This window comes from Papio anubis, chromosome X, assembly GCF_008728515.1.
Source record: "Papio anubis isolate 15944 chromosome X, Panubis1.0, whole genome shotgun sequence".
Classification (NCBI taxonomy): Eukaryota; Metazoa; Chordata; class Mammalia; order Primates; family Cercopithecidae; genus Papio; species Papio anubis.
In genome coordinates this window covers 18,590,696-18,734,874 of record NC_044996.1, presented here as the reverse complement: position 1 = coordinate 18,734,874, position 144,179 = coordinate 18,590,696, and the positions used below count along the sequence as shown (strand labels likewise).

The window sequence follows — 144,179 nt, the reverse complement described above, 5'->3', positions numbered from 1 at the left end:
TATGTGGAAACGTGGGACTAGAGCTAGAGAGAGGGCATGGTAGAACTTACTGTAAGTAAAACCTCTTTGATTGAAGAGCTGGGCTGCATACAGAAACACATTACAAAATCTGCTTACAAAAACCTTGAGTTTCCAGTTTTCCCCACAACTGAATTTATGTCTCACAATGAATTAATCTATCATTTGACAGCATTTCTATACTTGGCCCCAAAGCCTTGGAGCATGCCATCAATCTGCTGAGACACAGCAATTTAGTAGACAGCTTAAAATCAAGAAGTATCCGACTCCAATTTTAGCATTAGGAACTATATTAAAACACTTCAATTAAATGAATGAATGTAAATGTACAGCACATTTACGATACTTCTACATGTAGCAGTTTGGAAAAACTCTCCTCTAATCCTCATCCAGAGTATTCTAATAATTGATAGATACCAAAGAAATTAGATAATTTGTCACTTTCCAATATACACACTATTTCAGCTGTACAAGGGCAAAAAGTGTCGCCTGAAAGTAGTGGATAAGTAATCTAAGCTCTATACAGATATATACAAAGACATCACATTTGGATCCAATGTACAACGGTAACTGCAAACAAGAACCAGTGTAAGGCAATTTCTTTTGTGATATATGACATAATCCCTGAAGGAAAGGATAGAGTCCTCAAACAACCGTCCATTTCAGGCCTGTCATTTTCATGACATCCTTTGTGATGAAGCTATTTCAGGAGGCAAGATGTCTATTCCGATGACAAAAAGCAGTGCATAATTATACATTGAGTTGTTTTCAAATGTGCAAACCAGAATTATTCAGGAATCTAAGTCGTGAATTACTGAAAAATAATATTGGTGGTAATGCTGCTACTAACAGAAAACAAGAGCACTCCATGTCCATTGCTGTAAGAATCAAATGTGATGTATAATTCTCCACAGAGGATGTTCCCCCAGAACCTCAATACCTGAATTTCCAAATGTCATCAGTTGCTCATGTCAAGCAATTTTTCACTTTGCTGAGGACTTTCTTCTTCTTTCTTCTTCTTCAGGGCGTTCTGTACATCGGCTGTCAGATGAAGTCCCAGTGCTCTCAGATGAAGTCCCGGCACCCTCAGATGAAGTCCCGGCACCCTCAGACGTGCAGTTATCTTCGTAATCCTTCTTCAATAGACACAAACAGGCGTTACCAGGTCCATTGGTGTTATTTACATGTAATAAGAAAGAGTCTTCAGAAACTGGAATTTCCAGTGTGATTTCTACTGGCGCGCTAACTACAAAAATGGTCTGTTCCTGGAAAGGTTCCAAGTGGTGAATGTCTTCATGCGTAACATATGCTAGTTTTCCCAATTCTTTGTCATTTGTTAACTCACACAGTTGCTGAGAACAATCTCCAATTAGCTTATCCAAGGCATCTTCTGTTGCTGATAATTTGGAAAGTTCCTCCTCTAACTTTTTTTCTTCGGGTGTTGCTCCAGAATTAAAATCAGGTCCAATCCACTGAATATGGTTCTTAGGCATTTTTTTAATTAGTTTGACTCCTTCTAAGACACTGACGATGTCATATATTCTTCGTCTGTGCACTGCCAGTTTCGCTGCAACCTGGCTTAAGTTAAGAACACCTCCAGGAGCTGATTTGAGAATATCTATAAATTTTCGCGTTGTACAAGCCAGTGATGCCTTATTATGAGGCTTCATATTTACAGTTTCTCTTTCAGACTCAGGTTGTACATCATCTTTGGAATTAATCCTTATTGTTGATGGCAATGGGTACTCTGCATTGGTGGCGTCTCGGCGGCGAACCGTCTCCTCTGCCGGGTTAATGGGCAGGTTGGTCAACTTTCCTGCAGGCTGCTGTTGACTCATGCTGCTCGGCCGGACGGCCCGCGGCCCTCACACCCCGCAAGCTTTCTGGCCTTCTCTCGAGCAGCTCGAGCACCGCTCCCAACTCACCAACTTCTGAATATTCAGCACGAAGCGAGTCCAAGGCCTGCTCGGAGGTGCAGTTCGACTAGGCCTTCTGGTTCACCAGAAAACGCGCCACAGCCCTACGCGCCGCGCGACGGCCCAGCCCGGGAGCTCCAGATGCAGACGGAAGTGGGCAGGGCGACACGAGCGGCTCTCGGGTGGTCTGGCTCAACCGTCTGCCCACATGTGCACTGCTGACAATTGTTACCAATTATGTACTGTACAGAAATGCATTTGTTATACTTTTATACCACAAGCAACGCAGTAGCTTCTTTTACAGCAGCATTACGACAAACACGTCCGTAATGCATTGTGCTACCACGACACTAGGTGATAGGAATTTTTCTGCACCGTTATAGTCTATGGGACCACCATTATATGTAAAAGTCCATGGTTAAATGAAAGGTCATTAATGTGATGCATGGCTGTATGTGTATAGTTTTATACACTTTATTTATTTATTTATTTATTGATTGATTGATTGATTTATTGACAGAGTCTCGCTCTGTCACCCAGGCTGGAGTGCAGTGGCACAATCTCAGTTCACTGCAACATCCGCCTCCTGGGTTCAAGCAGGAGGCTTGCCTCCCCCTCCTGAGTAGCTGGGATTACAGGCACCCACCACCATGTCTGAATTTTTTTTTTTTTTTTTAAGTAGAGACAAGGTTTCACCATCTTAGCCAGGCTGGTCTTGAACTCCTGACCTCGTGATCCACCCACCTTGGCCTCCCAAAGTGCTGGGATTATAGGTGTGAGCCACCGAGCCTGGCCTAGGTTTTTTTTTTTTCTTTCTTTCTTTTTTTAATGGAGTCTCCCTCTGTCACCCAGGCTGAAGTGCAGTGGCGTGATCTCAGCTCCCTGCAACCTCCTCCTTCCCGGGTTCAAGCAATTCTCCTGCCTCAACCTCCCAAGTGATTGTGATTACAGGTGCACACCACCATGCCTGGCTAATTTTTGTATTTTTAGTAGAGACGGGGTTTCACCATGTTGGCCAGGCTGGTCTGAAACTCCTGGACTCAAGCGATCTGCCCACCTCTGTCTCCCAAAGTGCTGGGATGACAGTCGAGAGCCACTGCGCCTGGCCGGCTCTTTCATCTTAATAGGACCAGGAAGTCAGATTTCTTTCTGGGCCTTTTCGAAAACTGATGCTGTCATGCAAGATATTTAACCACCTCTTCCAAGCTTTCACCTTCAGTTTCTTTCTTTCTGTTTCCTTCTTTCTCTCTTTCCCTCTCTTTCTTTCTTTCTCTTTCTTTCTTTCTTTCTTTCTTTCTTTCTTTCTTTCTTTCTTTCTTTTCTTTCTTCATCTCTCTCTTTCTTTCTTTTTTCTTTCCTCCTCTCCTCTCCTCTCCTCTCCTCTCCTCTCCTCTCTTCTCTCTCTCTCCTTTCTTGTTTTGAGACGGAGTCTTGCTCTGTCGCCCAGGCTGGAGTGTAGTGGCATGATCTTGAGTCACTGTAACCTCTGCCTCCCGGGTTCAAGCTATTTTCCTGCCTCAGCCTCCCAAGTAGTTGGGATTACAGGCACGGGCGCACCACCGGGCCTGGCTCATTTTTCTTTTTCTTTTTTTTCCCTAGAGACAGGGTTTCACCATGTTGGCCAGGCTGGTCTCAAACTCCTGGCCTCAAGTGATAAACCCACCCTCGCCTCCCAAAGTGCTGGGATTATAGGCATGAGCTACTGCACCCAGCCATAATTTTATACACTTTTAATACTTTTATTTTATGCGTCTGGCAACAATTTTTTTGCATTTAACTACAAAAGTTCCGGCAACAAAAACAGAAATAGATAAATGAAATTGCATGGAGGCTAGTCGTGGTGGATCACTCCTGTAAGCCCAATACTTTATGAAGTAGAGGTGGAAGGATAACTTGAGTCCAGGAATTCCAGACCGCCCTGGGCAACACAGTGAAACCCCGTCTCTACAAAAAATACAAACATTAACCGGGCATGGTGGCACACACCTGTAGTCCCAGCTACTCAGGAAGCTGAAGTAGGAGGATCGCTTGAGCCTGGGAGATTGAAGCTGAAGTGAGCTGTGATCGCGCCACTGCACTCCAGCCTGGGCAACAAAGTGAAACTCTGTCTTAATAATAATAATAATAATAATAATAATAATAATAATAATGCCGGGGTGGCTCATGCCTATAATCCCAGAACTTTGGGATGCTGAGGGAGAAGGATCACTTGAGGCCGGGAGTTCCAGAACAGCCTGGCCAATGTGGTGAAACCCCATCTCTACCAAAAATACAAAAATTTGCTGGGTGTGTTGGTGTGCGCCTGCAGTCCCAGCTACTCGGGAGGCCGAGGCAGGATTGCTTGAGCCTGGGCGACAGGAGTGGAACCCTGGAGAGAGAGAGAGAGAGAGAGAGAGAGAGAGAGAGAGAGAGAGAGAGAGAGAGAGAGAGATTGCGTCAAACCAAAAAGCTTCTGCACAGCAAAGGAAACATTAACAGAGTGAAGAAGCAACCTACGAATTGGGAGAAAATATTAAAGACCTAGAGGAATTTTTTCCTCCCTCCTCACTTTTCTGTTCTCTAAACCCCAGCCAGACCTAAAGCACAGAAGCAGTCCAGACTGCCAAGTAATGCTTACAATGAGAGACATCCTTTTTATTGTCTAAGATTTTTTCAAAATTCATCATTTATGGTTAATTACTATATGCCAGATACTGTGCTAATAACTGCATACATTCTCTCTAATCCTCAGACCATTGCTATAAGGTAGAAGCTAGTATTATATGCATTTTCAGAGAATGAAACCAAGGCACAGAGAGGATAAGTAACTTTCCCAAATCACACAACCAGGATTTCAAACCAGGTCTCTATAACTACAAATCCCAAACTCTTAGTCATAATGTTCTCTAATGACTTCCCTAATGACTTTGCAATAAAGGGATTTAATCTTTGAGTTGACATATTAACTGATATAACTGGTTATACTAATTTACATTAAGCCATCGCCTCTCATTGCTACCTTAATATCAATTCTGTTTTTCAGATTAGGCCAAACATGAAACAATGCCCAGAGGGAACTGAGAGAAGGACTGGGGAATTATTATGAGGAACAAGAGAGTTTGGGGCCACAGGCATAGTAAAAGCTGAGATTATGGGCCACAGTCCTGGGTGGCAGTCCTATCAGGGCACCATAGGGGCAATTGTAGCCTGTGGATGAGGATGGGAAGAGGACTGGGCAGGGAGTCAGCAGAGCTCAGTTTTAGTCTCAGCTCTGTCATTAACAAGCTGTTTGAGCTTGAATGAATTACTTGACTTCTCTGAATTTCAATTTTATCATCTGTCATTGAGATGGTTAGAGTATCAGAGGACATACACAGGTGATCTGTGGTCTGTGTGAGGCCAGTAGACATGTTTTGTTTGGATAGTTGAGTATAAAACAATTTTTTATTTTAAACACCTTTAAGCAAGATATGTACTCTCTAGATCAGCACAGGCTCCGTCACTCTCTCTCTGCTTCACCTCAAGGTGGTCTCACTCATTTAGTTCACTGCCAGCTCCCACAGTCCTTTTGGGTTTTGACCACTGCCCTGGTCACAGCTTCTTGAAGAGATGTTCAGCCCTAATTACATTCATTACAAATGAAACTACATCTGCCCAAGGGGATCTAGCCTGCTAGAGTGGGAGAGTACTGGATGAAGAATCAGAAAGGCCTGAGTTCTAGGCCTGCGTCTGACACACAAAACTGAGTGATCCCAGGTAAATCAGCTAACTTCTCTGATTTCTGATTTTGTTTGCTTCTCTATGCAATATCATGCTCTGCTATGCTCACATAGTTGTTGTGGAAATCAAATACAGGTTGAGTGTCCCTAATCTGAAAATCCCAAATCTGAAATACTCCAAAATCTAAAACCTTTTGAGTGCTAACATGACGCTCAAAGGATATTCTCATTGGAGCATTTTGGAGGTAAGCTTTTCAAATTAGGGATGCTCAGGTGGTTAAAGTATCTGCAAATATCCAGGAATCTAAAAAATCCAAAATCCGAAACACTTCTTGTCCCAAGAATTTTAGATAAGGGCTACTCAACTTGTGGTATAAGTAATGTATTAGTTGGGGTTCTTCAGAGAAACAGAACCAATAAGAGATAGATATCTATTTATATCTATATCTATATCTATCTCTACCATTAAGCTTCTTTAACAGACTTTAAGGTAAATTTTCTTATTTCTGCCCGGGCACAGTGACTCATGCCTGTAATCCCAGCACTTTGGGAGGCAGAGGCGGGTGGATTGTTTGAGTTCAGAAGTTGAAGACCAGCCTGGGCAACATGGTGAAACTTTGTCACTACCAAAAAATAAAAAATAAACAAATAACCAGGCACGGTGGCACATCCCTGTGGTCCCCGGGAGGCTGAGGCGCGAGAAGAATCACTTGAGCCTGGGAGGTGGAGGTTTCAGCGAGCCGAGATCGTGCCATTGCACTCCAGCCTGGGTGACAGAGTGAGAACCTGCCAAAAAACAAACAAACAAAACACCAAGAAAGAATGTTTGTTTGCAGGAGTCCTTGGTATTCCTTGTACTTAAAACTTTTAAAGTGATGACTTCATTTTTTTTTCTTTTTCTGAGATGGGGTCTCACTCTGTCGTCCCGGCTGGAGTGCAGTGCCCCAGTCTCAGTTTACTGCAACCTCCTACTCTGAGTTCAAGTGATTCTCCTGTCTCAGCCTCCCAAGTGTCTGGGATTACAGGCACATGCCACTACACCCTGGTCATTTTTGTAATTTTTTTTTTTTTTTTAAGACAGGTTCTCACTCTGTCACCTAGGCTGGAGTGCAGTGGCACAAACTCTGCTTACTGCAACCTCTGACTCCCAGGCTTAAGCGCTCCTCCCACCTCAGCCTCCCAAGTAGCTAGGACTACAGGTGTGCACTGCCATGCCCGACTACTTTTGTATTATTATTATTATTATTATTATTTTGTGTGTGTGTGGAAACAGGGTTTTGCCATGTTGTCCAGGCTGGTTTCCAATTCTAGGGTTCAAGTGATCCACGCGCCTCGGCTTCCCAAAGCGCTGGGATTACAGACATGAACCATCGAACTGACTGACCTTTTTTTGATGTGTGTGTGTGTGTGTGTGTGTGTGTGTGTTTTACCATTCAAGTTATGAGAATGTCTCGTTTTATCCTCCTTCCGTAAAGTCTGGAATTTTTCAATACTGTTTTTAATTACAGGAATACATGATGAAATATAGCAGAAATAGCACAGGCTTTGTAGTCACATCCAGGTTCCATTCTCTCCTGTACCACCTACTGGCTGAGTGTCCTTTGGCAAATCATTTAGCCTCAGTTGCTTCGTGTGTACAGTTAGGTTAGCAACAGCTCCCTTATGGGGTTATTGTAAGCATTAGAGATAATGGGCCCATGGAAGGAATGCAATAAAAGACAGCTCTTGATATTCACTACACTTTATTATATGGTGAGTAGGTGCTGAACAGAAGTGAAACCTCCTGATTTTTTTTTTTTTTCCAGTCTCACTCTGTCGCCCAGGCTGGAGTGCAGTGGTGGAATCTTGGCTCACTGTAGCCGTGAGCTCCCGGGCTCAGATGGTTCTCCCACTTCTACCTCCGGAGTAGCTGGGACCACAGGGGTGTACCCCCACCCCCAGCTAATTTTTGTATTTTTGGTAGAGATGGGGTTTTGTCATGTTGCCCAGGTGGGTCTCGAACTGCTGGGCTCAAGCGATCCACCTGCCTGGGCCTCCCAAAGTGCTGGGATTGTAGATAAGTGTGAGCCACTGTGCTTGGCCCTGTGATCCCCTTTATGTCCTCCTCTAAGGCTCAGCAATGCTTCTCACCGCTTTCCCACTGGCTCACATAGTTCCAGCCTTTCTGGCTTCCATGCTGGTCCTCAAAAATGTCCCATACACTCGATTTTCATGGCCTTCACACTTGCTGTTCCCTGTCTAGAATATTCTCAGATATCTTCATGGCTTGCTTCCTCACTTCACTCAGGTTTCTGCCCAAATGTACCATCTTAGACAAGAGGCCTTTCCTCACCACCCTAAATGGCATACCTCCACATCTTTCTCTATGGCCTTGATCTGCTTTATTTTTTATATAAAGGCATTATCGCCACCTGACATATGTATCCGTGTATTACATGTCTCCCCTTCATTAGAATGTAAGCTCCAAGAGAGCAGGGCTTTTTGTCTGTTTTGTGAACTGCTGTATATCCCTGGTGCCTAGAACTGTAGGTGTTCAACATGTATCTTCTGAGTGAACAAATAAATGTCCAGGTGAGTAGAGAAGTAAACATTCCATTGCAAAGCAGTGTGATCAGTGCTAGGAGAGCTTTATACCGGGTATTGTGGGAATCCCTAGTCTGACTTGGGGGTGGAGTGGGGGTAAGAATTGTTAATGAAAATTTCTTAGAGCAAGTCACATCTGAGTTGAATCCTGCAGAATGAGTGGGAGTTTTTAGGCCTAGAAAGTGGGGAAAGGGTATTCCAGGGAAATTAAAACAGTGCTGCAAAGTCCTATATGCCAGAAGCTTCAGAAATTTTAGATAGTTCAGAGTGACAGAAAGGAAAAAAAGAAAGATGGAGGGAGAGAAAGAAGGAGGCAGGAAGGAAGGGAAAGGAGGAGAAGGAGGAAAGGCAAGGAGAAGGAGGAAGGGCAAGGAAAAGGAGGAAGGGGAGGGATGGAGTGAGGAAGGAAGAGGAGAGAGAGGAGGAAGGAGGGGAGGAACGAGGGGAGAGAGAAAGGAAGAAAGGAAAGAAGGAAGGAAGGGAGGAAGGAAGGAAGAAAAGGAAGAAGAGAGAGGGAGAGAGAAGGAGGAAGAAGAGGGAGGGAGAGAGGGAGGGAGGAAGAGGAAGGAAGGAGAGAGGGAGGGAAAAAAGAACAAGGAGGGAGGAAGAAAGGAGTAGAGGAAATCTGTGCTCTCAAGGAGCTCATGATTTAGTACTAGGGGATAGCCATGTAAACGATTGAAAATCTGTTTGATTAAATTGGTGGTAGAGCTATATTCAGGGTAGAGTAGGAACACACAGGGAAGGGGTCTTCCTTCTGTGAAGGGAGGAGGAGCTCTGGAGGGAAAGAGAAGGCTTACCAGAGAGTATTGAAGGTCTGACTCTTCACCAGGCAGATGGAGGGGAGAAGGTCCAATGGAAGGAGAAAGAATAAGACTTGCAAGGACACAGGGCTGTGACAGCAGAGTGGCTTTTGGAGGTTAATGGGCATAGAGGCCTTTGGGGCCGCAGTAAGGGGTCTGGATTGTATTCCAGCAACAGTGGGAGCCACTGAGGGACTTTAAGTGGAGAGGAGTGAGGGAAATGTTACGGATTCAGGATTAGCTCCTAAATCAATCTTTATATAATTTTAATTGTTTTTTGTTTTTTTGAGATGAAGTCTCACTCCATCGCCCAGGCTGGAGTGCAGTGGTGTGATCTCGGCTCACTGCAACCTCCGCTTCTCAGGTTCAAGTGATTCTCCTGCCTCATCCTCCGAAGTAGCTTGGACTACAGGCACAAGCGACCACACCTGGCTAATGTTTCCCCCTTTTTTTCATTTTATTTTTATTTTTATTTTTATTTTTAGCAGAGACGGAGTTTCACCATGTTGGCCAGCTTGGTCTAGAACTCCTGACTTCAAGTGATCCACCTGCTGGGCCTCCCAAAGTGTTGGGATTACAGGTGTGAACCACCATGCCTGGCCCTAAATCAATCATTTCTATCTTCTCTGTGAAGAATCAATTGAAAATAAGATCAAGCTTGGAGGCAAGGAGATCATATTTGCAGACCACGTTCTGCAAATATTCTGCAAATATCTACATAAGCTATGCTATAGCAGTGGCTACTCGAAGTGCATCACCTGAGATCATGTTAAATAAGCAGAATTTCAGGCCTCACTGCACACTTGCCAAGTCTGAATCTGCATTATAACAAGATCCCCAGGTGACTGGTGCTCATATTAAAGTTTGAGAGTCATTGGCCAAGGCCAAATGGGGATGGAGATGAGGCTATAGATATGGGAGAGTTATTAAGATGGGGTCTACAGGATTTAGCCTCAGCTGTATTGATCTTTTAAAAATTGCCTTATTTCTCCATTTACTGACTTCCCCGTTTTTTGGTGAACAGAGTTCCAACTGACTGCACACTCTCCTGGGTTGGGTCCCCACCACAGCTGAGAGGCTGACCTTCTCTTTGGATCTGGAGCTGTCTGAAGACAAAAAATTGGTTTCTTTTCAGGAGCCCCAGCAGATGCCTCCTTATGCAGCTCAAAATCAATAAAATGTAAAATAAAACCCTGTAGGGTAATTCTACGTATTTTCTTTTTTGCCAAAGCACATTGAGACTCCAGTTGTTACAATGATTTATTTAAGTTTCCTCAAAGTCAACAGTTGACTTTCATTTAACACACTGGAGAGAAGGGAGGTATTGAATTACCTTGAGAAGTTTTGAAAAGTGAAGCATCAGCTCTTTTTTCTAGCCACAAAGGACAACAGGCACCCTTGCTTTCATTATGGATACATAGCTTAAAATCAGGAATTCAGGGGTTTCTCTAACTGTTGCTTAAGATATGGCGAATGGGCTGGGTTTGGTGGCTCACAGCTGTAATCCCAGCACTTTGAAAGGCCGAGGCAGTTGGATCGCTTGAGCTAAGGAGTTTGAGACTAGCCTGAGCAACATGGTGAAAACCTGTCTCTACCAAAAATACAAAAATTAGCTGGGCAAGGTGGTGTGCACCTGTGGTCCTACATACTCAGGAGGTGGAGGTGGGAGAATCCTTTGAGCCCGGGTGCCAAGAGGCAGAGGCTGCAGTGAGCTGAGATCATGCCACTGCATTCCAACCTGGGCGACAGGGTGAGATCCCATTTCAAAAATATATATATACACACACATATATATATACACACATACATATATATGCATACATATATACACACATATATATGTATGTGTGTGCGTGTGTGTGTATACACACACACATACATATCTGTGTTCTCTTGATTTTATAATCTAGTGTACATACATAAGCACACACTTTTTTGGGCTCAAACATTTGAAAGCGAGGCAGGAGAATAGGATCTGGAGGCAGGAACCAAAGGCCATTTCACGCTGACTTCCTAGAACTAAATAGAAAGGAAAAGTCTAACTTTCTAACCTAAGTAACAAAAGTACCAGAGACTACTCCCTTTGCAAGCCCCCACCTTTTCTGCACAGCAGATGGGAAATTGAAAGTATCTCTGATTGGTTGCTTTTTGCAACCAATCAGACGTTTATATAGGAGTGTAACTTTCTAACTGTACTTCAGCCTCTGATTGTGAGCCAAGTCTTCATTTGCATAAAAGTGCAACTTTATAATTTCACTTTAATCTCTGATTGCAGGCCACCACTCTATTTAAATGAGGTGAGCACCAAGTAGCCAATGGGAAACTTCTAAGGGGTATTTGCACCCGAGAAGGTTCTGTATTCCGGCCCTTGAGCCATGGCTCGGGCCTGCTGCCACACTGTGGAGTGTACTTTTGTTTTCAGTAAATCTCTGCTTTTGTTGCTTCATTCTTTCCTTCATTCATGCGTTTTGTACAATTGTTTGTTCAAAACGCCAAGAACCTGGACACCCTCCACTGGTAACAAAAGTATGTGTTAAGAACTGTGAGGGTCTGAGGTTTTATCCTATTTGAAAACCCACAAGTTAGGCCAGGCAGGGTGGCTCACACCTGTAATCCCAGCACCATAGGAGGCCAAGGCGGACGGATCACTTGAGGTCGGGAGTTAGAGACCAGCCTGGCCATAATGATCAAACCCGGTCTCTACCAAAAAATACAAAAATTAACCAGATGTGGTGGCTCCAGCCTGTAGTCCCAGCTACTCAGGCGGCTGAGGCAGGAGAATCGCTTGAAGCTAGGAGGCAGAGGTTGCATAAGCTGAGATCACGCCACTGCACTCCAGCCTGGTGGCAGAGCTGTCTCTGGAGATATATATATAGATAGATATATATAGATCTATCTATCTATCTATCTATCTATCTATCTATCTATCTATCTATCTATCTGAAGGAATCTCAGGAGTGAGAGTCCTAGCCAAGCTAACATCACAGGAACAGACTGGTTAGGTGCCCTGCCATCCCCTCTGGATGCTGAATGCTGACATTGGCACCATCAGCACTGGTCATGGATACTATGCCAATAATCAGTGCCAATGAACACTGGATCCTGCAGCTGCTGCCATCAGAACAAATTTGGAGCTATCTCTTGCTTCTTTGCAACACTGGCTCCAGATTCTAAGTCCTGGATAGGGGTCGCAGGGTGGCTAAGCCTAGGTCACATGCCCTTGCCTAGGCTGCCAGAGGTCGGGGAAGGCGAGTATCTGGCCTTTTCAATTTCCTCAGTAGATGATGGGCCCTGCCTCCCCTCACAACTCACACAATGGGGGTTCCCCAACACACTCTCTCCTCAGGTGATCTCATCCTGTCCCATGGCTTTAAACACTAGGACAGACTGGTGGCTCCCAAATTGCTGTCTCTAGCCAAACATCTCTACTAAGTACCAGACTCCTATGTCTTCATGCCTTCATGACATCCCCACTTGGATGTCTAATTGACAACTCAAAGTGATTATAGCTGACAACAAATTCTTGATTACTCCATTTCCACCCCTATAAGCTTACATCTCCCTCAGACTTCCTGCCTCACTGAACTGCACTACCAGTCACTTGAACCCAAATCCAAGGGATTGCCCTCCATTTCTCTTTCCCCAATCCTCCATATTTTGTCCTTAAAGATATCCGATGATTGCTACCTCCAAAATGTATCTCAAATCTCCTCTCTTCTTACCACCTGCAACACTACCACTGTCATCCAAGCCACCATCATCTTTCTGCCTGCAACAGCCACCTATGCTATTCAGAACACCAGTGTAAAACAGATGGCACACTTCAAAGAGATTAACCAAAGAGAGTTTAATGATGCAACTATTAGCCAAAATGTGGATAGGGTTAACAAAACACCAAAAGATGGTGAAACACCAGGAACAAGCAACAGGATCTATGGCTGCAGCAACATAGTCACAGTTGGGAACAGGTAAGGAAGGAAGGAAATGGGGTATATGGGAGTGTAAGGAGTACCCTGACCTCTCTTATTCCACCTTCTGGTCTCCTGCCAGTGCCTCTATTGGCTAAAGTCAACCAAAAACCAGCCAGCAACGGATCCCTGGAAATGCTGTCTACAAAGATCAGCCTTTAGGGTTAGAAGGGAGCATAGAATGAAATTGGAGAATTGGTAAAAATCTTTAGGGGAATAACCAACACATCTTTTTTACAATTATAATTTCAACTTTTATTTTAGATTCAGGGGGTACATGTGCAGGTTTGTTGCATTGGTATATTGTGTGATGCTGAGGTCTGGAGTGTGATTGATCCTGCCATGCAGGTAGTGAGTATAGCACCCAATAGGCAGTTTTTCATCCCTTGCCCTCCCTCCCTCCCTCCCCGCTTTTGGAGTCTCCAGTGCCCATTGTTCCCATCTTTATGTCCAATGTTTAGCTCCCGCTTATAAATGAGAACATGTGGTATTTGATTTTCCATTCCTGTGTTAATTGACTTAGGATAATGGCCTCCAGTTGTATCCGTGTTGCTGGAAAAGACATGATTTCATTCTTTTTAATGGCCTAATAGTATTCCATGCTGAACACGTGTTCTGACTGGCCACTTTGCTTCCACTCTTCCCCATCCTCCAAATTCCAGATCTATTCTCCACAGAGCATTCAGAGGAATCCTTTATAATGCGATCATGTCAAACACCTGTTGAAACCCCTCCAGTGTCTTCTCATCACACTCAAAATAAAACCTCTTTATAGCAAATATGGCCCTACATGATCTGACCCTACCTCTTTGATACCATCTCCCATCACCCACTGCTTTTCTCTTGCTTACTAAGTTCCACGTACATGCCAAACTCCTTCCTTCCTTCCTTCCTTTCTTTCTTTCTTTCTTTCTTTCTTTCTTTCTTTCTTTCTTTCTTTCTTTCTTTCTTTCTTTCTTTCTTTCTTTCTTTCTCTCTCTCTCTCTCTTTCTTTCTTTCTTTCTTTCTTTCTTTCTTTCTTTCTTTCTTTCTTTCTCTTTCTTTCTTTCTCTTTCTTTCTCTCTCTCTCTCTTCCTTCCTTCCTTCCTCCCTCCCTCCCTCCCTCCTCCCTTCCTTCTTTCCCTTCCCTTACCTTTCTTCCTTTCCTTTCCTCTCCTCTCCTCTCCTCTCCTCTCCTCCTCCTCCTCTCCTTTCCTTTTTCGAGACAGACTCTCACTCTGTCGCCCAGGCTGGAGTGCAGTGGCATGATCTCAGCTCACTGCAAGCTCCGCCTCCCAGGTTCACACCATTCTTCTGCCTCAGCCTCCGAGTAGCTGGGACTACAGGCACCTGCCACCACGCCCGGATAATTTTTTGTATTTTTAGTAGAGACAGGGTTTCACCGTGTTAGCCAGGATGGTCTCGATCTCCTGACCTCATGATCCGCCTGCCTCGGCCTCCCAAAGTGCTGGGATTACAGGCGAAAGCTACCGTGCCTGGCCGCCAAAATAATTTCTTAGTCTTTGCATTTGTTTTCCCTCTGTCTGGAATATTCTTCCCTCAGCTCCCTAATTACCCTATCTAAATTAGTTGCTGTCTATCAAATGACTTTATTTTATTTTCTTCATGGGTGGCAAAGGATTTTGAGACCACCACTCAATATCTGAGTTCCATTTAAGATGTTGATTTAATTTTCCAAGTAGTGATGTCAATTAAGGAGTTAGAGATCTTTTAGTTGTTGTTGTTCTAGGCTTTGGAGGTTTATGTTTTTAATTTTAATTGGATTTTAATTTATATATAACAAAAATTCATAAATCTTAAGTGTTCAGTTCAGTGAGTTTAGGTAATTATATACCCCTGTGTAACCAACACCCAAATCAAGCCATCAAACATTTCCATCACTCCAGAAAAAAATTTCATGTCCCTTTACAGGTAATCACCCCTTCCCCACACACAGTGATCTGATTTCTATCCTATAGATCCACGGTCCTCAACGTTTTTGGCACCAGGGATCGGTTTCCTGGAAGACAATTTTTCCACAGAAGGTGGGAGGATGTTTTCAGAGGAATTCAGCTCTCATAAGGAGTGTGCAACCTAGATCCCTCCCATGTGCAGTTCACGATAGGGTTTGCGCTCTTATGAGAATCTGATGCTGCCACTGATCTGACAGGAGGTGGAGCTCAGACCAGTACCAATCCATGGCCCAGGGGTTGGGGACTCCTGCTATAGATCACTTTTGTCTGTTCTTGAACTTCATATAAATAGAATCATACATTGTATACTTCTATGTCTGCTTTCTTTTGTTCATGCTTTTGAGATTTATCCATGTTGTTGTATGTAACAGTAGTTGGTTCCTCATACTGGTGACTAATATCCCATTGTATTAATTTATCACAATTTCTCCTTTCTCCTATTGATGTATGCATGCTTTGGTCCTCCATCCCTAGTTTTTGACCATATGAATAAGGCTGCTATGAGGATTCTTGTATGAGTCTTTTCATGGACATATGCTTATATTTATCTTGGATAAATGCCTGGGATTAAAGTTGGTGGTTAGATCGTAAAGGTAGATACATGTTTAACAAGAGTTTGCTAAACACTTTTCCGAAGTGGTTCACTATTTTTTTTTAAGACAAGATCTGGCTTTGTCTCCCAGGAGTGTAGTGGCATGATCCCGGCTCACTGCAACCTTCGCCTCCCAGGCTCAAGCGATTCTCATTCCTCAACCTCCCAGGTAGCTGGGATTACAGGTGTGAACCACCATGCCTGGCTAATTTTTGTATTTTTAGTAGAGACGTGGTTTCAACATGTTGGCTAGGCTGGTCTTGAACTCCTGGCCTCATGTGATCTGCCTGTCTCGGCCTCCCAAAGTGCTGGGATTACAAGCGTGAGCTACCGCACCCAGCCTGGTTCACCATCTTACATTACCATCAGCAATGTGTGAGGTTTCCCATTACTTCACATCCTTGCTAATATTTTGTGCTGTCAGTCTTTTTGATTTTAGCTATTCTAGAGGGTATGAAATGGCATTTCACTGCAGTTTTAGTTTGTATTTACCTGATAGTTAATAATGCTGATAAACTTTCCATGTGTTTATTGTCCCTTCATAGATCTTCATTTCTAAAATGTCTATTCAAGTCTTTTGTCTATTTTTCTATTAAGTTTCTGTATTTTGTTCTTTGTCAGTTATATGTATTGTGAATATTTTTTTCCCAGTTTGTGGCTTGACTGTTAATTTTCTTTAAAAAAAAAAAACTTTTGTTTTAGGTTCATGCGTACATGTACAGGTTTGTTATATAGGTAAACTTGTGTCACAAGGGTTTGTTGTACAGATTATTTCATCATCTAGGTACTAAGCCTAGCACCTATTAGTTATTTTTCCTGATCCTCTCACTCTTCCCAGCCTCCACCCTCAATTAGACCCCAGTGTGTGTTGTTCCCCTCTATGTGTCCATGTGTTCTCATAATTTAGATCCCACTTATAAGTGAGAATATGCAATATTTGATTTTCTGTTCCTGCATCAGTTTGCTAAGGATAATGGCCTCCAGTTTCTTACACGTTCCTGCAAAGGACATGATCTCATTCTTTTTTATGGCTGCACAATATTCTATGGCATATATGTACCACATTTTCTTTAGCCAACCTACCGTTGATGGGCATTTAGGTTGATTTCATGTCTTTGCTATCGTGAATAGTGCTGCAATGAACATTGGTGTGCATGTGTTTTTGTGGTAGGATGATTTATATTCCTTTGGGTATATACCCAGGAACGGGATTGCTCAGTGGAATGGTAGTTCTATTTTTAGCTCTTTGAAGAATTGCTACACTGCTTTCCACAATGGTTGGACTATCCATTTTCTTAATGGTGTCATTTTATGAGGAGAAATGTTTAATTTTAATTGGTTCATTTATCATTTTTTTTCCTTTTAAGGTTAGCGCTTTCTGTGTCTTATGTAAGAAACCATTGCCTATCCCATGTCATGAAGATAACTGCCTATGTATTATTTTAGAAGCTTTAGAGTTTCAGCTTTTGCCTTTAGGCATATGATGCATCCAAAAGTAATGTTTAATTAAGTAGTGAGCTAGGGGGTCAAAGTTCCTTTTCCTTACATAAGAATATCTAGCTGTGGCGAGGTGCGGTGGCTCACGCCTGTAATCCTAGCACTTTGGGAGGCCGAGGCAGGTGGATCCCCTGAGGTCAGGAGTTTGAGACCAGCCTGGACAACATGGTGAAATCATGTCTCTACTAAAAATACAAAAACAAATTAGCCAGGCATGGTGGCAGGCACCTGTAATCTCAGCTACTTGGGAGGCCGAAGCAGGAGAATAGCTTGAATCTGAGAGGCAGAGGTTGCAGTGAGCTAAGATCATGCGCCATTGCACCATCCAGCCTGGGCAACAAGAGTGAAAGTCTGTCTCAAAAAGAAAAAAAAAAGAAGAAGAAAGAAAAAGAATATCTAGAATATCTAGTTATTCCCAGCTCCATTTGATGAACAGACTATCATTTCCCCGATTGAATTGTCTTTGCACCTTTGTTGAAAATTACCAGGCAGTACCTGTATGGGGTTATCACTGGACTCTCTATCCTGTTCCATCAATCTATTTGCCTATCTTTATGTCAGTACCACACAGTAGTTTTAGAGCAAGTGTTGAATACAGGCAGTGTGAATCATCCAAAGTTTTTCTTTTTCAAGTTTGTTTTGTTTAGGTCTTTTGCATTTTCAAATAAATTTAGAATCAGCTTGTCAATTTCTATAAAAGAAATTGACTGGGATTATAAATGGGACTGCATGAAATCCAGAGATCAATTTAAAAGAGTTTGACATCCTAACAGTATTGATTCTTCCAATCCATCAACATGATATATCTCTCCATTTATTTAGGCCTTCTTTAATTTCTTTCAGCAATGTATTCTATTTTTCAGCCTAAAGATCTTGAACTGCTCTCATTATATTTTTTCTGAGTATTTGAAATTTTTTAAATTTTATAAATAATAATGTGTTTCAAATTTTCTTTTCCCAGTTTTTCATTGCCAATATACAATTCGTTTTGTATGTCAACCTTGTATCTCAATCTTGCTTAATTTTCTTATTAGTTCTAGTATTTCTTTTGTAGATTCCTTAGCTTTTTTTCTATACACAAGTATGTTATCTGAAGAAAAGTTTTATTTCTTTTTTTTCCAATTTCTGTATCTTTTATTGATTTTTCTTGCTTTATTGCACTGGCTAGAACCTCCAGTATGATGCTGAATAAAAGTGATGAGAATGGACATCCTTGCTCTGTTACTAATTTCTAAAAGAATATTCTGGCTGCTGGTAAAAAAAAAAATGATCCGTGAACAAGTAAAGGCTAAAGATATATATTTGTGATTCATGAATATATAGATGGTATTTAAAACATGAGCCCTGATGAATAACAACATTTAAAGATTGGGAAATAACTTAAAATAAAAATAAACTGATAGCAGGACTGGAAAAATGAAAAAATGCTGCCAGGAGACCAGAAATAATAACAGATAATATTTATTGAATGTTTGCTATTTACCACGACCTATTCTAAGCACTTTTCATGTATTATCTTATTTATACTTTGCATAAGTAGAGGAAATGGGGAAGTAAAAGACACTGCAGGAGAAGCTTGAGGATGTGGGATATCACAGAAGCAAACAAACAAAAAAGATTGTCTTAAGAATGAGAGAATGACTGACTTTTGGATATCACTGAGAAGCTAAATAAAGACAGAAAAATGTTCCTTGGACTTGCCAACATTGAAGCAAGAGGTTCAATAAAGTGGAGAGTCTGGAAGATGGGTTGGAGTGGGTTGAAGAGTGGATGGGAGGTGAAGAGGAAGAGGCAGTGTGAGTAGATAATTCTTTGGAGAAGTTGGGCTAAGAAGGGAGCAAGAAAAAAGTATCAGATGGAGAGGGCTGTGGGTCAATGAAGGAATGTTCATGCCCCTAGTGTTCCAGTCACACTATCTTTGTCCAGCTCTCCCACACTTGCCTTTGCCCACACTTTTCTTTACATATGCCAAGTTGTATCTCCATCCTTCTCCACCTGGCAAACTCTTTTCCTTTAAGACCCATGTCAAGTGCCCCTTCCTCTGTGAAGACTTCACTAACAATCAGGGTAAAGCGAGCCACTTCCTCCATCATGCCTCTAGGTATCATGTACACACTTCTATTAGAGCACTCAGCACATTGATTTTAATGTAATTGTTTTATTTGCTGTGTGTCTCCCCTACTCTACTATGTCTTCCTCAAGGATCATGGGCAGATTTTACCCATTTCTTTTCATTCCCTTGTTAAAAAATCCTTCACTGGAAGCGGGTAATTGGCAATACAGGTGTGTTCCGGTTGTAAAAATCCATCAAGTTCTACACTTACACTCAATACAAAGGTTTTTTTTTTTTTAACGTACAAAAAATAAGCAATGTAAAAACTCTTTCCCTATCCCATTTATTGCAGGTTAAAATCCAATTATTTGAGTACCTACTACTATGTTCCCAGCACTGTGCCAGGTTCTTAGATGATCCAAGCAGGCACCTTTGGCCTTCCTGTCCCTCTCCAGCCCTTGGTCTGTGCTGGATGGAGTCTGAAGAAATCATAAACATGTTCTGCTCCAAGATAATCGGCTCCAGGATGGTCAGATCCTTGCTTGGCTCTGTAGGATACTTCACAAGAAGCTTGAAAATGCTGGATAAACAAAGAGGATGAATTTACAAATATTTTGGGCTTCATGTTATCTTGTTAATATACTTCTGGAAAGCAGCAAAGTCTTTTGCAATAATACCTTAATATTTCACATTCTGCTTGTGAGCTATTTATCTATATATTAATATTCCTGTTGGGCCATATGTCATTAACCAACAACCAGCAAAGTTCTGAGAAACTGATCTTTGAACTAACGTGATGGAATGTTCTGCCTACTTTTTAAAGGCTCAAAATAAATTTTTCATATGTTTATCCAAAAAGTTAAAAAAACAAAACTTATTTCTTCATTTTTAGTATTGGAGTGTATTACTTACACTTAATCTGTGTTTAGCAATCTGAAATAGGGCCTTAAGAGTGTTTGAATTCCTGGAACTCTTTCACATTTCTGGACTTCTATTGAGTGAGATGAACACAATGCAGCAGTAGCAATCTGTAAACAGGAAAAATCAACACATATTTAGCAATTGAAATAGGAATATGGCTTGTGTAACATTCCAGTTTTGAAGTTTAGCCTTGGCTAAATTGTCTGACTTCAGCTAAATTGCTCAACTTTCCTGAGCCTTAGGATCTCCATCTTATAAAATGGAAATACTATAGTCTGTAAGATTAGCAATGAGAAGGAATATACTAATAATTGTAGAGCTTTTTGCTAGGAGAAAGTATGATTACTCATATGAATCCCTTTATCTGAAAGAAGGATAATAATTCTGCCCTCCAATTACAGAACCTTCTGAGGTGTTCTCATGTAGAAGTCCTTAAGAAGACACAGGAACTTGTACATTTAAAATGGGTGTTGATGGTGTGTAAATATACTTCACAAAAGCTGCTTTTGAAAAAAGGCATAGATCAATTTGAGCACAATGTCTCCAATCTAATAGAACCCACTAAAGAAACTTCTCTCAAGTTCCTATGCCAGGAAAATCTGCACTCTTCCTGAGCAAAACTATGGTTTATCTTTTTTAATTTTATTATTTATTTATTTATTTATTTATTTAATTTATTTATTTTGAGATGAAGTCTTGCTCTGTCACACAGGCTGGAGTGCAGTGGCACAATCTTAGCTCACTGCAAGCTCCACCTCCTGGGTTCAAGAGATTTTCTTCTCTCAGCCTCTTGAGTAGCTGGGACTACAGGCGCGTGCCACCATGCCTGGCTAATTTTTTGTATTTTTAGTAGAGAGGGGGTTTCACCGTGTTACCCAGGTGGGCCTTGGTCTCCTGACCTCGCGATCCACCTGCCTCGGCCTCCCAGGGTGCTGGAATTACAGGCGTGAGCCACCGTGCCCAGACTGGTTTATCTTATATACAAGAGAAACTCTATCTTGCTTCCTTCTTTTCTTTGTCCACCAGGAAGCCCAGAGGCAGTTTTGTAATTCACTTCTGGCATTCCAGCACACTGTTTTAACTTTACTTTTTGTTTCACTTAATTTTCCTTCCTATATTTTCCCTTGGTCATGAATTTTGTCTATTGATTATTTTTTATCCTGTTACATTACATAGGTTGATGTAACCCACTTCACATCCTCTCTGGAAGGAGGCAGTATGTAACCGACCAAACCACTATCTTCGGTTACTTATTAGTTAACAGAGGAAGGCAGTATGAACATAACAAATGCCACTCCATGTTGGAAACACCATTGCTGCTAACCATTTTAGAGAGAGTGAAGGGGGAATGAACTCAGGCTCCACTTGACTTACTAGGTTACTTGGCTATAACAATCTCCGAGAATAGGTGTGCAGATAATGATCGTATGTTAATATCCAATTAAATATTTTTGAAATTTGTAAGGCCAAAGCTAATTTATTATGCTTTGAGACACTTATTTCTCATGGACACTCTGTACCCATCTGCCCAGCAAGAAAGAGACACTCTGGAACAGAAGGTCAAGCAATAGGTGATGGTAGGCAACATTTCCATTTTCTCAGTGCACTTGGAATAAGAATTCCACTGCTCACCATGGGCTGGAAGACCCCAAAGAAGCTGGCTGTTGTCTGTCTCTCCAACCTCTTCTCCTTCTGTTTTCTCTCTTGTTCCACAGGCCACCACGGCCTCCTTTCTGGAAATGCCTGGCTTTTCCCCATCATAGAGACCTTAGATTCCTTTGTTCCCTCTGCTTGGAATGTTCTTTGTCCAGCTCTGGGTTCAAGCGATCCCTTCTCATCCATGAGGCCTCAGCTGACATAGCACCTCCTGGGAGAGGTCTTCTCTGACCACCCTTTGTTTCTTTCCTCATAACGCACAATTAGATTGTTTATTTGTCTACTTGTTTTTACTCTGCCTCCTTCACTAGACTGAAACCTTCTCAGGGCAAGGTTATCTTACTCATATGAAGAATATTGAATCTCCATAGTGGTGCCTCCACAGGGACTCTTACCATCCCCTCCTGTTTGTTTCCACTATAGCTCTAATCACAACCTGAAAGCTGCTTTCTTTGAGTTCTTGGTTATGGCCTGGCTCTCCCTACTAGACTGTGATGGTACATGAGGGCAAGAACCAGGTCTCCCTGGCTCACTTCTATATCCCCAGTACCCAGCCCAGGCCCTGACACTGGATCAATGATGAAGCCTTAGCTTTTACATTTAGGGCAAGCACCATGGTCACCTCTTCCTGAGTGAAATCGCTTGCTTTTAACTGTTTAATCTAGAATTACGGTGGCACTGGCTGATGGTTTCAAAGGAAGAAGAATGAAGGAGAAATGACCTTTCTATTCCTGTTATGCATCTAAATCATGGAGGATTTCAGAACAACTTTTGAATGGTATTGTAGGAATGCAGAAGTGCATAAGCAAATGTTTAGGCGACTGGAAAACTCTTTGTGTTACTTAGCAGCTGCAATATTGAGAAACATTTTTTATGCCTTGTGTGCACTGTGAAAAGGCAAATGGCCTCTCATTTGTTAGCATTCTCCAAACTCTTAATTTTAAAAAGCCAAAATTGACAAATGGGATCTAATCAAACTAAAGAGCTTCTGCACAGCAAAAGAAACTACCATCAGAGTGAACAGGCAACCTACAGAATGGGAGAAAATTTTTTGCAATCTACTCATCTGACAAAGGGCTAACATCCAGAACCTACAAAGAACTCAAACAAATTTACAAGAAAAAAAAAAAAAAACATCAAAAAGTGGGCAAAGGATATGAAGAGACATTTCTCAAAAGAAGACATTCATACAGGAACAGACACATGAAAAAATGCTCATCATCACTGGCCATCAGAGAAATGCACATCAAAACCACAATGAGATACCATCTCACACCAGTTAGAATGGCAATCATTAAGAAGTCAGGAAACAACAGGTGCTGGAGAGGAGGTGGAGAAATGGGAACACTTTTGCCCTGTTGTAAACTAGTTCAACCATTGTGGAAAACAGTATGGCGATTCCTCAAGGATCTAGCACTAGAAATACCATATGACCCAGCCATCCCATTACTGGATATATACCCAAAGGATTATAAATCATGCTGCTATAAAGACACATGCACACGTATGTTTATTGCGGCACTATTCACAATAGCAAAGACTTGGAATCAACCCAAATGTCCATCAGTGACAGACTGGATTAAGAAAATGTGGCACATATACACCATGGAATACTATGCAGCCATAAAGAAGGATGAGTTCGTGTCCTTTGTAGGGACATGGATGCAGCTGGAAACCATCATTTTTAGCAAACAATCGCAAGAACAGAAAACCAAACACCGCATGTTCTCACTCATAGGTGGGAATTGAACAATGAGATCACTTGGACACAGGAAGGGGAACATCACACACTGGGGTCTATTGTGGGGAGGGGGGAGGGAGGAGGGATGGCATTGGGAGTTATGCCTGATGTAAATGACTAGTTGATGGGTGCTGACGAGTTGATGGGTGCAGCACACCAATATGGCACATGTATACATATGTAATAAACCTGCACGTTGTGCACATGTACCCTAGAACTTAAAGTATAATAATAAAAAACAAGCAAACAAACAAACCCTTTTTCATATTTTAAAAGTAGCAATGAAACCAAACCATATAACACAGTCTACATTGACTAGCTTAGAAATTCCAGTGGTTAGCAGGAAATAACAGGGTTAACTGCTACAAGTCGGAGGTAAGTAGTAGAGTCCACAATTTTGAAGGAGTGTTGTCGGAGGTGGAGCAGCTGCTGAGAGTTGTGGCAGAGTGGATCTGGCTGGGGATATTGAGAAATCAACGTGGACCAGAGGGGAGGGAGATATGGGAACCAAATCGAGTCTCCACCTTGCATCCTATTTCTCCTGATACGATTCAGGTCTTCCTCCCCTGCATCTGGCTTCTTGCCTTGGTAGCTTGTCTTCATGCAGTTGACAGATAGGTTTTTATTTTATGGATACGATATCGTGCCATACTAATGTAGTAAGACCCTAAGCTTAAATGTTTAGGGAGTGTAACCACTACACATGGATGAATTAATTTTGTCTACTATCATCCTAGCAATTGCTGAGCTGATGGGGTTTATTGTAAAAATCTTGACTTGCTATGTCCTTTACCAGCAGAACATCTGCTTGAAAGTTCAAACTTCAAAGTTCCAATAGGAATCACGAAGTGGGCTTGCAGCCTAAATATACACTCCGTTATTTTCAGCTAGAGGGTAACCAACATCTCTTTGTTATTTTCTTTCTTTCTTTTTTATTTTGAGACGAGGTCTCACTCTGTCGTTTAGGCTGGAGTGCAGGGGCACCGTCATGGCTCACTGCAAACTCCACCTCCCGAGCTTAGCAATCTGACTACAGGCATTACACAGGTGCGTGCCACCATGACCTGCTGATTTTTGTATTTTTTTGTTGAGACAGGGTCTCACCATGTTGCCCAGGCTGGTCTCAAACTCATAGGCTCAAACGTTCCTCCCACCTCGTCCTCCCAAAGTGCTGGAATTACAGGTGTGAACCACTGCACCTGGCCTCTCTTTCTTATTTTCTAATATTTCTTTTTTTTTTTCTCTTTTTTTTTTTTTTTTTTTTTTTTTGAGACGGAGTCTGCCTCTGTCGCCCAGGCTGGAGTGCAGTGGCCGGATCTCAGCTCACTGCAAGCTCCGCCTCCCAGGTTTACGCCCTTCTCCTGCCTCAGCCTCCTGAGTAGCTGGGACTACAGGCGCCCGCCACCTCGCCCGGCTAGTTTTTTGTATTTTTTAGTAGAGACGGGGTTTCACCGTGTTAGCCAGGATGGTCTCGATCTCCTGACCTCGTGATCCGCCCGTCTCGGCCTCCCAAAGTGCTGGGATTACAGGCTTGAGCCACCGCGCCCGGCCTTATTTTCTAATATTTCAATGCAGAACTCCCTTAACACTACTTACAGACAGTTGTACAACTTGACATGTTACTTCTCAGGCACTTAGCCTCTTGAAGTATCTGTTTATCTAATTCCACCTAAGCCTGTGGTGATTTTATACAAAATTCTGCTAAAACACCTTGCATGAAAAATATTCAGATCATGGTTTTTCAATTATGAATCGGATTGGGCCCTGTTTGCTAAAGAATAGAATCTTGGAAACACTAAACACTTAGGTCCAAATAAAACAAGCCCTCCCTACTATCCCCTCTAACCACGTACTTGGGAATCTACACATCAGCATTACAGATTTTATTTGTGCTCCTCAGGAAACTATCACCATGCTTCCCATGAGATGAAGCGGGTCCCCCTCCCTATTCTGTTTTGTTTGGGGAAAGTGGAGACAAGAGTGGCATGGCTATTACTTTGTTGCCATATAAGGAAGCATTTTTTTTATTAATAAGCATCACCTTAGGAATCAGAAAAAAAATGCAATTTAGCCTTGTAGAAACACATCAAGATTCATTCACTCATTCACTCAACAAATATTTGTCCAACTTCTATAGCTACCAGGTATTGTGCTAGATGCTGGGGATATAGCAGTGAACAAAATAGACGAGGTCTCTACTCCAAGAGATTACATTCTAATAAGACTCTTAACAGAAAAGGGTCTTCGTGGATAGTTCAAACCCTTATTATCTCATCAGGACTATAACACTATTCTTCTAGTTATTTTTCTACCCTCTCCAGGTCAACCTTGGCAACACATCCAGAGTTAGATTTTTAAAATAATTGCATAATTTAAAATATGTATGAATAGAATACATTTATATAATACAAAACAAATAATTCAGAATCGAAAGTCATATAATGAAAAATCACAGGCTGGGCATGATGGTTCACACCTGTAATCCCAGCACTTTGGGAGGCTGAGGCGGGCGGATTACCTGAGGTCAGGAGTTCGAGACCAGCCTGGACAACATGGTGAAACTCCGTCTCTACTAAAAATAAAAAATTAGCCAGGCATGGTGACAGGCGCCTGTTATCCCAGCTACTTGGGAGGCTGAGGCAGGAGAATCGCTTGAACCTGGGAGGCAGAGGTTGCAGTGAGCTGAGATCGAGCCATGGCACCCCAGCCTGGGTGACAAGAATGAAACTCTGTTTCAAGAAAAAAAAAAAAAAAAGAAAGACAAACCACAATCCCCCACCCACCCTTTACCATACCCTAGTTCTGCTCCACAAAAGCAACCACTTAAATACTTCTAGCTGTTTTTTAATCGTAATTATGACCACATTCCTTTACAGTATGATTTTATTGCTGTTTCTAGATTCATCCATTTCAGACACTCTCCATTGACTTCTTGTTATGCTAGAAGGGCACTAGAGAGATGAAGATCTACCAATCTTTCACTATATATTTGTATTGTGTTTTAAAATAAAACAAGTATTTACACTATTACAACTATGTTGACAACACTTATTGTGGAGCCGTCAAGTAATATACTATGCTTATTTTTCTTTTCTTTTCTTTTCTTTATTTTTTCCGAGACGAGTCTTGCTCTATTGCCTAGGCTGGAGTGCAGTGTCACAATCTCGGCTCACTGCAACCTCTGCCTCCTGGGTTCAAGCAATTCTCCTGTCTCAGCCTCCCAGGTAGCTGGGGTTACAGGCACACGCCACCACGCCTAGCTAATTTTTTTTGTAATTTTAGTGGAAACGGGGTTTCACCACGTTGGTCAAGCTGGTCTCGAACTCTTGACCTCATGATCTGCCCCTCTTCGGCCTCTTTTCTTGTCATATATGTTTTTTTTCCTGGAACCTCTAATTACCTTTAGTTTAGTTTTGTTTATCTATCATCCACTTATCATAAATTCTTTATAGCTTCTCCATATTCTCTCGAGTGTCCCTTTGCTTCTTCAGACACGACCTTTCTGGTTTTTTTTTTTTTTTTTAGTTGAAGTCTCACTCTGTCGCTCAGGCTGGAGTGCAGTGGCACGATCTCGGCTCACTGCAACCTCTGCCTCCCAGGTTCAAGCAATTCTCCTGCCTCAGCCCCCCGAGCAGCTGGTATTACGGGTGCATGCCACCACGCCCGGCTAATTTTTGTATTTTTAGTAGAAACGGGGTTTCACCACGTTTGTCAGACTGGTCTCAAACTCCTGACCTTGTGATTAGCCCCCCTCGACCTCCCAAAGTGCTGGGATTACAGGTGTGAGACACATTGCCCAGCCCAGACATGACCTTTCTAGGGCTTAGCATCTTCCTGTGCGAATCTCGACTGCTTGCTCTCTAGGTCTGTTGCACACGCACACTTGCCATCCTGATCCTGTCCCATGCCACTCTCCTAGGTTGGGTCCAGTTTCCTGAACCCCAATTGTTCTCTAGACTTGTTTTATTCCCTTGTTTTGCTAGAGCATATCCTCCAGTAGTCTCTAAGTAGGATGCACAAGAGAGAAAGTTTCTGATCTCTTGCATTTGTGAAAAGGTCTTTAACCTCACACTTGATGAGTACTGTAGTTGGGAATGGAATTCTGTGTTGAAGATGATTTTCTCTCACATTTTTATAGCATTGCTCAGTTATCTTGTAGCATATAGCGTTGCTCTTGAGAAGCCTGATACTGTTCGGATTCTCCTTTGTATGTTGTGTGACTGATTCTCTGGAGGGTTTTAAGATCTTCTCTCAATCCCTGTTTTGTTGGCGTTTCAGCCTCTTCTGTGCCTGGTGTCTTCAATTCATGAGCCTCTCAAATTCATGTGCTCAGATGTCTCGTTTGAGGAGATGTATAATGAGCACTATGTGATTCAGGGAGAGGGTGGGAGTGAAGGTAGGGTGGGTAGGGGATGAGGGTGTTGTCTAAAGCACAGCTCTGCTCATGTAACCTCTCTGCTCAGAAGCCTTCCTATTTATCTCTTGCCTAGTGAGATAAGTCCAAACTTTTTAGCATGGCATTCAATGCCCTCTAGGATACGGCCTAACCTACCTGCACTGCTTTAGGGGGTTACTACACTTCAGTTATTACCTCCGGGCCAACGAGGGTACTTGACACTTCCTAAACACAATAGATGCATCTCACTTCCATTGCTCTTCCTGTGCATTGCCACCCCATCCTGCCCTAACCACCTCACACAGCTAGAATTGCCTTTCTCACCGACCTGTACCTGTCAAAGTCCCGCTATCCTCCAAAGCCCCAAAAGGTACTTCCTCCATTAAGAATTGACTTTATTCTCATCATAACTTTTGGTGCCTCCTTGGATTCAGTCTTGGCTTTCTTCCGTGTTTTCCAGTTATTGATACACACAACTGTACTATAAACTCTGAGACAGTAGTGATATAAAATTTTGTTTTGGCTCCAATGGCACCTAGCACAGTGCATGGCATATAGTAGGTACTCTACCAATGCCTGTGAAATAAATACATCTTATATTTCTGTAAGTGTGGAAGAATACCATCACATTTTAACAGCTTTCTTGAGATATCATTCAAATACCGGACAATTCACCTATTTAAAAGGTACAGTTAGGCCAGGAGGGGCGGCTCATGTCTGACACCCTGAACTTTGGGAGACCAAGGCGGGGGAATCACTTGAGCCCAAGAGATCAAGACTATCCTGGGCAACACAGCGAGACCCCATTTCTAAAAAGTCAACAAAATTAGCCAGGCATGGTGGTACACACCTGTGGAGGCTCCAGCTACTCGGGAGGCTGAGGTGGGAGGATTGCTTGAGCTCAGGAGTTTGAAGCTGCAGTGAATTATGATCATGCTACTGTACTCCAGCCTGGGTGACAGAGTGAGACTCTTCAATAAATAAATAAATAAATAAATACATAAATAAATAAACAAACAAACAACATACAGTTCAATGGTTTTTAGTATTCATAGAATTGTTCCTCCATCACCAAAATCAATTTTGAACATTTTCATCACCCCAAAAGAAACCCGGTAGCCATTAGTAGGTATTCCCTATGTCCTACCAACTCTCTAGCCCTAGGCAAACAATAATCTACTTTCTGTATCTACAAATTAGCTTAGCTGGTCATTTCACATAAATGGACCCATAAATATGTAAGTTTTTAATGACTGGCTTCTTTCGCTTAGCATAACGTTTTCAAGGTTTACCCATGTTGTAGCTTGTATCAGTACTTCATTCCTTTTGCACGTGGAGATCCAGGTATCACAGCATTTGTTGAAGAGGTTATTCTTTCTTTCCCCATTGAATGGACTTGGCATCCACATTGAAATCAGTTGATCATAGACTTATTGGTTCATTTTTTGACTCTCAATACTATTCCACTGTTCTATATGTCTGTCCTTATTCCAATAGCACACTGTTTTGATTACTGTAGCTTTGTGGTAAGTTTTGATATTTGGAAGCATGAGTCCTCCAACTTTATTTTTCCTTTTCAATATTGTTTTGGCTATTCAGGGCCCCTCGTAATTCCAAATGAATTTGAGGATTGGCTTTGCCATTTCTGCAAAAACTGCTATTGGAATTTTGATAGGGATTGTATTAAATTATGAATCAGTTTGGGGAATATTGGCATCTTAACAATATTAAATCTTTTGCTCCATGAACATGGAACATCTTGCCATTTATTTAGGTCTTCTTTAGTTTCTTTGCAGGATGTTTTGTACTTTTCAGAATAGAAGTTTTCCATCTCTTTTGTTAAATTTATTTCTAAGTAATTTACTCTTTTTGATACTATTGTAAACTGAAGTATTTTCTTAATTTTATTTTCAGATTGTTACCATAAAGGTTTGGATAAGATACAAAAAAATCACCATGATCAATCAAAGTTTAAAATCAAAGGTGGTTAATATATATTTTTAGGTTGTTGTTTCAGGGCTTCCAGTGTTTTACAATGTCCAACATAGTAACAAGGCTTTAAAAAATTATCCCATTAGTATGTTTTGGTAATGTGGAAACAATTGACCTCACTAATGGATTTAAGATTATCATAAAAATTCTAAGCCAATATCATCGTATCTAAGAAAAGTTAATGTGAAACTGTTTACTTTGGTTGTTCCAGAAACCTGTCTGTTAATAGTTAAAGTATTTAATATGCTCCTTGGGTGACTGGGTATTTCCATAATTATAGTTCTTTCTCTAAAAACGTGGAAAATTCCTGGGTGTTAGCATTAAATGTCCCGTTTTCTTTAATGAACTGAAAATCAGATCCAATCAGATTAAAATTTTCTCAAGGACCAAGATCTGGACTCTGCAGTTGATGTTCTGGATGAGTTTTGTTTTTTGCAGTAGACATAAATTCACACCAACTCCTCACCTAGAGAAGTCAGTCCCTCCTCTTCCCTATTTTTCCCTTAAGACATAACACTTAGCATAGTCTTCTCTCTTTGAATTGCTGGTTCTCCTTGCTTTATGCCTAATTAAATAATAAACAACTTAATCAAAATATCTAGTATGTTATTGGCCAGAAATCAAGTATACAGTGAAAATTTATTTTACTTGAAACAATATTTTTTATCTTAAAAAAGGTTTTTATGCTAGTCAGGGTTTTAGAATGTTTACCCAGATTTTGTATCAACTTTTAAAAAGAAATTTCATAGATGGGAGGCATCTGAGAAGTTGGAAAGAACCTTAGAAATCCAGGACAGGGGTCTGTGAGCCAAGTTCAGCCTGTAGACATGTTTTACTTGGCCCTGGTGGTATTTCAAAACTATTTAAATTAGTTGCCAACATTTACAAGTCATAAAAATCTGGATTTCTGCATTTTCTTAAAAAAGTGGGTAAACCTGGCCATCTCAGGGCTACACTGCAGCATGGCACATATTGGGGGCATGTGCACTCCATCCAGTTTCTCGGGGTCCTCCTGTAGGCTCACTTCCATCAGTTGCATGACCTGCTGACCCTGGGGGGCCCTTTGCATCTGTAACTCCTAAGCTAACGTAATCCCCTTCTGAGGTTTTGAGACTGAAGTTTGGAAAAATTATTACTGCCCAAAGCTAGTAAACAGCTAATTAGTTGTCAATTACTGTTTCTTTTCTTTTCTTTTTTTTTTTTAATATTTATTTATTTATTTAGAGATAGGGTCTCACTCTGTTGCCTAGGCTGGAGTGCAGTGGTGCTGTTACAGCTCACTGCAGCCTTGACCTCCCCAGGCTCAGGTGATCCTCCCACTTCAGCCTTCTGAGTAGCTGGGACTACAGGCATGTGTAGTAATTTTTTTTTTTTTTTTTTGTAGCAAAAGGGTTTCATTTCTCCCTGTTACCAAGGCTGGTCGCGAACTCCTGGGCTCAAGCCATCCACCCGCTTCAGCCTCTCAGTGCTGGGATTACAAGCATAAGCCACCTTGTCCGGTCTAGTTGTCAATTTCTTAATAATGCCAAGAGTATTATTTATAAAACAGACAAAGTTAGAGGGGGGCTAATTATTCTACATTTTCAAAGGACTTTCTTGCTTGAATGGCACCCCCATTGATGTAGTTAGGCTTTTAAAATGTAACAAACTGACAGAGGATCCAAAAGAGCCACAGCAAATCAGACTTATTATACCTAGAAAAACAATAAAATGTGTTCTGAATCCTCATTGTTTTACTCTATCTCCCAGTTTATATCTGATCTCCTCTTCAAAATTTTCTTTCTTGTCTTTCTTTTGTTTCTCTCCTCTTCTTACAAACCGCTATGATTTATTTATATATCTGGGTCACAAGTAAGTTAGTCCTTAATCATCTGTTCATTCATTAAATATTGATTTGAGTGCTTACTAGTTGCCAGGTGCTGTTCTGGGCACTTGGGATAGCACAGTGAACAAAAAGGACAAAAATCCCTTGCGCCACTTACATGCTAGTGGGAGAAAGAGATGGTAAGTAAACAAAGATCATTTCTGATAGTTACAGGCACTCCGAAGGTGTAAAAACAGGACAATGTGACAGTGAGCTGGGGTTGGGGTCTATTTCCCCATACAGAAATAGACCCCAACAACAGAGTGAGACCATGTCCCAGAATAAATAAATTAGCCAGGAGTGGTGGCACCCGCCTGTGGTCCCAGTTACTCATGAAGCTGAGGTGGGAGTGCAGCAGGAGAATAGGGTCTGGAGGCAGAAACCTAGGGCTGTTTCACGTCAACTTCCTAGATCTAAATTGAAAAGAAAACCCTAAGTTTCCATGCCTAAGTAACAAAAGGACCAGAGGCGACTCCCTTTGCAAACCCTCACCTTTTCTGCATGGGCAGATGAGAAATTTAAAGTACCTCTGATTGGTTGCTTTTTGCAACCAATCAGATGTTTGTACAGGAATGTGACCTTTGTAACTTCACTCAGGATTGCAGGCTACCACTTCATGTACATGAGGTGAGCACCAAGTGGCCAATGGGAAACCTCCAGGGGGTATTCAAACAAAAGAAGGTTCTGTATCTGGACGCTTGAGCCACTGCTTGGCTGGCTCCCACACTGTAGAGTGCACTTCCATTTTCAATAAATCCCTGTTTTCATTCTTTTGTTGCTTCATTCTTTCCTTGCTTTGCTATGCGTTTTGTCCAATTTTTTGTTCAAAATGCAAAGAACCTGGACAACTTATGGTCAAGACCCTCTACCGGTAACAGGAGGATCACTTGAGTCTGGGTGGAGGTTGCAGTGAGCTGAGATCACGCCACTGCACTCCAGCCTGGGAGATAGAGCAAGACCCTGTCTTTAAAAAAAAAAAAAAAATCCATTCGTGGTTGGTTGAATCCACGGATGCAGAATTCACAGATATGGAAGGCTAACTGTGTCTCTTCTGAGTCTTCCATAGCAGACTGCATAGTGCTAGGCATATAGGAATAAGTAAATACACACTTACTAATGTATTGACTAGTTGATAATTGGGTCAGGGACCCTAAGTATCCTCTGGAAGTAGGCTGGCACTAGGAGAACCTGGAACGGCAAAGCTTAGGAATGCCTCATTTGCAAGAGACAGTTTCCTTAGGATAAAACAAGGACAATGGAAGCAAGCACCAGGAGTTCTATAGTGTTTCCATCTTACATGATGTCTCGAGAACTTTGTAACACCTCTGTGCAGAAGAGAGCAAGCCTTTGACTCAGTGACTCAAATGAGAAAGAAGTTGTCATTGGATGTCACTAGTGTCAACGGCGTCCATCCTCTTGAGTATACAAGATACAAACAGGTCTCCCCTGAGAGGAGCAGCAGCGAGCAGGTGAGGCCCCAGTACTTGGCTGTGGACAAGCCTATTGCCTGGCCCTCAGAGAACTGTGGGTTCTGAATGGGGTGTGTGTGTGTGTGCGCGCGCGCGTGCGCGTGTGTGTGTTTGCACACATGTGTGTGCATGTGCGTGTGTGTGTGCACACCTCTGGAATCTGCTCAGACCTTTGAAACAGATCAGCAGTTAAGGCAGAAACTTCCCAAGAGATGTCAGAGAAACCAGTGTGGATCATTATCTGATGATTACTAAATATCAGCTTGAGTGAAAGCTAAAGGGGTTCTGCCGAGAACTCCTCTAGGCTGCAATCTCTGTTCGAGTTCTGAACCTTCCATTCACTGACGTACACAAAGTGGCAGGGAGAAGGGAATCTTGCTGATGTATGGAGAAAAAAATTGCCCCCAAATAATTATTATGCACCTCAATGGCAAGTTATGATCCAACATCTCTAAAAGATGTATGTACAGTGGGCCAGGTGCGGTGGCTCACACCTGTAATTCCCAGCACTTTGGGAGGCCAAGGTGGGTGGATCACCTGAGGTCAGGAGTTCGAGGCCAGCCTGAGCAACATGGCAAAACCCTCTCTCTACTAAAAACACAAAAAATTAGCCGGGCATGGTGGTGGGCGCCTGTAATCCCAGCTACTTGGGAGGCTGAAGCAGGAGAATTGCTTGAACCCAGGAGGCGAAGATTGCAGTGAGCCGAGATCGTGCCATTGCACTCCAGCCTGGCAACAGAGCAAGATTCTGTCTCAAAAAGAAAGAGAGAGAGAGGAGTGGGGGGGAGGGGGGGGGAGGGGGAGAGAGAGAGAGAGAGAGAGAGAGAGAGGGAGGGAGAGAAAAGATAAAAGAAAAAGGTATGTACAGTGGGGTCAGGAACACATACATGAAAATAAGTGTGTCTATTCTAGCATAATGTAGTAATATAGTTCCTGGGTTTAAATACTGGTAACTCCTTTTAAGAACTGAGTGACCTTTGGTAAGTTGCTTCACCCCCCGACCACTTCACTTTTCTCATGTATAAAGTAGGATAATATAGTATCTTATCCATAAGGTTATTGTAATGATTACATGAGATCATACATGAAAACCAGTTAAAACACTGCCAGGCACATCAACAAACACTAGTTATTGTTATTTATTTCTTTATTCCTGTCTTGTTTTAAAAAGCACAGAATTAAGACTATTTACATTTGCATTGTATTTGTAGCAATTAGGAGTGTGCTATTTGAGCTGAAAATTATTTTTGCAGGGGGACAGAAAAGAGACAGTAATTTCAGTCGCTGTCTTCTACTTCATGCTGTTTTCTTAACAAGCTTTATAGAGAAGCACTTCTTACGCGATTCCCAAATATAGGCCTAATCTCGACCAAGCACGGCTCTCACTCCTAAATCATTCCAGTCTAGAAAACAAGTCACGAATTCATTTTCTTCCATTTTTGTTCAATTTTGCCAAGCCCATTAATCAATGAACAACATAAATCATCTAACTCTTCAGAATTCAACTGCTGTTAATATTAGCCAACTCTAAGCATAACTTAATCTCAGGCTGAGAAGATCTGTGCATATTTTCACCATAAGCCTATAGGGGACAAGTCTGAATGTGATAATCTAACCAAAGAAAATAATTACCATAGAATGATTTACCCAAAAGAGATCAAAATAATCATAATATCATGATTTAACCCCAAACAGAAAAAACGTCCGAAGTCTAAACTGCCTCTTCCTCAGTGGGTTTCTAGCCTCCTTCAGCTCCCATAGTTCTAAAAAAGGGAACATTAGCCTATGATGTGTGTGATCTCATTTTGAAAAAAAAAAAATTTCATACTTGAGCTTCACTTCTGAATTCACAGAAAATATGGTTGAGTATTACATTTAAATATTCTGAATATGTATATGCACTTTTATTTTGAGTTGCTTTTTCTATAATATTGTTTGTGCTTAAATAGTGAACAACCGAAATATTAATGGATGAGAAGGAATGTTTAATTAACTTACTTTTATCAGACACCATGTCCACTTCTATATTTAGCAACTGAACTAATAGAGAAGGCTGCTGCAGAGTTAGTCAGCACATCAGCCTGTTAAATATCAAAGAGCAGAGGAGGCCTTTTGTCTCAGCATAGAACCAGATACTGAAAATGCATTTAATTTTAGCATTTCCAGAGGAGGAAAAAAAGATATAAAACAAGATAATTGGGAAAAATGTCACGCACCGTCTAAGTACACGTTTGTCAAAGGTAAAATGCCAGGAGGGTGGCAGCCTAAGTAAGAGGTCTGCCCGGAAACCAGAATTCATCCTCACAAGTGAATTCTTTAAAATAATTTACCGTTAAAACAGTCAAGGCTCCCATCTCCGCTAAAAGAGGTCCCAGGGAGTAGTAGAGTATTGAGTAGGTGGCGGAGTTTTTTTCCAGAAGCAGTTTCATGTGGTCTACTTTAGCATTTAAGGACTCAGAGGGTGTCATCAGTGCAATTGATGGGAAGGATTAGAAGAATGAAAGAAAAGCTTTCTCTTCAGAGTGAGCTTTTATTTTCTTTAGATTGTTTTATGTTGAGAATGTATATCCAGGTATAGGTGGCAGGGAGGAAGAAGTACTCAAGATGGACACCCCTTCAAGATAGCCTAGCAATCTCTCTCTTTCTCTCTCTCTCTCTCTCTATATATATATATATAGAGAGAGAGATATATATATATATAAAATATATATTTATATATATATTTTATATATATATATAAAATTTTTGAGATGATGTCTCGCTCTGTCACTCCAGGTGGAGCTTGTGGCATGAGCCCGCTCACTGCAACCTCTGCCTCCCGATTCAAGCTATCTCGTGTCTCAGTCTCCTATAGCTTGGACTACAGGTGCATGCCACCACACCTGGCTAATTTTTCCTTTTTTTCTTTTTTTTTGATGTAGTCTTGCTCTGTGGCCAGGCAGGAGTGCAATGGTATGATCTCAGCTCACTGCAACCTCCACTTCCGGGGTTCAAGTGATTCCCCTGCCTTAGCCTCCCAAGTAGCTAGGACTACAGGCATGTGCCACTATGCCCGGCTATTTTTTTTTTTATTTTAGTAGAGATGGGGTTTCACCATGTTGACCAGGATGGTCTCCATCTCCTGACCTCGTGATCTGCCAACCTTGGCCTCCCAAAGTGCTGGGATTACAGGTGTGAGCCACTGCGCCTGGGTGCCTGGCTAATTTTTTTGCATTTTTAGTAGAGATGGAGTTCCACCATGTTGGCCAGGCTGGTCTCGAACTCCTGATCTCAGGTGATCTGCCTGCCACAGCCTCCCAAGGTGCTAGGATTATAAGCTGGAGCCACTGCGCCCTGCCTCAATCCTAATGTATTTTAAAGGTTTTGTAGTATTATGAAGGTAAATTGCACATTCTTAATAAAGCATAAAGAGAAAGAAGTTTGAGCTTTGATCAGCTATGATAATTTCTTTAGTTTATTTTGGTATTCCAAGAAACTGGGCCAGTGCTTGCCACATAGTGAGTTCCAATAAATATTTGTTGAATACATGATAAATAGTTTCACATCAAGATGGTGAGGTAAGCATATATCTAATTCTCCCCATATTATTTCAAACACATAGGAATGATCTAGAAGGTCTTGAAGATATTTAAAAGTACATGACCATCAACTGTGAGAGGAAAACTGAAAATTGTCACAGTCCAGAACAGAGACAGAAACTAGAGTGTTGAGCTAGGAGCAGTCTAGGATAGGGCTTCAAGTCCATGGGGAAATGCGGCCAAACTTGCCCAGTATGTAGTAGGAGGCTGGCACCAGGATCTCTGTGTGAAAGCAAGGTTTACAGCCGTGCTTCCCGCCTGGTCTGCCTACCCACTAGGATTGGACCAGAATCTTCCTGCTTGTCTGAAGCAGCAGCTGAGGCAGAAAACTCAAACTAACATAAGACCTATGCCTGGTTTGTGCCATGTAAGTATGGGCATTGGAACTGCTACATCTTACAGGAAGAAGCCTTGATCTGAGCTTTTGCTAACTCAAGGAGCCAGGACTGAGAGAACTGAGAAAACCACCTCCATGGGGATGGGCATGCAAAAGAAAATGGAAAATAAGCTCCCAAACAAAACGATAACATCTATGGGGAAGTTGGGCACCACAAAAAGTGGCCAGATAGACTCAATATCTGAGGATATGAAAAAAACGGAATAACCTAAAAAGGACTTTCAAGCAAGCATGTTTAAAATCTCCAAATTTGGCCAGCCACAGAGGCTCATGCCTGTAATCCTAGCACTTTGGGAGGCCGAGGCAGGTGGATCACCTGAGGTCAGGAGTTCAAGACCAGCCTGGACAACATGGTGAAACCCTGTCTCTACTAAAAATACAAACATTAGCTGGGCATGGTGGCGGGCGCCTGTAATCCCAGCTACTCGGGAGGCTGAGGCAGGAGAATCACTTGAACCCAGGAGGCGGAGGTTGCAGTGAGCCAAGATCACGCTATTGCACTCCAACCTAGGCGAAAAGAGCAAAACTCAATCTCATTAAAAATAAAAATTTAAAAAAATCTCCAAATTTTAAAGTTAAAATTTAATTTAATTTAATTTAAATCTTGTGTTTGCAAGATGTGAAATATTATATATAGTATTCTACCTTTTGTATAAGAAAGTAGCTAATATCTGCAAAATGTATTTTGCAGATATTAAAGAAGTTGATGACCTAAAAGGAATGGGTGGAAATGGGATGTGAAAGAAAGCAATGGCACTTCTCTGAGTATATTTGTGTATATTTTGTCTTTTAATTACATTAATATTTTACATATTCAAAAATAAAACTGAATATGAGAAAAAACGAAAATGCAATATAAACAAATAACATAACTGCATATCACAGTGAAGATGTAACTATGCAGTAGAATAAAAAGAATTAGTCCACTAACTTTTGACACAGCAATCTCATTGTGCACACTCAGTAAGATATATTATATAGATAAAAATAATGGCAAAGCAACCTTGAACATTTGTTAGTGGTTTATTATTGATATCAACACTGCTGCTGTAGCAATTCTGAAGCATTTTGTGTATCATTGGACTCAGCAAATGAGTAAATATGCTGAAAAATGCATAAATACACTGAGAGTAGGGAATCTCACTGTGGGAAAGGGGAAATACAAGTTATGTTACAGGGGAGGGAGTGGAAGAACCATGTGATGTTGGACTGGAATACAGCTACTAGTATGAACTAATAATTCTATCTATCTATTTATTTATTTATTTTGAGACTGAGTCTCACTGTGTCACCCAGGCTGGAGTGCAGTGGCATGATCTCTGCTCACTGCAACCTCTATTTCCTGGGTTCAAGCGATTCTCCTGCCTCAGCCTCCTGAGTAGCTGGAATGACAGGTACATGCCGCACACCTCGCTAAACTTTGTATTTTTAGTAGAGACGCGGTTTTGCCATGTTGGCCAGGTTGGTCTCGAACTCCTGACCTCAAGTTATTCACCTGGTTCACCCTCTCAAAGTGCTGGGATTACAACCATGAGCCACCATGCCTGGCCTCATGATTTTTTTTTTTTTTTTTTTTTTTGAGACAGAATCTCACTCTTTAGCCCAGGCTGGAGTGCAATGGCGTGATTTCGGCTCACTGCAACCTCCACTTCCTGGGTTCAAGCGATTCTCCTGCCTCAGCCTCCTGAGTATCTGGGATTACAGGCATGTGCCACCACACCCAGCTAATTTTTGTATTCTTTAGTAGAGACGGGGTTTCACCATGTTGGTCATGCTGGTCTTGAACTCCTGACCTGTGATCCACCCGACTTGGCCTCCCAAAGTGCTAGAATTACAGGCGTGAGCCACCGCGCCCGGCCAGCCTCATGATTTTAAAATGTATGTCTGTCTAGTAAAAGGGCCTAGAATCAATGACATCCCAATGGCGGTGAGCACACAGCACCTAGTTCTTGTACAGTAGTCCTCCCTTATCTGTGGTTTCATTTTTTGTGGTGTCAGTTACCCACAATCAACCACAGCCCAAAAATATTAAATGGAAAATTCCAGAAATAAACAAATCATAAACTTTAAATTGTTCTGAGTAGCATGATGAAATCTTGCACAGTCCTGCTTTATCCCTCCCAGGACATGAATCATCCCTTTGTCCAGGATGTTCATGCTGTGGTCACTACCTGCCTGTGCCTATTATCAGATTGAATGACACAGTGTGTATAGGGTTTGGTACTATCTGTGGTTTCAGGCATCCACTGGAAGTCTTGGAATGTAGCCCCTGAGGATAAGGGAATGTTACGGAAACACCAGGGGTTTGGTCTAGGTCCTGCTGCTCACCGCACAGAGAGCCAATCACTGAGATGATGAGTACTGCCAAGGAAGAAGGCTTTAATTGGGTGCTGCAGTTGAGGAGATGAGAGCTCAGTCTCAAATCCGTCTCCCAGACCAACAAAAACTAGGGGTTTATACAGCAGGGAAGAAATGTAACAATGAGTAAGAAAACAGAAACTGGGGAGGGGTGAGGAAGCAATCATGATGAATAAGGGGTCCAACATCCCATTGTCTCCATGTGGTGATGCGGTGAGTTTCAGTTCTTTGATACTTTGTTTTGAGACAGGGTCTCATTCTGTTACCCAGGCTGGAGTGCAATGGCAGTATCATAGCTCATTGCAGCCTCCACCTCCCAGGCTCAAGCTATCCTCCCACCTCAGCCCCCATGAGTAGCTGGGACTACAGGCGTGCATCACCACACCTGGCTAATTTATTGTATTTTAAATAGAAACACGGTTTCGCTAGGTTGCCCAGGCTGTCTTAAACTCCTTGACTCAAGTGATCTGCCTACCTGAGCCTCCCAAAGTTGATCCTATTTTTCTTTTTCTTTTTGAGAGGCCTGACAGTACTTTCCTGAGGAAAGAACTCAGGTAAAACAAATACAAATTTCAAGCTTGGCCGGGCGTGGTAGCTCATGCCTGTAACCTCAGCACTTTGGGAGGCCAACGTAGGTGGATCACCTGAGGTCAGGAGTTCGAGACCAGCCTGGGCAACATGGTGAAATCCCATTTCAACTAAAAATACAAAATTAACTGGGCATGGTGGCAGGTGTCTGTAGTCCCAGCTACTCAGGATGCTAAGGAAGGAGAATCACTCGAACTTGGGAGGCAAAAGTTGCAGTGAGCCAAGATCATGCCACTGCGTTTCAGCCTGGGCTGAAGAGTGAAGCTCTGACTCAAAAAAAAAAAAAAAAAAAAAAAAAAAAGTTTCAAGCTTTGAGATGAGAAGTGTCTGTCAATTTCTCTGTTTATGAAAAAAAAAAGTATCTATGGGTTGGTTTTAAGGGGCCTACTATATTCTGAATACCACTTGCCTCAGGTCGGGGGATCTCTGGAAACAGAAGCTGTGATGGAGTACAAAGTACAAGATGTTTACTAGAGATCAACCAATGTATACCTATGGAAGGACCGAAGGAAGCAGGACTGAGAAGTGAAAGAAGATGAACTGTGTTGCAGACCTCAACCAACCCAGCGGGGCGTTCTGGTACAAGTATTTTGTCCCAGTAGTGTCCCAAATAGGGCTGAAAAGCCAGACCTTTTACTTCTGTCTCAGTCACTAGATGTAGGTGGCCCCAGGAAGGGCATGCACCTAAGTGAAAGTGTTTTGCAAATGAGGCAGACATCGAAGGAGCAGACAGCTGGAGGCTGCCCGCTGACCACACTCCCGATAGATAGGCAGCAAGTCCTTTCTACTTAAAATTTAATTTAACTTTGTTGTTGTTGTTTAGAGATGGAGTCTCACTAGGTCATCCAGACTGGAGTGCACTGGCACAATCATATTTCACTGCAGGCATGATCTCCAGGACTCAAGGACTCAAGTGATCCTCCCACCTCAGTCTCCCAAGTAGTTGGGTCCATAGGCATGTACCACCATGCTCAGCTTCAAGTTCTTTCTTAAAGGATGATCTGGGTAGCACATGTTCATGTCTAAAACACTGTTCCCACTCAAAGGAAGTAGATCTCCTTGGAGAAGTGACTGATTCCATGTCGAGGGCAAAGGAAGAACAAAGTGAGTCTGGAACATCTGGTAATGTGAGGAAGCAAGGAATACTCGAAAATTGATAGGCTCATGTAAAAAAGATACAGGAGGCTGAGTGTGGTGGCTCATGCCTATAATCCCAGCACTTTGGGAGGCCAAGAGAGGTGGATCACTTGAGGCCAGGAGTTCGAGACCAGCCTGGCCCACATGGCGAAATTCTGTCTCTACTAAAAATACAAAAATGAGCAAGGTGTGGTGGCGCCCACCTGTAATCCCAGCTACTCTGGAGGCTGAGGCACAAGAATTACTTGAACCAGGGAGGCAGAGGTTGCAATGAGCCAAGATTGTGCCACTGTTCTCCAGTCTGGGCAACAGAGTGAGATCCTGTCTCAAAAATAAATATATAAAATAAATAAATAAGTAAATAAGTAAATAAATAAATAAATAAATAAATAAAGATACAGGAGCCAGCTAGAAGGGGCCCCCACTAGCCAAATTTGGGACAATTTGAGCATCAAAATGAATAAGGACAGGAATGGATTGTAACATATTGAATAAAGAATTCGGCCAGGCGTGGTGGCTGATGCCTGTAATCCCAGCACTTTGGGAGGCTGAGGTGGGCGGATCACAAGGTCAGGAGTTCGAGACCAGCCTGGCTAATACGGTGAAACCCTGTCTCTACTAAAAATACAAAAATTAGCCAGGCATGGTGGCACGCGCCTGTAGTACCAGATATTTGGGAGGCTGAGGCTGAAGAATCGCTTGAATCCAGGAGGTGGAGGTTGCAGTGAGCTAAGATCGTGCCACTGCCCTCCAGCCTGGGCGACAGAGCAAGACTCTGTCTCAAAAAAAAAAGCTCTTCCAAGAAAAAAGAAAGGAAAAAAAAGAATTCATGAGTCCATATTGATACTGAAGAAAAAAGTTCAAAAAAGGATAGGGAAGAAGAGAAAGATCTTTTTTCTTTTTTTTTCAGGCCAAATGGGTAAGATGCCAACATCATAACAAGGTTCAAGGGTGGCACATTTCACACATGTGCATGAACACCCAGTCTTCACGCTCATGAACTATAAAAGGATTGAAAAAGCTCTTCTTTATAGGAGAAATCCAACTAATAAATGTAAGATAAATGACAAAAATAGAAAAGCATTATTTTATAACCACCATAGCTAACTGATTCAAGTAAAAATCATCAATGAATGCTGAAACTATCAGTTGAAAACATATTGAGAAATAGAATATTTACACCCTCTCAAAATGTTGTTGAAATGGGAAAAGTTTCCTTATCCCCCTCACAGGGCATGCAATGGAGGTGTGGCTCGCTTGTTCCGTGCCTCACTGCTCGAACTTCTAGGGGAGCATGCAGATGGGCAGGTTGTGGGGCTCCGACCCCACGGCAGTCGCTAACAGTGAATGTTTACAGCTCCTGAAGCCCCAGTTAGTGTGTTACAGGATGCTCTTTTAGTTTGCCATCTATAGGCGACTTGTGTTAGCCTAATTAGACCCCCTTCCTCATCACAAGGACAGAGGGATCTCTGTATCCTGGGGTTTCTTGCCTTGGTGTACCAGAAGAATCGGATCACATGTGAGCTTGGAGAATGAGTGCAAGGTTTTATTGAGTGGAAGTAGCTCTCAGCAGATGGGGGAGCCAGAAGGGAGAAGGTTTTCCCCTGGAGTCAAGCTGTTCAGTGGCCTGGGTTCTCCTCCAACCACCCTGACCAAACTCCACGTCATTCCACCAGTTGATGGCCTGCCCGCGTGCCAGCGTCTGTCGTGTGCTCTTCCACTGGCGTGCTCCCCTCCACGTCCTCTCAACATCCAGTCACTTTGTGTCTTCTTCTGCCGATGTGTTCCTTTCAAAGTCCAGCCACTTGTGTGCCTGTCTGTTAGGGTCTCGGGGTTTTTATAGGCACAGGATGGGGGCGTGGCAGGCCAGGGTGGTCTTGGGAAATGCAATATTTAGGCAGGAAAACAGATATGCCGGTCCTCACCTAGGTCTGTGGACACAGGGACCACAGGGACCACGCCCTTCCATTCCCAGCACTTCCCTGCCTCCCTTTCATATAATTACTTCACAGATTGCCTTTTAATTCTAAGGCTAAAAGAAACTCTTATGATGGAGAAGTCTGATAGAAACCACCTCAACTCAGTGATCAAACCTCACATTAACAATAATGGGACAAGCTGGCATTATGCGCCCTCTGATGTGGTGCACTAAGAAGAACACGACACCACTTCTGTTGTATTCCTGCCAAAAATGGGAACGGTCACAAATCCAAATTGAGGGACATTCTGGGTGAAAACAAAACAAAACAAAACAAACAAACAAACAAAAACTAACCTGAGCTCTTCAAAATGTCAATATCACAAGAACCACCTCACTCCCAAAAAAAAGCTTGGAAATATTCTAGATCAGAGAAGGCTAAAGAGACTTGACAACAGTGTGATGTTTGGTTCTTTTTTTTTCTTTTTTCACTGATGCCTCAAATTCTTAGTTCAAGGGAACCTCCTGCCTCAGCCTTCTGAGTAGTTAGGACCACAGGTGTGCACCACCACATTCAGCTAATTTTTACAATTTTTGTAGAGATGAGTTTTTGTCATGTTGACCAGGCTGGTCTCAAACTTTTGGGCTCAAGCAATCCTCCTGCCTTAGCCTCCCAAAGTGCTGGGATTACAGGCATGAGCCACTGTGCCTGGCCAATCCTTGATTACATTCTGAATTTTAAAATGCTATGAAGTATATTATTGGAACAACTGCGAATATTTGATTATGGATGTAAACTTGATATTATATCAATGTCAAATTTTCCAAGTATGATTATTATACTGTGGTTATGTAGGCATATGCCTTTGTTTTTAAGAGATACATGAAGTATTTAGGGGTGAAGTGTCATATCATCCACAACTACAACTATCAAATAGCTCATCGATAGATAGATATCGACATACACACAAATAAAGCAAATGTGAAAAATATCAACAATTGATAAATGTAAGTAAAGGGTATATGGGTTTTTATTATGTTATTCTTGCAATGTTTCTGAAGGTTTGAAATATTTCAAAATAAAAGTTGACAAAAAACAAAAGCACAAACAAAAACAATTTTCCAGAGATAAAAAAAATACAAAATAGAATACATAAAATAATAATAATGATTATGAAACAGGAGCCTGCAATAAGAAATCCATTGGAAAGAAAGAAAAAAGTTGGATAAAGGATAGAAAATACAGTAAAATCAACAAAAGTTGTTTCTTTGAAAATATCAACAAAATTGACAATCCTTCAGTTACGACGACCAAAAAAAAAATAGAGTACTCAAATTACTAAAATTAGAAATAAAAGAAGAAAGTGTATTATTACTGACCTTACAGAAATTAAAAGAATTATATGTGCCAGGCACAGTGCCTCACACCTTTAACCCCAGCACTTTGGGAGGCCAAGGCAGGAAGATTGCCTGAGGCCAGGAGTTTGAGACCAGTCTGGGCAACATAGTGAGACCCTGTCTCTACAAAATATTAAAAAGTTAGCCAAGTGTAGTGGTGAGTGCCTGTAGTTCCAGCCATTTGGGAGGTTGAGGCAGGAGGATCACTTGGGCCCAGGAAGTCAAGGCTGCAGAGTGAGCCGCGATGGTGCCACTACACTCCAGCCTGGGTGACTGAGAGAGACTGTCTCGAAACAAAAGAAAGCAAAAAAAAAAAAAAAAAAAAAAAAAAACCAAACTGGAACTACAATCGCAGAGAACAAAAACATTAGAGTTGGGGGTGGGATGGGAGAAATTGCCTTGTTTGGGAGAAGGATGGAGATAGTGATTACATTCGGAGTGTATGATATAAATAGAATGCATGACTTCTAAAATGACTGGGGTGGCAGGGAGAAGACATGAATAAAGAATAAAGCTGAGCACAGTGGCTTGCACCTGTAATCCCAGAACTTTGGGAGGTGAGTGGGGTGGATCACTTGAGGTCAGTTGTTCGAGACCAGCCTGGCCAACAAGGCAAAATCCCATCTCTACAAAAATATAATAATTAGCTGGGGATGGTGGTGCACTCCTGTAATCCCAGCTACTTGGGAGGCTGAGGCAGGAGTATCATTTGAGTCTGGGAGGTGGAGGCTGCAGTGAGCTAAAATCGTGCCACTGCACTCCAGCCTGGGCAACTGAGCAAGGCCTCGTCTCAAACAACAACAACAACAACAAAACAAACAAACAAACAAAAACCCAAAAGAATAAAGCCAGAAGGTTGAGTCAAACAGACAAACAAAACTGCAGAATGATATAGACTAATGGTACCACTAGTGTACATTAAATATAAAATCATGAAACAAAACCAACTCAGAACAGTGGTTGACTCAGGAGAAAGAAGAGGATAGGACTGCAGACAGTGGACAATATTAAATATTTTATCTGCAATATTCAATTCTTTTACTTCCCAAAAGAGAAAGAAAGTAAAAACAACAACAACAAAACAAAACAAAAGAAAACAAAACTTCTCATGGACCAAGTCTGAAAAAAATAAAAAACAGAGAGACAAAGTAAATATAAACTCTTAATAATTGTGAATTCTGGGTAGTGGGAGCATGAGTTTTATATTATATTTGTACATTGCTTTTTAAGAAATGTCTGGGCCAGGTGCGGTGGCTCACGCCTGTAATCCCAGCACTTTGGGAGGCTGAAGGGGGCAGATTGCCTGATGTCAGGAGTTCGTGACCAGCCTGGTCAACATGGTGAAATGCTGTCTCTACTAAAATATAAAAATTAGCCGAGCGTGGTGTCGGGCACCTGTAATCCCACCTACTAGAGGGGCTGAGGCAGGAGAATCGCTTGAACTCGGGAGGCAGAGGTTGCAGTGAGCGGAGATCAAGCCACGGCACTCTAGCCTGGGCAACAGAGCGAGACTTCAATTAAAAAAAAAAAAAATCTGAAAGCCTTAAAAATATATGGGGAAGTGTGCTGATTAGATTTACAGCCCACATTTATTAATTTCATATGTAATCCTGGCCTAATCATATAACATTTTTTTAAAGATTATAAAAAAGCTAAAGATAGGCCGGACACAGTGGCTCATACCTGTAATCCCAGCACTTTGGGAGGCCGAGGCAAGCAGATCACGAGGTCAGGAAATTGAGACAATCCTGGCTAACACGGTGAAACCCTGTCTCTACTAAAAGTACAAAAAATTAGCTGGGCGTGGTGGTGGGCGCCTGTAGTCCCAGCTACTCGGGAGGCTGAGGCAGGAGAATGGCGTGAAACCAGGAGGTGGAGCTTGCAGTGAGCGGAGATCACACCACTGCACTCCAGCCTGGACGACAGAGTGAGACTGTCACCGAAAAAAAAAAAAAAAAAGCTAAAGATAATCCATCGTACTTGTGTAAAAATGGGAATGTCAAGATGGAAAGGTGGAGAAAGAATCTAACATTTCCTGAACACCTACTATCTGTCTGATGTTGTGCTAGGTTCATTACATGTGTTATGTAATTTAATTTCATTCTCACAATAATCCTGTGACTTAGATAATGCTAGCCCTGAATTGCAGATGTAGAAACTGAGATGAGGTAAATTAAGTCATACTGGGGTATACATAACACTGGGGATACATGAAGAACTTCCAGGAATCCGTGGGCACAGTCAGTTGTGAAGAAATCAATTTCTAGACCCTCAACTTTTAAAAACTGATCTGCCTGAGAAAGCTGTGTCTGAGGCAGGTGGATTCTCCTTTTCCACCTCCTTTTTCTCAACAGCCCTTCTCCCATTTTACAAAAGAAAGACAACCCCTTTCACCATCACTAATCTGACTTTGACATATTGCCCCAGGGGATATAAACCTCCCTGTGCCAAACAAAGGGAGAAGCCAAAATAAGGGTGTTGTTGTGGAAAAATGAGTGACCCTGAACGCTGCATAACAAGACCTTTTGCAACACGGTGGTTTCCAATTCTTTGTCTTCAAAAAAATTTCTGAAGGATCTAATGGAATTGTCAACCAATAAATCATTAAAACTAATTTTTGACGATAGATTCATGATGGGATGGGATTTCGGTTATATAACTCAGAAGAAATACAAAGGTTTGTATGGTAACACTGTGAGAAACGTCCTTCTACTTATTTATGTAAACAAAGCTTCTTAGCCTTAATATTTTCAAAACATGTAAAAAGTCAAAATAAAACTGATACAGAGCCCTGTCTCATTCTAACCATAAGCAATATTTACCCACAAATGGCATGAACTAATTGAAAAAGCTTCATCCATTTCTAAGAACTACATTTCCAAAAAAGTTTACATTGTACATTTAAACCATTTTTCAAATCTTGTTACATATTTAAGTTATTTTGATTAATTGTGTACTAAAGATAACTCTACCCAGAAAACTTTTTTATATTCCACCCCCTGGAAAACATTTTTTAAACACGTAGAACTTTATGGTGAAAGAATTTTTAAAATGTAATTTATGTACATATTTGCATTGCAGGGATGTATATAGAGTGATGAAAAACAGACTTACATGTGTAAAATATATTACATTAGTACAAAATTCTGTGAAAGAAGTGAAGGAGATATGACTTAAAGGAGAAAAAAAGGAGCAATGTAAAATTTCCAACTGTTAATGAAGTTAATCGTGTATAATATTTAGATGGCTAATGGTGGGTATGAAACAACTACTCTATTTAAATCTAATTGAATAGAATAAAAAAGTGATGTAATCATTTTAGAATGTCCATATATACTATATGCCCAAAATAATTTCGTTTTGTAACTATTTAAACATGGGATGAAAAAGTTTAGATACCAGCTTATAACGTGAATGGTAAGGTAAGTAAAATGTCTCACTCACTACTGTGTATCTAGTGGCACCAAGCACAGGGTCTTTCTCATATTAGACAACCACATAAATTATTTCTAAACTGAATGGTGTGGGGGCACACAGGTTTTCAAAATTATTTTAGGAAGCACGTGAGCAAAAATGTTTGAACACACCTGAGTTTATAACTTACCCTGGGCCACACCACCAACCGAGGCCAAGCTTAGACTTGAACCCATGTTTGCAGGATTCCAAGGCTCATGGTGCTTAGACTATACCTGAGGGAGATAAAGGATGTTATGAATGCTGGTCTTAATTATTAACTCCATTCTGTTTAGAAATAATGTATTTGGTTGTCTAATATGAGTAAGGCCCTGCGCTTGGTGCCACTAGGTTACTAGGTTGGTGCAAAAGTAATTGCAGTTTTAACACACAGTAGTGAGTAAGCATTTACTTACTCTCAAGGAGTTGAAAACTTTACATGAGAGATAAAAGCTGCCTTCATAAAATCTTTAATATAAGATTAAATGTAATAAGGGCAAGAGACAATTATGATACGTGCTACAGGAAAAGAGAGAGAAGTGAGGCATGGTGGTGCATGCCTCTGGTCCCAGCTATTCAGGAGGCTGAGGTGGGAGGATCACTTGAGCCTGGGAGGCTGAGATTGTAGTGAGCCAAGATCGTGCCACTGAACTCCAACTGGGTGACAGAGTGAGACCCCGTCTCAAAAAAAAAGAAAAGAAAAAAAGAAAAAAGAAAAAGAGAGACAGAAGGGTTTGAGCAGGTTCCAACATCAGATAGACAGATATTTGTAAAACAGGTAAAATTTGAACTGTGGTAGAAATAGGTGAAAGAAGGCAGAATTCATTCACCCATCCATCTGTTCACCCAAGAACCATTAATCAGAGACATAGCAACCAAATGTAATAAATGGGCCTTTAAAATTTGTGGCTGGCACAATGAGACGTCTCCTCATGCCAGTTAGAATGGCTATTATCAAAAGGACAAAAATAACAAATTCTGGGAAGGATGCAGAGAAAACTGAACTATTGTAGATGGTTGGTGGGAATGTAAATTAGTACAACTATTATGGAGAACAGTACAGAAGTTCCTCAAAAAGCTAAAAATAGAACTAGCCTATAATCCAGAAATCCCACTACTGGGTATATATCCAAAGGAAACGAAATCAATATGTCAAAGAGACATGTGTACTCTCAAGTTTTATTGCAGCACTATTCACAACAGTCACAATATAGAGTCAACCTGTGTCCATCAACAGATGAATGGATAAGGAAAATGTGATACACACACACACACACACACACACACACACACACACACAAATGGAGTACTATTCAGCCATAAAAAAAGAATGAAACCCTGTAATTCACAGAAACATTATGAGCTTGGAGGACATTATGTTAAGCGAAATAAGCCAGGAACAGAAAGACAAATACTCCATATTCTGACTCATATGTGGAAGTTAAAAACATTAATCTCATGTAAGTACAGAGTAGAATAGTGGTTACTAGAGGCTGGGAAGGGTAAGGGGAAAGGTAGTAGTGAGAAGACTGTTAATGCAAACAATGTTACAGCTAGATGGGAGGAATAAGTTCTGGTGTTGTATGGCACTGTAGGGTGACTATCGTTAACAATTATTGTATATTTTCAAAAAGCTAGAAGAGCCCATCTGAATATTCCCAACACAAAGAAATGATCAGGCTGGGCGCAGTAGCTCACACCTGTAATCCCACCACTTTGGGAGGCCAAGGCGGGCAGATCACCTGAGGTCAGGAGTTCGAGACCAACCTGGCCAACATGGAGAAACCCCACGTCTGCTGAAAATACAAAATAATTAGCCGGGCATGGTGGTGTGTGCCTGTAATCCCAGTTACTAGGGAGGCTGAGGCAAGAGAATCGCTTGAATCCAGGAGGCAGAGGTTGCAGTGAGCTGAGACTGCGCCACTGCACTCCAGCCTGGGCACTCCGTCTCAAACACACACACACACACACACACACAAAGATCAGCGTTTGAAGTGATGGGCATGCTAATTATCCTGATTTGATCATTACACATTGTATACATATATTGAAATATCACACTGTACCCCATAAAGATGCACAATGATTATGTGTCAATTAAAAATAATAGTTAAAAAAAAGATTATTTCTTGACATGGAAAGATGCTTATCATTAAACAGATTACCAGGTCGCCAAAATAGAAATTGTTTATATCAGGGTCAACAATACTGGTTCTTCACAGAAGAAAAACCAGTATTTTCGACTTTGTGGGCCATATGATCTCTGTCACAACTACTCTGTTGTACTATTGTACTGAGGAAGTAACCACAGATAATATGTAAACAAATGAATGTACTTGTGTTCCAATAACACTTTATTTATTGACACTGAAATGTGAATTTCATATGAATTTTATATGTCACAAAAAATATCCTGCTTGAAATAAATGAACTGTAAAAACAACGTTTAGGAGACATCTGGAGAATTCAGAATCCTGACTGGGTATTTTTTGGTATTAAGAAATTTTCAGTAACTGTTCCTGGGTGTGATGATGATATTGTTCTTATGTTATAAAAAGGAGAAAAGCATCTTTATCTTTTAGCCACATACACTGAAGTATTTCTGGATGGAATGATACGATGTTTTGCATTTGATTTAAAACAATCCAGTGTATGTGTATTGGAGGGAATTGGTAGGATAACTACAATTAAAACAAAATAGATCATGTGTTGATAATTTCTGAAGTTGGGTGTTGGGTGCATAGAAGTTCATTACATTATTTTCTCTATTATGTATATGTTTATATTTTACCATAATGAGTTTTCAAAATGGCGAAACCCCATCTCTACTAAAAATACAAAAAATTAGCCAGGCGTGGTGGTGGGCTCCTGTAATCTCAGCTACTCGGGAGGCTGAGGCAGAAGAATCACTTAAACCCGGTGGGCGGAGCTTGCAGTGAGCAGGGATCACACCACTTCACTCCAGCCTGGGCAAAAGAGTGAAACTCCATCTCAAAAACAACAACAACAACAACAACAACAACAACACTACTATAATTTAATGCTTACCATGTTCCAAGAAACTGGAAGTATAAACAAGGAAAATACATTGTGTGCCCTCAAGGAGCTTATGATCTGCCGGGGAAAATAGACACATGAAATGACCAGGTATGTCATGATTACCTGCTGTGCTATCAGCATGAACCAAATGCCACAGGAGAACTGGATTCTGCCTGAGTTGGTCAGGAACGGCTTGAAAGGGACGGTGAGGTTTCACTATTTCAGAAATAGAATTTCTAGGGCTTGATGACCTATGGGATGTGAAAAAGACTGAGTCAAAAGTAATAGAAGCTTTTACTTTGGCCACGTGGGTGGGTGGTGTGCCATTAATGGAGACAGGTAATGGTGTGTGTGTGTGGGGGAGGGATAGATCAGGGTGGGGGCAGGCCGGGGAGAGTTCAGCCTTGGACCTACAGGAAGTTGTTGAAACTTTTCTAGGCAGAAGGTTACTTAGTTACTGCAGTAACTAAGGTTTCAAGAGGGGAATGCACAGGATGTTTTTGGAGATCCTTCTAGATCCCAGACTAACAGCCTACTTGGGGAGAGGCAGGAGGTAAGGTTGGCTGGAGAAGTAGATGTGTTCTCTGAGAGTTGTTTTGGGCTCCACTATTGACAGGACAAGGGATGATCATGAAATGGAGTCAGTGCTTCCCTGTGGGTTCCATTGACAAAGTCAGATGAGCACCACTTTGGGGGAAAAATCACTTACCTGAAAGAAGCAGCCACTTTGGATGACTGTAATAAAAGTGATGAACACTCTACTTTCATTGTTTTGGAAGCAGAGTATACAGGTTTGGATTGTGGGCTCTGGAACTATGCTGCTTGGTTTTAAATCCTGGTTCCAAAGTTGCTTAAGTCTCAGTTTCCTCATCTGTAAAGTATCTCATATAAGAGTAAATAAAATGATGTATACAAACTGTCCATTACATAATACATTTTCAATAACTTAGAATTATTAGTTCTAATGGTATTTTTGAAGAGAATGTAAAGGACTTGATTACTTTGTGTGCTGATAAATGCTCCATATTTCCTTCCAAGGGTGCTTTAAATTCTATTGAAATTGAAGGCCATTTTCCTCGCACCCTGCTCCTTACTAAACAGAAATCCAAAAGATCAGATCTGAGATCACACTACCTGCTTTTAGTCTATTTAATTTCTTTTTACTTCTTAATACTGAAAACATTACCAAAATGTAGCACACAAGTTCACAATTTGGGCAACCCCTTTCTTTTTATTCGTTTTGCTTGTTCTGCAACACAAACTACAGTCCCTGACATGCTTTCATTGGAACGATGTGTTTCCATGACCCACATAATTTGAGTCTGTCTCAAGGAGATGAAGTGTTAAGAGGCAGACTGGGCTGGCCTTGGGTGCAGACTAAGCTGGGGCAATGTGGGAGGCAGGACATGCCTTGTATCTAGTAAGAGCATCACCAATGTCTGCACAAGCGAGGAAGTGAGGAAAGAAGTGGAGGAGGCAGGAAGGAAGGAAGCAAGAAGGTAGGAATGGAGCAGAGATGGGGGGAGTGACAAGGGGGAAAAACAAGAAGGAAGAATGAATAAAGGAAGAGGGAGAAAGGAAGGAGTCTTGAGAAGAATGAATCACAACTAACACTGATTGAATGCCAAAGAATAGCCAGAAGTTTCCCTGAAAGAGGGTCCTCTGTCCAGAGCCTTCCATCATGGGTGCCTCTTGGCTGTTTCTTTTGGGCTGGGCACAGGGCTGGTATGGGGTGGGGAGTTGTCTGTGGCCAAGCTAATTGTTCAATGCCTTTCCATGATGGAGTGGGGGCAGATTGGCTTCCTCTTCTCCTAGGCAGTGTAGCGGGACTTCTCTTGCCATCTAGAAGGACCAAACTTCAGTGCTTCTGAGGGCTTAGAAGGGGAAAAGAGAAAGCCCAGGCCCCTGGTGCCAGGGGCAGAGAAGGGGACTTTGTAAGGGCTTACGTTGCTGGTTCTCTGGTAAGAGAGACCACTAGCCAGTTTGTGAGACATGGGTCAAATAGGAATCATGAGGATCTATTTGCTGGATCTATGTATACCACACCACCCCTACACCCGCTTCTGCCATCATCATCTACCTCCATGGTCTTCTGTACAGTGTGTACAGTGAAGAATGACTTTCAGCAGATCGAGGGCCAATTCTTCCCATGAATCCAGCCCTTATTCCATCTCACCTAGGCAGGGAACTTTACTCCTTTAGTAAAGCCTCCTGTCGTGCCTCACCAACCGCTCTACTGATTATCCCTAAACTGTTGACCAACAGGCTCTCATCTCTCAAATCACAAAGAGAGAAGAGAATCTTTTCTTGTCCCTACTCGCTCCTCCAGTTCTGCTCCATTGTTCTTCCCCTTTACATTGGAAAGTCTCAAAACAGTTGTCTACCCTATGCTGTCTCTACTTCAACTCCAATTCCCTCTGCAACCCTGTTCCATCAAATCCTTCCACTTCCCTCCACTAGCACCACCCTAATCTAAACCACCATCAGCTTTGATAGAAACTATTGAGAAAGCCTCCTAACTAATCTCCCTATTTCAATTTTTAATCTGTTCTGAACCATTCTCCATATAGTAGTCAAGGTGGTCTTTTAAAAATGTAAATCAGATCTGGAATACTACTCAGCAATAAAAAAGAGCAAGTATGGAAACACCCAACAACTTGGATGAATCTCAAGGAACTCAAAACTGAGTGAGAAAAGTCAATCTCAAAATGAATATTGTATGATTCATTTACAAAACATTCTCCAAATATCAAACTTACAGAAATGGAGGATGGATTCGTGGTTGCCAATGGTGAAAGACTTGGGGAACTGAGGAGATGGTTATTGCTATTTTATAATTATAGTACAACAGGTAAGATCGTTGCAATGATGAAACTGTTTTATGCATTGATCACGGTAATGGAAAGAGGCCATACGTGATAAAATTGTATAGACCTAAACACACACACCAGACGCGTACGCACATACACACACACACACACACACACACACACACACACACACGAAGTAAAACTGGAGAAATCAAAATAAGATTGGTAGATTGTACTAACGTCAACATTCTAGTTATCTTATAGTGTAGTTTTGCATTGGGGGAAATAGGGCAAGGGGGACACCAGATCTCTCTGTATTATTTCTTACAAATGCATGTGAATCTACAATCATCCCAAAAGACAAAAGCTCAGTTAAAAGAAATGTAAGTCAGACCACGTCACGCCTTGGGGTTAAGCCACTCATTCAATGCCCTCCCATTGATTCTGGAATGAAGTGGCCTGCCCATGGACTGCACCTGCCCATGGACAAGCATGCAATCCACGATCTAGTCCCTGCCAACCTGTCCAGCCTTACTTTCTGGTACTCTCCCCAGCTCTCCTGGCGCCAATCATGATCACTACCTTTTGATTGCAAAGCATCAAGATTTGGTCCCTCCTTCTGGCTTGCTTTCTGGAAAACTTTTTCCTGGCTCTTTCGTAGCTTTCAGGGTTCAGCTTAAATGTCACCTCCTCCTTTCCTAATCACACTATTTGCACTTTTCCTATACAGGCTTTATCCAAATTTGATTATTTTCTCACTTCTTTATTGTCTGTCTCCCCCAGTAGATTATAAGCTCCCAGGGCAGGGTGGGTACTGTCTGCAGACGACGCTGTTATCACCAGCGCCCGGCAATGAGCTTGGCACATGGCGAGGGCTCAGTAAACTGAATGCTGAGTGAAAGAGACGCCACGCGCCGCTTTGCCATCGGTGCTTTCTGAGTGACGCTAAAACGCTCTGGATGCTGGCATTAGGATTATGGATGGGGCTTCTTTAGCTCCCTCCGGCTTGTTACTAAGGGGGAGGGGTCGTCGGGCCTTTCTGCGCCGCTCCGAGCCACCGGGTTTCGAAGTCGGGGGCCGAAACGGCGTGCGCCCCGAACCGGGGCCGCTTTTCAGGGAGTGCGCAGGTTAGCGAGACCCCCAGTGAGGCGAGACACCACCCTCACTTGGCTGTCTTTGTTGCTCCCACCTCCCCAGCCCCGGCTGCCCGCAGTGACTCGTGACTCCCACCCGCCTCTAAGGCCCGCTGGGCGAGGGAGGGGGCCCGAGGCGCCCCCGGCCCGCCCTCCTCCCGGCCTTCGGATCCGAGCCGGCCCTCGGGAAAGAGCCTGCCACCGCGTCCCCGCAGCCACCCTCTCCCCGCGCCTGGGCCTCTCCAGTGGCGGGGACTCGTGGGCGCGCAGAGTCCGTGGCGAGCCGCCCCCCTCCCCGCGCCCGTCCGGCCTCCTCCCGCGCGCGCGCCCCGCACACAGCTTCCGTGCAGTGGGCAGAACCCAGCCCGACGCGCGCTGCGCCCCGCCCCGGGCTAGCCGCGCCCGCCCCCGCGCTCCTGCTCCCTCCCCTCCTTCCCTCCCCACCTCCCCCGCGCGCACCCCTCCCCTCGCGCCCCTCCCGCGCCCTACATCCACCGCCCGGCGGAGGGGGCTCAGTCCGCAGCCGCCGCCGCCACCGCCGCGCCTCGGCCTCGGTGCAGGCAGTGGCCGCCGCCGCCGAGACAGCTGCGCGGGCGAGCATCCCCACGCAGTAAGCCCGCTTTCTCTCCGCTTGTGCGCGCGTGTGTGCCTCCCGCCCGCCCGCGTCCTGGGTCCCGGGGGAGCGGCTGCCCTCCTGCCCCGCCGCCGCCGCCGCTCTGGGCTGGTCCCTGCGGTCCCGGCTGCTCGGCCTTCCAGGGCTGGGTACCTGCGGCCTCGGCGGCCTCGCTGAGGCCGGGGGCGTCCCGGGCTGCGGGGTGCGGGACGAGGGACTGCGTGGTCCCCCCTTGTGTGTGCCTCGGCCTCCCCTGGGTTTTCGCCTCGATGGGGACTAGGAGGCACTGGGGTGGAGGTCGGGTATTGGGAGTGAAATGGGGGCTCTCCATGTTTTCCTGTGCCGGGGATGGTGGGGAGTGAGAAGGGAGTGAAGGGGGGGGCCCTGGTTTTGTCACCAAGGATGGCGGGCAGTGGGGGGGTGCGGCGAGGTGGGGACACCTCTTGGTTTTTTCGGCCAGGATAGCTAGCAGGGGCTGTGGGGAGCGGGTGAGGATGAAGCGGTGGGTCGACTCCCTTGGTTTTCCCATCAAGGATGGCGGGGATCGTGGAGGGGGGAGGTGGGAGACCTGCTTTGCTTTGCTTAACGAGGATGGCTGGGGTGGCGAGGAGGAGTAGAGGTGAGGGGGCCCGCCTGGGTTTTCCTGACGCGGATGCTTGCGGGGTGGTTGGAGGATGGGGGTGGGGTACAGACTAAAAAGGGAGGGGGAGGGCCGGCTGAGGTTCTTCTGTCCAGGGGGGATGGCGCGGGTTTGGCGAGTGGGGGTGGGGAGGGGGTATTTCAGCTCCAGCGTGGAATCTAGAGAAGCACGAGGAAGGTTCTATCACGGGGGTTGAGCCTTAGAAGGTGGGTTTTCAAAACTGCAGGGCGTGACCTTTCCCGTCTCAAAAAGCGTGAAATCCTTACAAGGTGCCGTCTGTTCTAGGCTCTGGGAGAGAGATTTCTGCTTTCGAAGTTTCTCTTCCTTTCCTCTCTGCTCTTAGTCGTCCAGGACTAGGTAAAGGTTAAAAAATCATCAAGGCTAAGTCACTGTTGTGTCTTTCGTGGTGAGCGCTATATTATTTTCTGCATTTGGGAATGTGCGAGTTTTTCAGGTTTGTTTTGATTGCCCTTTACAATAAACACCCCATGCTAGGGAGACCCCTTGGGAAAATAAAAGGACGAGGCTTATTAATGGTATGCCAGGTTTGGATTTTGAATTCCTGAAGGGCAGGAGATAACATCCTTGTAGCATTTCGCTTGGTTTTCAGAAGAGTAGAAATAGTAGAATAAGCGTATGTATTTGCTGGAAGTCCCCTTGTATTCATTTAAATTATCCCTTCGGGATTATCCGAGCCCCCTTTGATTTGGATTTGGAATAGATCCAGTTTTCCTAATTGGAGCCATCATCTTGTAATTGCTTGTAATTCTTGTCTGGGTTATCAAATCTATGGCAAGCTTATAGAACAGCAGGAATAATTTTTTCCGTCATCTTGATTAAGACAGTTTTAATGTAAATGTTATGGTGTTCCTTGGAAATGTGAACATTTGCAGAATAGCACAAGTTTAAATTATGGCCCCCCCCCGGAATTTTGTAAAGCCTTTCCCGCCCCAGCTCATCTCCAAGAACCAGGACCTCCGGATCCTTACACTGAAGAAGCAAGGGCTTCTGGGATGGTAGCTTTGCGTTTACAAACTCATGTTCATATTTGCTTAAGAAGAATACGTATTAAGCAGGCATTTGCCTTTTATGTGGTGAGACTATAGTGTTTTCCCATTTTTGGTTACATAAGGTTCCAATCAAGTGTTTACCTTCAGTCTTTAAAAATGCTTATTTAACATTTTTAAGGGCCAATATAATCTTTATGCAACAGGAAATTGGTCAGATAGGCCATGATTTGTGCAAACCACCTCACAATAAGTACATAGTCTAAGACTATCATATAGACTCTGTAACCATATATGGTTTTTGAAATTCTGGGCTCCCATATTTAATTTTCAGAAAAGGAAAATATTTTTTTCAACCAAGTCTAGATTTTTGAGTGAAACTAAGAAACATTGTGTAAGATTTAAATTGACAAAATTCCTCCTGTATAATACTAGTGCATTGGAGGTAATTTAATATATATTAAATGAATGGACCGCTAAAACAAAGTAATTATTTTTTTTCCTGGAAGTGTCAAACTGGAAATGTTTAAGAGGAAATAGATTTTTAGTTACAAAGATCAACAAAAATGCATTTATTTACACTACTGTATTATAATGTTAATATGGTATTCACTCTGTGCCCAAATAACAATAGAAAAAATAGCATATTTTTATAGTAAAATTTAAGCCTAACGTGTTTTTCTCTGAGGAGTAGAATGCAGAAAGTGGTAAAAATCTTTTACAAGAGAGAAGCATGTTGATAGGAAGTGGGCTTTAAGTTTCTCTCTGGACAAAAGGTGTAAATGGCATATTTTTTACCTGGCTTTTTGAGAATCTGTTGCCCCCGAGGACATGAAAGACATTTCAGGAATTAACAGAAGTCGGATCAAATTCTCTTGCTAGATGTTCTTAAAGATTTTGCTGATATGCATTTGAAAATTTGTAAATCAAGTTTTCATATAAGAAATTACCCCCCCCTCTAAAGTTTGAGCATTAGAAAAGTTTGTTGAAGGCATGGAAGGTAATTTCCTGTGACTGAACCCTGTTTTTCCACTCTCCACCTCCTAGTTCCCTTCTTCCCCATGCCTCTCCCTTCCCCCCCCCCCCACCCCCCACTCCGTGCCAGCAACGTTGGCTTTTATAACCTTATGGGAGTTGAACCAAATGTTCCTGCTTGCTTGAACTTGAGGCCTTATCTATTTGGCTGCTTTCCCCAACTTTTGCCTACTGAACTTTTTTTGTTAATTGAACTATCTAGTTGTTTGGATTTGGGGTAAAAGGGAGGAGACTGTAATTATTTTCTCTTAAAAGATATTTTAGCTCCTGTGGGAGAAGAGCAGAGAAAGGTTCTTTTTTGGTCAATGGTGTACTTAATTAAGCAGAATATATGACTGTTCGTTTATTCAACAAACATTTGCCGAGTTACCTCCTCTGTTGGAGGCTCCATGCTAGATGTGGAGATATTTGGTTGATAAGAAATGGCTTCCGCCTTTCTGGTGCAGTTTTGAAAATGAAAAATAGATAGTGAATCTGTTGTGAATAATCAAGAATTTTCTGGAGTTTTTTGGAGATACACATAGCAACCTTCTATACAACCATGCAAACGGTGGGGGCGTTTCTTTCCAGTCACTTATTCACTGCATAAACTGTACCTTGCTTTCTCAACTAAGACATGTTTTTTTAAAAATTTTTTCGTTTTGGGAAATCGTATTGTTTATAAGTCATATTAGGGTCTATGGCCTTTTCTTTTTTTAAAAAAAAATAAAGTAAATAAGACATAGCTGATTTCTTGATGTTTACATTCAGCTTTGTATTACTGTATAGAGTAGGGAGAAGTGGAAGGCCAGCATCCCTTCCTGTGACTTAATGCATCTCTGATGGCAAATTGGGCCTCCCCAAAATATTTTTCTGGGGTCAACTTTGAATTATGGATAATAATGCATGATGGAGCCCAGAAGAGTGGATAGTCCTAAATAGTAGCTCGAATATATCTTTGACCTTCTAGAGGGCTACTTCCTGAGTGCCTGGAGAAACCCCCTCTGTGTGGATAGTGCCACACTGGTGGTTTTCAGCCAGGGCGCTTTTGCCCCCCCCAGGGGTCACTCAACAATTTTTGCCAGATGCACTCTACCGGCATTCAGTTGGTGGAGGCAGGGATGCTGCTTAAATATCCAACAGCGCATAGGGCAGTGCCCGGCAGCAAATATCCAGACTGAAATGTCAGTAATGCTGAAGTTGATGTAATTTCCTCTACAAAATGTAGCAGAACATAATTCTGGGAGAGTAGAGAACAATAACAGCGTCTTGAGGTGACTGAGTAGTTGGCAGAGCTCACTTTATTAGTCTCAAAAATGACTAGTTCCAGCCAGGTGCTGTGGTTCACGCCTGTAATCCCAGTACTTTGGGAGGCTGAGGCAAGCAGATCACTTGAGTCCAGGAGTTCGAGACCAATCTGGCCAACATGGCAAAACCCTGTCTCTACTAAAAATACAGAAAATTAGCCGGGTGTGGTGGTGTGCGCCGGTAGTCCCAGCTACTTGGGAGGCTGAGGCACGAGAATCGCTTGAGCCCAGGAATTGGAGGTTGTTGTGAGCTGAGATTGCACCACTGTACTCCAGCCTGGGTGACAGAGTAAGACCCTGTCTTAAAAAAATAAAATAAATAAATAAAAGTGACTAGTTCCTGCATACCAACCTGAAGAATTAAAGAAAATAACAGCTACCATTTATGGCACTTACTCTGTGCCAGAGGACTTGTATATGTTATATATTCTCTTCATTTTGTAAATGAGGAACCACACTCAGAGAGGTAAGGGAACTTGCCTGGGGCCTCACAGCTCGTCAAGGTTAGAAGTAGAAATCAAGATTAAGAAGATTATTACTCCTTTGAAGTTCATGGTTTTAAGCACAACTATGCATTATCTCTCTTTCGGCATGCATCATTCAAAATCTTAACAAAATCAAAATTACTATATGTCCTATATACCATTGGGCTTGCCTGAGAGTAATTAAAACCATGAATGCTAAATGTGATCATACTTGGAGTAAGTGACAAGGAGTAGGGGAAAAGAGAACCAACATTAATTGAACACCTACTAAAATTTCAGGAAGCATGCAAATTAAATATACACCCATTGTCTAATTTGATCCTCACAGCAACTCTGCAGTTATGATGCACATTTTACAGATGAGATTGGGAAATATTTGTTAGGTAACTTGTCTAAGATTGCACAACTAATAAGCAGCAGGGCTGGGATTTGAAATGATGTCCCACAACCAAGCCACTTTTTGCAGCTTACTCTAAAAGTTGGAAGTAAGTTGAGCCTCTTGGAGAAAGGAAGGTAGGCCCTGGGTAAAAAGTGATTTCAGGCAGAGTGTGGTGGCTCACACCTGTAATCCCAGCACTTTGGGAGGCTGAGCTGGGCAGATCACCTGAGGTCAGGAGTTCAAGACCAGCCTGGCCAACATGGTGAAACCCCGTCACGGCTAAAACACAAAAATTAGCCAGGCGTGGTAGCGGGTGCCTGTAATCCCAGCTACTCGGGAGGCTGAGGCAGGAAGAATTGCTGGAACCCAGGAGTCGGAGGTTGCAGTGAGCCGAGATAGCACCACTGCATTCCAGCCTGGGCTCTGTAGAGCTAGACTCCATCTCAAAAAAAAAAAAGTAATTTGAGAGGTAACGTGTAGTAGACGTTGGATTATATTCAGGTAGAGAATGGAGAGGTGAATTGCTGTACCTTCCTCAGCTGATGAGAATTGAATTCTACATGGAATTTGTTCTAGAGATCTACTCAAATTGAAACAGTGATTGTCATTTTGTCCAACTTCATTTTCTGTCTTACCTGAATTTTCCAAGCTGTGCTTTGATAACCATGAATCTGGAAGTTATGGAAGTCTGTGCTTAACCTTTCAGTAGCTCACCTTCCACCTTTCTTAGGGCTGTCCTGTAGAACACAGGAGTGACAACATTTGGTTTTTGTCTTCTTTTTACACAATTTAAACATTTGTGCTTGCTATGGAAGATGTTTTTATAATACACGGCATCAAATTCATTCTTGTGTTTTTCATATGGGGTTGTTTTGTTTTGACAACTAAATATTTATTTTAAGTTTTAATGTGTTTTGTTTCAGAGCACAAAAAGAGGAAACATTTAAAAAATAGCCCAATCACAATCATTTTATCTGAAAAGCATTTTTTTGGGGGTGGGAGGGTGCAGGAAAAGGACTGCATGTTTCATTTCATTTACTTCAGTTGGAAAGGAATTTTAACCATGATTCTCAAGGGCCAGGATGCTGGAAAAAATGTTATTTAGATAAAATGCCTGTTTTGATTTCCACATAGAACCGTGAGTCATAGATTCTGATTATAATAATAATGTCCTGATTCTACTACAGCAATCAGCCGCTTGGGTAATCAACCACTGTGTATAGACATGCATGGTGATACCATCTGATTTTGTCCCATCACCCACTGATTCATTCTAGAGTAGACTTGAGCGATCTGATGGAACTTGCAAGAATGAATGATCCTTTTGAAAATCAAATTTGTCAATAAGAATGGTACATTTTATTGTAGGAAAATGCAGAAAATACAGAAAAGCTTCAAGAAGAAAACCAAAATCAGTCATAATTCACCACCCATAAATTAATGACAATATTTTGTATGTCCTTTAAAAATGCAGTACTTTCTAAAAATGGTGGATTCAAGCCCATTGCAAAACCTCCAACTTATATAGTGTGTTATTTTTTTTTAAATGACTAGAAGATTTTCTGAATGACTGCTACATCTCTAGATAGAAGTCACGGTCATAACCCATGAAAAGGGAAAGCTGACAGGCAGTTGGAGAACTATGCTATAGCATCTTCCTGACAGCTATTTAAAGAAGCTTAAGGATAGCTCCTTTAAATTTCTCCTCTTCCAACTTGAATGATCGAGTTTCAATGCTAAAAGAGGCTGTCAGTACCCACCTCTCATTATTTTACAGATGAGGAAACTGAGGCTCAAAGGGGTCAAGCATCTAATGTGCTAACATCAGAGTTCCAGCTTGAACTTTTAGGTTGTCTTCATAGGTAGGTAATTTTTTATTTCCTAAAGATTTCTCCCAGTCAAGAACTTTTTCATGGCCTGACCCTCAAAAGAACAAGCTCTTCTGGTGGGAGTATACTATAAAGGATACTAAAAGGCCGAGTATAATACTTCCTAATTTCAGAATATGTTCCAAACAGTTGTGGGCAGTACAGGAATTTTTCATGTTATTTGCTTTATTGTAATTGAATATTTAGTAATGGGGAACCTCTTGAATGGGTCTAGCTCTCAGTTTAATTTCCCCTAGCCTGTGGGGCAAGTGCCAAGGCATATATGAAGTATGCATATAGGTACAAAAATGAAAGATGACATTAAAAGAGTCTTTAGACATGGTAGCCTGGAAAATCACAATTAGGGCTTTTGCTCCATGAAAGTATTTTTTTTTTCCTTTATAAAGGGAGATATCTGTTGAAATTGTGGGATAGAGATTTTAAAGATTGCATCTGCTTCCAAACTAAGGTCAAAAGTTAAATTGTAGTAAATGTGTGCAGTGTGGTATCATTAAACTGCGCACACATACATGAAATTGTTGTTTCAATCTGGCATCCCTTTTTTTTTTTTTTTTTTTTTAAGATGGAGTCTTGCTGTGTCGCCCAGGCTGGAGTGCAGTGGCGCTCTCTCAGCTCACTGCAACCTCCACCTTTCGGGTTCAAGCGATTCTCTTGCCTCAGCCTCCCTAGTAGCTGGGATTACAGGCACATGCCACCACACCTGGCTAATGTTTGTATGTTTAGTAGAGATGGGTCTTTACCATGTTGGCCAGGCTGGTCTCAAACTCCTGACCGCAGGTGATCCACCTACCTCGGCCTCCCAAAGTGCTGGGATTATAGGTGTGAGCCACCACGCCCAGCCTTAATCTGGCATTCTTAAAAAAATAAGTTATTTCGCTTTCTTCTCCCTTTTCTCCTGCCCCATTTCATTTCTTTCTGTAGCTATGAGGGTCACTCTTCGTGTCTGTTTCACTCTCAGGGTGACTCTTTTTTCAGTCCACCTGACTGCACCCACTTACCTTTTTCCAGGCTCTCCGTGGATCCATATCCTTCTATCACATTCATCTGCCACTGCATCTTGCCCTTGTCCCCATTTGCCATTGTTTAAATTACCCCACCCTGGGCTGGGCCAGGGCTGTTTTTCAGCTTAGGCTGGGCAGGGAAGCTGATCTCCAGGGCAGATGTGGAGTGAGAAGAGTTGTTGTCACTCTATACAGAAATGTTATTGACAGAATAGGATTAAACAAAATATGTACAGAGATTACATAGGCTATGTATACATGTAAACTTGTGAACACAAAATCATCCCTTCTTTACAGCCAGGGTTCCAGCAAATGCTAAGGCTACATGAAATAATGAGTATGGATACCTATTGCCGAGGGCTTACTATTTGAACAAGTGAGAGAATTGTACTCTTGCCTAGGGGTGTATGTTTAAGTAGTTTTTTTTTTTTTTTTGCTCCTGTTCCTTGTTATTGCCTGCTAATGGATATGTATATTGTCAGTAAGTGACCGACTCTCCCTAGCTTCCTGTAATACACTGTATTTCTCTTCTGAAAATGGATGTTCCTCTGTATTTAAACCACTGAGATTTACTTGTGCCTCATTTTTGAACTACTATAGATAAAAAACACACAATAGGAAATACTTGTGGACTGTTTTTGAAATGCAGTGAAACCTAGAAAAAGAAAATAACAATCAAAATAATAAGTATCTGCTGTCAGCATTTTACTGCTTCTAGAATTGATGTTCTCTTTGCCCACATAAAATCTCTCTGGATGTTATTCCTCTTGCAAGACATAGTAGCTTTTGCTCCTGTTCCTTATTATTGCCTGCTAATGGATATGTACATTGTCAGTAAGTGACCAGCTCTCCACTGCTTCCTGTAGTACACTGTATTTTTCTTCTGAAAATGGATTTTCCTGTGTATTTAAACCACTGAGATTTATTTGTGCCTCATTTTTGAACTACTGTAGATATAAAAGGCACAGATAGAAAATACCCGTGGACTGTTTTTGAAATGCATTGAAACCTAGAAAAAGAAAATAACAATCAAAATAATAAGTATGTCTTGTCAGCATTTTACTGTTTCTATTTGCCCACATAAAAACTCTCTGAATGTTATTCCTATTGCAAGACATCAAATATTCCATAGACTTTTTTTTTTTTTTTTTTGAGACGGAGTTTCGCTCTTGTTGCCCAGGCTGGAGTGCAATGGTGCAATAGTGGCTCACTACAACCTCTGCCTCCGGGTTCAAGTGATTCTCCTGCCTCAGCCTCCCAAGTAGCTGGGACTACAGGCACCCACCACCACGCCCAGCTAATTTTTGTATTTTTGGTAGTGACGGGGTTTCACCATGTTGGCCAGGCTGATCTCAAACTCCTGACGTCAGGCGATCCGCCCTCCTCTGCTTCCCAAAGTGCTGGGATTACAGGCGTGAGCTGTTCTGTAGACTTTCTAATAACAAGAATTTGTAATATTCACAAGGTTTTAAATTTCCTTTTTAGTACTAAGGAAGTGATAGCTGGGAATGCAGAGGCTTTATTGGCAAGATTGTTTTGACAAGGATGGCACAAAACTAAATTTCTATACTTGATTAATTTATAAGTCTTGTCACTCACTTTTAGTTTTAGAGTGTGGATAAGGCTGTTTGATTTTTGTCAGATTTGAAATGTATGATTTATGAGACATTAAGGATTGGTTTTTCAGTGCACTCTGCCAGGTCTAGTTTTATGCATCATTCTTGTTTGGGAAGCTGATTGCAAGTCTGCCTACAGACATAATCAATCATCTGCACCTTCAGGTGGCCAGGTGGACTGAAGTAAAAGATTTCCCCCAAGGTTTCTCAGAGACTAAAGAATACACACACACACACACACACACACACACACACGCAGACATGCAAATTATCGGTCCAAAAATATTTATATCACTAAGCCAGAGCAGTGGATTTAGACATTTGACTTAACAAAATTTGTTTTTCAACACGTTCCAGCAACTACCCGGTAAATGATCGTCATTTCACCTACAACAATGAGAAGATAAAGTCCTCAGCCACATAGCTTCTAGAGGCTAAAGAGGCATGTTAAATTGTTTGTCAAAGATTCCACACCTTCAGATGCCAGGGTCAACACAAGTTTTCAAACCCTAGACCCAGTCCCTTCTAGGCCACAGAAGGTCTGCCTCTTTAAGGAAGGAATTTTCCAATGCACTAAGCACAGGTAATCACACTAAAGAAAGAAACCAAGCAGCCAAACTAATAGGAGGAGGTGAAAGTTTATACTTGCATCTTATAGCAGATGGCCTTTGTTAAAGTCACTTTTAAAATATCAACTTTACGGAGCATGATTTAGGTACAAAAACCGGCGTCCAATTAAAGCCTCCAATTTGATGAGTTGAGACAGATGTATATACCCATGAAACCACTGCCCCAATCAGGATGTGGAATGTTTTTATCACCTCCACAAGTTTACCCTTGCTGCTTTTCCAGTAACATTCTTCCCCCTGCCCCTTTTCCCAGACATCCCCTGTTATGCTTCTGTGTGAGAGCCACTTTCAAAACTCAGATTTGAAAGTTTGTGGACCTTCCTCTATAAAAAGACTATATTTACATCCAAAATGCAATTGTGTTCTCTATGTTTAAAATAATATTACAGAGAAATTCCAGGTATTGATTTCCTAGAATCTTTCCCTGATCCTCTGCAAATAAGCTATTTAGTAAATAGTTTCATTATGTGCTTGAATTGAAGAGAAATTACAGCCAAGAGAAAAACAATTCTAATAGACAGAAAAGCAGTGTATGTTCTTCTCAAGTAGTTACAGTGAGATGTCAAATCCCTCAAGACCCGGAAAAATAAAATTTGAATTTTGCTTCGTACTTATATGTAAAGTACAAATGAAGACTGAGAATAAAGATTTTATATGTATCTATCTGTCTCTCTGCCTACCTATCTAATCATTCATCCATCCATCCCTGCAGCTAGTGTGTGTATATATGTTTCTGTATAAAATTACTATGTATTAATAACCCTATCCCTTGAGGATTCCAAAATATTTGAAGGCTTCAGAGGGAATTTTTTGTGCATGAAAGGTGTACTATCTTTACAAACTTAGGTGAAAAACAAGCTTTTCATATGCTGTTATTATTCTCATTGATATATTTAATTGAACTAATAATTATTGGGCAATTTAAAGGCTACAGCATTGAGATGCAGTTTGCCCCTTCGTTTGTCAACTTCTAGAAAAATCCAAGTGTCAAAAACTATCTCGCTGGCTCTCTGTTCTGTTGCTATTATTTTGGCATGCGTCTAGTCTCCTCTTGCCACTCTAGATTTCTACTGTTTCTGCCCTATCTTCCTTCCCTGATTTTCCTCCTCCGTGTCTTTCCCATATCCTGATGCCACTTCTCTTGCACTGCTCTGCTTTCTCACAAGAAAGCCATTTTTATAAACATCTCCAGACTGAGAGGGCAGCAGACTAATTCCAAAGTGCCAGATAGCGTCTTGGAGGCTGTTTCTCCTGTGATCCAACACTTCTTCACACACCTTTCCAGTTTTGAGCTGTACTGGAGATTGGAGAGTTGTGAAAGGATGGTTTTTGGATAATCAAAGTTGAATATACTTGCTGGGCTGTGTTATGGACCGTCTTTGAAACCATGAATCATTAAAAATAAGTGAATAGTTTACATTATAATATTCCTAGGAAACATCCTTTGATAACTGTAAAGCAATTAAAATTGTCCTGAGATAAGGTGATTTATTGTTTTTCAGAATGGGCCATAAAGATAATAAAGAACCCCTTCAGCATTTGTCAAAACCCATAAAATGCACAACGTAATGAATGAACCCTAATGTAAACCCTACACTTTAGTTCATTATAATGTATTAACGTTGGCCTATCAATTGGGACAAATGTACCACATCAATACAAGATGTTAATAATAGGGGAAACTGGGAGATGGATGCTAAGAAGGCATACAGAAACTCAGTACTTCCTACTTAGTTTTTCTGTAAACCTAAAACTGCTCAAAAAATAGTCTACTAATTAAAAGGCTCATGCCTGTAATCCCTGCAATCTGGGAGGCCGAGGTGGGTGAATCACTTAAGGCCAGGAGTTTGAGACCAGCCTGGCCAACATGATGAAATCCCGTCTCTACTAAAAATACAAAAATTAGCCGGGTGTGGTGGCATGTGCCTGTATTCCCAGCTATTCGGGTGGTTGAGGTAGGAGAATCACTTAAACCCGGTAGGCAGAGGTTGCAGTGAACCGAGATCGCGCCACTGCACTCCAGCCTGGGAGACAGAGTGAGACCCTGTTTTAAATAAATAAATAAATAAATAAATAAATAAATAAATAAATTCATTCCAGTGTTTGTTTTTCAGAATGAGTGAAATAAGAGGTGTGTTTCTTGTTGAGTGATGTAACCTGTGGCATGAGCCCCTGAAAAGGGGAAGTATGAGGTTCCAGGAGAGCTGCCCAGTACCTCCAATGCTATGTCTAGTTGCACAATAGTCAGTAGATAGGTCAGTGGGAGCACTGGGTTGGGACTTCACATGCCACCCTTGAAACATCATGCCATCTTTGCAGTGGAGTCCCAGATTTTGCAAATCCCCTGCCCTACAACCCAGTGGGCCCTTTTTGACCCTTGCATTTGTGGTATCATTAGCAACAGTGACAGTTGGTGAGCTTATGCCAACTCCAAGCCAATATCCAGGTCAGAGTTCAATTGCTTTGGGCCAAAGGCTGTTATTACATGGCTTGTAGGAGCGTAGACCCAATGCCCGAACTTCCATGCACTTACTCAATATGGCCAGCTCTACAGTAAACGTGTGTGAAAACATTCAGTTTTTATAGCCATTAATGTAAATAGTTTCTTTATATTGGACCTGGGTAACTATGATGGGCAATTACAAGTACGCATTGCTTTCCTGAGTTGGCTGTGAGAACAGAACATTCTGTGGTAAGTGGTAGTGGGGCTGAGGGGAGGATCAGGTCTGAGAGGGGCATTGCAGCTGCAAAGGGAAAGAAAAAGGACTGAGAAGCCATTAAGGATTAGAAGGCAAATGGGAGCCATAACTCAAACACTGCGTATCTTAAAGAAGTGGTTGTCTGTCAGGTCTGTGATAAGACCTGGGGTGAAAAATCTCATAGTTCATGTGATTAGCTGAAAGATACCAATAAAGGGAAGAGTTGGTTATAGAGTTCCTCTGTTTAGTTTTTTTTTTTTTTTTTTTTTTGAAACTCTGTCTTGCTCTGTTACACAGGCTGGAGCACAGTGACGATTGTGGCTCACTGCAGCCTTGACCTCCTGGGCGCAAGTAATCCCTCTGCCTCAGCCTCCTGCGTAGCTGGGACTACAGGTGTGCATCACCACACCTAGCTAATGTTTTAGTTTTGTAGAGGCAGGGTCTCGCTATATTGTTCAGGCTGGTCTCAAACTCCTGGCTTGTTTAGCTTATTAAACTTTATTTTGTATATTGGAAATAATTCTTTGTGTACAGATTTGTCAGGTATACTCATTGTTACATCTATTGTCAGACAAAGTTTTATTTTTCTTAATTTCATTGGTTGCCTGAATTGACTATATATGCGGTACCACCTGTTAGAAGCAGATTTTGATGAGGAAGGGGAGAAAGAGGATAAAAATAACTTCTTCCTCAAGTCCCATTTCATGATGGAAGCTGGGATTCCAGTTCAGTGGCCAGGCTAACTGGTCACTTGATGCCAGTAGTGAGCCAAATGGTGGCACTGCCACTGGATTTCTTTCAGTCAGCTTCACAATCGATACCAAATCCTGCAGCTGACGTGACTTTACTGCAATTCCTGTTGATTGGAAAAATGGCAAAAGTCACCATCTAACCCAATCATAATATGTTTGTTTCCCAGGTATAGACAGGCTGGGTTAGTCATTAGGCCTAGCATAGTCATGCTCCCTAACTACTGTAAGTATCTGGAAGGACTGAGGAGGTGTAGTGGCAGTGGCTTGTGGGACAGGCATGTGACAGCATCTTTTTGCCCCCTTGCTGCTCACCCACCTGCTGCTTGCCACCTATTGGCTCCTCTTCATCTTCCCCTCCCTCTGTCTCCTCTTTATCCTTAATCCAGCTACCTTTGAATTTTCTGTTAAGGAACCAGGAGGGTCTCAGCATGAAAATAATTGGCTGAAGTATTCAAAGTACCAGAGCAACATACTTTATAATTCTTGGACTGCCAGATTGTTACTGCTGCAGTGGTTTTTTCGGTATTAAATGAGACTTAGGGTATGTCGTAAATGTTTTCTGACATACAATTTGAAAGTTGAATTTTGTCACCTTACACACTTAATTATCATTCCTGCGACTTTAAAACCCCCCTAAATTTTCCTTATGTGTTTATGATTATCCCTATAGCAGTTAATGGCAGCATGCATGCTGATGTGAAGGATTTGCTCCAGGGCTAGTTGATGGGAGCAGAGCTGCCCAGTTGCTGAAGTGTAAGGAAACAGTTCATGGAGTGCCAATGACAATTTAGGAAAAGTATGGGGCTGAGTACTTAGTAAGATGAAATAAAAAGTATTTATCGAGTGCTTACTCTAAGGAGAAGGCACTTGGCTAGGTTTGCTAGATGCTGTGGGGAGCCTTAAAACAACAGTGATCTCTTCAAGGCCGGGCGTGGTGGCTCACGCCTGTAATCCCAGCACTTTGGGAGGCCGAGGTGGGCGGATCACTTGAGGTCAGGACTTTGAGACCAGCCTGGACAATATGGTGAAACCCCATCTCTACTAAAAATACAAAAATTAGCTGGGCATGGTGGCGTCTGCCTGTGGTCCCAGCTACTCGGGAGGCTGAGGCAAGAGGATCACTTGAACCTAGGAGATGGAGGTGGCAGTTAGCTGAGATTGTGCCACTCCACTCCAGCCTGGCCGACAGAGAGAGACCTTTTCTCAAAATACTAGCGATCTCTTCAAGCAAAGAACACCCATTCTAATTGGAGAAACTGTTAAAGACACATGAAGGATGTGGTGGAAAGAGTTTTGAACTGTGTAGGGTGTGGGGAGGGAGTCAGGAGTTTTGAATCCTAGCCCAAGTTCTGCCACTAAGCATTGGAACCTTTGGGCAAATCATCTCCCCACTCTGGGTCTCAGTTTATAAAAAGGCAAATGAACGAGATCATCTCTTAAGATATTCTGTGGATTGATTCATAAATGTGGAAGAGATTCTGGAAAACGGAAGCTTGAGCCCAGGAGTTCCAGACCAGCCTGGGCAACGTGGTGAGACTCTGTCTCTACAAAAAATACAAAAAATTAGCCTGGTAAGGTGATGTGTGTTTGTAGTCCCTGTTATTCAGGAGGCTGAGGGTGGAGGATCACATGAGCCCAGGAGGCTGCAGTGAGCTATCACCTGGGAGCTTGTTAGAAATGCAACTTTCATGGGCCCCACTCCAGATCTAGGGAATCAGAAACACTGGGGATGGGGCCCAGCCATCTGTGTCCTAACAAGGTCCTCTCTCAGGAGATTTTTGAGGCACAATAAAGTCTGACAATTACAGGCTATAGGAATTTGGGGCAGTGATTCTCAGCTTCTGCCATACAATAGATTCATCTAGGGGAACTTTGTTGGGGGTGGGGCACTGACTTTGTGCTGCTATAATAGAATATCTGAGACTGGGTACCTTATAAAGAACAGAAATCTATTTCTCACGGTTCTGGAGACTGGAAAGTCCAAGGTCAAGGTGCAAACAGGTTCGATTGGTAAGGGCTATTCTCTGCTTCCAAGATGACACTTTACTGCTCCAGCCTCCAGAGGGGAGGAACGCCCTGCCCTCATGTGGCGGAAGGCAGAAGGGCAAGAGAGCCAAAGGCTCTCTTTAAGCTTTAATCCCATCCACGAGGTAGGAGCCCTCGCAGTTTAATCACCCCACCTCTTAAAGGCCCCACCTGTCAATACCATCACATTGGCCATTAAGATTCAACACCTGAATCTTGGACACATAAAAACCGTAGCAGGCACCCAGGCATCACTAGTTGCTTTGGCTCCCCAGGTGCAGCCAAGTTTGAGAATCACTGGCGTAGGGGAAAGTGGCATGAGCCAAGACTTCTGTCATTCTGTAGCGGCAATGAACCTCAGATGCAGGGAGTCAGCCAAAGCCAGAGGCTTGAATTTCACTCTAAGAAACTTGGCCTTTAGATTACAATGGAGAAAGGTTTTTGGCAATGGGAGTGATACATTCGAGGTGGAACATTTGAGAGATGATTCTGACGCTAGCTATATGAAGAAGAGGGCATATCCATAGTTAAGAAACTGATGAAATAGTCTGGTGTGAAGTGATAATGGGCCCAATTAGGACCATAGAAATGAAATTATAAGGAAGAAAATGTATGAAGGCTCTTTTGCAGGAAAAATGGGCAGGGTTTGGTGATGGTCGCTGGGGTGACAGCAGTGTTAGAATGTCTTTGGTTCAGGAGTTCCTCTCAGACTTATGGGAGGGCCAGTGCTCTCTAAATGCATCTGGCAAAATTGTCATGTATGGATCTGTACAATTCTTTGTTTTTTGTTGCTTTGATTTAGGAGTTATAATGCGGAGGTGATCCACAGCAAGTTATTCTATACAGAATTATAGTCACCTCAAAAGCTACTCATGGTCATCATGTCAGAGGGAAAAAATGTTGTTTTTCTTTAAAGGAAAGAATGCTTGGAGTTGTGGGAAAGTTGTAAACTTGGCAATGAGTAATTCAAGCCTATCAGTCAATTAAGTAAGTTTTTATTTTATCATTTGTTTTATTTGGGAGCTGCTGTAATAGTCATTGAGAGGACATCAGTCTTCACATTTTTAAAACAAAACAAAAATACCATTGAACATTAGGGCAAAGGACAAGAATTTCAAGGTTTTACTTTGACTTTAGCAAATATTTGCTGCTCCATTTTTCTTGCTAGATTTTGCCATTTGACTTGTGTTTCTGCTTTGTTCCAATTTGTTCTTTGTGCTTGATAACTGTAGTTGCCTCTATTTTTTTTTTTTTTTTTTTGAGACCCAGTCTTGCTCTGTTACCCAGGCTGGAGTGCAGTGGTGCAATCCCAGCTCACTGCAACCTCTGCCTCCTGGGTTCAAGTGATTCTTATGTCTCGGCCTCCCAAGTAGCTGGAATTAACAGGTGCGCACCACTATGTCTGGCTCATTTTTGTATTTTTACTAGAGATGGGGCTTCACCATGTTGGCCAGGCTGGTCTCGACCTCCCGAAGTGCTGGGATTCCAGGCATGCACCACTGCTGCTTGCCTCTATTCTATTTTTGATGGCCTTTTTATTCATAAGTATTCTTAAGGCTTTAATATTCCAGTTAAAAATATATATATATTTGTCCCTTTGTGTTTTTCCCCCAATATACTTATTCTTCCTTTATGACCAAAAATTATTTAAATTTGCATCCAGAAATGGCTCACAGAAAGAGCTCCTTGGTATCTATTTAGGGCATGGTGGGGCCTTTTGTTTGTTTCTAGTCATGCCACATCTGGAAGGAAAGACACTTTTTATTTACTAATTTGAAAATCTATGAAAGCAGACTCAGTATTTTAAAGGGTTGCATATATTCCTATGCAGAGTTAAAAATGACTCACTACTCCAACTTTGGTAAATGTGTGCACTTTAGTTTTTGAAGGAAGTGCAAAAATCTGCAGAAAAATCTGGACTAATCACAACTTGAAATTTTTATTATATCTACTAGATAACTTTTAAAAATATAACCCATCTTTTCCCAAACTGGATAAGGATAATTCCTGTCTTTCCAAATTGTGAGGAATATTATGATTATGTCATATAAAATAAATATAGAAATATGTAGAGCAAATGATCTTCCAGACAGAGTATAGAATATATCACCAGATAATACTCTATACTAAATATAAGGACACAAAACTGGACTTTATTGTATTTCTATAACTGGTAATATCCTTCTAGTTTTTGCTTGTTTATTACATGAATATACTGTTAAAGATTTGATTATGTTGTGGATCTTGATTGTGTTGGAATTATTAAAAATGAGGCATATTTAATCTGTACTGCTTATTTTCAATAAAGTATTTTGCCAAATGAGAGCCAGTTTACCAGTTCTTTTGTTAAAGAAAATGAGCCAGTGGCTATCTCAGTTGTATTTATTATTGCCTTTTATGGCAAACATTTAAAATGTGTTTTTAATGGTGCACATGCCACTGTTTCTGACCTTTATAGTAGCATAAGTATTTGAATAAAAGTGAGGTAAATGAGAAGTCTGTGCCGCCCAGTACCATCACAAGTGTACCTAATTAAGAAGATGTTTGGAATTCACTGTTCTTTGATTTCTTGGGTAGGAGAGAATATTCTGAAGGACGTGATTAAGGAGTCGTTACCATGACAATCACATTCAAAGAATTGAGAGGAGACAATGAGTCTGTGGGGGATCATCTCTTTTGATTGATTCGACTCTTCTTTTAGTTCATTCAAACAGCTGTTGTCACTAGATTTTCTTTTCCACGTAATTCATCCAATTGATTGGTGATGTGGGGATCACTGAAGCTTGGTTGTCAGTAGTGATAAGGGTCCGCAGTGTCCATGACCACAATACTTTTGCTAAACCTGAAGGAGAGTGATTGTATGTGTTAAATGTCACTAAAAAGTAACTCTTGGCTTCTTCTGGAATAATATAAGAGGTTTGTCTATTTTCACTTATTAATTCTGTCACGGTGGGATACGATTATCATGATCTCTTTGAAAGCATGACTAACCCTAAAGTGTTTGAGCTTTATTTTGGATTATTTTGCTGTCATCTTACCCAGTGTGTTTGGGTGCTGTTTTGTTTTTTTTCTTTACCTTGCACAATATTGTCAACATAATTTACATGATGTTCTGGTCAGAGACACAGTTACACGCTGCAGATTGAAAAGTACACACAAATATACCCACCACAAGTGTCTTCAGCCTCACGACCCCACCTAATGTTAAGTGGGACATGCTAGTACAGACGATAAAGTGAAATGGAGATACAAAGGCAGTTCAGATCTGACTGCCAATATTTCTCCTTCTTTGTGGACTAATTCTGGGTGGTGAAACCATGAACTATGGAAGGAAGACTGCTCCGGCATGGGCCTGAGTTGGATCCCATGTGAGAGCTTTGCCTCCTCAGCCTTTGGGCCTTTCTTTCTTCTGCCCTCTGGAGGGTGTCAGAGAGCATGAAATGCAAGGACTTTCTGGAAAGGATAGCCAGGGTTTGGTCTGGTTACTAGACGACACTTTCCCTGTCCCTTCCCCACCTCTAGCCCTTCCAAGCTGGAACGTGTAGAGGTGAGGAGCAGACAGAGAGATGGCAGGGAAGCCATTGGCAATGTGGGAATCTTAGGAAGGAAGTGATTCTGGTTCTTGAAAAAGCGAACCAAATTCCATCAAGTAGAATCGGTATGAATTGTACCCATCTCTAGGAAAAATCAATTCCAGAAGGGTGAGTAAGATGAAATATGATAGATAAGGCTAGTGTGTGACAGATTCAAGTTTGAAGCTTCAACTGGATTAAATCGAAAGAGAGGTATATTTGGTGTCAAGCGTTTGTGGCAGCATGTGAAATCATTGTCCACGTTTGATAGCAGTTTGACTCTTTGCCTGCTATAATAACAGTAATAAGTATGTATTTAACATTCAATGGGTACCTTGTGTGGGGGAGGCACTGCTAAATGCTTTACATGGACGTACCTCCTTGCCTCTATGAGGTAGGTGGCCATTATGATGCTGGTAGAGGCTGGACAGGTAATATGAGGCGGAGCCAGTATTTGAGCTCAGGCAGTCTGACTCTGATGCCCCTGCTGTGAACAGCTGTGCCATGCTGCATTCCTCCTCCAACTGCAGGAAAAGGTGTGGAATCTTCTAGAAACAGTGAGTTCTATATGAGTGGAGTGTGGTGATGGGAGATGAGATGGGGTAAAGCCTTTTGTGTAAACATACCATGCTAAGTACTGGGAGATAGAAATGAAATGAGATACTTTTTTTTTTTTTTTTTTGAGATGGAGTCTTGCTCTGTCACTCAGGCTGGAGTGCAGTGGCACAATCTCCATGCACCACAGCTTCCGCCTTCCAGGCTCAAGGAATTCTCCTGCCTCAGCCTCCTGAGTACGTGGGACTACAGGCGCACGCCTCCATGCCTGGCTAATTTTTGTATTTTCTCAGTAGAGACAGGGTGTCACCATGTTGGCCAGGATGGTCTTGATCTCCTGACCTCGTGATCCACCCATCTCAGCCTCCCAAAGTGCTGGGATTACAGGTGTGAGCCACCACAGCCAGCCAAAATGAGAGATTTTTTTTTGTCCCTGCCACCAAGATACTTAATATCTTATAGGACTAAGAAAACCTAACATGAACCAATCCAGATTCATATGATAGAATATGACAATGTCTTCTGCAAAGAATAGCCAGGGTCGCAGTCTGGTTACTAGAAGACACTTTCCCTGTCCCTTCCCCACCTGTAACCCTTCCAAGCTGGAATGTGCAGAGGTGAGGAACACACAGAGAGATGGCAGGGAAGCCATTGGCAAGGTGGGAATCTTAGAAAGGAAGTGATTCTGGTTCTTGAAAAGGAGAACCAGATTCCCTCAAGTAGAATCAGTATGAATTGTACCCATCTCTAGGAAAAATCAATTCCAGAAGGGTGAGTAAGATGAAATATGATAAGGCTAGTGTGTGACAGATTCAGGTTTGAAGCTTCAGTTAGATTGAATCGAAAGAGAGGTATATTTGCTGTCAAGCGTTTGTGGCGGCATGTGAAATCATTGTCCACGTTTGGTAACAGTTTGAGTCTTTGCCTGCTATGATAACAGTAATAAGTATGTATTTAACATTCAATGAGTACCTTGTGTGGGGGAGGCACTGCTAAATGCTTTACATGGACGTACCTCCTTACCTCTATGAGGTAGGTGGCCATTATGATGCTCATAGAGGCTGGACAGGTAATATGAGGCGGAGCCAGTATTTGAGCTCAGGCAGTCTGACTCTGGTGCCCCTGCTGTGAACAGCTGTGCCATGCTGCATTCCTTCCGCAGCTGCATAAAAGGGTGTGGAATCTTCTAGAAACAGTGAGTTCTATGAGTGGAGTGTGGTGGTGGGAGATGAGATGGAGTAAAGCCTTTTGTGTAAACGTACCGTGCTAAGTACTGGGAGATAGAAGTGAAAATGAGAGACTTTTTTTTTTTTTTTTTGAGATGGAGTCTTGCTTTGTTGCTCAGGCTGGTGTGCAGTGGCATGATCTCGGCTCACGGCAACCTCTGCCTCCCAGGTTCAAGGAATTCTCCTGTCTCAGCCTCCTGAGTACCTGGGACTACAGGTGCACGCCACCATGCCTGGCTAATTTTTGTGTTTTTCCGGTAGATATAGGGTTTCACCATGTTGGCCAGGATTGTCTTGATCTCCTGACCTTGTGATCCACCCACCTCAGCCTCCCAAAGTGCTGGGATTACAGGTGTGAGCCACCACACCCAGCCAAAATGAGAGATTTTTTTTTTTTTGTCCCTGCCACCACGATACTTAACATCTTACAGGACTAAGAAAACCTAACATGAACCAATCCAGATTCATATGATAGAATATGACAATGTTTTCCGCAAAGAATAGCCAGGATCCCAATCTGGTTACAGAAGACGCTTTCCCTGTCCCTTCCCCACCTGTAACCCTTCCAAGCTGGAATGTGCAGAGGTGAGGAACACACAGAGAGATGGCAGGGAAGCCATTGGCAAGGTGGGAATCTTAGGAAGGAAGTGATTCTGGTTCTTGAAAAAGAGAACCAGATTCCCTCAAGTAGAATTGGTATGAATTATACCCATCTCTAGGAAAAATCAATTCCAGAAGGGTGAGTAAGATGAAATATGATGAGGCTCGTGTGTGACAGATTCAGGTTTGAAGCTTCAGTTGGATTGAATTGAAAGAGAGGTGTATTTGCTGTCAAGCGTTTGTGGCAGCATGTGAAATCATTGTCCACGTTTGATAACAGTTTGACTCTCTGCCTGCTATAATAACAGTAATAAGTATGTATTTAACATTCAATGAGTACCTTGTGTGGGGCAGGCACTGCTAAATGCTTTATATGGAGGTACCTCCTTACCTCTATGAGGTAGGTGACCATTATGATGCTCATAGAGGCTGGACAGGTAATGTGAGGCAGAGCCAGTATTTGAGCTCAGGCAGTCTGACTCTGGTGCCCCTGCTGTGAACAGCTGTGCCATGCTGCATTCCTTCCACAGCTGCATGAAAGGGTGTGGAATCTTCTAGAAACAGTGAATTCTATAGGAGTGGAGTGTGGTGATGGATGATGAGATGGAGTAAAGTCTTTTGTGTAAACGTACCATGCTAAGTTCTGGGAGATAGAAATGAAATGAGATACTTTTTGTTTGTTTGTTTTTGAGATGGAGTCTTGCTTTGTCGCTCAGGCTGGAGTGCAGTGGCACGATCTTGGCTCACCGCAACCTCTACCTCCCAGGTTCAAGCAATTCTCCTGCCTCAGCCTCCAGAGTACCTGGGACTACAGGTGCACACCACCATGCCAGGCTAATTTTTGTGTTTTTTCAGTAGAGAAGAGGTTTCACCATGTTGGCCTGGATGGTCTTGATCTCCTGACCTCGTGATCCACCCATCTCAGCCTCCCAAAGTGCTGGGATTACAGGTGCGAGCCACCACAGCCAGCCAAAATGAGAGATTTTTTTTTGTGCCTGTCACCAAGATACTTAACATCTTACAGGACTAAGAAAACCTAACATGAACCAGTCCAGATTCATATGATAGAATATGACAATGTCTTCTGCAAAGAATAGCCAGGGTCCCAGTCTGGTTACTAGAAGACACTTTCCCTGTCTCTTTCCCACCTGTAACCCTTCCAAGCTGGAATGTGCAGAGGTGAGGAACGCACAGAGAGATGGCAGGGAAGCCATTGGCAAGGTGGGAATCTTAGGAAGGAAGTGATTCTGGTTCTTGAAAAAGAGAACCAGATTCCCTCAAGTAGAATCAGTATGAATTGTACCCATCTCTAGGAAAAATCAGTTCCAGAAGGGTGAGTAAGGTGAAATATGATAAGGCTAGTGTGTGACAGATTCAGGTTTGAAGCTTCAGTTAGATTGAATCGAAAGAGGTATATTTGGTGTCAAGTGTTTGTGGCAGCATGTGAAATCATTGTCCACGTTTGATAACAGTTTGAGTCTTTGCCTGCTATGATAACAGTAATAAGTATGTATTTAACATTCAATGGGTACCTTGTGTGGGGGAGGCACTGCTAAATGCTTTACATGGAGGTACCTCCTTACCTCTATGAGGTAGGTGGCCATTATGATGCTCATAGAGGCTGGACAGGTAATATGAGGCGGAGCCAGTATTTGAGCTCAGGCAGTCTTGACTCTGGTGCCCCTGCTGTGAACAGCTGTGCCATGCTGCATTCCTTCCGCAGCTGCATAAAAGGGTGTGGAATCTTCTAGAAACAGAGAGTTCTATATGAGTGGAGTGTGGTGGTGGGAGATGAGATGGAGTAAAGCCTTCTGTGTAAACATACCATGCTAAGTACTGGGAGATAGAAGTGAAAATGAGAGACTTTTTTTTTTTTTTTTTTGAGATGGAGTCTTGCTCTGTCACTCAGGCTGGGGTGCAGTGGCGTGGTCTCGGCTCACCGCAACCTCTGCCTCAGCCTCCTGAGTACCTGGGACTACAGGTGCACGCCTCCATGCCTGGCTAATTTTTGTATTTTTTCCGTAGATACAGGGTTTCACCATGTTGGCCAGGATGGTCTTGATGTCCTGACCTCGTGATCCACCCACCTCAGCCTCCCAAAGTGCTGGGATTACAGGTGGGGGCCACCACACCCAGCCAAAATGAGATATATTTTTTTTTTGTCCCTGCCACCAAGATACTTAACTAACATCTTACAGGACTAACAAAACCTAACATGAACCAATCCAGATTCATATGATAGAATACGACAATGTTTTCTGAAAAGAATAGCCAGGGTCCCAATCTGGTTACTGGAAGACACTTTCCCTGTCCCTTCCCCACCTGTAGCCCTTTCAAGCTGGAATGTGCAGAGGTGAGGAACACACAGAGAGATGACAAGGAAGTCATTGGCAAGGTGGGAATGTTAGGAAGGAAGTGTTTCTGGTTCTTGAAAAAGAGAACCAGATTCCATCAAGTAGAATCAGTATGAATTGTACCTATCTCTAGGAAAAATCAATTCCAGAAGGGTGAGTAAGATAAAATATGATAAGGCTAGTGTGTGACAGATTCAGGTTTGAAGCTTCAGTTGGATTAAATCGAAAGAGAGATATGTTTAGTGTCAAGCGTTTGTGGTGGCATGTGAAATCATTGTCCATGTTTGGTAACAGTTTGACTCTTTGCCTGCTATGATAACAGTAATAAGTATGTATTTAACATTCAATGGGTAGCTTGTCTGGGGGCGGCACTGCTAAATGCTTTACATGGATGTACCTCCGTACCTCTATGAGGTAGGTGGCCATTATGATGCTCATAGAGGCTGGACAGGTAATATGAGGCGGAGCCAGTATTTGAGCTCAGGCAGTCTGACTCTGGTGCCCCTGCTGTGAATAGCTGTGCCATGCTGCATTCCTTCTGCAGCTGCATGAGAGGATGTGGAATCTTCTAGAAACAGTGAGTTCTATATGAGTGTAGTGTAGTGATGGGAGATGAGATGGAGTAAAGCCTTTTGTGTAAACATACCATGCTAAGTACCGGGAGATAGAAATGAAATAATGATTTTTGTTCCTGCCACCAAGATACTTAACATTTTTCAGGACAAACAAAAGCTAACATGAAACAATCCAGATTCATATGATAGAATATGGAAATATTGTCTCTACTTAAGTACAGGTGGGAGGAAAACTAGAAAGTGTTCCTTTGAATTAAGTCACTTGAAAACATTTGCTTTCAAATATTAGTGCTTAACCATGAGCACAAAATTTGCCTTCCTCCAGGCTTTTGGCCTGACAGACAAGAACTCTGTCCCTATAGTCAGCAGATTTATCCATTTTGAGTTGGGAAGCACTGTCTTCAGCCCTGTCTTCCTGACGCCGATCCTGACAATCATCGTCAGGATCTCTAAACAGATGAACCCATTAGCCTAGTGAACCAACTGTCTCAGCTGTTTATTTACCAGCACATTAACGGTTTTTCCATCTATAACCACTGCCTGTGTGAAGATCAGCCTGGAAGTGGTTGGAGGGTGGGGTGGGAGGGGTGGTTACACACCTGGTTGTAATCCTGGGTTTATTTTTGCCCTGTTTCCATCGATACTTCTTGAGAGCTTCCTGTCTTCCAGGCACTGACCTGGGTGTGGGGATAGAGCAGTGAAAAAACAGACCGGGTCCCCCGCCCAGGGCACTGTCTTTTCCTCAGATTTCATTCGCTCATGTACATTTTCATAGTTGATCTAAAAGCGGCATTTGGTATGAATTCTAGGATTTCACACTTTTGGCATAATACAATGATCACACTCCCTTTCTCCTTTGCCCCAGCCAGTCCTTTCTGAATAAAAATCGTGGGGTTGGGGGCGGAAGGTAGTGATGTGATTGGGCCTGTGGGGAGGTTGCACAGGCTTGGGGAGGGCAGCGTGTCGTAGCGGGCCATATTTGTGTCAGGGATGGGAAAGGCACAGGGCACCCCTGTTGCCTAGTGCTGCAGAACCCTGGCCCTGGGATGAGCCTGCCCACTAGTCTGCATCCTAATCCTGCTGTTGATTGGAGATAACTTCAGCGGTCACAGGGCACCTCGTCTCCATGGCAACCCCTCTAAATATTCCTCTGGTGACTTGTGCTCTACATTCTGGCTGGATCAGAGCCCTCCTGTGGCAAAATATTCTAAAGATGTTAAAAGAGAGAGAGAGAGAGAAAAAAAAAAAAGGCTCAACTAATAAATCTATTCTAAACGACTGAGTCATTTGTTTTGATTACCCGGGTGATTGCCAAATGTTAATTTAAAACTGAAATAGGCCATGAGCTCACTCCCCTAACAATGCTGAGTGTTTGAGCTAATACAGCTTGATAATGAGGGAGCCAGATCCACTGCCAGTGCTCATGTTATATGATAAACAGACATTTGGAGAAATATGCAGAACATCTTGGCAGTTTTCCTTTAACTCTAAGGGTTGTAAATACAAAGTAGAATGTGTTACCATGAGCCATTTCAAAGAAAGTTGACTTTTATTTTTTTAGAATTCAGAACTTTGTTTCTAAAAGGTAACTTTGCCTCTTGATTCTCATTTTTTCCCCTAACTTAGGCGCCTTGGAAGTTGTTCTCAACCGTATCCAGCCCTTGCTGAATACATCCTATCTGCCACACATTCAGCGTGAGGTAAGTTTTAGTAATTGCCACAAATTCTCACACTGATCTCCAACCTTCCAAGTTGTGGTATTAAGGGCGGCATTGTACAAAGGGCCTTATTTGTACAGGAGGTTTCAGAAGGTTCATTTTAATTGACCCAACCAATGTCACTGCTTACCCTAAATATTAGCTCTCGGGGAGAATGTCTTTTCAAGGGAAAATCTCATTTGCTTTCAACCTGGGCATATGAAAAGGGAATTTGCCAGGCACAACAGAACTATTTGAAGGTCTGCTTGAAAATAAAGATCTGCTAATGTCGCTGCATGAACAGTAGGGAGCAGGAAAGCTACATGGAGCAAATACTGGGATGGGATGGGGGAGACTTCTGCTGCCAGCCAGGAGGTTAGGTTGACCTGATCTGCTCTTAGGAATCTTTCTCCGTGGGTGGAAGGAGCCAGGGTACAGGACTGGCACTGCAAAATCTGGTGATAGAAGGCCAAAGAGTGCTTCTGCTGGGTGACATTAATAGGGTCCAGGAGATTTTCTTCTGATATGCCCTCAAGTTCAGAACAACCTGTGGGAAACCAGGTTGAGTAAGACCTTCCAATGCTTATATTGGATAAGCATTCTCTGTCCTCTTCATTTAGCCACAGTGACTTGTTTATACTCTGTGATGACTCAGGGTTCCTCAGTTTTCTCTTTGAGAGAGGGACATTGACCTTTGAAAATAATGAAAGGAAGGCATCTAAGAGAAGGCTCATCCAGGCACAATACAGGGATGGTTCCTCCTTTTTTGTGCCCCGGTCTCCGTGCGCTCAAAAGAGGGGATGTAACCTTTGCCAGCACTGTACCTGTCAGGATGTGCCATTTCATCCCTCAAAAGGTTGCTGCGTTTTTGCCTTCACCTTCACCCTGCCCACCCCTGCACGCAGCCACATGGTCAGTGTAGATACCTAGATTTCAGTTAGGGTACACGCTCACCAGGTGACAAGAATTGCCTTTGTTATGTCTACTTGCTGCAGAATTCCCCCCAGGTTTTAAAATATCTCTTCAAATACCTAAATGTATTAAACCTTAAATAGTAAAAAGCATAGGACAAACTTTTAGAAATGCTAAACCTGAATTTTATCCATTTCATTAATTATGGTGATAGTTGTAAGTCCTTCCAAGGCCCTGGGGCTTGAAGCAGACTCAGTGATAAAAGCTTTCATCAGCTTCCCTCTGCTGCTGGAGATGGAATCTTCATTTTTGGGTCTAAATCCTGCCATAGCTCTCATTCATAGCCTTTACCTGTAATGGTTGTTTTCAAGCTTAAAAAAAAAAAAATGATAGAAACCCATCTTCAAAAAATACAAATCTACAGATCTAACCCCAATAGAGAAAACCAACAATCTGCTTTGGCTCAAGTAGGAGGCTGTGACTCTCTTATCAGCCTCCACTGAGGGTGAACCCTATTGAAAGAGCAGAGATTTAAACGCTGTGCCCTTTCCCAGTTCTTATTTTTATTTTCCCACATAAAAGAGGCTAGATTCTTTAAGGAGATATAAAGAAGGGAGATAGAAAGATATAAAGATTCTTTAAGGAGATATGAAGACATCCTCTCGTCAGCTGGAAATGCCAGCCAGGTGAGACCTGGCTATTCACATGCATTGTTTGCCCCTAGTAATTCCATAGCAATCTGCAAATTCGATCAGCTTTATCGGCAGAAAACTTTGATAGAAACCATGTGTACAAGGGCTGTATTCTTAAAATGGAACATTTAAATCGAAGTTTTTCAAGCACACATTTCAAGTGGTTTTATGATATCAAGCACACCCCAGTGACATCTTTATGTTGACCAAAACTTGGTGTCCTTGGGTTTTTTTTTTTTTTAGAGCAGCGAGTTTCTCAGGTGTGTCAGTTGAATAGAATCTGTTAAATTCTGTTTTTTTTTTTTTTTAATTTATTTTTTATTTTTTGGAGTCTTGCTCTGTCGCTCAGGCTGTAGTGCAGTGGTGCGATCCGGCTCAGTGCAACCTCCATCCCTCAGGTTCAAGCAATTCTCCTGCGTCAGCCTCCCAAATACCTGGGATCACAGGCGTCTCTACACCACCATGCCTGGCTAATTTTTGTAATTTTAGTAGAGACAGGGTTTCATCATGTTGGCTAGGCTGGTCTCAAACTCCTGGCCTCAAGCAGTCCGCCCGCCTCGGCCTCCCAAAGTGCTGGGATTACAGGCGTGAGCCACTGCGCCCAGCCAAATCTGTTAAATTCTGTGTCCCTGTAACAGAAATATGTAAGATTACACAATTGCATCTTGTGTTCTTTCTTCCTTTCTTTTATTCATTCATTCTTTCAGCCCTACTATGGGCGAGGGCAGGAATGTAGTGGTGAGCACAAAAACAACAAAAAATACATTTTGGGTTTGATATTCTTCAAGGGTGGGACATGCCTAGATTATTTTCCCTTTTGCAGACGAGGAAACCGAAAATGGCGTTGCTTTTCTCAATTACATTGCCCAGTATTCAGTAGACGGGTATGGATGCAGGGGTACAGTTCCAAGTACCCGTCTCTACTCTGCTTTTTGAGCCTATGATTTATGCCACTTCTATATAAGCATGTGCAAATAAAGTATTCAGTAATTGCCATGGATGCAGCTGTCCCTGGGACCCGAAGGCCCTAAAATGAAAATAAATGTAAACTGTGCATTTCACACTCTATTTTTAAAATGTTTGTTTGGAATAATTGAACAGTTTAGTAAAATGGGCTTTGCTGTTTCCACGTGAGGATATCTTGTTTATTTATTTATTTATTTTTGAGATGAAGTCTCACTCTGTCACCCAGCTGGAGTGCAGTGGCGTGATCTCGGCTCACTGCAATCTGTGCCTCCCAGGTTCAAGCGATTCTCCTGCCTCAGCCTCAGCCTCCCAAGTAGCTGGGATTATAGATGCGTGCGACAACGCCTAGCTAATTTTAGTATTTTTAGTGGAGACGGGGTTTCACCATGTTGGCCAAGCCGATCTCGAACTCCTTACCTCAAGGGATCCGCCCACCTCGTCCTCCCAAAGTGCTGGGATTACAGGTGTGAGCCACCACACCCGGCCTATTTTGTTCTTTTAAATGATGGTGCATCCCCTTTTAGTACAGTATTTATCATAAATTTTATTATTCAGAAACTTAGAATTATTCCATTTGGCTGCCTTTTAGTTTACAGAATTATTTGGAACTCAAGCTTGAACACATAATTCTTAACACATACGTGAACTGGGCTAAATTTGAGTATTTGTACCATAGTAGTGACAATATTGTTAATTAAACATGTATTTCACATGTAGGAGATATTTGTATCACTGACATATGGTCATTTTCATTATTGATTTGGCAGTTTTTTAATATTCACAAAACACAAAATTTTAAAATACAGTAGTCAAAGTGATTTGATTTGTGCCATTTGTATTGATATAGCCTCTCTTCTTGGTGCACTAGCAATAAGAAGGAAAATCAGCACAGATGGGTTACACAGACTTAGAGAATTTGGAAATAATCAGTTTAGAGCCAAGGTCTCAAACTGGTGGACTGGATCTGGCACACAGAGGTGTTCTTTTAAAATTTTAATTGCTAGCATTTAAAAATTGAAAGATTTCATATTTTTTGAAGTCCAAATTTTTCAGCTTCTCTTGAAATATCAGAAGATCTGGCAATATTGAGCCCTCACTCCTGTTTGGCTACACTAGGCTGGAGCCAAATGGCTGCTGTTTCTTTTTTTTTTTTTTTTTTTGAGATGGAGTCTTGCTCTGTCACCCAGGATGGAGTGCAGTGGCGTGATCTCCACTTACTGCAAGCTCCGCCTCCCAGGTTCATGCCATTCTCCTGCCTTAGCCTCCCAAGTAGCTGGGACTACAGGCGCCTACCACCACGCCCAGCTAATTTTTTGTATTTTTAGTAGAGACGGGGTTTCACCATGTTAGCCAGGATGGTCTCGATCTCCTGACCTTGTGATCCGCCTGCCTCGGCCTCCCAAAGTGCTGGGATTACAGGCGTGAGCCACCATGCCTGGCCGGCTGCAGTTTATCTAGCTAAAGCATGAACTCTGAAGTTTGCCACAGTCTCCGGCAGTCTCTGTAGTCTCCTTGACACTAAGGACAAGGGTTGGTTGCCATTATCTGAATGTTTAACCCCTATAGACATGTGAGTTTTCAACCCCAGGTCTAGATAAAACTGAGGTTGCAAACTTAAGGTCATCCTTTTTCTCAAAATACCAGCTTGCTAATTTTCAGGGGCATGACATAGGGTGACAGTCATATTAAGGAGGTGCTTTAAAAGGGTTGAGGGCAAACATTTCAGAGGAAGGATACTTTCTGATGATGGTACCTGATTAAGAGAAGGAGCATCAACAGGTATGGGTGTTTTATTTTATTCTGGAGGATTCCTGTAGTCTACTTTGGTGCTTCTCACACTTTAATGTGCAGATTCTGATGCAGCAGGTCAAGAGTAAGGCCTGAGATTCTGCATTTCCAACAAGCGCCAGGTTGTACCACTGCTGATCTGAGGACCTGCCTCTCCTTGAGTAGCAACGTTCTAAGAAAAATGAGTCAGGCAGTGATGGTGCTAATGTTTAGAACATACACTTTTCTCTGGCCTGAGAAAGAAAAAGAGATATGGACCAGGGTATTTTGGGTTGAATCTTCCCAGATAAATCTGGATCTACTTTGAGTTGGAGCAGAGGAGGTGAAAAATCAATTATTTTCAATACAGTATAGCACATGGAAAAGATAAATCTAACTCTGATTTTAAAATTTGTTTTAAATTAAGTGCCTCTGGTAAAAAAAAAAAAAAAAAGCTAGATATGCTCAAGAATCATGAAATGTAGGGATTAGAGCTTTTAATTTTAGAAAATTTAGGAAAATATGGGGCTGTTAGCAAACTTGTAAATTAGACCACAGAAAACAGGATAATTATCAAATCCCTGGATATATGATAACCTTGTAAGCTACAAAATGATTTTAAAAAGTTGGAAAGAAAGAAATCAACAGTTTCAAATATATACAGTCCTATAGTGAAAAAGTATAATTAAAATGAAAAAGCACACCAGGAAAAATTTGTGGCACATATGACAAGATACCTAATTTCTATATCATGCACAGAGCTCATACAGATTGTAAGAAAAGTGCGCACAGGCCTAGCACGCGGTCGGTGCTTCGTAACTGTTGACTGAATGAATTATCCAATTGATAGATTGGTAAAAGACACTCAATGTTATGTCACAATGTAAAGAAATGCATGGAAAACATTCAGCCTCACTGGTATGCAAAAATAAGCATATTTAAATGTCAACAAGGCACACCTCTACTAAGTTAGCAGAAGTACAAAAAGAAAACCCAATGTTAATATGGTTAACTTGAAATGGATATGCGCTTATTCACTGCTGGTAGCAATGTAAGTTGGTACAAAGCCTTTTGGAACATTGTTTGGCAATATATGGCTAAAGGCACAAAGATTGGTACCCTTTAATCTAATAATCATACTTTGGCAAATGTGTTCTAAGAAACAAATTATTCTAAGAAAAGAAAAAAAGCTGCATGTTATAGTGGTCATCACAGTGTTATTTGTGAGGACAAAAAGAATTTAAATGTCTAATGTGAAAAAAATAGTTCATATATTCAACAAATAGTTTTGATTGAACGGATTATGATACATCTATGCAGTGGAATTTCATGAATCTTAAAAATTATAATTTTCACGCTTACATTAGCAATATGAAAGAATTTGTATAATACGGTCTTACTAAGAAATGCAGGATGCAAAATTGTATATATGCTGTGATTGTAACATGCAAAGTGATATGTACCTGTGGACAAGAACTAGAAGGCACAAGGAAAAAGTGTAAGTATCACTTTATTTGAAGTTATATTCATGTTGTGATGTTGTTTGTACATTTTGCTATAAGTATATGCTCACTTAGATGTTGAGAATCTTCCACTTTTATGTACTTACCTCCATATCACAAGCCGGATATTCTAATCTATCACAGAGTAGGTGCTTAGTAAGTGACCAGGAAACATGAGGACTCCTGTCCAGAGTCTAAACATGGGGTTCCAATGCTCTAGTTCCTTCTCGCTTGTTGTGTTTCATCATCCAGAGCCCCCATTTCTCTTTCTTCCATATTTGGTGGTTGGTAGAGGCATCTTGGTATACCACATGACACCAAGTATAAATATTTGTTTCAGAGCTTTTAATGAATGTGTAGCAGTTCCAGGCAGGGAATGAATCTTCATGTTTAAAGGTCCAGTGTTCACTTAACGAACATCTTAATGGAGCTGTAGCTCAAGAGCAATGCCCGTTTCATCTTCTGATTTCTTTTAGATAAGCAACAAAAATTCACTTTAAGGTCATGAGCCTCCTTACAGCAGTCCCCCTCACCTTCAGCTGTATTCCCTGTTTCAGATGTACTTGTTTCTCTGCTGTAAGTACACTTTTCTCTTCTAATTAGGTCAGTTACTTCATGTCTGTTTTTCTTTTTTGACATGGTTTCTTCTGGCTTTGGCACCACATATTTTCCCCATATGTCATTGCCTCTGGAGCTTCATGTTGCAATAGTTTTTCAAGGGGAACGGAGAGCACATTGCTAAGGGTGGGGGATGGCTTTCGACTCTTTTGCCTGCCCTTTGCTTCAGTGAGTGTTCGTATTTCTTTTGGGCCTAGTTCTGTTTGGTTTTGTAGTCTTCAGAGTCGGTTATGTTTGGACTTAAAGATACTTAAGTAAAAATAATGGTAAGTTAGAGATATGTCTGGCAAAGGTGCAGCACATTTGTTAAGGTTACTGGTTTATTTATCTCCCTTGTCTCTATGGCAACTAAATCTGGGTCTGGGATTTAATGGACTTAGTTCTGACCTCTTGTAACATCTCCTAACTTTTCCCAGCCTCTGATTTAGAAAGAATTCATTTTCACTTGAGGAGAGAAACTGTCTCACTTACAAAAGGGGTCCTAACTGGACTCTCGAAAAGTGGAATCTCTAGTCTTTGATTCTTACACAGTCTTCAACCAGAGTACCCACTGTGGTTGTAAAGAAAGCTAAGAAGTCATGCAGAAATACACACACACACACACACACACACACACACACAATATCTCAAGGAAATACTTTTCTTTTTAGTGAAATAAAGTAGTATTTACTTAACGTGAATGAACTGCCTGTAAAGAGAACCTTTTGTCAGAATACCAAATCAATGGAACCATTGAGTGGACATTATGTTTTCATTTTGTAAAAGTATCTCCTTTACCCATTACAGGATTATAAATTTGCACACATATAAATGTTTGAACCATATTTTAGAGTCCAAGTATATTAAATTGTGCCATGGAAGTCCACAATAAAGATTGGGTTTGACCAGGATTCTCATGGAAGAAGTCAGATTTGGACAGTTAAGTTCAAATCTAGTGTTCCATCTACACAACTGATGTGAAATGAGGACATAGATACCTGATCTCTAAGGTAGGTAGAGTCAAACTCTAAGGTAGGTAGAGTCTTGGACTTCAACTGGTTCAAATGGGCCTTTAAAATTTTTTCTCTTCTCCTGTATGGTGCTTTGAGACTTACAAAAACATTCCAGTTTTAAGAATTTACTAATTTATTCATCCGTTTACAGGTCTTTGCAGCTTCTCTAAGAATAAGCTCACATGTGAATTTTCTTTGAAACCCCTAAACAAAGGAGTCAGTAAATGATTAATTATCAAGTATTGCACAGAGACTGAGGCAAGGGAAGTGACAGAAGTGCTCTTCTGTCCTTACTCCCCAAGTATAAAATATTAGAGTTCAGATCTGTCATCAAGTTTAGTTCAAGCCCAATAGGAACTTGTGATTACTTAGTAAGGTTTTTGAACATCATAAAAGTTCAGTGCATATGGAAGTTGTTTTAAGATTTTGTCCATCATCAACTCTTCTATTAATAGGCAAAGATTTGAGAAGCCAACAACAGATGCTCACTTGTAAGAGAGAACCATGCTTGGGAGATGAATGTTGGATGCTCCTTACTTTCTGAGTTTGAAACCTTGACTCACTTGTCTTATAACCGTGGACGTAGAATATTTGTTAGATTAAGGTCATGGCTAAATCGTACAAATTTTATTATGATCAGTACAATAAACATAGCTGGGGTCAAAGCTTTTATGGAAATCACAATGTTAAGGCCTGATGTGCTTAATAATTCTTGAGAAAGAATGGCACTTTTATCATTATCATTGTCATCATCATTATTATATCAACCTTATATCACATGGTGAAAGCCCAGTGTGGTGAACTGTGCTAATAATTGTTATAATTTATGTATTTCATTATTGATATTTCAGTTTTGCTTGAACAGCTGTAGGGATCAATTTAAAATAAAAAGGAGGAGATATATAAAAATGTATTTAGAATAGTAGTCTCATTGTTCTATCTTATCAGCCAGATAAGCTTTGTGCTTTGCAGAGCATCTCTCACTGAAGGATACCTAATTATTGGATAAGTAATTAATTTCTTTAACAGTTCTTGGGCTGGGTGCAGTGGCGCATGCCTGTAGTCCCAGTTACTCAGAAGACTGAGGCATGAGAATCACTTGATCCCGGGAGGAAGAGGGTGCAGGGTGCAGAGATTGCACCACTGCACTCCAACCTGGGTGACAGAGTGAGACTCTGTCAAAAAAACAAGAAAAAAACAAAAAAATCCAAACCAAAGAACAGTTCTTCACCTAAGTAGAAAAGCAGAAAAACAATGGTTTGTGGTCTTTGTGAGTCTGTGGACATCTCTTAAACCATATGTGATAGGACCATTTCTTTTTCTTTTTCTTTCTTTCTTTCTTTTTTTTTTTTTTTTTGAGACATAGTCTCACTCTGTTGACCAGGCTGGAGTGCAATGATGCTATCTTGCCTCACTGCAACCTCTTGCTCCTGGGTTCAAGTGGTTCTTGTGCCTCAGCCTCCCGATTAGCTGGGACTATACGCTTGTGCCACCAGGCCTGGATAATTTTTTGGTATTTTTAATAGAGACAGGGTTTCACCATGTTGGCCAGGCTGGTCTCGAACTCCTGACTTCAAGTGATCCACCAGCCTCGGCCTCCCAAAGTGCTGGGATTAGAAGCATGAGCCACTGTGCCCAGCCGATAGGACCATTTCTGTACACAGTCTTTAGGGCTAAAAATTCATAATTTAGATAAGGTACGCTGTATGTTTCTTTCCCAGGACCAGGAGAACTTTTCCTATCGGTAGTGGTGAGAGTTTGTGTATATAATTGTCAGTGTGCACAGGCAAAGGAATTTATAATCCAGAGTGTCTTTTGCTCCCTACAGTGGTTCAAATGGAAACTAATTGGAGAGGGTGAGTTCCACCCTTTGCATTGGGCTCATGGGACAGGTTTGAACTGGAAAACAGTACAACGTGCTCCAGTATTTTTAGCCTATCCCTTATGTTCCCAACTCTGCCCTTTGAACTGTCAGTTCTCATAGACTTCACATAGGATCTTGACCTGACTTTTGGTCCTCTCATGGGTGTTTTCCATTTTCCTGACTGGGGCAATGTAAGGCACAAAGAGTAAAGGATTTGGTTGGAGTTACTGTCTTAAATTGTACTCTGCTTTCTCCAGGAAACTGGAAGCTTCTGAAGCACAAGAAGCCTGATGTTTCCTCTTATGTCCTTTGTATCATTTATTATTTAGTGCCAGAGACTTAGTAGGTATTTACTAGAGATATAGTTAATTGAATGAAAGGCATTGTGTAAAGTACAAACCATAGCATTACCGTGGTATTACACAGGACTGTCTTAGGATCCCTGTTCTTCTAATATCCATATTCCTGAATTGTTGGAGGATATCCTTGAATAGAACAGTCCCTCTTCCCGCATTGTAGCATGACATTATTTTTTCCTGGCATGTTATCAGCAAGTTTTTCAGACAGAAAAGTTGAAATTATACAGTGAACGCTCCTATTCCTACCATTAATCCATCTTAATTTTTGGATGTATTTCAGAGTACGCTGAAGGCATCTGTATGCTTTACCCCTAAACACTTCAGCTTTATCATTATGTGGTTTCAATTTTGACTTTCTTAGAGCTGCTTTCAGATTTGTTGAGATCCTGATATTTATTTTGGTGGTGGCTAAGAAGAGGTAATAACTCGAATGTGCAATATGCTGAGTTTTCAGACCCTGGAAGTTTCTCTTTGTTTGTAACTACCAGCAAGTATACGGACACATACGTATTGCTGTCCCTTCCCCGCTTCATTATATGGTCACATTATTTGTATTGTTGAAACTTGGAAAGGCAGCCTAGGAAATGCAGTTGAGGGGTTGTGGATATGAATGAATTCAAAGAATTGGGGTTGAGAATAGTAGGGCAAAAGGTTAGAGTTAGCTACTATAAAGGGAGGATAGAATTGGGTATAAGGAGTGGGGAAGAGATTCAGATCAGGAAGTTACCAGCATGATACCACTTTCATATATGAAGTCTAGAGAGGGTTTGGTGGCTGTTTATATGACCTAAAGGTCATGGATTGAATAAACACTAAGAGTGCAAATAGAGTCCTTCCAGTCTAGTGGTTTTCATATTATATTCCATGGAACCCTAGAATTCATAGAAATGTCTCAGAGGTTTTACTAACATTTGAATTATACTTTAGCAAGTATATTGAACTATTTTTAAAAACACGAATAAGAAAACCTAACAAAAACACTTGACTGTGTTTCATAGAAAATTTTAACATCCTGGAGAACACATACTGATTGACATTTTTATTTTATTATTTTTTTGAGACGGAGTCTCGCTCTCTCGCCCAGGCTGTAGTGTAATGGTGTGATCTCGTCTCACTGCAACCTCTGCCTTTCAGGTTGAAGCGATTCTCCTGCGTCAGCTTCCTGAGTAGCTGGAATTACAGGTGCGCTCACCACTATGCCTGGCTAATTTTTGTATTTTTAGTAGAGACGGGGTTTTGCCATGTTGGCCAGGCTGGTCGTGAACTTCTGACTTCAGGTGATGCACCCGCCTTGGCCTCCCAAAGTGCTGGGATTACAGGCGTGAGCCACCGCACCTGGCCCTGATTGACTTTAAAATAAGTAAAGGTTATTAATGTCAACCTAAAATAAAGTTTTGACTAACACTTATCTGTCATCCATCAAAGTCGGGGTAGTATTTCTATGTGGGAATAAAGACAAAAGGTCCACAGCAGGACCATTACACTAAAGCCATGGGTGTTAAGGCATTGGCCTGCAAAAGCTGGAGTTACGTTTTGGTTTCCAGTTACCATGAGCACTTATCCATCTGTTATATTTAGATTTTTTTTTCTAGTACCTTTAGGAATCTGCAAACAGACGAGTATCTGCTTTAAACTTGAAACTACCATAAAAGGAGAGAGATGGTTACGATGCAGGCGACTGGCTACAGTGTCATCCTTCAGATGGGCCTGTGTAAATGGATTAGGGAACCTTCAAAAAGATCTCTCTTCTGGCCCAAACTGCTCAACCTAGTCTGAAAACGTATGTGTGCAATATTGCACTTCATTGTGAGATGTGATGTTCAGGGCTTCTTTAATAATGCCTTAAAAAACCTTAAAATGGGTTTGGCAGATTTCTTTCATTTGGAGGCTATGGTACTCAACTTTGGTGTTTTTCATTCCAGACTGTACCACATTCTGTACCCATAGTTTGGAAAACATTTTGGAAGCCAGTACCTGCTTGTGCGTAGCTGCAGTCAATTTTTAAAGGTTTTGCTGATGTATATTTTATTTTCCCCTAACATTTATTAAGATCTTCAAAGTTGAAATGACTTTGCAGTGGCCACCTTTATCCCCATCATCAAGAGGCTGCCATTAACAGCATTTTATTCTACCTGTTTTATCACGTATCTGTCCATCCCTCTATCCATCAGTCTGTCTTATTTTTGGGTGCATTTCAAAGTGAATGTAGCAGATTTCACCAGTTAACTTCATAATATTTTATACACTTGAAGTCTAGCTTTTTGAACAGTACACAAATGTGACCAAATTGCTATAGAATGCTGTGAAAGAAGGTATAAAATAAATGCCCCAGTTTTGCTGGGAAAAAATTTAGGAGCCTTATTTTAAAAGTAACAGGTATTCTGGAATCCTGGCATGGAGTTGGAAAAAAAAAAAATACTAGCTAATTTTTAAATTGGAACTTTTTTTGTGACTCAGACATTGCTGACCCCTAAAAAAGAGGGGATACACTTGTAAATTTTATTTTCATCCCAGGCAGGAGCCAAGTAACTTCCTGTTCTTATAGAGAGGCAAGATCATGTTGAAAAGTGTTATAGGCATAGAATGTTGGTTACGCCCACAGAATCGATTGATTGCATTTGGAAGGCAGAGGAACAGTTAACTGAGGACTAAGTTGATCTGTGCAGGGTCTGATTCCAAACCCTGGTGTCAAGGTGTTAAGTGCAAATTAATAATTTTTTTTTTTTTTTTAAGAAAACACTCTTGTTACAATTTGGACAGAGAGAATGGTATGGAGATGAAAGGTTCTCCTGTATAGTTTTGCTCCTATTTATGTGGAAAGCACACCCTACATTCTTGCAAAGCTGTGTTGTTCCCTTTATTCTCAGTCCCCAGAATTGTGTGCAAACACTCTCTCTTGGCCAGGGGTTTGACTGGGTATGTTTCCTTCTGGAAGTCTTCACTAGCACTCTTGAGTTAGCTGGCAGGAGATCCCTTAAAATCATTTCCAAGCAGTTTTTCTCACTTCCCTATAGGGGCAAATCCTGTACTTTCCACTTCAGTTCCAGCTGCTGTTGCTTGGTAAGAAACAGATTTCTGCTGTGTTCTCAATCTTCAGACGGTGTATGAAAATTTAATGTATAAGAACAAAGAGGCTGAGCGCGGTGGCTCACGCCTGTAATCCCAGGCGTGATTTGGGAGGCCGAGGTGGGTAGATCACCTGAGGTCAGAAGTTCGAGAGCAACCTAGCCAAGATGGCAAAACCCTGTCTCTACTAAAAATACAAAAATTAGCTGAGCGTGGTGGTGGGCGCCTGTAATCCCAGCTACTCAGGAAGCTGAGGCAGAAGAATCGCTTGAACTCGGGAGGCAGAGATTGCAGTGAGCCAAGATTGCACCACTGCACTCCAGCCTGGGCGACAGAGCGAGACTGTCTCAAAAAAAAAAAAAAAAAAAAAAAAAAAAAAAAAAGAAAAAGAAAAAGAGGACAGAAAATATTTTGGGCAGGGATTAGTTGGGGGATGTGGGTGGGAAACCTGGTGATTAGATATATTTAAATGCGTCATGTCAGTGTAGAACGTGAATTAAAAAGAAATTATATATGGAGAGTTGTAAGAAATTTGCCAAACCCTTCAGACACACACATGACCCTTTAAAACCCATTAAAACTCCTTGGCACAATGGAATAACATGAACTTTGGTCTTGGAAGAGACTATTAGGTTGCATCGTTTTTGATTTCTCTACCCCTGACTTGCTCTTTGATCTTGGAAAGTGACTGACTTGTCCTGTGATTGTTTCATAATCACCCATAATAAAACTGATTTACTGTATATAGTGAATAGTTAAGTTTAGAACTATATCTAGTTTCCGTTATAGCTCAAGTTTATGTATTATTAGTGTTTAGACATTAACATTAAGCTTTCAAATCAGATTAATTTGAAAAAAAGTTTCATGTATGAATACTTTATATTCTGTAGTTCATACACTCAGTACCACCCTTAATTAAATGGTATTTCCACAAATCAGTTTGGAAGATTTTCTTCCTGCAAAATGTATGTTTAAAATACATGAAAATTGATGGGACTATGTATTTATGGCTAGTAGGAAAGTGGAAAGTTTTTTAGATTTATGCTTAGGACAGGTGATAGTACTTGAGCTTCTATTCTTAGTTTGACCTTGCCTCCTCCCACCCCCTTAAAGCAAGACACTTAATCTCTTTAATGTCTCAGTTTATTCGTCTTTAACACCTGTAGTCTTATTTTATGAAAACGGTACCAGGTTTGTATTTGGTAGCATTTGAGGACTTGATATAAAAGGTGGCATGGAAGTTCAAATTATATAGAAAGTATTTGTATGCTGAATGATAATCTTGACAAATTACTGATTACTACATTTAGAAAGTTGCAACTCTGGAGGGAATTGATATTTGATATTGTTTTCCTGTGTGTTCTAAGTTACCACCATAACAGTAGGAAAATAAACCCTATCCTGGCTGTGTTACAAAGGGATTAACTCACTTCTTCAAGTTGTTACTAAATCTCCAGCCCTTTAAACAACAGAAATAAAAAGTGTTTCTCATTTTATTTTTTCCCAAATAAAAGTCTTATAACTAACCTTGGCTTAATTTTTTCTTTTCTTTTGTTGAGGGCGTTCCAAGTTATTTTCTTTGTGAGGAGCAGAGGATAAACCATGTCAGTTACTTAAAGCAACTAAAAATACCCTGTACAGATAGGCAGAGGACTATGCTTTTGATTTTTAGATCAAAGCGAAGAAACAAGATTTTATGGAGCTTGCTTATTATACACTTATTCCCAGCTACTTGTGCCTTTTCAAATAATTAAATATTAACTAAATACAAGAGGATTAAATAGCTAGACTTTAAGTAAAACTAAAATACCCATATTAGTATTTTGTAAACTCTGTATCATTGAAGGTTTAGGCTGATATGAAAGAGAGGGAATTCCTATCATGGGGATTGCCTGTCTTTTCACAATGACCTGCCACTAGATTTTATAGTATATGATAAATGTGTGTGTGTTTATTGTGAAAGTTGAGTGAATCATATGAAAAATTAAGTATACTCGAAAAATCAAAAGACATTACCTACTTGGGTACAAAGCCTGATTTTTATATGTATTTCTTTTATGACCATATTATGTTATATTAAAGTTTGTATAGTACTTGGACATATATTATTTAATTTCGTTCCTAAAACAATTCAGTAGGGAAAGCAAGACAGATATTAATATTCCCATTTCATAGATGAGGAAGAAAAATTAACTTGGCTTGTAAGCAATTCAGCAGAATCAGAGATTGCATTTGAGATTTTTGATTCTAAGTCTGGTGTGCTTTCCTTGGGTTACAACACAATAAAGTCAAAAACATTTACTGTTATTTTCATTAATTGAAAGCTTAAAATCAATTTAAAATTTTAACAGTATAAAATTTAATGGTATAAAAATACTGTTAAATTAATTTGATGACGTTAATTTTTAAATTGATTTTTAAATTTGCTGAAAGTGTTTTAAAATCAGTATCCTTTTTCACAGTTCCTGAATTAATCTCTTCTCTGTACATTTCCTGTTCCAGTATGATAATTTATATAGGCTTTAGCATTTACTTATGGTATTAAATGAGTAGACAGTTTGAAGGGAATTAAGATTAATTAGGTCTTGCAATTCTTATAATACTCCTGGTTTGCCACACTGAATTGCCATGACGTAGCTGGGGATCCCTGTTTAAACATCTAACAAAGATAGCTGCCAGTATACTTAATTTTAAAACGGTCTGCATCTATTAAGCTGCTTTATAAACATCAACCCCTTTTCTGAAGTCCAAAGTTAGTTTTTTAAAATGTTCACTGATAATGGAGTGGGGGTGCTGGTGACATTTCTTTTTCTTGTTTATCTGTAAAGACAGGGAGGTGCAATCTAAGTTAGGAAATCAGTGACAAATAGTTGTAGAACATGGGTCACCTGGCTTCAATTAGTTATGTGACCTTTAAGAAAACAAGTGCCCATTTCAGAAAAGACTGACCTTTGAGGCTACAGACATCAAGCTACTCTTCTACTTTAAGGAAGAAACAATGACAGGGTTAATTTAAAACTCTGATGCAGACAGAGTTGAAAAATCCATGACAGATTTATATAACAAACGTGGATGGTGTTTTGTTTTCCCAGCATGCAGTTTTAAGGTCAGACTTATGACTCAGAGCTGTGCACTTCCCTGGTGGTATGCATCAGTGACATGTTGCCAGTCTAATCGTCCAGAAGGGCTTGTGCCCAGCTCAGCTTGCTCCATTATAATCCCCAGCTGAGAAGCCACCTTTCATTTTTTAAAATAGATAAGGAAGACAACATGAACATTTGAAACTCAAATACTATATGTACTTTATAACATTTCAGCCTGAAGACTTGATGAACACTAAGGTGCCTCTTTAATTTTGAGAAGTATACTCTCCATTGCCACTAATCTATCATGGTATGGCACTGTGTGAGGATATGTTGTGTGCATTGTCAGTATCAGCATTTTGCTGAGTTTACTGTTTTTTAGTTCATTGGCAAGGCATCGTGGGTTTTGGTGCAAAGAGCATGGATTTGGAATCAAAAGCCACTTCCTCTCTGGGTGGCTGATTAGCTGAGGGTAACCTTCGCATAGCTGGCGTGGGATTTCCAGATGGCATCCTCTCTGCATGAACAAAAACAATGTGCCATTTCAGTAAACTTTGGTGGGTGCTCCCTGATCCACTCTAGATCTTTTCACCTCTTTGCTTTTACTCTCTCCCTTTCTTGTAAATCAAAACTCCCATTCCTTTAGTGTGACTGATCTCTTTTGGGGGTTAGAAGAAAGCAATCTGATTAAACTAACTGCTGTTTTTAGTTGGTTCATCCTATCTTTAAAAAAATGTATATATTTCAAGGCTGGGATCAGTGGCTCACACCTGTACTCTCAGCACTTTGGGAGGCTGAGGCGAGTGAATCACTTGAGATCAGGAGTTCGAGAGCAGCCTGACCAACATGGTGAAGCTCTTGTCTCTACTAAAAATACAAAAATTAACCAGGCATGGTGGCACGCACCTTTAGTCCCAGCTACTCAGGAGGCTGAGGCAGGAGAATTGCTTGACCCCGGGAGGCAGAGGTTGCAATGAGCTGAGATAGCACCATTGCACTCCAGCCTGGGCGACAGAGTGAGACTCCATCTTAAAAAATAAATAAATAAATAAATAAATAAATAAATAAATAAATAAATAAATGTATTTTTTTTCTTACATCCTTGTGATAATATTTGTCAATAAGAGACTGATTCAGTTAATTGTGGTATAGCTTCACAATTGGATACTATGTACGTGTTCAAAAAGTAGAAGCTCTTTACGTACTGACAAGGAAAATTCTCTGAATATAAATAAATGGAACTAGCAATAGAATAAATAGAAAAAGCAAGGTGCAGAAGAGTATGTATAGTATACCACTATTTATGTTTGTTTTTTAAAAAAGAGGAAAAACAAAAAATATATATTGCTGCCTGTCTTTTATAAGCCCGGTATCTCCAGAAGCATAAAGAAGACACTGGTATCATTGGTTATCAATGGAGAGGGGGAAGTAGATGTCTGGGGATAGGTAGGGGGAGGAAGACTTTTCACTATGTATTCTTTCATAGCTCTTCAAAAATACATCTTTGGAAATAAACCTATGCAAAAAAAGAACGTTCATAGCAGTATTATTCATAGTGGCTAAAAAGTGGAAATAACCCAAATGTCCATTACCTGATGAATGGTTGAACGATATGTGGTGTATCTATACAATGGACTATTATTCAGCCATAAAGAGAACTGAAATACTGATGCATGTCATAGCATGGTTGAACCTTGAAAACATTATACTAAGGGAAAGAAATCTGCCACAAAAAGCTGCATATTGTGTGATTCCATTTTTATGGAAGCATTATGCTAAGTGAAAGAAATCAGCCACAGAAGGCCATATATTGTATGATTCCATTGCCAGAAGTGGCACATCCATAAAGACAGAAAGTAGGTTAGTGTTTCCCAGGGGGTGGGGTGGGGTGGGGTATGCAGAGTGATGGTTAAGAGGTCCAGGATTTCTTTCGGAGTGATGAAAATGTAGAATCGGATGGTGGTAATGATTGATATACGTTATGAATATACTAAAAACAGCTGAATTGTACACTTTATAAAGGTGAATTTTATGATATATAAATTGTTTATTTTAAATTTTACTTAGAGAAGGGCGTCTCACTATGTTGCCCAGGCTAGTCTTGAACTCCTGGCCTCAAACGATCCTTCTGCCTTGGCCTCCCAAAGCACAGGTGTGTAAATTATATCTCAATAAATAAGATAACGTAGCAAAACAACTTGAAGTCATGAACATGGAAACTTAAAGAATCACTGTGAACATACAAAACAATGAACAACTAAAGTTTTCACCTAAGAAATGTTTTTATTCTAAAATATTTTACATATTATCTCTATAATGACAAAGAACTTCATGTTCTTTAGCTACCTTCACTCACGCTCACCTGGGATTATTTCATTTTATAAGTGAAGATTGTTAACCCAAATGAAACCCTGATTGATAAAATTTTGGGTGAAATAACTGAAGAAAGAATGTGTGATTATCTGGAATTGAGATGTTGTAGCTGCAGGCCTTGCCCAGGCTGTGCCAGTAGGAGAGGAGGTATGGAGCCTCAGAGAATCTTTGGGACCAGTGTACCCTTTCTCTCCTCACAGCTCATCCCAGAGCTGTCCCTGCCTCCTTAGGCTGATATGCCCCTGTTCCCTTCCTCGCGTTCTCCTGCGGTGAGCTGAGGCACAGGGTTTAGGGACCCTATTGTGATAGGAGGAGATTAGCTTCGGGACTCTGGGATGAGATCTGTGGACCTGAAAATATAGCCTCTGTGATCCTAGTCACTGTTCATGCATGGAGAGTGACAGCTAAGAGGTCTGGGGTTTCTTTTGGGTGGGAATGTGAGGTGCTCGGTCATTGTGGACATACAGCAATGGTCTGTCTACACAATGGTCAGATAATAGTCTTCTTACAGTCATCCCAACTCTAGATGCTTTAGCCGGAGTTCGTCTTGGGGTGGGTATGGGGGATTGATCACAACATATTTTTGGTCAAGAGTTGGGTAGATGGTGCATAGTTTGGTTCTGCCACCCTGGGACCTTGGGCATTGCTGTACTCACCCAAACTATGTCTCAGCACAAACAACCTCATCTCCTGAGCTGCAGAGTCCTTTCTGTAAGTGGCTTGATGAGACAGGGTCTTTCAGATCCATGTCCTTGGCATTTATTCAGAATTAACTCATGTAATACGATGCTAATCTGCATTCTGGCTGGAGCTGCATATAGGTAGCCTCTTTTCATTGTTGGCCTTTATAGCCAACTTAAGCTCAGAGATGTGAAGCAAGGGTGGCCTGCCTGATGAATTAGTGCTCATAAAGTAAACCCTTATTTGTTGTGTTGGAAAGTTTATTGACTCTAGCCAGAAAAGGTCTAATTATCCATTGGGCTAACTGGGCCCTTTCCTGGCAGGGAAGATGTAGGGAAGACCCTCCGCAGCTCAAGACTGGGCAGGTGACCTAGACCTATTGGGTATTTATTTCATTAGAGGATCAACAGAGGAGAGATTTGTTCTCCCCAGGTCTCCATCATCTGTTCATAAACCCTCCTGACCCATGTTGAATCCACAGACTGTCTCCACTGGGCTGTCAAGCTGCTAGAGGCCAATTCCTCTGAGTCTCTGAGGTTTGCTCTCTGCTGCCCCAGTCATTCTCAGGCCCATGGTCCTTGCAGCTGGGCTCTTGGCCAACATCCTGAGCTCTTATCTCTTTTCCACATATCACCCGTGAGTTAGTAAACTTGATAAATTCTATTTGTAGGAATCTGCTGCTTGGATCAGCCACATTTTTAGCGTGTAGTTGAATTAATAATAATATATAGTGCTTACTGTGTGCCAGCCACTGTTCTAAATGTTACAAATATTTACTGCTTTATTTCCCACAATGACCCTCTTACATAGGTACTATTATCATCCCCATTTTATAGATGGGCAATTTAGTCACAGAGAAGTTAAGTGAAACTTGCCAATGTCATACCACCAGTAAGTGGTGGAGGCAGGATTCAAGTCTAGATATTCTGGCTTCAGTCTATGCTCTTAGCCACTGCACTATATTCTCTTGAATCATTATAAAATAAATATACTGATACTATCTCAGGGCAAATTTCCTATTATTTGTCTTGGAACTAACCATGTTAATTATTCAACCAATCTCATATAAAGTTAAGCCTTAAATTTCTTTCATGGAAGCCTTCAAAAATAGTTATGGTCCAGTCTAAACCATTTTACCTGAATTTCATTGAACACAATAGGACAACCACTCCTTGTTTCATTTTCTGTACCTTAGATAATCTGGTCTTATTTATACCAGTCAGGTACATACTTCCCATGTTTGTTCGTGTTGATTATCACACTGATTGGAAATGAGCCAGAGGGGTGGGGATGTGAGGTGAATGGGGTGAGATCTTTCCAAGTACATGTTCTTTGGTGGCTTCTGCTCCTCTAGCTGCAGACTCTCCTTGCGTTCTCCTTTCTGGACTTCGTGTTCCTGTCGTTCTGTTTCATGTACTTGCTGCCTGGCATGGTGAACTTGTTGTTTGACTTCAAAGGCTTTGAAATCACTCACTCTTGTTCCTTAAGTGTCAGCTGTTTTAGGTAGAGCCTCTGCTTCCCCATCCAACCTAGTCCATATCTCTCTCAGCTCTGTGTCAACTACTGCTTCCAAGTTAGCCAAAGTTTATCCGTGAACTTTATTTTTCTTTTTAAGTCTAATAGGGTTTAACTGAGCAAAGAGTAGGCTAAGAGACTCCAGCATTAACCATAACTGTGGCGGAGATAACTTGACTGGACCCTTGCATGAGAGAATCTGCAAAATGTGTCATCTACACACACAACTGTCCCTTAGTCTCAGGATATGTGACCCAGATTAACCTCTGTTGATGAACATAAAGTCAAGGGATAACAAGCCCCATTTACCATACATAGCATTCCTAAGGTTTACATTGTCATGTGTAAAGATCCCTTGCTAATATGGTACAAGGAATAGTGCCTTCGGAGTCCAGACACTCAGCTTCTAGACCTGGAGCAGCTGTTAACTCAGGGAAGCAGGTCATCTCTCCATCTCTGGGTCTCAGCTTTTCCATCTATAAAATGAGATGATTGGATTAGGTGGTATCTAAGACCATTTCCAACTCTATCATGCGATCTTTTTGAAGCTGGAGACACCCTCGGACCTGGCTCACTTTTCTTTAGGTCCGCCAAGCCTCTCCAACTTGTGGAGGAGCCTATAGTCTGTCCTCACCATGCACAGGTTGAAAAACAGGGAAGACAAGCTGCCATTGAGGGTGGTAATCTAATGGCAGACCACACACCAACAAAATCACTCTGGTTCTGCAGCTGAGTTTTCACAAAACAGTGCCTGTCCTGGCACAACAGAAGAGCTCCTTCCACAGAAAGTTATTATTTGCTCTCTCAGATACAAATCACTGTGGGCCACTGCTCTCCTCTGTCCACCTGTAATTACTCCTGCATTGAATCTGAATCAAGACACTGCTCAGGCAGTCAAATGATGGCCTTCGGGGAAACTTGGCAGATGGGAGCCAAGTGAGCTTTCACTTTATGTACTTTCAGTCCTCTGGAAATCTGGATTTCCCCTGCTATCAAAATAGACAATGCTGTTGCCTAACAAAATATAGACTTCCTGAGTGACATCCAGGTCACGGCTTGGTCTCTTTCCTCCTGCTATGTTCACGCTTCCACTTCTGTGCACCATGTTAGGTTCAGATGTTCTACTGACCAAACCCCAGAGAACCACTCATGAGTCTTTTCAACCTTTACCCTGAATTCTAGGGCTATCTTCTATTTGGGGTTTGAAGACACCAATGCATAATAAAGTAATGTTTTAATTATAATTTTTTGGTAAATATAGATAGATTGTATGTTACTAGCCTTGATGTTTCACACAAGGAAGCAGAGCTCATGAATTATTATGATAACATCCCTGAACAAGGCAGTCAATCTCAGTTATCAGCATTAAGAATAAAGGTATGGATGAAAGCTTATTTGATTTGCTCTTCTTTCCTGTTATGGATATTAACCAGCTGGGTAAATTATAGAATAGGGTCATGGAATGTTTAGCCCTCAAGCATTTATCAGAGGCTTGAAATGTTCATAAAAGGTGGGCTTGGTGAATGCCAGGACTTAGCATGGTTGAAAGGGTGTTTTGAGTCATGGTACATGGCAACATGGAAATAAAACAGATATATCACAAGTAGGTGGTAGAAATAAACTGGAAGAGGATTTTAACATCTAAAATGTGACAAGGATTTATCCTTACCAGCTTCTCAGTTTCCTAAAACATTTATTTTCCTTTGATTTGAGATTCTGATTTATGTTATATATTTCTTTCTGAAACATTTTCTGGTTTCTATTTTCTTTACTTCTTTTACTTTTTTGCTGCTTCTGTTTTTTGAAAAATATCATCCTAGGCATGCTCTGAAGGTCATTTGTTCGGTGTTTTCCTGGTAGTGATTTCTGGTTTTAGGCCCATAAAAGTATCTGTAGGATGTGGTTGGGATAGTTCCTACCTCTTGGTAAAAGTCTGGTAGTAACACAGGAAGGGAAGAGACTTTGGGGACAAGAGACATTTAAAACTGTTACTGATCATGACATTACCAAAAATCAAAGGACAGGGGCTGTGGCTCATGCTTCTTAATCTCTCTGAATATTATAAGGAAACTTCGAAGCCCTGGTCAACTGTGAAATGAACAGGTCTTCAGTTGAGTTAATTAGCATTTTCCAGGTGCTTTGCTGTTTACAGTGTCCTTTATTTCATGTATGTTATCTCATTTGTTACAGGTCTTCTCCTTTCATACTCACCTTTTCCTTTTCTCTGAGATTCAGAGACCCTTTGGGGAGGCCGAATTTCAGGTTTGTTTTCATTAGGACCTTACATGACCAAATCCCCCCCTCTTGGGGTTCCAGGGGTGCTCCTTCATTTTACTCTCTGGCGGGTATGCCATGAATTGTGACATTTAAGCAGTGACTTTGCAAAATTGGACTTGTCAGTAGGAAAAAGTACTCTTCCCACCTTAAAGATTGACGGGAACATGAGATGGCTGAAGCTGTCCTGGGCTTTTTTCTGGCAAGAGTACATAGGACAAGAAATACTCCGGAGAGCTCAACATTGAATCACATCATATCATAGTGCATGACTAGTTGCCTTAATCTTGCAGTTGGACTCACTCAGGAGAAATTGTTGGCAGAGGGATTAAGTAGCCTGACAAAATTATATTGAGAAAAAAAACTTGCAGTCTATTCATTTATTAGTAGTACATATGAGGGAAAGAAGAGTAATGTAAAAAAACAAATGGACACGAAACCACGGATAAATCCACAAAGACTCCATTACAGTTTGTTATCTCTCTTGCCCCTGGCCATGACTAATGGCCAGTAATTGTCTGAATTTGGAAATTTCTTCAGGAGAAGAAAAATCTAGTAAAGGGAGAAAGGTGACCACAAGTCAAGCTGTGAATGAGGAAGTCCTGAAATGTGGGCCAAGTGGGTCACTGAATTTGCCGTGTTTGATTCTTCGGTTGCACCACTTTGAACTTTTGAAGTTTGATCCTCCCAGTGGTGTTTCTGAGGTAGAGAGGCTAGGATTAGATTGCAGTGTGAGAAATCCCACAAACGTGATTCTACTGTAATCTTACTGTTCTCTCTCGCTCCTTGATAACTGGGATCCCATTGAAGAGGGTTCATTTTTGACATCTCAGAAGAAGCTCATTGTGAAGTCTAAAATAAAGTGCCACTCTTCCCTACACCAGCTCTGCCTCCCATATTCCCCATTATTTTCCCAGTCACCCAGAGTCACAACCTCAGAGAGATCCTTGGCTCCTTCCCCTTCTTTCAGTCCTTGTAGAGCCCTGTCACAGTGTCCCTTACATCTAGTTTTTCCTTTCCATGCTCATTGCCTCTGCCTGTCATTCTTTCAGTCTTTCCTTGCATCTCAGCGGATAATAGAAGTACCCTGTGCTGTCTCCCTGCCTCCTCTCTTATCTGAGATCTGCTCTTCTTATCACTGCTTGCATGACTCCATCTCATTCGTCCCTTGCACCAGTTGCAGAAAGGTCCTCCGCGTGTGACTTTCCCTCTTCTCTAGCTTTCGGTCCCACTACTTCCTTATACTGTGTTTCTGTCACACCCCAACCCCCCCAGCTGCATCCTGCTTCTTGAACACGTCCTGTGTTTTTCTCATACCTCAGGTGACATGGTACCATTTTCTTGGAATCCTCCCTCCCCCTTGTCCGCATGCCAAAGTCTTAATTATTCTTCAGGGACCAGGTCAAATGCCATAACATCCATCAAGTCTTTTCTGATCTCCAAACCAGATGTGATCTCTCCCTGTGATAAATCTCAGTAACACTTTATACCTTTCTTGTAATACTTGTAAGGCTCTGCCTTGCATGGTAGTCATTTGTATATTTATCTTGTTACACTTGAAAGTAAGGACTGTATTTTATTCTTTGTGACCAGCAAAATATCTTGCACCGCATAGTAGGGCTTCTGTCCAATAAGTGCTTGTCATATACAATAAAGCAGTGACTGGGGTGGCATTATCGACAGGTTAGCCCAACAATAGGTCATAATGCATCTGCAGATAGTAGGACCATAAGGATGTGTAGATAAACCCTGAAGTAAATGATTTGCAGAGGATCACATGGAAGGGAAACTTAGGGAGTTTGATACCTAGCACTCACTGAAAAAGTCGTCCTGATACTGCTAGAGTGTGAGACTAGAAGGCCTGAAATGTAACCATCATACACCAAGGAGAGTTGCTCCCAAACACCAGTCAGCTCCATCAATAGTATGTAAAGGTGCTTTGTAAACAGTACAGTGATTCTTAAAGATATTATTAAACATCATACTGTTAATGTGTAACAAGATTGACTCAGATGCCAATGAAACCCGTGACTCCAGGTACCTGTGAAATAACCAGCAAGGGTTCCGAGCCGCTGATCGAAGACAGGACAAAGTTACCAACTATTCTTCCTAAGAAATTGTTTCTCATCATGCAAGGGGTCGTTTCTGTCTTGGTTTTGTGAAAGGTCTAATTCTGTGGCTTGAGGACATCTGCAGTAGGGCCAGATGTCAGAGCAGGTAGTAGTCATGCTTCATGAAGTTTTTAGGAAGGCAGAGTTACCTGGTTGATGGAAATGGAAATAACTGGAATAAATGCTATTGTCGGAGGCCCAAGCTCCCAGCCCATCCTGGCTGGTCATAGTTGACTAATTCATGGTGATCAAAAAGTGATTCTCTTGTCTTTGAATTTTCTCTTGTATTTTAGGCAAAATAGGTTTGTTTTTTGATACTTTCATAAAGCTGTCTATCCATATTCTGTTGTCGCTTTTCAAAATGATCAGAAACCTAAAGAACTACCATATTTGCTAAAAGAAGACACTTCCTGATGCATAGCTTGAAACAGGAATTAACTTCCTAAAGGAAAGCCTATTGTTCACAGCGCTGCAAGAGAGGTATTTCAACATACATGGGCTCTTCCTAAAAATATACCTTGCTAAAATAAAAAATTCAAGGTTCATTAAGGTTAATCATCTAATAAAGTAAGAGAATTTCCTCTAGGTAAAAAGTTCCTCTAGGTGAAAAGTTTCAGTTTATTTTAGGGGTGTGGTGGTGTTACAACTGGCTAATCTCTGCACCATAATTTAATCAGGCTGGATAAGAAAGAGACTAGAAAGGTGTGGAGCAAGAGCACAGTGTAGCTTCTCTTCTTTTCCCAGGCTTATTTTTTTTTCTCTAACATGTAATAAATTTGCTCGTAACAACCTGGCTTTTATTGTGTCATTTTCTAGCTAACTGGGAGTTACTGATGTCAGCTGTCTTTTAGAATAATTTTTCCTTAAACATTTGAAGATCATAAGAATTGGGGAACTCATTCATTCATTTTCATGGAGCATTTACTGCTGTCCTACTCTGTGCTTTAGGAACATGAAGACCAGCAAAGCACTGCCCTGGCCCTCAACCTGGTAGGGGAGATGTGTGAATAGGGTCAAAACCAGTGACACGCACTGTTAAACAAGACAGTGGCTATAAAGGTGTCTGTACCAGCTTGAAGGTCAGCTGCCTTCCTTGAAGTTGAGTGGCCAAAACCACTTTCAGGATTGCAGGTGGGACTGTGTTTTGGAGGCTTGATGGACTTTTCAGTTATTTAGTTCATTCTTTCAAGGAATAGTTACTGAGAGCCTCCTGGGAGCTGGGCAGTGTTCTAGGCTCTGGGGCCACTGCAGTGAGCTCCAGTACTAAATCCCTGCCTTCATGGAGCAGAGCAGATCAGACAACAAGGAGAGAAATCAGTGCAATACCAGCAGACTTGAAGTAGGGAAAGGAACAACCATGACTCTGGGCACAAGGGACAGTGAGGAGGCCAGGGAGGTGGGAGTGAGGGAAAGGAGGCTGAGGGTAAGGCCAGAGAAGGAATATGGAAGAAGGTCCTGGAGGGACTTAGGGGCTTTCTTTTCCTGGAATGTGCTCCTAATGACCAGCCTCCAGCCGTCTGATGGTCTGTTGAGCTATTATAACATGTTAGGTTGATGTCTTCATTTTCATTCATATTTTTCCTTTTATTGTCCCTGACGCTGAAAAGCAAGAGGTTGAGTTTGTGAGACAAAATGTCTTCATTGTGTCTGTGGTGGGGATAGGCATAGTCTCCCCATCTTGTTCTGTGCTCTCCGCCGTTAAGGAGGTGGGGAGATTAGGATCGCTCCCCTTTCCGGTACAGTAATCTGCTGATCTCTGGAACATACCAAGGAGGACATTGAGTGACAACATCTATAATCCCCTTAATCTCTATATTCATAGTGTCTAATCTCCTTGAGTTACACTGGTAACATAAGTCTATCTCTTAGAGTTACTTTTATCATTAACAGCACAAAAATGTATTATTTATAGGGCCAAATGCAAGCTCTTGAGGCATATAAAGTGGATTAATAAGGTTGGCTCAGCGTTAAGCTATGCCAGAGCCGAGTCCAAATTTTATTCCGGTACAGGGATGACTTTCTATGTGGCCTCTCTGGCTCTGGAGCTAATTTGGATGCTGAGTAGCCCCGCAGGTATTTATATGTAGCGTTTGGTATTTTTACTGGGTCCTATTCTTCTCCCTTGGATCACCTAAAATGGTTAAGAATTTTCTAGTGGGATTAAGGTTGTGATCTCTGGGGAGGGGTGGGACATCTGCTCTCGGTTATTTTTGTGTTAGCCGCTTCCCCTTAAATGTATGTTCACAAATGAGCCACAGCCTTATCAGCTGGGGTTGAGGGAAGACTGGTCTAGGTGCTGCTCCTGAACTTGGTCTCTGAGCCATGGCTTCCCATAGACACTCAGGTAAAAACTTCATGCTCTTTATCTTATATTGAGCACAGTTTTGTTAGGGCAGTGAATCCGTCATTTGGCTAAAAGATGGTTTTTGATGAAATGATTTTAGTTTTGTCTGAATAGTAAATAAATTATAGCTTGTCTCTGTTTTGCCTTTGCCTTTCGTGCTATTTCAAAGACAAAATATTGTTCAAGTACAACGAGCAGTTTGAGTGGCTTATTTTAAAAAGAAGGAAATAAACATGTTACCACTATATTTTTACCTTTTTCAGGACGTCTCATGAAACTATAAGAGATTGTGTGAGGAAAGGTTTTTCTGGTTAGGAATTTTTGGCTTCCTTTTTATAAGATACAATTCTTCATCTTGACAGTACTTTACATCCAAGGTGTTTGGAGAAGGTATATCGAATGTGGAGCCGGAAGGAGGAACATTTGTAACTAAGAAAGTGCATAATGACCTAACACATCTTCTCCCTTTTGCTGACAATGTTTTAAATCTTCCCAAAGTAACAGCTATGTTCGTTTTGATATGATAAGTATGTTATTAATTGTTTTTAGCAGAAAAAGGGGCACATTTTGGACTCCTTGGGCCATGAGCATTTTCTTCTGGTTTTGTAACCTTACAATTAAGGAAGCCCTTTGGCCATCGACAAGGAATCTATAAATTAGGGGCTGAGGGAACAAAAGTCCAGTTATTTGAAGCCAGGAGGGTGGCTGTGGCCCTGTGGCCCTCTGCCTAAGTAATGGTTCCCTTTCTTGGAGCTGGTAAAGTCAGACAGTTAGGTATAAAGAAGGCACTTCGTCCTGTCTCCCAGCTTTCAGATTAAGGGACAAAGTCATCTATTTTTTTTTTTTCTTGAAAAATCATTTTTTAAAAACTCGCTGCCTGTCAATATTTAAACAATGGAAATACTTTAGGAAATTTCTCTTTTTGGGGTTTTAAAGTAAATATGCTGCAATGGAATTCCCTACCTTAATGAATTAATATGTAATGTCTTCCCTGTTCCCAAGTGTTCAAAAGTTGTCTGTTTTTTTTTTTCCCCCCAACCCTCAGGAGCTGTTTCACAAACATGGTACCAAATGCTTGAGATTGTGGTTATCAGCCAAGATACACATTCTCTGGGTGTAGGCAAACTAGTCAGCTGTACTAGTTGTCCTGATGAACCTTAAATGCTTGTTACCTGGTAGAATAAGTCTTCATTTTGTTTACTAATTGACAGAATAGTGACAGAAAGTTTAAAAGTTTAAGTAGTGACCGAAAGTTTATAGCATACCTAACCTTGGGTTTTAAATTGCACCAAATTCTTATGTCGTTCTTGTGTACGTAAGTCTGGAGGCTATAATAACTAAATAAACATGTTACCACTATATTTTTACCTTTTTCAGGACGTCTCATGAAACTATAAGAGTGGCTAAATGAGACCAATTATTTATACCTTTTAGATGATTTTTGAATTCAGGAAATTGCATTTTGTATTGCATTAGGTTAATAGGTTCATGAAAGCAGAGAAGAATCGGTCCATGAGAGAGAGAAGTCCTCATAGAAAATCAGTGTTGCCCTGAAACGGGCTCAGTATGGGCAAAATAGAAGCTAGGATAATTGGATCCAAATTCATTTTTAGTGACTATCCGTATACTGAGAGGACATTTCAAGGACAAAAAAAGTATACTCTTGACATTGAAGACTTTCAGTCTGCAAAATTATGTAGATTCAATTTCTTTAGCCTTTGGCCTTTCAAGTCGAAGACCAGGATCGGGGTGTGGAGGGGGATCAGGTCACTTGACATATTACACAGCCATCGATTCCCTTCACCAGCCACTACTTAGTGGGCTGCACAAGCCCGCCAGTCTTTTCTCGGGGCAGGGATGGAAAATGAGAGGGTAGGATGAGAGGAGAGTAATCCAACTGGATTGGCTTCTTAAAATTCAGAAGATTTGGGTGAGGGTGAAACTGAACATTTTGTACTTTTAATGACCACCAAATGACTGCCTGCTACTTTACCACAGCTGGAGAAACTAAAAACACATGCTCTTTTGCAGCTGGGTCAGAAATGCTTTTTTTCCCATATGAAAGGGGCTGCGTTGCGCATAATCTGTGCAACATTATGAAAAATCTTCATATACAGACAAAATGGTACTAGAATCGAATCTGGACTGCAGGAAGTTCAGTGGCACATAATTTTTCTTTTAATAATCTATATCGAACCCTCCTGACACCTGATATAATCTAAAATGGCATTAGTTATACATCAGTGACCCAAAAAAGATTTGTTTCTTTCTAAATGCAGCATACCAGTGAAGTTGCTAATAACATTGAATCATTCTGTACACGTTCTGTTTTGAAGGGAAAAAACACTTTCTGATTTGTGTATGAAATTGTATGAAACACTACTTTTCAGCCGTGACTCATGAGCTCCGTCTCATTGCAGCTCCTTAGGTATTTATTCCCAAATGTCTGACGACACCTCCAGGTGCATTAGCATGTCTGCTACACAAGTGTCCTATTCATCGGCTAAGGCTTCGCTCCATTTGTTGAATGTTCTGAGGAAAGCATTATACCCTTTCTTTAGAAGCCAGTGTTTATGTGTGGAGTCACTAATGTACTGGTATGTTGGATTTAGTGATGAACAGATCTGAAATAACCTGATTTTTTTTCCATTTGGGTTGTTGTTCATTGTTTACACTGTACATTACACCCTTCACAGAAAGCACATAGAAAAATGCTACCTACTGATGATATTCACGTTCTCCTTAAACACTCATAGTTTGATCAACTCAGGCATGAGGGAGAAAAGGAACACTAGGAAGAAATACATGAGAAAATACATGTCAAAACACGAGCAAGATTTATTAAATACAAATCAAATCTTCTTTAATGAGAGGTTTATAGTAAAAAAAGAAAAAAACAAATGTTGTAATGTTGTATTACTCGTATGTGTACATGATTAAATCGAAAGCCAAAACTTTTAATTAAGATACTGAGGTTTATTTAGGCACCTCTCAGCATGTTGGATGTAGTTCAGGAATTTTCTGAAAAAGGAAGCTTGTTTATTAAGTGAAAAAATGATGTGTCTTTTGAAGCAGGCATAGAAAGTCAGGCTACCCTTTTGGAATAAATGTCTAAAATTCTGTCACCCAGCCACATTTCTAACTGCATTCTAAGCTTGTAAAAACTTTTTAATTTAATTAATTTTAAAAATTAAATTAATGCTTTCTGTCTTAGAAAATGAGGGGATATTTATGTTACCCTAAAGTGTAGGTTAGACTTCAGCACCTTACACGTCATATAAGATGATTTTTAAAATCAGGAAATAGCATGTCATATTGCATTAGGTTCCTTCAGTTCATGAAAGCAGAGGAGAATAGGCCCAACAAAGAAGAGAAGTCCTTACAGAAAGGAAATCAGTGTGGTCCTGAAACAGGCTTCGTATGGACAAAATGGAGGCTCACATAATTGGATTAGAAGCCACTTTCAGTGACTGTCCACATACCGAAGTTTTAGAAACTTAGTTGTGGTAACTTATCTCCATCTGTCAATCAGCAGGCATATACTGAGTGATTTCTGTATACAAGGCCCTGGATTAGGTACTGGGGCCCCTAGTGTATGAGCAGAACTTTTTGTGATAGAGAAACCTCACTTGTTAGCACTAAGGAATGTATCCAAGTCACTCGGTACCAAAGTATGTTAGCAGCGGGGAATCTGTGTGGGTCTGTAGCAACCTCAGTTCTTGCCTCCTCAAGGAAGCACAAGGCAGAGGGAGAAGCCAAGGCAACTTTTAGAGCAGGAGTGAAAGTATTAAGTTTTAGAGCAGGAGGCTGGGCACGGTGGCTCACGCCTGTAATGCCGGCACTTTGGGAGGCTGAGGCGGGTGGATCACTTGAGGTCGGGAGTTGGAGACCAGCCTGGTCAACACTGTGAAACCATGTCTCTACTAAAAATACAAAAATTAGCCAGGCCTAGTGGTGCATGCCTGTAATCCCAGCTACTTGGGAGGCTGAGGCAGGAGAATTGCTTGAACCTGGGAGGCGGAAGTTGCAGTGAACAGAGATCGATCGCACCATTGCACTCCAGCCTGGGTGACAGAGTGAGACTCCATCTCAAAAAAAAAAAAAAAAAGTTTTAGAGCAGGAATGAAAGTAAAGTACACTTGGAAGATGACCAAGCAGGCTACTTGAGAGTGTCAAGTGCGTGGTTTGACCTTTGACCTGGGCTTTTATATGTTGGCATGATTCGGGTGTTATATTATTTCTCTCCTAATTCTTCCCTTGGGGTGGGCTGTCTGCATGCCCAGTGGCCCTCCAGCACTTGGGAAGCGCCGCATGCGCGTGGTGTTTACTGAAGTTGTGTGCATGCTTACTTTAAGCGATTTTTTTCCCTTAGCAGTGGAGCATTCCCAGACGTAGGTCTTACACCAGTTAAATGCCGCCATTTTGCCTCTTAGTGCACATGCTTGAGCCCACTCACCCAACTCCTTAGATCTCATGGGGACGCGGCTGATTATCAGTTTCAGGTGTTTCTGTCTGTTAGGGACCGTGTTTCCTTCGTGCCAGCTGCAACCAATTATTGTTTTAGAGCGAGATAGTTTAACAACCATCTGACCTTCACCTGATGGCTGCCTGACATTCCTGGTTCAGGGGGCGCCCTCTCTTGCCTTGCTCATATCTAATACCTACTCTAGCATCCCTACTATGTACAGATGAGGGCCACACCGAGACATTAAAATTAGTCAAAGAGCTGCCCAAGGGCAAACATGCCCTCCACAAAGACAGGTGGTAAGGGAAGAAGCATTGTGATGATATGTAGCAAATGTTTCATTCAGTGATGGCTGACACGCCCATTCCCAGATAACAGCAATAGGTCAAGGCAAACGTATCTAGAAGTTTTCGAAGATTAAAAGCCTTCACATTTCATGTACTTAGAAACAGCTAAGGGGATAAAAAATTATTCCCTAAGAGATAAATGCCTAAGTACATGTAATTCTGTAAGGTTAAAGAGAGCCCAAAAGAAGAGGTAAAATGCTGGCCGGGCATAGTGGCTCACGCCTGCAACCCCAACAATTTGGGAGGCCAAGGTGGGCAGATCACTTGAGGTCAGGAGTTCGAGACCAGCCTGGCTGACATGGCGAAACCCTGTCTCTACTAAAAATACAAAAATTAGCCAGGTGTGGTGGCATTCACCTATAGTCCTAGCTACTCAGGAGGCTAAGGTAGGAGAATTGCTTAAACCCAGGAGGTGGAGGTTGCAGTGAGCCAAGACTGCACCACTGCACTTCAGCCTGGGTGACAGAGTGAGACCCTGTCTCAACAACAACAACAACAAAGAGGTAAAATGTTATCTTTATTTTTCCCTATTCTCTCATTCCTAACAAAAGAAAAGAAAGTGCATGCTGGGCCGGGCGCGGTGGCTCATGCCTGTAAATGCACTTTGGGAGGCCAAGGCGGGTGGATCACGAGGTCAGGAGATTGAGACCATCCTGGCCAACATGGTGAAACCCTGTCTCTACTGAAAATACAAAAATTAGCTGGGTGTGGTGGCACTTGCCTGTAGTTCCAGCTACTCAGGAGGCTGAGGCAGGAGAATCACTTGAACCCAGGAGGCAGAGGTTACAGTGAGCCGAGATTGTGCCACTGCACTCCAGCCTGGTGACAGAGCGAGACTCCGTCTCAAAAAAAAAAAAAAAAAAAGAAAGAAAGTGCGAGCTTTTCTCTCCTCATGAAGTCAAAGCTTGACAGTAGCTCAGACTCTTAGGGAGCCCACACTCAGGATCTTTGCACGTGTGTCTCAGCATTGTCATTTATAAGCTGACTTTTTAGAGTGGTTTTGGTCTTGTGCACATCAGCACATCATTCATATTTTATACAAAATTGTGATGTGATCAGTATCTCCTCCAACTTCATCCTGAGTGCACTGCGTGCATGAGGGTTTGAAATCGTTTTGTAACAAATAATCATAAATTTAGAAGTACATGACGTAAGCTAATTCGGGTTGCCCAGAATTCCACTTAATTTGATTTATTGCAAAACAAGTACGAAAGTTCATGAATTTGACATGGACATTGTTAACATACTTTAAGTATTTCTAGCCTGTTTACCTATTACGCAACAAGTCCAACATTCCTAGAAGTGCCTATTTTATCTTGACTAATTGTTTCCACACACATTAAAAGGACTCAAGTGAATTGTAGAAACCAATTCTAAAAGAATATGCCCTTTGAAATGATTCTCTATCTGGATACAGACTGTAGGTTAAAGTATACAATGGTGGGGAATCTAAGGTGGAAGGTGACCCTAGTTTTTTCAAACTACAGAGTGAAAAAATCTTGCCTAAAGCTAGGATTCAAAAATACCAAGAGATGAAACTCTTCTTATGTATCCTGTTAACCGGGGGTTGATTCATTTCATTTTCCTTTGGCTTGGTTTAAGACCATGTACTATAGGAATGATACAGTGGCCAGTGACTTCGTTGTCTGACATTTTCAACACCCTTTGTTACTTCTGTCTTCACTGGTGAGTCGTGGATTATTTTATCATCTGGATGCTTAGAACTCTGAGCAAGTCATGTTCTAGAACTATGAGACTAAACGATGAAGAACTTCGCACTGGTAATATGAAAGTTCTGAAAGTGTGTGGTTTTAAAGTGTGAAAAACATGGCAGGTAAGATCTCTCAGGTACTCTGAACCATAATACAGTCTTTCTTCTCTTCAAAACATCTACTTCTAAATGGCATTCATTGTGTTTTCTAGTGTTTTTTCTTTTGTGTATGACACTAGTTAACCTATATTTTTTACCATAAATCTAGGACTCAAATACTAAGAGGTTTGACTCACCTTAGGTGGAACTTTATATAGTACTTTAACGTAGAAATATTTGGAATCAATTTCTGCTGATAAAGGTATCAAAAGCAAGTGATACTAAAACGAGTAGGTTCAAAGTTGTATACTAAATAGAGAGACCTTGGTAAGAGAGAATGAGGGATTTTCAAATATGGTACAGAAGATAGTCTCTGAAAGGCTAAACCAGCAATGGTTACTAGCCATGCAGGAAGCCAGTGCTATCTAATCTTACAAATTCTGTTTTCCTGCCAAGTGGCATTTAGGAGCAACTGATAATTTATTTCTTGCCACTTGCTGTTACTGGAGATTTATTTGGTTTTTCAACTCAACTCAGCCCTTAACAAGAAAGCAAGTCTTTGTTGACGGCACAATATTATCAGTATGGCAAAGCTAAGACGAGGCTTCTATGTGATACTGGAAAGACCAGCAAGAATGGATTAAGGAGAGTGATTTTCCATATGCTGTCACTGTGACAGGTACTTTTCTCTATAGACACAGAGGCTAAAAGCAGTTTAAAAGCTGCCTTACCTAAACAGTACATAGTTCAAGGAGATAGACCCTGTGTCTGTTGCGTTTCTAGTTTTTGTTTCTAACCCATTATATAAAGGAACATCACAGTTTGCTTTTTAGAGAAAAGTTCAAGTAAGAACCATTCTCTGGTCTTGCTGAGTCTCTTAATTGTGACACAACTGTCCTAAGCAACTGTCCTTGCACAAGAATGTCACTCATCTGCTTCATCCGCCAGCTCCTTGGAGATGAGGGGGGTCTGTGTGTCAGCAGGAGGCAGAAGGCCCTGTGGCTTGTCCAGTGGCCTGATTTCCTTTGTTTGGAGGCTTGGTTCTGAGTGAGAGTTCAACAGCCTTTGCCCAGGCGGCTTCTCAAACACAGGGTGTGGTTTCCTTAGCTCACTCTCTGCTGTTTGGTTGCTCATGGCAACAGGATCCAAATAACTTGGACATGTGTTTGTATAAAAAAAAAAACCTGGGAATGGAACCCAAAGTGAGAGTTTGGGGCTTTCAGTTAGTAGAAGAGCTGCGGTGAGTACTGGGCAACTGCTCATTTATTTTCTCTCATTCTTTCTCTCTAAATTACACTGGATGTTTGCTAGCACAATAACCATGTTTGTGGATAGTTTTAGAAAATAGTCTCAATTCTCGTGTTTCCTGTGCAAATGAAATAATTGCTATCTATTTACCCGTGTAAATTTCTTTTTCAGGGGGAGAGGAACAAATTAGCATATGTTTAAAGAAGTTGAAAGCTAATAGAAACTCATATTTGGTACCTTTTTGGTGGCAGGATTCTATAGGAAATGCCTTGGCAAAGGGAGCCGCAGAGTGCTTCAGTAATGCTTGGGATTGCAGGCGTGTTGTCTAGGGCCACAGCCGGGGAGGGGACCAGGGAGGGAAAACGGGCTGTTCATACGGAGGGAGTGGAAGGGATTCTTGGAATAATTTTTTCCAGACTCTATTTTAAGATTATAATTTTTAAGACAGCAAATATCCCAAATGGTACTACTGGTTACACTTCTGTGAGCATATTGATTCTCACTTGCTTGACTCAAGCGGGGGTTTGATTTTGGTCACAAAGCCACCTGTGACTATGACAAATAATTCAAGGTTGCCAAACTTGCCTGTGCCAATTGACAGTGCCGTTTATGTAAGTCCTCTCTTGCGCTATATTGCTCTGCCCTCAAAAGTCAGTAAACTGTCTTGGACAAAACTCTTTAGGATCTATTCAGGGATTTAACACTTTTCTGCTAGATGGCAAGTAAATTTAAACACGTTAAACAAATTAACAAGGATTGCTTAGGTGCCTGGTGTGGTACAGAATGAGCTGTCAGTTTCTATTCTGATGAATAGAATTTTATAGATAGGAGGAATGGGAGGCCTCCAGAGGATACTACCCTCCCTAAAAAGTGACGGAGGAAGAGCTGAAAGCGGGCCAAGAGGCTTCTTGATGACCACATGGTGGTCTTAGAGAAGCTGCTGCCTGCAGGCGGGGCTCCTGCTTTTCTGTACCCCTTTGAGCCTCTGCCCCACACTCTTCCTTTGTATAAAACAACTGCTTCTTGCCTGCCCCATCACACCCCCTCCACTCCATTGGGTCACTGCTCAATAGCACAATAGGACTGCTCAGCCATACCTCCCAGCATCCTGTCCCCTATCCGGTGACTCGGCCAACACAGGCTCTGTTCCACTTGCCCGGCTCCGTGTCTTTTGTGAATCAGCACAGTTGGTATATCTGAGCAGGGGCTTCTACCATCTCCCCAAGGGAATCACTAGCCATCGGCCTTCTGGCCCCGCGGGGCACTTTTGTTCCTGGAATCACAGTGAAGTATCTGTTGTCTTGGTGCCTGGTCGTCAGCTGGGCTGAAGGGAAAGCTGGGTCCTGGTCCCCAGACCCATGGACTCCAAGGTAGCATTGCGCAGGTGCCTCTGGGAGCCACTGCTCAGGGTGCTGGGGCATTTCCAGTGGTCATTTGTCCTGCCTGCTTGCCCCCGCAGGTCCCTCCAGCTATAAGGTGGGCACCATGGCGGAGAAGTTTGACTGCCACTACTGCAGGGACCCCTTGCAGGGGAAGAAGTATGTGCAAAAGGATGGCCACCACTGCTGCCTGAAATGCTTTGACAAGTTCTGTGCCAACACCTGTGTGGAATGCCGCAAGCCCATCGGTGCGGACTCCAAGGTAATGGGCATCCCCACTGCCAGTGGGAAGGGCTGGGCTTCAGAGTGTCCTTTACCCACAATCATGGCAGCAGCAGCTGGCCGTTAGGATTTCCCAGCATCACTGCAGCCATCTTGAGGCCTCAAGGAAGCCTCCACTCCCCAGGCCACAGTGGCCCAAGCTGTTTAATGTGGGGCTTGACTGGATGGGTGACAAGGCCATTGCCAGCTCTTCTGATTGCATTCTAAATATTTCAAGAATTGTGAGATTTTTATCCTCATCTCAGCGTCCCTCCTGTCACTCATAAGAACAGTCACTGTGGGGCAGTCCCTAGGTGTAAGGGACTGTATCATCTCAGTGGTCAGTCCCAGGGAAATCAGCCTTATGGGAGGGCTCCTGCTGCCACCCCCAGCACCCCTCATGGTGGCCCACCCTGTCTGCTTGGTTTCCAGGAGGTGCACTATAAGAACCGCTTCTGGCACGACACCTGCTTCCGCTGTGCCAAGTGCCTTCACCCCTTGGCCAATGAGACCTTTGTGGCCAAGGACAACAAGATCCTGTGCAACAAGTGCACCACTCGGGAGGACTCCCCCAAGTGCAAGGGGTGCTTCAAGGCCATTGTGGCAGGTACTGCCTCCTTCCCACCCCGGGTTCCCAGGGAGGAGGCCCTGAGGGCAGACGTGATGTGGGCTTGCTTAACACGGTGGGGCTAACGTTGCTCTGAGCTGCTTTGAGATATTAGCATATATATGTACACATATACATACACGTATATATGCGTACACATATATGCTCGCACACACGCACACACTCGGAGACTAAAGAACACTGGCGAGAACAGCCTGTGGCAAGAGAATGAAGTGAACAGTATGTAGCGCTTTCTCATTTGGGCGTAGTAAGTGATGAAAGCATGCTTCTTCCTCAGGGTGTCATTCTGGGCCATGTAGTCCCTGATTTAATGTCGAAGTGCACGCAGGGTATAGAGGTGGGGGAGTGGGGCATTCAGGCACCGGATCCTAAAACAATAATGCTGGGGTCCCCACCCATGACAGAAATCCTGGGTTGGCACAAGCATAAGTAGAACACAGGTAGGTTAGTTGGAGGTGTGAGGCCAGTAACTGCAGGGCCTGCATCCCCTCACCTCTGGAGGGCCTGGGGAGGGGAGCTGAGTGGATGCAGCCCCCTGCAGAGCCTGTCAGTGGGGCTATCCAATTGCTTCCCCCTGCAGGAGATCAAAACGTGGAGTACAAGGGGACCGTCTGGCACAAAGACTGCTTCACCTGTAGTAACTGCAAGCAAGTCATCGGGACTGGAAGCTTCTTCCCTAAAGGGGAGGACTTCTACTGCGTGACTTGCCATGAGACCAAGTTTGCCAAGCATTGCGTGAAGTGCAACAAGGTATGCTTTCAAGGGAGTTCTGCATTGACCGTTGTTTCTAGAAGTGTTTGACAGTTTGCAGAGCACTTCCACACACACTATCCCATTCCATCCTCATGACAGCCCTGTGACGTAGGAATTATTATTCCCGTTTTACAGATGAGGAGATCGTGGATTAGGAAGCAGTGCCGAAGCCAAGTCTTAGGCTGTCGGTATGCATCCTCAGCCCGGTGGTGTGGGTAGCCCGTACGGCATGCTGAGCTGGGCAGCCCTGGCTCCAGAGGCCTGCCTCCACCACTAAGGGGTTGTGTAACCTCACATAGGGGCTCACTTTCTCCGAGCCTTGGTGTCTTCATCTGTAAAGTGGGGATAATAATAGCCCCTGCCTCCCATGGCCGTTGTGGAGATTAAATGAGATATTGTATACCAAAGCGCCCAGCACAGTGCCTGGCACGCAGTAGGCATTCAACAAAATGGTTGTTGAATCTGAATCCGGTGCTACACTCCCTGGTCTAGGCCATCACATCTGGAGGAATCACTTACCAGGATCAGCCCTGGCATGCCGATTGCTTTGTGTGTGTTACCTGCTCTAAGAAGCTGGCTGGGCAGCGTTTCACCGCTGTGGAGGACCAGTATTACTGCGTGGATTGCTACAAGAACTTTGTGGCCAAGAAGTGTGCTGGATGCAAGAACCCCATCACTGGTAGGCTAAAGAGTCCTTGCTAAGTCTGCCAGGCTAGGTTTTGCGCATGGTAACCATCTCTCATTTTCCTGTCGTCGGTTTCATCCACAAAGGCCCCCAGAGTATGCCCTTCTCCCCTGCTATTGTGGTCCCAAAGGCCCCCCAAGAGTTTGGATTCGGCCCCAGGCCAGGTTAGCCTTTGCAATAGAGAACACTTCCTGACTGTTGACTAACAATGCCGAAAGTTCACAAGCCTGAGACCTGCCAGCCAACACCGGCAGGCACTGCCACTTTGCAGGGGGATTCTGCAGGGAGGGGGGGGGGGGGGGAAGAAAGGGGGGGGGGGGGGGGGGGGGGGAAGGGAAAGGGGGAAGGGAGGCCGAAGAGTGATAATCTGGGATTGTAATACCCCATATTTGAAGGCTAGTTCAGAGATGCCTGTTGGCAGGGTTTCTTTTTTTTTGTTTTGTTTTTTGGTTTGCTGTTTATTTGTTTTTGCGATCAGCAAAGCTAATCACTTCATTCCTCATCTCGCGGCCGCGATCCACGTGCCCTGGGCCCTTTCCCTTGCCTCCAATTTTCCCATCTTCCCGGGGAGCCTTGAAATGTACATTTGAGAAGACTTTTGCCATCCTCAGGGAAAAGGACTGTGTCAAGAGTGAGCCACCCAGTCTCTAAAGCTAGGAAGCCCCCAGTGTGCCACGGGAAACGCTTGCCTCTCACCCTGTTTCCCAGCGCCAACCTCCGGGGCAGGCATCCGGGTGGAGAGAGGACTTGTCCCTCGTGGGTGGTGGTTCTTTATAGAAAAAATCGAAGCTTAGCAGCTCCTCGAGGCCCGGTAAGTGCACACCCTATGAACAGCCCAAGTTTGCCTCCTGGTGGCCACTTTGATGTCATGGCCCTGACCTAAATCAAAGAAACTGGTTATGCTGGGAGGTCGGTGCGCGTCACAGGGCAATAGCGCGGTGGCATGGGAATATGTGGGGTCGTTACATCAGGGAAGCCCTTGGCCGGGCTCCGGCATCTTCTCAGGTCTTTGAGAGCCATAGCAGGGTTGCGGCGGCATGGGGAACAATGGCGGCGTGGGGGACTGCACGATGGAGTGGAGGAGGGGGTCTGAGAGCCAGGCAGACACTGGCTCTTGCGTGCTTGTCAGTCTGTGAGTGGGGCAGGTCGTCATTTTATCTCTTTGAATCGTGGCTTCCTCACCTGTATTCATTCAGCTGTTTTTCTTGTTTTCTTTCTTTTTTTTTTTTTTTCTTTTTTTTCCCCAGGGTTTGGTAAAGGCTCCAGTGTGGTGGCCTATGAAGGACAATCCTGGCACGACTACTGCTTCCACTGCAAAAAATGCTCCGTGAATCTGGCCAACAAGCGCTTTGTTTTCCACCAGGAGCAAGTGTATTGCCCCGACTGTGCCAAAAAGCTGTAAACTGACAGGGGCTCCTGTCCTGTAAAATGGCATTTGAATCTCGTTCTTTGTGTCCTTACTTTCTGCCCTATACCATCAATAGGGGAAGAGTGGTCCTTCCCCTCTTTAAAGTTCTCCTTCCGTCTTTTATCCCATTTTACAGTATTACTCAAATAAGGGCACACAGTGATCATATTAGCATTTAGTAAAAAGCAACCCTGCAGCAAAGTGAATTTCTGTCTGACTGCAATTTAAAATTGAAAACTTAGGTAGATTGACTCTTCTGCATGTTTCTCATAGAGCAGAAAAGTGCTAATCATTTAGCCACTTAGTGATGTAAGCAAGAAGCATAGGAGATAAAGCCCCCACTGAGGTGCCTCTTGTGCCTCAGCTGGGACCCACCGTGTAGACACACGACATGCAAGAGTTGCAGCGGCTGCTCCAACTCACTGCTCACCCTCTTCTGTGAGCAGGAAAAGAACTTACTGATATGCATGGTTTAACTTCCTCATCAGAACTCTGCCCTTCCTTCTGTTCTTTTGTGCTTTCAAATGACTAACACGAATTTCCAGAAAATTAACATTTGAACTTAGCTGTAATTCTAAACTGACCTTTCCCCGTACTAACGTTTGGTTTCCCCGTGTGGCATGTTTTCTGAGCGTTCCTACTTTAAAGCATGGAACATGCAGGTGATTTGGGAAGTGTAGACAGACCTGAGAAAACGAGCCTGTTTCAGAGGAACATTGTCACAATGAATACTTCTGGAAGCTTAACAAAACTAACCCTGCTGTCCTTTTTATTGTTTTTAATTAACATTTTTAATTGATAGCAAAATAGTTTATGGGTTTGGAAACTTGCATGAAAATATTTTAGCCCCCTCAGATATTCCTGCAGTGTTGAAATTCATCCTACAGAAGTAACCACAAAACTCTAGAGGGGGAGTTGAGCAGGCGCCAGGGCTGCCATCAACATGGATATGACATTTCACAACAGTGACGAGTTGAATCCCTTGTAAAGTAGTAGTTGTCTGCTCTTTGTCCATGTGTTAATGAGGACTGCAACGTCCCTTCTCTTGTGATTCCTAGGACTTTTCCTCAAGAGGAAATCTGGATTTCCACCTACCGCCTACCTGAAATGCAGGATCACCTACTTACTGTATTCTACATTATTATATGACATAGTATAATGAGACAATATCAAAAGTAAACATGTAATGACAATACATACTAACATTCTTGTAGGAGTGGTTAGAGAAGCTGATGCCTCATTTCTACATTCTGTCATTAGCTATTATCATCTAACGTTTCAGTGTATCCTTACAGAAATAAAGCAGCATATGAATAACCCGCCTCCTGTCTTTTCATTCTGCCTGGTGGACTCGCTATAAGGTGATACTCCTAATCCAGAAACCCAAATGACTTATTTTCCTTCCAGGATATACTCAGTTCAGTGCAGGTGCACGGAACATAGGAATTACAAACAAACCTGTAAAAACCACATTTGATTGACAAATAAATACATAAAAACTGAAACCACTCTGACCTAAAATAGTATTTCCCGGATTTTCACATCCCTGAAAAAGGATGAATTGGTTTGATGTGACCAGGGAATTAGGGAGGGAATCCCCGATGAAGCATGGCACTGAGTAGCCATCTTGGTCCCTGTTTGTTGGGTGCTACCTCGCTATGCCTTCCCCCTTGTGCCCTCTGGAACCCGGGGTCCGGGTTGAACGTGACCGTCTCAACTGTGGCTGCCTCCACCTGCCAGCCGAATGACACCCTCGCTCCTTCTTGTGGATGTGGCTCTGTAAGGAGGCTGCCCATTTGGACCCATGCACTTCAGTTAGGGGGAACATGCAGGGATGCTGTGGGCAGAGGCAGGGGTTGGCCCGGCATTGAGTCTCCCCAGTTGCCACTGCTTCTAGACTAGCACCACACACTAGTGTCTTTTCTTCACCTCTTGTGCTCTTGGGTCATCCAACCTGTCTACACCCACGTGGCCCTTACGGCACAGCACAAGAGGCCCCATGCAACAGGTGTCTGCTGCACTCTCCTCCCGGTGGAAGGGGCTTCAGACCATAAGGGCCCCTATAAGCAGAACTGGGTGGGAGGAGGAGGTGTTAGTCTTAACTGGGCCTCATGCTGAGGGTAATAAAAGCAAAGGGCAGAAGCCCTTTGGTGCTAATGTTTGCCTTCTGAGAAGGGAACCACCTGTCAGCAAGAAACTGAGCACTTTTAGGAACCTGGCACATCTGCTTGTGTGTGTTTCCTTGCAGAAATTGACCATGAAAACCTTGAAACCGATGAAGTCTGTCTAGTCATGTGGGGCCCCAGGGACATGAGGCTGGGTCAGGGGATGGGAAGTGGCTGCCCTCACTGCTCCCAAAGGAGTGGGCTGAGTTCCTGAGGCTACAGCAAGGAAAGGAGCCCCACCGGGAGAGGGGAGAGGAGACCCCACCTGCCTTCATGAAGGGCTTTGGCCCCGGCTTATGCTCTCGATCCACTTCGGCTGAGCCCTGTGCCTTCAGCATCCAGACACAGGCTCCCCTGCCTACCCACGTGCTCTTTCCCATTCTGGAACTCTTCTTCACTGTGACAGTTCCTTGCCCTCCAGTCCTCAGTCCACCCTCCTTCTCAGCCCCTTCCCACCGTAACGCCCCTCCCCATCTGCCCTAGATTCTATGGTCTGCATTTCATTCATTTCCCTCCTCACTCCTGTTATCCCTTTGCCCTTCTAAACTGCTTGGCCTGCAAAACCTGAGTGGATGGCTCGAGCTCTGCTGAGGAAAAGCACCCTGGCCTAAAATTCCCAGTCCCACCACTCTGCCACTTGGCCCAAAGTCCCAAGACCACCTCCACCACCTTCCTCACCCAGGAGACTGAGGTCTATCTGGAGTCAGCTTCTAGCTATTGCTTGCTTCGTGATGCCTGCCTGTCCTTCACACTTCAGCATCTTGTGAAGCACCTACACACATCAGAGCCGACACGCACCATCACTCCCATTTCCCAGATGAGAAAACAGAGAGGTTAAGAAGTTTGCCTAAGGTCACACAGCTAATAAGTGACAAGCCACACCCTAGACACACCTCTAGCATATCACTCATGACACTAAATTGTCGTAAAAATAAGACACATCACAATAAAACCGTCATGCACAGTGCTCAGTACTTAGAAGGCATTTGTTTGTTGAATACGTGATCTTAAGTGACATAAGGCTCAGGCGAAATGAGGGTAAATTTCCACTTAACAGTTTGTCAGCAGAGAAGCATTTTCTCCCTCATAATAAATGGGATCAGAATATCAAGAACCTCTCTACTTGTGATTAACAGGGTGGGCTCTGGCACCAGGCTACCAGGGTTCAAATCCTGGCTGCTCTGCCACTTTGTAGTCATGAGACCTTGGGCAAGTGAACCTCTCTGAGCTTGATCCTTCACCTGTGAGACCTAAAATTTCTACTTTGCAGAATCCCATGCTGGGGACATAATACAAGTGCTTAGTGAGGGGACTGGCACCCAGTAAATGCCAACAAATATTTCATCCCCAGCACCAAAGACACTGCTCTGGTGTCTGTGACCTACCCTGCAAGCCTCAAGACACTATGTTCACTCCCAAAGCAGTGTGGGGTGTTGGCTTGAGGGACAAACTTGGGTTTGAATATCAGCTCTGCCTCTTTCCAGCTGTGTGACCTGGAACAAATGCTGCTCTCCACAAATTTCAGTGTCCTCATAGGCATAAATGAGTACCTACACCTCATAAAGTTGTTGTGAGCACTGAAAATGCCTGGCTGGGCGTGGTGGTTCACGCCTGTGATCCCAGCACTTTGGGAGGCTGAGGCGGGCAGATCACCTGAGGTCAGGAGTTCGAGACCAGCCTGGCCAACATGGTGAAACCCTGTCTCTACTAAAAATACACAAATCAACCAAGTGTTGTGGCGTGTGCCTGGAGTCCCAGCTACTCAGGAGGCTGAGGCGGATGAATCGCTTAAACCTGGGAGGTGGAGGTTGCAGTGAGTCGAGATCACGCCACTGCATTCCAGCCTGGGAAACAGAGTGAGACTCTGTCTCAAAAAAACAAAACAAACAAACAAAAAAGAAAATGCCTATCAAGTACCTGGCATATTGCACATGTAAACCTAACTGCAATGATTACAACACATTTGGGGAAATTAGAATCAGATGGGTACCTAGGACCCATCTGGAAACACTGTAACTGGAGTGGTGAGGGGACCAAAGGCAAGGAGGCTGTTTTGGGGCCTGTTTCGACCAACCAGGCTGGCCACGCACTGGAGGGGTGGGGTCACTGAAGATGACGGAATTGCCCCGACATGATAAAATGTCATGCACAGTCTGCCTCCGCGCTCTGGCTTCTTGGCCCTAGCTGCTGTTTTATGCCTCCTGATCCCTCTGGCTCTGGCTCCAAGGAGTTAGAGGTGTTTGAGAACAGTGGAGTCTCAAAACTGAAAAGGCTGCAGAGATTGTAGCACAGCCCCATCATCTGACAGACAAGGAATAGGGATCAGAGAAGAGCAACAATGTGCACAATGTCACACGTGAGCTAGCAGCCCTCTCAGCTGGGTTCAGGTCTTCAGGGGCCTGTCTGGCATTCTTTATGGTATTTCACACTGCGTTCTTGTGGTTTTGAGGGATTGGAGCAGTTAAAAAACTTCATTCCACATGCAGTGTCTACAATGACACAGGCATAGAAAATGCGCTGATCTGCAGAATCTGCTGGTAGAGGCCAGGGGTCTGTCCCTCCGGGTAGAGGACACCAGGATGGGAAATGCAAGGCAGCAATGCGCGAGGGGAAGGCTAGGTCAATGTCCATCACCTTGGCCTTGTAAACAGGAACATCCTGGTAGACAGTTTCAATGGATGGATCAACAGGACCTGGCGCCAGACTTGGCAGTGAAGAGTTTCCAGCTCAGATGAGACACGGGGAGGTGATATGTTTGACAGGAATAGGATGTGCCTAGTTTGTGCTGATTCAAAAGTATATAGAATGCTCTAGCATGTTCAGTGGGGGAATGGCTACCATCATTCTCATAAGCACCAGACCCCAAAGACTGGGGATAAACAAGGACCTTGCCTTACCAAAAACAAAACCTAGTAAAGCAGAGGTCCCCAACCTTCGGGCCACGGACTGGTGCTGGTCTGTGACCTGTTAGGAACTGGGTCACAGAGCAGGAGTTGAGTGGCAGGAGAGCAAATCTTCATCTGTATTTACAGTGGCTCCCCATCACTTGCATTGCCGCCTGAGCTCGGCCTCCTGTCAGAGCAGTAGCGGCATTAGATTCTCATAGAAATGAGAACCCTATTGTGAACCACGCATGTGGGGGATCTAGGTTGTGCGCTCATGAGATTCTAATGTCTGATGATGTCACTGTCTCCCATCATCCCCAGATGGGACCGTCTAGTTGCAGGAAAACAAGCTCAGGGTTCCCACTGATTCTACGTTATGGTGAGTTGTATAATTACTTCATTATATATTACAATGTAATAATAGAAATACACTTGAATCATCCTAAAACCACCGCACCATCCCCACCAAAGGTTCATGGAAAAATTGTCTTCCACAAAACCAGTTCCTGGTGCCAAAAAGGTTGGGGACTGCTGGAGTAAAGCATGATTTAAAATTGGAAACTAAACACTCACAGGCAGATCAGAATATTTGTTTTGCCATTCACAGTAACAGTGATGTCAAGAGATGAGTACATAAAAGAGCACAATTAACCACCTGAGCATGCACGCCCAGACTTTTCAAAGCAAGACGGTTTTCCTCATCCAAGGTGAGCACCAAATGTGAGAATTAAAGGGGCGAGGGGAGGACGGAAAGGGGAGTAACCGCTTAAAGGGCACAGATTTTCTTTTCAGGGTGATGAAAATGCTCCAGAACTAGATAGTGGTATTGGATAGCTGCACAGCCTTGTGAATATACATTTTAAAATGGTTACTTTTAGGTTATACGATTTTTATTAGGATAAAAAAAGCAAGATCAGCACTATAAAACAGGGCAAGAAAAAAACAAGAAATAAAAAAAAAAATTCAAAAGATACTGTAGTAATAAGCCTCAACTTATACAAGAGAACCATCACAGGGAAGAGTAACAAGCACTGAAATAATTGCAGGAAGACAACCAGAGCTTGAAAACTCACATCTAGGCTGGGTGTGGTGGCTCATGCCTGTAATCCCAGCACTTTTGGAGGCTGAGGCAGGAAGATCACTTGAGGCCAGGAGTTCAAGATCAGCCTGGGTGACAGGGCAAGACTCCGTCTCAAAAAAAAAAAAAAAAGGAAGACGACAGAGAGAGAGAGAGAGAGAGAGAGAGAGAGAGAGAGAGAGAGAGAGAGAGAGAAGCCAGGTATGGTGCCATGACTGTGGTCCCAGCTACTCAGGAGGCTGAGGTGGGAGGACTGCATGAACCTCAGAGTTTGAGGCTGCAATTAGCTATGATTGTGCCACTGCACTCCAGCCTTGGCCACAGAGTGAGACCTTGTCTCTAAAACAAACAAACAAACAAACAAACAAACTCACGTCTTTCTATTCCAGAAGTGGAACTCTGCCAAATCACCAACTGGATGAAGAGGGAAATCAGAGAATTCGATTCCTGTTCATTGAATTTGCTGGCTGCTTGTGTTCATAGCTTGGCCAACAATTGGTGTTGCCTTTGTACCACCACCAGTACACTTTTTTGAGTATTATAATGAAAAAACCCTTGTTTTATCTGCAAAGTTTATTTTATATAGCACACATTTATATGGAACTGTAACGGTATTTCAACACATGATATTTGTGCAGAAAAATAACAAACTCTTTTGTTAGGATGATTGTCTCTGTGTTATACATGAAAGACCTAGTATATAAAAATAGTTTTTAAACCAAAGGTAACTTTCTCTATTCTATATCAAAAGTACAATACTCTGAGTGGCAAAAAACCAGGGAATCTGAAAGAATTACCTCCTTTTACTAATCCAAGACTGGCAGCCAGAAGGAACACTGGCCTGCTTCGGACTATTTGCAATTCAACACTGAAAACTCATTATTAGAATTAATCTGCATTTGAATTTTATGGAATCATAATACTGTGTGTGCATACATACGTGTATGTACATCTGTGTGCATTTCTGTGTGCCCATCACGCGGACTCACTGGCAGCCAGTGGCTAGAGAAAGGCAAGCAAAATTTGGTTATATCTCAAGCCTGAGTATATACTCAACGACAGAACTGGAGAGTACAGGCCGAAAAATACTTTAAACATTAAACATTTCAAGGAATTAAACATACCCCATGGGACAAGAGCCATGTACTCCTTTATGTACACAATAAAAATAATATATGTTTCTGTAGATAAACACCAATATGTTCTTCAAAAGGAAACACTGACAAGAGCATGAAAGGTGCTGACTGTTCCAAGATGGGGCTTTACAGGACTCCCAGCATTTGAGGCTACTGGTGCCTGTGTACTCACTGGCACAAATGGGTAGAGTTAAAAATATACATATATCATGGTAAAATACAATTTATTGGATTTTGCAACCTTTGGTATTTTTATATTAGAAACAATCTGACACAGCTCTTGTGAGTGATCCTGCGGCCCTTGCATAATCTATTATGTTCTCTACAAGATCAACTGTGAGGTTTTAGCTGTCAAAATTGTCACTGGTACACAGAAAAATCATTACTTGGCTGGGCCCAGTGGCTCACACCTGTAATCCCAACACTTTGGGAGGCCAAGACAGGTGGATCACTTGAGGCCAGGGGTTCAAGACCAGCCTGGTGAGCATGGTAAAACCCCATCTCTACTAAAACACAAAAAATTAGCCAGGTGTGGTGGCACATGCCTGTAATCCCAGCTACTGGGGAGGCTGAGACAGGAGAATTGCTTGAGACCAGGAGGCGGAGGGTGCAGTGAGCTGAGACTGCGCCATTGCACTGCAGCCTGGGTGACAGGGCAGGACTCCGTCTCAAAAAAAAAAAAAAAAAAAAAAAAAAAAGTAAAAGAGAAAGAAAAAGAAAAAGCATTACTTTAAGATTTCAAATATATACTGAAAGAGAATTAGTTCTGCAATCATATTCTTCTAGAAACTCCACAATTACAGTTTCAGGAAAGCATCCTTGATGCACTCGCTCCAGCAAACACATTGGTAGGACAACACAAGAATAAAAGACAATGGTGATTTTCCAAAGAAAACAAAAACAACTCTTTACTTAGAGCTCTTGCTTAGACGCAAGAGAACAACATGATTTTTAACATATTCTGAGATATACATCAAGGTGACCTTTTGACAGTTTCTTTCAATTTTTCGGTGTCACTTCCTTTACCAGGTTCAAGTCAGAAGCAGAAAAATTTGAGGACTGATGGGCCCAGGAGTTGAGTTATCCAGAGTGGAAGATGTATTCATCTCCCAGGCTGAGTAAGGTTTACGTATCTGACTAGAGGGAAAAATAAAAGAAAGATTAGTAGAGAAGATGCTAGTCTCACAGCAACTTGTCCCTGGCCTCCCTTCAGGGTACATGCCCAGGACCCTCAGCAGCCCCTCTGGAGTTGCTGACACACTGGTCCTATAAATGTTCTTCACTTCCCCAGTCCCCAACCAGGCCCAAGGTGCTTCTCAATTTCAAAGAGAACTTCTCAAGGAAAGAAAAACAAGAGGCTTCTGGTTTTGGAAACACAGGTTGAGGCTTATTCTGAAGACTTCCCTAATCTTCTGCCCTAATCAACTGTCTGTGTGCTTGCCAAGCAACCAGCAGACCAGGAGCTCAGAGGAGTCTGGGATGCAAGTTTGAAAAGAACATTTTTTTTTTTTTTTGAGACAGAGTCTTGTTCTGTCACCCAGGCTAGAGTGCTAGAGTGCAGTGGCACAATCTCAGCTCACTGCAACCTCTGCCTCCTGGGTTCAAGTGATTCTCCTGCCTCAGCCTCCAAAGTAGTCGGGATTACAGGCATGCATTATCACACCCGGCTAATTTTTGTATTTTTAGTAGAGATGGGGTTTCTTTTTTTTTTTTTTTTTTTGAGATGGAGTCTCGCTCTGTCGCCCAGGCTGGAGTGCAGTGGCCGGATCTCGGCTCACTGCAAGCTCCACCTCCCGGGTTCACGCCATTCTCCTGCCTCAGCCTCCCGAGTAGCTGGGACTACAGGCGCCCGCCACCTTGCCCGGCTAGTTTTTTGTATTTTTTAGTAGAGATGGGGTTTCACCGTGTTAGCCAGGATGGTCTCGATCTCCTGACCTCGTGATCCACCCGTCTCGGCCTCCCAAAGTGCTGGGATTACAGGCTTGAGCCACCACGCCCGGCCGAGATGGGGTTTCATCATGTTGGCCAGTCTGGTCTGAAACTCCTGACCTCAAGTGATCTGCCTGCCTTGGCCTCCCGAAGTGCTGGGATTACAGGTGTAAGCCACTGCACCTGGCCAAAACTTATTTTTTATATCTGGCATGAAATGTGGGACATAAAAATTAGAATCAAGTCATCTACTCTCTATTCTCTCAAAACCAACTTAATGGAAGACTCTCACATCATTCCTGCAGACCCACAATTGTCTTCTTCTCTTCCAAAGCTATATGGTGCAAAGATTGCCCTGGAACAGCTAGAAGGAGGGGAGTGGGGTTTGGGGTCAACTGCCTTTCAAGAAAAAGGTGGATGAGATGAGGCCTTACCCTAATGAGGAGAAACAGGTTTGCTTCTTCTCTTATCGTCTAAAGGTGTCTGGGGACTTTGGCGAGATGTCATGGAATCCTTCAGATTTTGTTTGTGCCTGTCAGGAGAAAAATGTGACAAAGATAGTTCTGCGACTTACAATGTTGGTGATCTTGTCACAGATACACTGCTGCTCATAATTCATACTAACAGAGGATCTGCTGGTGGTGTTGGTTTCATCCGCCTTTCTGGTTTTTGTTGTGTGACTGGTCATTCTTTTGGAAGATGGTCTGGAAAGAGACAGTTTGGTTAGAATCCCAATTATTCCCAAACCAAGGCTCTGGCCTAAAAGCAGCTTTGTCCTTTGATTAACTTCTAAGAAATGCCTTGGAATTAAAAAACATTTCAGAATCATAGAACAGGATGACTGAAAGGAACCCTAGAGGTCACAGGACACACTGATTTTCAAACTGTATTCCAGAAAGCCCTAGGTCCCACGAAGCACCAGGAGTAGGAGCAGCTAAGCACGCATGACTCCAGAAACCCTGTCCCTCCCTTAAGATTGGTCAAGGATGGGCCAGTGAGGTGTAGTAACAGAACTGGTACAGGTCCTCTAGCTCTAGTGCTCCTTCTACATCATCACACCTCTCAGCAGACTCCTGTTCCTGTGGGCCTTGCAGGTGAACGTCTTCTCAGGCAATTGCTCATGTAGCGTTCCTTTCCATGAATCAGTTCCTGCTCTCCTGACCTAACTTCTGACCTTGTTTCCTTACACTGAAAATGAGCATATTATGGCCGGGCGTGGTGGCTTATGCCTGTAATCCCAGCACTCTGGGAGGCCAAGGTGGGCAGATCACTTGAGCCCAAGAGGTTCAAGACCAGCCTGGCCAATCTGGTGAAACCTCATCTCTTAAAAAAATAAAATAAAATAAAAAAATAATAAAATGAGGATATTACTGTCACACTCAGAGTTGTGTTGATAATTGAAATAGGTAATATAAAATGCCTGGTATATTGCAATCACTCCACAAATGTCTTCTTGCCCAACTTCATGAGATAACATTAACCAATGTGAACGAAAGTAAAGTTTGGGGCCAGATGTATCTGGAATTGAATTTGGGCTCTGCCCTTTAATAGCAGGATATTGGGCAAATAAAGCCCCTACCCTCTCTGCACCTCAGTCTCCTTGTCTTTATAAATGGGGATGATGATCTTTACTTAGCAAGGCTGTTGTGGGGATGAGTTTATTTCTGTTAAGTCAAATACGTGACATGGTGTTTGGTAAAAACTAAGAGCACAAGAGATCATATTATTTAGCATTTTAAGAATGTCAATCATAATCCTGCCAAGTTTATTTAGATAAGCTGACTAAGTGACTCACCTTGAAACTACTTCCTGTGTTGAAGTGTCTTTCACGCTTTTTTGTCTGAAGTTTTTCAAATCACCATTAAAATATGTTTTTGGCTCTTTACGGACCTGGCTGGAACCGTCTTCTAGAAATACCAGCTTGTGTGTCATTTTCTTGGCATTGTTGAACGGTATTTTAAATTTGGGAGGTGAGCCTGTGCCATTTAGAATGGCTAGAAAAAAAATAACACAATTAAATATGGAGTTTCAATAACGAATTCAAGAAAAAGTGAAGGCTGTGATCCTGATGGGATGAGGAGTGGGTATCGCCTGTCTGAAGGCAGGAAGAGTCAAGCAGCAGTACTCCTGGGAGGCAGGCCCAGCAGTCACAGAGTTTCCCGAGCCATGTCTCGGGCCACTGCTCAGCACACACACTCACCCTGCCCTCGAGGCACCAAGAGGCTACCATTAAGGAATCTGTCCTTTTTCCTTTGCTAGGAAAGAATAACAACCAGAGATAAGACTGCTCCAGATTCTCGCCCCTCCCCTGATCACTCACCTAGCCAATTCTGTTTATGCATTTCGTCTTACCTCTAATTTTTTTTTTTTTCTTGGGACGGAGGCACGATCTTCACTCACTGCAAGTTCCGCCTCCCAGGTTCACACCATTCTCCTGCCTCAGCTTCCCAAGCAGCTGGGACTACAGGCGCCCACCACCACGCCTGGCTAATTTTTTGTATTTTTAGTAGAGACGGGATTTCATCCTGTTAGCCAGGATGGTCTTGATCTCCTGGCCTTGTGATCTGCCCACCTTGGCCTCCCAAAGTGCTGGGATTACAGGCGTGAGCCACTGCCCAGCCTCATCTTACCTCTAATGTTACCTCCTACCTTCGGCTTTCCTCAATGCCCTAAGGCAGACTGAGGAGCTCTTACTGCTATGTTCTCATTGTATTTTCACCAAACTTCTTTCAACCCAATCATCTTGTGGCAGTATTATGGTTTGCTCATATATTTGTCTTCCCACTGGCTATAGCTCCTTCAAGCTCAGGCCTTGTCTTTTCACCCCTTCATTCCCAGCACCTAGTAGAGGACCTGACTTTCCTGTTCAATATCCACCGGCGGGAAAAATATGGACAAATAATGTTTTCTCAAATGGCAATTACTGTTACTACAAAGTGGTTCCTACTTGTAAGGGAGTCCAGACATTTGAGAAAGCATTCAATTTTTCTTAATAAAGTGGAAAGTGGAATTCCACCTGTGGTCAATCATGGATGCCTTGAGGAGTTGAGCTCTGAAATGCTGGCAATCCTCACATTCAACTGAGAAAGAGCTGCTGTCTACAGTCTATTAGCATGATCTTTAAAATAATAAGCAGCAGCAGCTGTTATTTATTGAGAGTTTATGTGTCAGACACTGTTTTTAGCATTACATGGATTTACCTCACTGAAATCTCATATCCACTCTAGGAAAAGGACATTGGCTTCCCCTTTTTCAGATGGGAAAAACTCAGCACAGAAAGGTTAAGTGACCTGCCCAAAGCCACACAGCTCAAAAGCAGAGGAGCCCCTGGATATGAACCTAAGCAGTCTAGCTCCTAAATTGTGACTAACCTGATGGAAACATTTCATTCAATGAGTCCTTGTCGCTTTCTTCGTTGTCAGCCTCAGCCTCTTCATATATGTCATGGCTGGATGTTTCTGTGACCTATGATTAAAAAAGGAAATCTTGATTATGACTAATATTCAATCATCCTGGTTTAGAATGTCAACGAAGTCTGCTTCAAAGCTGGATTGATGGCTAACTTTTGTCATTTCAACAAAAAGGTAAAAAAATCTAACCTCTTTTAACTGGCCCCAAGAATCTACAGAGGATAGGGACAGGTGCCCGTAGCTGTGTCTTTTGGCTAGGAAGACACTCAAGAATGAAAGATTTCCCTGGGCAGGAGCCAAGGGACTATAGCTTTGTGTTGGCATTTGTTCTCTGCCTGCTCAGAACCTTAACTAAGGCGGGATGGGGCTAGTCAGTGAATAGCTAAAATGTTTTTGACTGCTGTTTTTTTTTTTTTTTTTTTTGGTGGGGGGACAAAGTCTCACTCTGTTGCCCAGGATGGAGTGCAGTGGCACGATCATAGCTCATTGCAGCCTCAAACTTCGGGACTCAAGTGATCCTCCTGTCTCAGCCTCCCAAGCAGCTGGGACTACAGACGCATGCCACCACACCTGGCTAATTTTTAATTTTTTTTTATAGAGACAAGTTCTCACACTATGTTGTCCAGGTTGGTCTTGAGCTCCTGGGCTGAAGAGCTCCTCTTGCCTTGGCCTCCTAAAGTGCTGGGATTACAGATGTGAGCCACTGCACCCAGCCTTAGGTTGCTGCTTGAGGCAAAACTCCTAATGAGTTGAATGAACTTTGACATGATGACTCCCAGCACTTTTTGGAAATGACATTTCTACTCTAAATTCTCATGTCACTTAATGTAAATGACCACAACTGGGTAATTGCAAACAGACAAAATATCAGTCTTATAGCACAGAATGTAAAAAGCACAGAATCTGGAGGAAAAAGGCCTTGACTACATGTGCTCCATCAAAAGACATGACATTGGGGTAGGTAAATAATTATGAAACAGACCACAAAAACACTCACTATAAGGGAAAAAAATGATAAATTTAAGCTTGTTAAAATGAAGAACTTACGTCTGGTTCATCAACAGACATTAGGAGAGTGTGAGGCAAACTATGGCATGGAAGAAGATACCTGCAATATATATATATCTCCAAAGGACTCCTAACCAGTGTAGGTAAAAATGCCTACAATTCAATCAGAAAAAGGCAGGTGACAAAATAGGAAAATGGGCAAATGACTTGAAAAGGTACTTCACCAAAGTGAATCTCCAACAGGCCAGTAAGCATTTATGAAAAGGTGCCTGACTTCATTAGTCATCAGAAAATACTGGTCAATTCAACAATATTAAAATCAGAATGCAGGGCATGGTGGCTCAAGCATGAAATCCCAGCACTTTGGGAGGCTGAAGCGGGTGGACTGCTTGAGCCCAGGAGTTTTAGAAACGGCAAAATCCTGTTTCTACAAAAAAATAAAAAATTAGCCAGGTGTGGTGGCGTGCACCTGTAGTCTCAGCTACTTGGAAGGGTGAGATGGGTGGATCACTTGACCTTGGGAGGTGGAGGTTGCAGTGAGCCAAGACTGCACCACTGTGCTCCTGCCTGGGTGACAGAGTAAGACTATTTCAAAAAACAAAAAAAAAAGAAAAAAGAAAAAATCAGAAGCTTCTATCCAGAAGAGGACAACATTAAGAAAAGATAAGCTGGCCGGGCATGGTGGCTCACACCTGTAATCCCAGCACTTTGGGAGGCTAAGGCGGGTGGATAGCCTGAGGTCAGGAGTTCGAGACCAGTGTGGCCAACATGGTGAAACCCTGTCACCCTGTCTCTACTAGTAATACAAAAATAGCTAGGCATGGCGGCACACCCCTGTAATCCCAGCTACTCAGGAGGTTAAGGCAGGAGAATCACTTGAACCCAGGAGGTGGAGGTTGCAGTGAGCTGAGATCACACCACTACGCTCTAGCCTGGGTGACAGGGCGGGACTCTGTCTCAAAAAAAAAAAAAAAAAAAAAAGAGAGAAAAATGATCAGCATCTGAGGTGATGGATTTGCTAATTATCCTGATTTGATCATTACACATTGTATACAAACAAAAAAAGAAAAAAAGAAAAAGAAAGATAAGCTGTAAACTGGGGGAAGATATCTGCAACACATAACCAAAAAAGAAGCAGTATCTATAACATTTAAAGAACTACAAATGAGACAAATCAACCCAAAAGTCTTGGGCAAAAGATCGAAAAAAAACATTTCACACAAAAGAAAACATAAGAGCTAACTAAAAATATGAAAACATGGTCAACCTTGTTAATAATCAGGGAAATACAAATGTAATACTTTATTTCATTACCACCAGATTGGGTAAAGTGAAAAACTCGGCAATAATGTGAAACAAGAGGCATTCTTCTACACTGCTAGTAGGAGCATGGGGACTACCTTTGAGGCATTCACATCTGTCTTTCTCGTCCGCTTCATAATTTCTTCTATTCTCTATTTAAAGGGAAAGAAAAATTCAAACATGAAAACAGTTGAGAAACCAAACAGTTATCCTAAAGGAGTTGATTATCCCCATTTCACAGAGGTGGACAATGGTAGTGATTGCTCCAAAACCACAAATATTACCAACAAAAGGCTTATGGTGGCAGTTGAGTTTCCTATCCCAATCCCAGTTTCAGCTATAAAATGCCCTGAATGACTGCCGTATTTGTTATAACACAAACATCCAAATGATGACATCTCACTCCTAATTTTGCATATGCAGAAATTCATTACTTAGGCTAAGCATATATTATTGCAAACCAATTAGAGCTTTTAACATAATTTTAGTCTTTAGTCTTCAGTTGATTCCTGAAGCCAATGTTAGTGAAAATAATACACCTCAATGATGCCACACTGTTATTGTGTTAATGAAGAGAGAAGATGGGAGGTGGAGGAGAAATATACTTCTAGGGAAGGACAGGAATTCTCTCTCCTGTGCACACTTCTTTCCCTGCAGTGAGGAGAGTTGCAGCTCCCTGGTCCCCTCAAGGTGACCAATCTACTACCAGATAGGCCTTGCAGCAACTCAGCCTGGACCAGGGCTGCCAGATGAGCTCACATGTGGCCCTACCTTAAAAACAGCCTGCACCTTGGCCTCTCAAAGAGGCCTGCAGTTTCTGCTTCTTCCCATGTACTTGCTGCAATTTCCAGCCAGTTTAGAAGAAAGTCTTAACTTCCACCAACCCCTACCATGACTGGAGTCCTTCTGCTCAGAGGAGTTTTGTTACCAGAGGTTTGATATAGTGAGGCATCACTGTAATGGCCTCCAAGGGTCCATGAGTGGGAGGCATGATCAGTAAGAGGACAGCCTTCTATGTAGGAGAGGTCAGATCCTTGGATAAAGAAGAGAATCAAGTGGAAAAGCCACCAGGAGCTAGCATATATCAGATTTGTGATTCTTAAAAACATGCTGATATCAGGTGCCCAACACTGTTTAAAACACAGAATCAAGTCCCCCCAAACAGACAGTGAGTACCTTTTTCCTTTCTAACCGTTCTTGTAAATTTTGTAACATAATTCTCTCGTGTTCTTTCTTGCGTTTGTCAGCTTCCTCTTGAGCTTTTATGTTGGCATCCCCTTTCTAGGAAATTTGTATAAAAATATCATTTAATCTCAAGATACCTGAGTGACATCAGAGAACTCTAGTTTAAAAATTTCAATGGTAAAATGTTATTTAGCATAACAAAAGAGTGCAACCTTTTGGATGAGGGGTCCTATATTATGGTATTTGTGGACTGTCAATTTTCAAAGCACTAGTTAGAATGCACAAAGCTAGGCTAAATGTTGTCTTGAGGATTCAGGACCACAGGGTCATCGTTATGAACATCATACCATCCTAATTCAAAGTATGTGACTGTGAAGCTATCCATTAACACAGTAACAGGAGTGAACAGCCTGACATTTCTCAAAAGCACTGAGAGAATTCTTGAAGGCACCTTCCTGAGAAATGCAAGCATAAACAATCATATATAACATATGACCAATGCTGGTGAATGATACACTAAAAACTGGGAATATAAATTGGGCTGTGGTAATAATTCAAACAGTATAATCTGAGTTCAGTTTGGGCATTTATTTACCCAATAATTTGACTTTAGATAGATGAGACATTCTTATCAGTTAATGATTTTAAACTTGTAGAAGTATTTATGGTTTACCTTATCTGTCACAGGGGTATAAGGTCCAGTTGATGGAGTTGTATGTGGTACCACAGAATGCAAGATGGGGGAAACCAATGTAGGATGTTGAATCTGTTTAAGTAATTTGGATTTCAAATTAAGGACTACACAATTTGCTGTTTTCTGCTTATTTCACTAGGAAAATATTCTATGGTTTTCTGAGGGTGACTGACAATGGCTTGCAGTGGTACTGGGTAATAGAGACTATAACATAAAAATGCAGCCAGAGGTTGGGCGCAGTGGCTCACACCTGTAATCCCAGCACTTTGGGAAGCTGAGGCAGGTGGATCACCTGAGGTCAGGAGTTCAAGACCAGCCTGGCCAACATGGTAAAACCCCATCTCTACCAAAAATACAAAAATGAGCTGAGCGTGGTGTCAGACGCCTGTAATCCCAGCTACTTGGGAGGCTGAGGCAGGAGAATGGCTTGGACCTGGGAGGCAGAGGTTGCAGTGAGCCAAGACCGCGCCATTGCACTCCAGCCTGGCTGAGAAGAGTAAAACTCTGTCTCAAAAAAAAAAAAAAAAAAAAAAAAAAAAAGCAGCCAGAGAATCTGCTCATGTCTTCTTTCTCAGAGACAGAGATTTTTGCTTTGGGTTCCATCTGAACTTTATAATCTGGTTCTCATCCCCTGATAAAGTGTCAAGCCAGCAAACCTGCAGTGGTGCTTCCTGGTCTTCCTGATCCAGCCATCCTTTCTTCTTTTTAGTCTCCTTTGGTCGCTGCCCATCTTTGAGTTTCCAGAGGTCTTCTGCTTGGCCTCCAACTGCTTCCTTTGCCACGTCTTTTGATTTCTTAATGACCCTGAGAGTATTTAAATAATTGTTAGTGTTCATCTTGATTGCTATCATACTCAGCTTGCAGTAGTATGTGAGTTTTTACAGTGAAACTTCCTATGTATAGTAATACAATTTATATCTACACCAGAGTCACTACATCTTCTGTGTTGTTACTATATAGCAATTACACAATTCCACCCTTTTTAAAGAGAAAAACTAGCCCTCGGGAGCAGAAAAATATTTCAATCAAGTAATAGATAACTTTGCTTATTAAAAAACACACATACGTGAGAGGAAATCATTCCTTAACTGTCTTTGAGACACGACATCCCCTAAAAGGCCTTATTTACACTTGCTCACACCCAATCTCTCGTGGGGATTACAGAGATAATTTAGAGCAGAGTCTGGTGGCTCCCTAGTATTCAGCACTTTCAAATGCTAAATCAGCTCTGTTTATATGAAGCGATGAATAATATTCTTTGAGTTAGAGTTTTTTTTGTAATTCATAATATTCCCTTCTTTTTCCCAGGCCCATGTAAGCATATGGAAAATGTATGATTATTTCAAATAACACTAAATACTTAAAAGCAAAGTCAGTACTGTTGTTATTCCCTGCAGCCAGTGGACAGAGGTTTACATTACAAGGCCCGACATAAAATAGGCCTCAAGATGGAGGAGCAAGAAACCTTTGCTAGAATTTGAACGTACACAACTGTACAGGAGATTTGCTGCCTACAAAGGAAATCCTTCTAGCAATGACTCACTGGCCTGATGGGATACAGGTGTCACAAAGATCACAGGAAAAGTAAAACGTAACGTAAGTATAATTTTCAGGTTTAAAAATCCTGACATTACAAGTCTTTTAAAATAAAGGGCTGACACTAGTGAACACAAACAGATAGGTTCTTATATACCACTCTGGTGCTGAGAGTTCAAATCCTGAATGTGAGTTTGGTCTCTGTGCATCCTCCTAGCACACCTTAATGGCACATGATGTATGGAGGCTAAAAAGGACTGTGCCATTTATCCACACACCAGGGTCCTTAGCTTAGCCATTTACAAGGGCTTGAAATGCTTCCTATACAGGCAATGAGGCACTTCTGATCCTCACTGAAGTCAATTGTTCCTTGAGAATTTATAACTTGAGGGTAAAATTTTGACTTTCAAAAATTTGGGCCCTACTCAAGATTTATAGTATAGGAAGGAAGACTTTGTGCTGACCTTCCCTGCATTTCTTCCCGTTGTCTTTCTTCTTCCTCTTTTTCTTTTTGTTCACGAGCAAGGCGGCGTAATTCTGTCAAAATTTTTGTTGCCGCCTCGGCATTCATAATACCTGCAGTACTCTTATTACCAGACTCTAGTTTAAATAAATATGTGCAACAGTTAGTTTAGAGAGCTAATCATCTCTCACTCCAACAAAGAAGTGCAACACAATCCAAAACATTAAAATATATATATATATATGTGCATAGTCCACAATTTATAAATCACAAGCAAACTACAGGCGATTATGTAACAGATTTTGTTCAAACTGCACCCCCAACAATAGCTGTAGCATTTTCTTTTTAACACCTACTTGTTCCAAAATGGAATAATGTACTTCTACTTTCCTTTTAGTGGTTTTGAGATAACTGAATCAACTAATCCCATGGGAAAAGAGTAAGAAATACTGAATATAGAGGAAGACAAGCTTACGCTTGGTCCAAACGAAGGGTACAAGTATCTTCAATACTCAAACAAAAATACATTTGGCATACATTTTGAGATTTGTCCATCATTTTTACTATATAATTACTATTTAGCTAAACCTTGATAATAGTGTGTACATTTGGTTGATCATAGAGTAGCTAACTGTAGATAACAAAACCAAGACAATCAGTAAAATAAGGTGAGTACACGAAGGCATATTATAATATTTTGGTCTATATAACTGATTTATTTTAAATAAATCACATATGAAAATGAGAAGACATATCAGGAATGAGTAATCTGTAATTAAAAGATTTTTTTCTGTTACCAAAAAATTCACTGTGGAATTCCCTAAAAAAGCAAAATTCCCCAGTGTGTTTTTGAAATTAAGTAATGTCCATGGGTATTAAGAATGCATGTGACGGGCAAAATAGCAATATGGCACTTTCAGGAATACTACACAAATCAAGGGACACCACATTATGGCCTATATATAGAAACGAACCTAAATCTTGGGAAAAATCTGCTCATCCACGAGTGGATATGCTCTCTCCAAGAACCATCACTATCAGAACTAGAAGGGATCTTAGGAATCACCTAGACCAAACCTCTCATCCGACCTGTGCTTTTTTTTGATACAGGATCTCGCTCTCTCATCCAGACTAGAGTGGAGAGGCACTATCACGGCTCACTGCAGCCTCCACCTCCTGGTCTCAGGCAATCCTCCCACCTCAGCCTCCCTACTAGCTGGGACTATAGATGTGTACCACCTTAAGCTAGGCAGTTATAGTATAATATGGCTTACTCTTATCCTCAATCCCCTAACAGAATATACAGCCTACCCTTTCCACATCAGGCTAATTTTTTTTTTTTTTTTTTTTTCTGTAGAAACAGGGGTCTCTCTCCTATATTGCCTGGGCTGGTCTCAAACTCCTGGGCTCAAGCAATCCTCTCACCTCAGCCTCCCAAAGTGCTGGGATTACAGGCGTGAGCTACCATGCCTGGCCAGACTTATGCTTTTAAAAGCAGTTCCAAAAATGGATTTTTCAAAACAAAGGGGTGAGAAGAAAGCTTTGGCAAGGACAAACAAACAGAGAGGATACATTCCAATGTACCAGAGATTGGTTAGATTGTCTTTATCTAAAAGGAAAATAATTCCCTAAAGTTCTCTCAATTGGGGAATAAAATGAAGTGAACCTTTCCCAGAATACAGTAAGATTTTCTGTGTTGCTAGAGATAAACTTCTTAGTGCAAGAACTTACCTTCATAGATCATATGCCTTTGGCTCAAAGCCTCACATCTGTTAGTGGTTTTAGAAACTGTTGTTTCATTTTTCTTTTTGACAGTATTTGATGCACTTTGCACAGACATGGTGTGTTGAATAGGCATCATTTTATAAGGAAAAGAAGTCGGTGGTGACTGTTTTGAAATAAGTGGTAATGGTGATGGAGGGCGGTTCTTTTGGATTTGCCTGCTGAGAAAAAGGAATACACATTTGCTAATTAATTTTCAGTGTACAATTTCGTAAAATTTAAGATGATATTATGAGGTGACATTATAATCGGGGAATTTTTCTGAACAGTAAATCCCTTTTTACAGGCTTTTTCCCCTTTACATTTGTGTTACCATGCATACTATATTATTTCACTCATCAAACATTGACACGGAATTTGTTCTAGTAAAATGCCTATAAGGAACAGTTGCAAATAAGCTGCTTACTTAGTGCTGATGGGAGATGGCAGACCACAGACATTTGCAGGAGATAATGACCATTTATAACACTCAGTGTATGATGATAGACGCTTCTTGGCAATAAGGGTTAAGGCCTGTTTTTCCATGTCTGATTTCTGAACAGGTAAACACAATATAGTAAATTACTAACAATTCTTTTACTGTAGCTGGCTTTTTTTTTTTTTTTTTTTAAGAGAAAAACATTCTGAATAAAACACAATTAGAATTCTTTAAACTGCAATTTTCTTTTAGAGCATGAGAATCAGGACATTGATATTTGCTTCTGGACTAACAATTTACATTACACAATTCCAGGAGATCACAGAAATAACAGGTTTAAAAGAAATACTATCCTTCAAAACCAAACTCAATTTCCAAATCCTAATTCAGGGTTTAAAACATTTCTCAAAAAACATTTCTTCAGAGTTTAGAAACACAGTTCATATAAACTTACATTTTCTCCCTTCTAATAAAAACTCACTAATATTTCAGCTTTGGAGGAAAAGTGGTACAATGGACATCAGAGAATTTTAAATTCCTAGTTTAAGTGAGTTAACCTATTTTATTAATTATATTGCAGAATACTGTAAATAATATGCCGGTTATGTTGTAAAATCTGACCTATTTTGAACTATACAACAAAATATACATATTTTAATAGAAAATTTGTCAATAACAGGCACTTGACAAACCTTTGGAGCGTCTCTCGCTTTTGCCTTGGGAGATGCTTCCATGCTTGCTTCAAGGGATGTCTTGGAGGATGCTTTCACCATTGCCTCAGGAGACGCCTCCATGCTCTCTTTGGGTGACCCTTTCACACTCTCCTTGGGGGCACCTTCTGCACTCCCCTTGGGAGGTGCTTCCAGGTTCCCCTCTAGGGCTGCTTCCATGCTCACTTCTGACGGTGCTTCCAGACTTGCTTCTGGGAGTGCTTCCAGGCTCGCCTCTGGGGGTGATTCCACACTTGCCTCTGGGGTTGCCTCCACACTCACCTCTGGGAGTGCTTCCAGGCTCACCTCTGGGGATGCTTCTATGTTCACCTTGGGAACTGTTTCCAGGTATACCTTCAGGGGTGTGTCTATGCTCAACTCGGGGGATGCGTCCGAGCTCATCTCAGAATCATATGTGCTCACCACAGGTGACACATCCACACTCGCCACAGGGGATGAGTCCGTGCTCACCTCAGCAGCCATGCCCACACTTGCCTTGGGGGATGCTTCCATGCTTGTGTTGCAGAATACTTCCACATTCACCTGGGGGGGTGCATCCACACTTGCCTTGGGAGGTGTCTCTACTTTCTCCAAGGGAGCCTCTTCTACTTTTGTTTGAGGAGGTATTTTCATTGCTGACATGGGAAACATAACAGCCCTCAATTCGTCACTAGTACATTTACGCAAGGGTACAGTGACATACCGCATTACATAATTGGTGACACCTGTAACTGAATGAGGACAGAGAATGAAATTCCCTAAGTTAGAAATCTGACAAGAAAAGGATGCACCATGTACACAGTATAAGAACA

At 42.1% G+C, this 144,179-nt stretch overlaps 2 protein-coding genes and 1 non-coding gene across 17 annotated transcripts in view; 1 reads left to right on the top strand and 2 right to left on the bottom strand.

The window, feature by feature from the left end:
• Positions 1–42,086: 42,086 nt before the first annotated feature.
• LOC116272280 lies at positions 42,087–42,190 on the bottom strand. The gene has a single exon (XR_004180996.1). It is a non-coding gene; the product is annotated as a small nucleolar RNA U13 (small nucleolar RNA).
• Positions 42,191–54,613: 12,423 nt separating this feature from the next.
• FHL1 (four and a half LIM domains 1) lies at positions 54,614–122,983 on the top strand. Of its 10 annotated transcripts, none has more exons than XM_009198338.3 (8): positions 54,614–54,922; positions 81,493–81,566; positions 118,012–118,193; positions 118,625–118,799; positions 119,401–119,570; positions 120,066–120,252; positions 120,870–121,069; positions 121,506–122,983. In XM_009198338.3, the coding sequence occupies exons 3-8, from the start codon at positions 118,038–118,040 to the stop codon at positions 121,587–121,589; spliced, it is 972 nt and encodes a 323-aa protein (XP_009196602.1). In that variant the 5' UTR covers positions 54,614–54,922; positions 81,493–81,566; positions 118,012–118,037; the 3' UTR covers positions 121,590–122,983. The 10 variants fall into 10 exon arrangements, with proteins under 10 accessions (XP_009196602.1, XP_003918381.1, XP_003918379.1 ...); XM_003918330.3 differs by lacking the exon at positions 54,614–54,922 and adding an exon at positions 55,310–55,538; XM_009198334.4 differs by lacking the exon at positions 54,614–54,922 and adding an exon at positions 75,035–75,113.
• A 6,826-nt stretch (positions 122,984–129,809) lies between these two features.
• MAP7D3 (MAP7 domain containing 3) overlaps positions 129,810–144,179 on the bottom strand; it is a 34,196-nt gene continuing 19,826 nt past the window's right edge. Inside the window, exons 8-20 of one of the 6 annotated variants that reach the window (XM_009198345.4) lie at positions 143,350–144,098; positions 142,646–142,773; positions 142,189–142,397; positions 140,459–140,594; positions 139,115–139,262; positions 138,438–138,530; positions 137,756–137,860; positions 136,678–136,731; positions 134,231–134,324; positions 132,655–132,853; positions 131,485–131,563; positions 131,294–131,391; positions 129,954–130,067 (exon numbers count right to left, since the gene is read on the bottom strand). In XM_009198345.4, the coding sequence (XP_009196609.2) occupies positions 131,326–131,391; positions 131,485–131,563; positions 132,655–132,853; positions 134,231–134,324; positions 136,678–136,731; positions 137,756–137,860; positions 138,438–138,530; positions 139,115–139,262; positions 140,459–140,594; positions 142,189–142,397; positions 142,646–142,773; positions 143,350–144,098 (2,060 nt within the window). In that variant the 3' untranslated portion in view covers positions 129,954–130,067; positions 131,294–131,325. Of the gene's footprint in view, positions 130,068–131,293; positions 131,392–131,433; positions 131,564–132,654; positions 132,854–134,230; positions 134,325–136,677; positions 136,732–137,755; positions 137,861–138,437; positions 138,531–139,114; positions 139,263–140,458; positions 140,595–142,188; positions 142,401–142,645; positions 142,774–143,349; positions 144,099–144,179 lie in introns of all 6 variants that reach the window. The other 5 variants (XM_009198347.4, XM_009198343.4, XM_031660811.1 and 2 more) reach the window with 5 other exon arrangements.

Coding starts and splice junctions, on each gene's coding strand:
- FHL1 (XM_003918328.2), top strand. CDS start 108,661: ATGGCTTCCCATAGACACTCAG. Junction 118,800..119,400: donor CTTCAAGGCCATTGTGGCAG/GTACTGCCTCCT, acceptor TTCCCCCTGCAG/GAGATCAAAACGTGGAGTAC. Junction 119,571..120,065: donor ATTGCGTGAAGTGCAACAAG/GTATGCTTTCAA, acceptor TCCCTGGTCTAG/GCCATCACATCTGGAGGAAT.